General features: G+C 42.0%; 1 protein-coding gene across 1 annotated transcript; it reads left to right on the top strand.

The window, feature by feature from the left end:
- Nucleotides 1-53209: 53209 nt before the first annotated feature.
- TFEC (transcription factor EC) lies at nucleotides 53210-116153 on the top strand. The gene is made up of 8 exons (XM_073573667.1): nucleotides 53210-53242; nucleotides 54403-54645; nucleotides 61124-61219; nucleotides 73709-73829; nucleotides 101911-101967; nucleotides 102276-102351; nucleotides 111602-111749; nucleotides 115680-116153. The coding sequence occupies exons 1-8, from the start codon at nucleotides 53210-53212 to the stop codon at nucleotides 116037-116039; spliced, it is 1134 nt and encodes a 377-aa protein (XP_073429768.1). The 3' UTR covers nucleotides 116040-116153.
- Nucleotides 116154-144179: the final 28026 nt, after the last annotated feature.

Raw genomic sequence — 144179 nt, 5'->3', positions numbered from 1 at the left:
AAAGCCGCAAGCGTCGGCGCCGAGAACCGGGCGCCGACGGACGCTAATATAGGCGTGGAGCAAGTGGCGTTTAGCTTGCCACAACCCTGGAGCTGCCTATACACACTCGGTCACCACTCGTAATATCAGAGGGTAGGGGTTTCATAATGAGTCAGACACCAGTCCATGCATCCATCACCATACACACACAGAATAATATGCTACACTAGCGCATGGCCAAGCCGCCATGCGGGGCTTTTATGGCCATGCGGTTCCAGGACCTTCCAATACTTTGGGAAGGACCAATCAGATCCGACACAGGACCTGCACATGTGACCCCTGCTCTCCACTGAGAGGGCACATTGCGGGCATGCCCAGTAGCACGGCACGAGGATTTAGCCTCTGGAGCGGTTCCCTGCAAAGCAGGTTGCGCTACCATTGCTGCACCGGAGGTGGCAGCAACATCCAGGCTCACAGAATGAGTCTGGGGAGAATGCCTGGCTCGCCGTGATTGCTGAGCAGGAGTCTGAGTGGTCGGAGGAGAATGGGAGACCGCAGGATGTCTGGCTCTGGATTCCCGCTGTGCAGTGCCAGAAATCTGACGCCTAACAGTCTTATTCCTTCTTTCTCAAAATTATTTTTCTTTTGTGGACACTTTCTACCTAAAGATGCAGCGAGTAAGCATGGGAGGGAAATTCTCACTCTCCCTTGCTAACTTAGTGGTTGTGGTTTGAGAGGAAAGGTTTTTATTTTCCCAAAAAAATATTTTTTTCGAACAGGATTGAGTTTTATGATCATTACATAGACAATTTAATTATGATATGGAAAGGTTCAGATGTGGAAGTGGTACAATTTGTAAAATACATGAATGATAACGAATTTAACCTGTCTTTCAACTTTCCAATAAATTCATAAATTATTTGGATACTACTTTGACTGGTAAAATTGACTCCAAGTCGATTGTAATTTCACCATATAAAAAACCCACTGATAGCAATTCAATATTAGAGGCCGTCCCCTGTCACTTACCACATGTAATAAAAAATGTTCCCATTGGTGAGCTCATTAGAACAAAAAGAAATTCATCATCATCAGAAACATGTGAAGTGGAAGTCAATAAAATTTTGACTCAATTAAAATCAAGGGGGCATCCAGATCGCATTTTATAAAAGCATAGTCCATTGTCGAAAATATCAACAGAGGTGATTTATTATCTAGTAAAAGCAAAAATAAAAATAGAAATAAGAACACTAATCAATTTATTATGTTTTCCACCCAGCATAGCCCACAATATGCTGATATCATCAGTATTATTTGTAAATACTTACCGATCCTCAATGAGGATCCCAAACTCTCTAATGTTTTGAATAATTCTAAAATTTGTTTCATGGCAAAAAAGGCACCAACACTTGCAAACGTTTTATCTCCAAATACGTTCTCAACCACTAGTACTTTTTCTCGTCCAACTTGGCTTTCCACAAAAGGTTTTTTCAGGTGTTGACAAAGTTTGTTTTCATGCGTCAAATAATAAATGTAAATTTACTTCTAAATCGATGAAAATGGAATTTACTATTAACAGTTTTATTAACTGCAATACAACAAGGGTCATCTATGTTATCGAATGTCTCCTTTGCAATAAACAATATACTGGTTGTACTACCAGACCACTGAAAAAACAAATAAGAAGACATTTGTCATATGCGGTTAATTTAAAAAATGTTGGTGTTTCTATGGTTTTGAGACATTTTTCACAAATACATGATGGGGATATTAGTCCTTTATTTTTTATGCCATAGAAAAAGTCTTCAAGCTCAAAAGGGGGGATGATTTGAAATAAACTGCTGAACTGTGAATTGTTCTGGATTTTTAAACTTCAGCCCAGTGTGCCTAATGGCTTAAATTTGAGACAAGACCTAATATCGCAATTTGACAGTTAATCTAGTTGCCCGCATGACTTCATTTTTTGGTTGATTTAACTGCAAAAAAAATTTTTTGAATTTTTTTGTGCTCTTTATACTGCAATGTGATTCTGAATTTATTGTGGGTTAACAATTCCGCCATTTTCTTTTTTGATGTAGTTGTATGTACACTCACTGGCCACTTTATTAGGTACACCATGCTAGTAACGGGTTGGACCCCCTTTTGCCTTCAGAACTGCCTCAATTCTTCGTGGCAGAGATTCAACAAGGTGCTGGAAGCATTCCTCAGAGATTTTGGACCATATTGACATGATGGCATCACACAGTTGGCGCAGATTTGTCGGCTGCACATCCCTGATGCGAATCTCCCGTTCCACCACATCCCAAAGATGCTCTATTGGATTGAGATCTGGTGACTGAGGAGGCCATTTGAGTACAGTGAACTCATTGTCATGTTCAAGAAACCAATCTGAGATGATTCGAGCTTTATGACATGGCGCATTATCCTGCTGAAAGTAGCCATCAGATGCCTGTTCTTAGCTGAGAGGAGTGGTACCCAGTGTGGTCTTCTGCTGCTGTAGCCCATCTGCCTCAAAGTTCGATGCACTGTGCGTTCAGAGATGCTCTTCTGCCTACCTTGGTTGTAACGGGTGGCAATTTGAGTCACTGTTGCCTTTCTATCAGCTCGAACCAGTATGCCCATTCTCCTCTGACCTCTGGCATCAACAAGGCATTTCCGGCCACAGAACTGCCGCTCACTGGATTTTTTTTCTTTTTCGGACCATTCTCTGTAAACCCTAGAGATGGTTGTGCGTGAAAATCCCAGTAGATCAGCAGTTTCTGAAATACTCAGACCAGCCCTTCTGGCACCAACAATCATGCCACGTTCAAAGGCACTCAAATCACCTTTCTTCCCCATACTGATGCTCGGTTTGAACTGCAGGATATTGTCTTGACCATGTCTACATGCCTAAATGCACTGAGTTGCCGCCATGTGATTGGCTGATTAGAAATTAAGTCTTAACACACAGTTGGACAGGTGTACCTAATAAAGTGGCCAGTGAGTGTATATATACTGTATACTGCTTTTGTCTTTTATGCGCTCTATAGTTATATATCTTATTCATTCACATGTCTTTTCATTTTCTATTTTTTAAGTTATTTATATTTATTTGTGTCCATTTATTCTTTTGTTTCCATTGGGATTTTTAGGGATTCAGACGCTTTGCACTCTGAAGAGTTAATTCTCTAAGGCTTTAATTGCCGATTTTCTTCATATGTGCTCACTCTTCATAAAAACCCCAACCTTTGCCACCTATGCATACCGTGATTAAGGCAATTTGCTGAAACGCGTCGGTTTGCCCATCCAGGTGTCGGGGATGACCGATTTTTAGATCCTTGTATGGTTCCAATAAAGTTTTTTCATTTTTATATCGGCTTCACTGGTTTCATCGCTGGAGGACCCCCTTTCTTTTTTTTCCAACCCTAACACTAACCCCAACCCTAACTGCAAATACTGGAAAAAAATAAAAATTCTAAAATAAAAAAATTTGTATATAGCTAAAGGGGCAGCAAAGGGGGATTTGATTTAATATTTTTTATTTTGATCACTGTGATAGGGTCTATCACAGTGACCAAAAGGAATTAATAAGGAAAATTTCCTATTGTTGCCAGGTACTGGCCAGCAGATCTCTCAAATTTTTTCCAGGAAGATAATGCATAGGGCTGGGGGATGGAGCAGGAGGGCCCAGGGTTGGCAGACGTATCGGGGGGTTCATGGAACCCCATTTCATTCTTCTCTGATATGTTAGATCATATCAGAGGAGAGAGAAATTAATTTTAAATCAGACTTTTTTATGATTGTCGTTGTTCAACGAATAACGGCGATCAAGTGACAGGTGACCATAAATAACGGCCCTGATCCTGTTCTCCAGGGTCTCAGAAATCCCTGGTAGCTGAGACCAAGATGATTTTCCAACACTGGGGGGTGTTTACCCTCATCTCTCAGCATGGTTAAAAGTGGTGCTGAGGAATAAGTACCCTTAACTGCCGCCTTTAAAAAGTGTATCAGCGGTTGTTAAGGGCTTAAACATTAGGGATCAATCACATGAGCACAGTCCACAAAATGAAATGATAGAAAACAAGAATGAATTGGAATGAATTAGAAATCTCTTATAGCCATTCTTTATTCACAACAGAACATAGATCACATATCTGAAGTTGACATTTTTCCATTTCATTTGAAAAAAATAACTCATTTAGAAATTGAAAGTAGCAACACATCTCAAAAAAGTTGGGACAGGACCATGTCTAACATTGTGTAGCATGACCTTGTCTTTTTATAACAGTCTGTAAATGTCTAGGAAGTCAAGAGACCAATTGCTGGAGTTTTCGGAGAGGAATGTTATTCTGTTATTGTCTGACATAAGAATCTAGCTCTTCAACAGTCCTGGGTCTTCTTTGCCAGATTTTTCATTACATAACGCACCAAATATTTTCAATTGGTGAAATATCTGGACTTCAGGAGGACAGTTTATCACCCATACACATAATAAACATAAAATGTAAAAAAATAATTTTATATTCACCTCACCACTAACCTTTAATGCTTGCTGCCGGCCATCTGGTCATCAGAGCCATCACTTCTTTTTCCTGACACGCACCTCATCTCCTTACCTGTTCATTCTAGGCTGTGAGTTGACATCATGGATGTGCAATGCGCAGTGGCCTCTGAGGCCTGGTGTTAGCTGGAAGTCTTGGCTTAGACTGAATAGGCCAATGCTACAAAAGCAGAAGGAAAAGTCCCTGATGACAGGTGGAGGGCAGCAAGCAGAAATGCCTGCAGTCTAGACTTCTTCTTTCCCGTGCATCTTCTCACAACCGATTCACTCTAGGCTGGGATTTCCAGCAGCTTCTAGAACTCATAACATTGCCAGAAGTCCTGGCCTAGAATGAGCAGGCCAGGAGATGCTGTGTATTATAGGGGAAAGAAGAGGTGTCTGTGAGGACCAGAAGGAGGTCACGAGGCGAGATCTTGCATGGAGCCCCAGACCAAGGTACATTGACAGGCATCTTGTGTTCTTTCCATTTTCTACTAATTATGCCAACAGTTTTTACCTTCACATCAAGCTTCTTGCCTATTGTTTTGTAGCCCATCCATTGGGCAGGTCTACAATTTTGCCCCTGGTGTCCTTAGACAGCTCTTTAGTCTTGGCCATGGTGGAAAGGATGGAGTATGATTGATTGAGTGTGTGAACAGGTATCTTTTATACAGTAAAACAAGTGCAATTAATACAGGTAATGAGTGGTGGTAGGTGGTCTTAAAGTAAACAGGTTTGTGAGAGTCAGAATTCTTGCTGGTTGGTAGGTGAATAAATATTTATTTTATGCAATAAAATGCAATTTAATTATTTAAAAATACTACAATGTGATTTTCTGTTTTTTATTTTTAGATTCTGTCTCTCACAGTTGAAGTGTACCTATGATAAAAATTACAGGCCTCTACATTTTTTGTAGGTGGAAAAACTTGCAAAATCGGAAGTGTATCAAATACATTTTTCCTCCACTATATATGAACATTGGCTCTTGAAAGAAGGGGAGAAAAAAATTAAAAGAACAAAAGTGAAAAATCGGCAGGGCTGAAGGGTTTCGAGGAATTTTTAGAGATTAAACTTTTTAGACACAAAGTGATCTCTGCTATGAGGTTCAAGGAGGGAGAGGTTCATTGCAGGATGGTGGATGTTATAAAAGTTTTCTCCACAAGTATTACAGTGCAATTAAGGAAGTAAAAAATGTTTCTACAATGATGCTTTTTATTTGCTGTTTTCCCCTAAATTTTTTTTTACCAAAGATACAAATACAAAGAAAAGCTTTTCATACTATAACAGTGAATGAAAATGGTCCTGTAGTACTAGACAACTTGACTCTAAAACAGATCTCCTATAGCTACCTTGAATAATAAAAAAACATGGCTCTCAGATGGTTTGGATGAAATAATAACCTATAAAATCTTGCATCCTGTAGGCCAAAATAGCCATTTGTAATGAGTTAAAATTATTTCCTTCCACAAAGTGTCTTCTGTCATGTAGCATATTTAGCTGGAAAAATATTTTTCTGATTCCAGTTGAATTGCATGCCTATTACATTTACATTGGTTTCTTCTAGATATTTTAGTGTTAAAATGTTTATGATATATTTTGTGCGACATAGAACAATGAGGAATATTGTTCTGATTAGACAGCAAGGGATGTTATGTTATGGTAATGCTATTTAGCACATTTTGTGTGAAATGATCCATTATCTGTTCATTTAATACATTCCAATGTAATAAACGTGCAGTTAAACGCACATGCATACTTGAATCGTGTCCTTTGTCGCTCGACAAACAATATCCAAATGGAGGATTCTTTACTATTTCTATGCAGGCCCCATATTTCACACATTTCTCTTTACATTGGAATTCACTTGAACAATCAAGGACAAGTGTACATTATCACAGTTTTCAACTGCTGTAGACACTGTTGTCAGTAAATATTCATGTGGGTTATACTTCCTCAACTATGCAAAGTACTAAAAGAAAAGCATATCACTTATACATTATCATTTCATTTCAGCAATACCACACTTTTTGGACTATTAGGTGTATTCATATTGTGTCTTTTCCACCATTATTTACGAGGAAAATGCAATAAAAAAAGTCTGAGAAAACACTCAAATTTAATGAATATATTAATTTATATGTAAAAATGACTTTCTGTTCATTTGTTCAGAATTTTGAGCTATCTTCAAATGCTTAAGGCCACGTGTACGCGTTGTGTATTTAGTAAGTTTTTTACCTCAGTATCTGTAAGCCAAAACCAGGAGTGGGTGATAAATCCAGAAGTGGTCACGTGTTTCTATTATACTTTTCCTCTGATTGTTCCTCTCCTGGTTTTGGCTTACAAATAGAGTTGAGCGACTTTTGGTTTTTTAGTTTCGTTTCGTGAAACCAGACTTTTCCAAAAGTCGGGTCGAGCAAGATCGGCCGATTATAGGGAAATGTCGGGGTCGTCCCGAAACACGAAACCCAATGTAAGTCAATGGGGAATAAAAGTCGGCAGTGAGAGGAGGACAGGAAACACACCTACAGTGCTCATTTGAATGCCTAAAGCATCAATTCTTCTTACTTAAGCTGGTCAACCTTAATTAACTTCATAATACAAGTTATGCACTGAAAAATGGGGGTTATTTGGCTAAAGTTGTGGGGGGGTAGGGCTGGCTCCAGGTTTTCATGTGCCCTGGGCGAAAGAGCGCCCCTTTAACACATAATACCACAACTCATCATGCTCCGATACGGCAGAGAAATAGCGGTATAGTACAATGAAAAATACTTCACTTTTTACATCTCATGACGAGGCCCATCTATTTCTCCATACAGAATCATTGGTCCCATATAATGTTTGAAACAGTATATGATGAGCTCCACATAATGCTACAGTATATGTTGGTCCCCATGGATGAAGCTCCACTGTCTTATGGGCCCAAATAATGCTCCAAACATAATGGGCCCCATTTCTAATGCTCTAGTGTATAATGGGCCCTGTAAATGCTGCTCCAGTGTCTGATGTCCACCTTTGGAATTTTCCAGTGTATAGTGGGCCCCATCTATCATTCTCCAGAGTATAGTGCTCCCCAAAAATTGCTGTCCCAACATTGAAAACAATCAAATAAGTCTCCTCGCTAGGGAATCCCTGTACTAGTCTGGACTCCTCGTCATCCCCATCTTCCATCTCACTGCACAGTATTTCAACCTTGCAAGTGCTGTGATCCTGAGCAAGTAGGGGGGCCCACTCGTTGGCGACGGCACTGGCACAGGGCCCCTGATAGTACGGTGGTGTGTCTGATGGCGGGTGGGCCGAACCTGCACTTTCATCTGCAGCTTCCTCTTTGTCACCGTGTAAGATGGAACTGTATATGGGAAGGGTAACCTGAGTTTCATCAGGGTCAGATTCAGGCCGTGTAGCGTGCGAGGGGAATGTAGTGGTCTGGGTCAATGTACCAGCAGATTCATCGAGCAGTGGCTGGGCATCACTGCACTTGTGTCGCCCCCAGGAGTACGGTCGCCACAGTGGCATTACCTTCCTCCTAGTGAGTGTGATGTCATGCTTGGGAGCAACGAAGGATCTCTCTAGCAGGTTAACTGATTGGGCGGCGTTATTCCCACGAGTCATGACCCTCCAAACAGCGTTCATGAAGGCAAAGTGTTTGTTTTACGTGGGCAGTATGGTTGCAAAGCTGAACCTTAAAGGAATGTCCAGAAGGGCACCACCAGGAGTGGAGCCTACGGTTAAATTCGACTCCACCTGGGAAACCTCAACCATGCCAGCTACAGAACTGATGCACACATTGCAAGCTTAATTCCGTTAACGAACGAGACTCCGTCATGCCCCGCGGTCCGAGTCCGGCTTACTAGTGGGACACGTGAGGCTCTGGCACATAAGATTGGCCAATAACTGGTGTGTCATGCCCTTACATGTCCGTGGCTGCATGTGCGCTACACTGAAAAGGCCAGCATTTGTCGCTTACAGGTGCAGATAACCCGCTGAACAACGTTAGTGATGGGGATCACTGATTACAATTATTACCCGTGAACGATGATTTCCCAGTAAGTGCATGTCAACCGCAGTTCCGGAATTAGGCCTAATCGTCATTCCTGAAAAAATGAAAAACTTACGTGTGCAAACCACAGGTGCTGTAGCTTGCTTAACAGCTCGCCAGCCGTTCTAACGCCCAGTATGGATTAGACGTGATTGCACAAAGGTGAGAAAGGGTACCGTATCCCCGGATAACATGTATGGATAGCGTACACATTCAAAAGATATGTCTATACATCAGGAGGCAGGCTCAGACGGTGTTAGGACCAGTATGGCTTGCACGTGATTGCACAAAGGTGAGAAAGGGTATCGTATCCCAGAATAACATGTATGGATAGCGTACACATTCAAAATATATGTCTATACATCAGGAGGCAGGCTCAGACGGTGTTAGGCCCAGTATGGCTTGCACGTGATTGCACAAAGGTGAGAAAGGGTACCGTATCCCCGGATAACATGTATGGATAGCGTACACATTCAAAAGATATGTCTATACATCAGGAGGCAGGCTCAGATGGTGTTAGGACCAGTATGGCTTGCACGTGATTGCACAAAGGTGAGAAAGGGTACCGTATCCCCGGATAACATGTATGGATAGCGTCCACATTCAAAAGATATGTCTATACATCAGGATGCAGGCTCAGACGGTGTTAGGCCCAGTATGGCTTGCACGTGATTGCACAAAGGTGAGAAAGGGTACCGTATCCCAGGATAATAAGTATGGATAGCGTACACATTCAAAATATATGTCTATACATCAGGAGGCAGGCTCAGACGGTGTTAGGCCCAGTATGGCTTGCACGTGATTGCACAAAGGTGAGAAAGGGTACCGTATCCCCGGATAACATGTATGGATAGCGTACACATTCAAAAGATATGTCTATACATCAGGAGGCAGGCTCAGACGGTGTTAGGCCCAGTATGGCTTGCACGTGATTGCACAAAGGTGAGAAAGGGTACCGTATCCCAGGATAACATGTATGGATAGCGTACACATTCAAAATATATGTCTATACATCAGGAGGCAGGCTCAGACGGTGTTAGGCCCAGTATGGCTTGCACGTGATTGCACAATGGTGAGAAAGGGTACCGTATCCCCGGATAACATGTATGGATAGCGTACACATTCAAAAGATATGTCTATACATCAGGAGGCAGGCTCAGATGGTGTTAGGACCAGTATGGCTTGCACGTGATTGCACAAAGGTGAGAAAGGGTACCGTATCCCAGGATAACATGAATGGATAGCGTACACATTCAAAATATATGTCTATACATCAGGAGGCAGACTCAGACGGTGTTAGGCCCAGTATAGCTTGCACGTGATTGCACAAAGGTGAGAAAGGGTACCGTATCCCCTGATAACATGTATGGATAGCGTCCACATTCAAAAGATATGTCTATACATCAGGAGGCAGGCTCAGACGGTGTTAGGCCCAGTATGGCTTGCACGTAATTGCACAAAGGTGAGAAAGGGTACCGTATCCCAGGATAACATGTATGGATAGCGTACACATTCAAAATATATGTCTATACATCAGGAGGCAGGCTGAGACGGTGTTAGGCCCAGTATGGCTTGCACGTGATTGCACAAAAGGGAGAAAGGGTACCATATCCCCGGATAACATGTATGGATAGCGTACACATTCAAAATATATGTCTATACATCAGGAGGCAGGCTCAGACGGTGTCAGGCACAGTATGGATTTGACGGCCCAGACTACACAGCGGAGGAGCAGGGAGAGGTAAAGATTGCAAATGCTGGGGCCCTGCCCAAGCAAGGGGGGCCCACTCGTGGGCGTCGGTACTGGCACTGGGCCCCTCATAGTACGGCGGTGTGTCTGATGGCAGGTGTGCACCACCACCGTCAGAGACACTTGATTGCACTATGAGGGACCCTGTGCCAGTGCCCGCGCCCAAGAGTCAGCCTACCCACCTGTCCAGGGCAACGGCACTCGCACGGTGTCGTGCGCTATGTGGTCACCCCGGCCATGGGGGGGGGGCAGCACAGTTAGGGAGTTTTAGAAAGTGGCATATGTTGATGTTGGACATTCAGCTGATGCAAAAGGCGAAATAGGTCAAGTCCCAGGAAGAGGTGGACCAAAGCAAGCCATTTTTCTGTCACCCTATGTGTCATCAGGGGAAGGTGGGACAAAATCCTTGGAAACCCATGCATGGTTCATTTTAATGAAGGTTAGATCATCCACATTTTGGGTTGACAGACGGGTCCTTTTTTCTGTCAGGATTGATCCAGCTGCACTGAAGACTCTTTCCGATAGCACACTTGCAGCTGGGCAAGCGAGCTCCTGTAAGGCATATTGTGCCAATTCAGGCCACGTGTCCAGTTTAGCTGCCGAATAGTCAAAGGGAAATGACTTGTGTGGGAGAACATCGATATGGGAGGAAAAGTAGTTTGTAACCATAGTTGACAACTGCTGTCTCCTGTCACTTTCCATCGATGCTGTATTACCAGTTGTGTGAGCTGTACTTGAAAAATCAGTCCACAACATTGTCATGAAACCCCTGTCTCCAACGCCACTTCTGCTGTGTGCACCATGAACACCTCTGCCAAGCTTCCCCCGGCCTGTACGGCTCATGTGAGAACCATCACCGCTGCTGTGTGCTGGGAATGCCTCAAGCAACCAATTTACCAGAGTTGCTTGTTTATTAGCCAATATTAGGTCAAGGTTCTCCTGTGGCATGATGTTTTGTAATTTGCCTTTATAGCGTGGATCCAGGATGCTGGCCAACCAGTAGTCGTCATCGTTCATCATTTTGGCAATGCGGGAGTCCCTTTTTAGGATCCGCAAGGCATAATCTGACATGTGGGCCAATGTTCCCGGTGTCAATGATGCACTGCGAGTGCTGGTTGGAGGAGCACTTTCTGGCAATTCCACATCCCTCCAGTCACGCACAAACCCTGTACCAGACCTTGCCACGCCAACATTTTCACTTGCCCCACGAGATGCATCCTCCTCCCCTAAGTAATCATCCCCATCATCATCCTCCTCCTCCTCTTCTTCCTCCAACTCGTCCAGGAGAGGTCCCTGAGCAGACAATGGCTGAATGTCATCAAGGATTCCCTCCACCTCTTCCTCCTCGTCAACATTGGCTGCAGACGCCTGCTCCTTAAGGTGCGTCAAAATTTGCATGAGCAGACGCATAAGTGGGATGCTCATGCTTAGGATGGCGTCGTCTGCGCTTACCAGCCATGTGCATTCCTCAAAACACTGAAGGACTTTACAGAGGTCTTTCAGCTTCGACCACTGCACACCTGTCAACTCCATGTCTGCTCTCAAAGTGCCTGGCCGTGTATCCTCCCACAAATGCATTATGGCCTGCCTCTGCTCGCACAGCCGCTCCACCATGTGCAGGGTGGAGTTTCACCTTGTTGCAATGTCGATAATGAGGCGGTGGTTGGGAAGGTGGAGCAATCGCTGCAGCTTCTGCATGCGAACGGAGTGTACAGGCGACCGGTGGATGTGCGCGCACAGTCTTCGCACCTTCTGGAGCAGGGCTGTTAACTCCGGATAATTTTTGAGGAAGCACTGCACCACCAGGTTCAAGGTGTGAGCCAAGCAAGGTATGTGGCTGAGTTTTGAAAGGGCTATGGCTGCCACAAAATTACGGCCGTTATCAATAACTATCTTGCCTGCCTCAAGATGTACACTGCCCAGCCATGACTCAGTTTGTCGCTTCAAGTACTTGGCCAGCACCTCGGCGGTGTGTTTGTCGCCCAAACACATCATCTGCAACACAGCCTGCTGACGCTTTCCACTAGCTGCTCGATAGGGGAACACCTCGTGTGCAACAGTGGCAGCTGCAGATGGAGTGCTCGTACGACTGCGCTCTGTGGACGAGCTTTCGCTTCTGGAGGAGGAGGAGGAGGGTGGAACGCCTACAGCCAACTGTTTCCTATACCGTGGGCTAGGCAGCACTGTCCCACCACCGCTGTCCCCTGTGGACCCTGCATCCACCACATTAACCCAGTGCACAGTGATGGACACGTAACAGCCCTGGCCATGCCGACTGGACCATGCATCAGTTGTGAGGTGCAACTTTCCACTCACTGACTGCTTGAGTGCATGGACAATGCGGTCTTTCACATGATGGTGGAGGGCTGGGATGGCTTTGCGAGAGAAGAAGTGGCGACTGGGTAGGTCATAGCGTGGTACTGCATAGGCCATGAGTTCGCGGAAAGCTGCGCTTTCCACCAACCGATAGGGCATCATCTCTAACGAGATTAGTTTGGCAATGTGGGCGTTCAAACCCAGTGTACGCGGATGAGAGACTGAGTACTCTCTTGACCTACTCATAGTGTCTGGGAGGGTGAGCTGGACTTGAGAGCTGCATATGGTGGAAGTAGCGGTGGATAGGGCGGACTTAGAGAGGGTTGATGATGGTGATGGAGTTGGTGTTCTTTCTGATGGCCTAGATTCAGTATTTCGTTGATATAACAGTGGGATTCCCTGACTGCTGTGGCCTTGCAACGACACCTCAACATTTGCTGCTGTGCTAACCGGTGGGCTTACAGTGGGGGAAACAATGTAGCGTTGCTGACTACCTTCGTTGTGATCAGTTGCACATGTGGCACTTGAGGTTTGGTGTTGTGTCCACGCTTGCAAGTGCATGCTGGTTAAATGTCTAAGCATGCAACTGGTATTCAAATTTTTCAGATTTTTCCCTCGGCTAAAGGTCTTTGCGCGCTTCTTACAGATAACCTTGGCCTGATCATGAGGATTTTGTTCAAAAAAGTGCCACACTGCACTCTTCCTACTTTGGCAGACATTTTGCGGCCTAGCACGCTGTGATCTTTTGACCCTCTGGACAAGCTGTCCAGCAACTCTTTTGATTTTTGGAACCTGTCTTTGGAGTGCTCCGGGCCTGCCAGATAACAGCTGTTGCGATGTCGATGTCTACAGTGGATGCTCCTCATCTGAGCTATTGGAAGCAGCACCCTCTTCCCCCAATGGATGCCAATCTGGGTCAACAACTGGGTCATCCATCACCTCCTCTTCAATGTCATGTGCACCTTCCTCTGTGTCACCGTGTATGGTGGTATATTGTGCGGGAAGGGGCACCTGAGTCTCATCAGGGTCAGAATCTGGCTCTGTACACTGCGAGGACAATGTAGTGCTCTGAGTGAATGTACCAGCAGAATCATCTATCAGCGGCTGTGCATCAGTGCACTCCATGTCAGATTCATCTTGGCCTGGGTAATTCACCATTTCACTTGATAATCCAGGCATGGTATGTGAAAACAGCTCCATGGAGTAATCAGTAGTATGGCCTGCGTCATCCTTCAATCTTGGTTGGGGTGAAGGACACAAGGAAAGGTGTGGTTCATGAACATAAGCCTCCAATGACGACTCAGTGCTTTTACTTTTTACAACTTCAGAAGAGGAGGCGATAGAGCTGGAGGCTGAGTCAGCAATGTAAGACAAAACTTTTTGCTAATGCTCTGGCGTTAAAAGCGGTTTGCCAACTCCTAGAAAACTAAGCCTTCGAAGCCTTATGGAGCCAGACGATGACGCAGGCTCAACACCTCCTGCATTCGGTCCTATTTTGCTTTTGCCACTACCATCAGATTCACCACCAACACCATCATTACCAGCTGCCAACCCCCGCCCAATTCCACGGCCTCTTCCACCAGCCGTCCTCATTTTTGGTAGAAATGTAGACAAAATCCAACAAACTATATAGTAATGTAAAACAAGGTACAAGGTGTCTATAGGACAGGGGAGATTTAGATTTTCTGCAGACACTTGTGGACACTGGACACTTGGATTGTGTGAGGCCCACTGAATATCAGAGCGCTATGTCACAGGCTCGATGCAACAGGTGTGGAAAAAGTGACTACAGGATAAGGGAGATTTTGAATTTCTGCAGACACTTGTGGACACTGGACACTTGGATTGTGTGAGGCCCACTGAATATCAGAGCGCTATGTCACAGGCTCGATGCAACAGGTATGAAAAAAGTGACTACAGGATAAGGGAGATTTTGAATTTCTGCAGACACTTGTGGACACTGGACACTTGGATTGTGTGAGGCCCACTGAATATCAGAGCGCTTTGTCACAGGCTCGATGGCACAGGTGTGAAAAAAGTGACTACAGGATAAGGGAGATTTTGAATTTCTGCAGACACTTGTGGACACTGGACACTTGGATTGTGTGAGGCCCACTGAATATCAGAGCGCTATGTCACAGGCTCGATGCAACAGGTGTGAAAAAAGTGACTACAGGATAAGGGAGATTTTGAATTTCTGCAGACACTTGTGGACACTGGACACTTGGATTGTGTGAGGCCCACTGAATATCAGAGCGCTATGTCACAGGCTCGATGGCACAGGTGTGAAAAAAGTGACTACAGGATAAGGGAGATTTTGAATTTCTGCAGACACTTGTGGACACTGGACACTTGGATTGTGTGAGGCCCACTGAATATCAGAGCGCTATGTCACAGGCTCGATGCAGCAGGTGTGAAAAAAGTGACTACAGGATAAGGGAGATTTTGAATTTCTGCAGACACTTGTGGACACTGGACACTTGGATTGTGTGAGGCCCACTGAATATCAGAGCGCTATGTCACAGGCTCGATGCAGCAGGTGTGAAAAAAGTGACTACAGGATAAGGGAGATTTTGAATTTCTGCAGACACTTGTGGACACTGGACACTTTTGGATTGTGTGAGGCCCACTGAATATCAGAGCGCTATGTCACAGGCTCGATGGCACAGGTGTGAAAAAAGTGACTACACGATAAGGGAGATTTTGAATTTCTGCAGACACTTGTGGACACTGGACACTTTTGGATTGTGTGAGGCCCACTGAATATCAGAGCACTATGTCACAGGCTCGATGGCACAGGTGTGAAAAAAGTGACTACAGGATAAGGGAGATTTTGAATTTCTGCAGACACTTGTGGACACTGGACACTTTTGGATTGTGGGAGGCCCACTGAATATCAGAGCGCTATGTCACAGGCTCGATGGCACAGGTGTGAAAAAAGTGAATTGTAGAATTGGGCAGAATAGGAATCTCCCTAGAGTGTAGGTCTGTAAGAACGGAACAAGTCCTCCACTTATCATTCCACAGTGACACACAGATAGCTTCACTGTGGCTGTGATAACAGCCGTTACACGGTACTGTGTGAGGAGCGTACACCACTGTATGGTGTGAATAAATGCACGCTCAGTACCTCAGCAGGACAAAAAAAAAAATTGGGATTGCTTTTAAAAAAGCAGTTTGCAGAGCAGTGGGGAAAGAGCAATGCAGCTGTCAGGAAGCCTTAGAAGGCAGCCTAACAACCAACACCGCTGATCCACCACAATATAGCCTCCCCTTGCACTGCACACACAGTGACTGGTGTGTTGCACAGGCAAAATCGCTAGCAGCAGAAGCAGTTTTTTTTTCTTCTTCCCTGCCTAACGCTCTCCCTACAGAATCAGCAACCTCTCCCTATGCTAAGATCGGCAGAAGCAAGAAGGCGGTCGGCGTGCACGCCCTTTTATAACCCCTGTGACGCCCACCAAAGCAAGCCAATCACTTGCATGCCCTTCTGAAAGATGGTGGTGACCCCTGCCTATGTCATCACGTTGCCCACAGTGTCCGTGGATCCTGATTGGCTGAAAAAGAGCGCAAAACAAACTTTTGAAACGCGACTTTGGCGCGTAAGTCGCCGACCTCGTGGCTGACCTCATCCTAGGGTCGGGTTTCGTTTCATGAAACCCGACTTTGCCAAAAGTCGGCGACTTTTGAAATTTTTCGATCCGTTTCGCTCAACTCTACTTACAAATACTAATGTAAAATACTGACCAAATACTGAACATGTGCATGTGGCCTAAAGGAAAGGCTACTCTATAACAAGTAGAGAATGAGAACATATAAGGGTGTTTTTCTGCGTTTTTTTAATGTTAATTTTTGTTAATTTTCAGCTGTTTTTACAGTACTAGCAAAGCCTATGAGATTTTAGAAATTTCATGCACACACATTTTTTTTGTCTTCAGTATTCTGTGCTTTGCATTTTTTTTGGATATAGAGCATGTCACTTCTTTCAGCGTTTTCTCAGTGTTTTTCACCCATTGACTTGATTGGGTCATGAAAAAGTGCACCAAAACGCAGGTATCATGTTTTACAGCGATTTTCGTGCCAAAATCTCATTCTTTGGAATACTTGAAAACTTTTTTTCAGTTCTAAACTTTATCAGCATGCACAAGAAACAAATCTAGCATGCCAAAACCGCCGCAAAAAACGCACAAAAGTACTCATCAAAAACGCCACAAAAAATGCAAAAAAACCCTAGTTTTTTTTCTGCAACTTCTTTCCTCCTAAAAGATCAGGCTTTGCTGCATAAAAAACACTGAAAAATGCCTAGTATAAGCTTACTTTAAGACTTACTTATTAGTACGTGCCACAGTGTCATGTCTGTAACACAGACAGTATGCAATAATAAAGTGGGCAACCCCTTTAACTTGAATTGCTGGCCACTGATAAAAACCTCTTTCGATAGACAAATACTAATATTAGGTTTTATTGTAAATATATATTTTAATCATTGTAAAAAGAGGAAACATATAAACTGTAAACCCACTATAATAATAAGTTAATAAAGGAACATTTCCAATGGCTTATACTAGGCCTATGAATGAATACAAACAGTGGGTACGGAAAGTATTCCGACCCCTTTAAATTTTTCACTCTTTGTTTCATTGTAGCCATGTGGTAAATTCAAAAAAGTTATTTTTTCTCATTAATATACACTCATCACCCCATCTTGACTGAAAAAAACAGAAATGTAGACATTTTTGAAAATTTATTAAAAAAGAAAAACTGAAATATCACATGGTCATAAGTATTCAGACCCTTTGCTCAGACACTCATATTTAAGTCACATGGTGTCCGTTTCCTTGGGATCATCTTTGAAAGGATTTTACTCCTTCATTGGAGTCCAGCTGTGTTAAATTAAACTGATAGGACTTGATTTGTAAAGGCAAACACCTGTCTATATAAGACCTCACAGCTCACAGTGCATGTCAGACCAAATGAGAATCATGAGGTCAAAGGAACTGGCCAAGGAGCCCAGAGACAGAATTGGGACAAGGCACACATATTGCCAAGTTTACAGAAGAATTTCTGCAGTACTCAAGGATCCTAAGAGCACAGTGGCCTCCATAATCCTTAAATGGAAGCAGTTTGGGACCACCAGGAGTCATCCTAGACCTGGCCGTCAGCCAAACTGAGCAATCGTGGGAGAAGAGACTTGGTGAGAGAGGTAAAGAAGAACCCAAGATCACTGTGACTAAGCACCACAGATGCAGTAGGGAGATAGGAGAAAGTTCCACAAAGTAAACTATCACTGCAGCCCTCCTCCAGTCAGTCATATATGGGAGAGTGGCCCAACGAAAGCCTGTCTTCAGTGCAAGACATATGAAATCCCGCATAGAGTTTGCTAAAAACACAGGTCTCACAAGGGCTCACAGACTATGATAAATAAGATTCTCTGGTCTGATGAGACGAAGATAGAACTTTTTGGTGATAATTCTAAGCGGTATTTGTGGAAAAAATCAGGCACTGCTCATCACCTGCCCAACACAATCCCAACAGTGAAACATGGTGGTGGCAACATCATGCTATGGGGGTATTTTTCTGCTGTAGGGACAGGACAACTGGTTGCAATTGAAAGAAACATGAATGTGGCCAAGTAAAGAGATATCCTGGATAGTGATGTTTTGAGTAGCATCATTGCTCGGGTCTCCCCAAGCATGCTCAGGTGATATCCTAGTATTTTGGCATGCTTGGAGATTTAGTTTTCATTGTTTCAGCTGCATGATTTGCAGCTCCTAGACAACCTGAATACCTGTGGGAATTCCCTAACAAACAGGCATGTTATCAGCCTGTCTAGCAGTCGCAAATCATGCAGCTGAGATGATAAAATCTAAATCTACGAGCACACCAAAATACTCGGAGACCACCAAAGCATGCACAGGGAAACCCGAGCAACGAGTATACTTGCTCATCACTAATCCTGGATGAAAACCTCTTCCATAGTGATCTGGACCTCAGACTTGGCTGAAGGTTCACCTTCCAGCAAGACAATGAATCTAAGCCCACAGCTAAAATAACAAAGGAGTGGTTTCAGAACAACTCTGTGACCATTCTTGACTAGCCCAGCCAGAGCCCTGACCTAAACCCAATTGAGCATATCTGGAGAGAACTGAAAATGGCTGCCCACCAATGTTCACCATTCAACTTGATGGAACTGGAGAGGATCTGCAAGAAAGAATGGCAGAGGATCCCCAAATCCAGGTGTGAAAAAGTTGTTGCATCATTCCCAAGAAGACTCTTGGCTGTACTAACGCAAAAGGGTGCTTTTACTCAATACTGAGCAAAGGGTCTGACCATGTGATATTTCAGTTTTTTTTTTCAATAAATTTGCAAAAATTTCTACATTTCTGTTTTTTTCAGTCAAGGTGGGGAGCAGAGTGTACATTAATGAGAAAAAAATGAACTTTTTTGAATATACCAAATGGCTGCAATGAAACAAAGAGTGAAAAAGTTAAAGAGGTCTGAATACTTTTTCGAACCCACTATAGACTAAGCTGCAGGCATCATTCTGCTATAATAGTATATTGTCATTTGTGACTTTTCAGTTCCGCTCCCTGTTAATTCTGAATTAGTACTGTCAAACTCTGAACCAAAAATAGTTTCCGTTTTTTCGTTTTCATCCATGAAAAATTGAGTGTCATTATAGCATAAATCTATTGTAACATGAATCTAAAATAGCAAAGCTAATATACAGTATAAATACCAAATCCAAAAATAGGGACAAAAGCCTATAAATATATTTATACTTTATGTTTAATAATCCCCAAAAGGCATGACTGCTGCTGTAAGATTTTATGTCATACTTCATCATTTATAGCTGTCTGAGTTATTTTGGGCCATCCATTTACCAAAATAGAGGAGGCAGTGGTAAATATGGGAGATATTTAAAGCTTGTCCTTTGTTAAGACGGACCCAGTGCAGCTGCTGCTTCAGACAGTCAATTCCTGGAAGAAACTGCACTTCTTAAAAGGGTTTTCTGTTAAAAAGGATAAACCAATAGTAAACATTTGAACAGAACATGCACGCAGCTCAAAGGAAATTTATAATCAAAATGCATGTACAGGTGATTATACAACACGGAGAAACCACTCTCCGTCTAATAATGTGTGGCTACAGCTGTACTGTGCACTCATATGTGACTACGAGATGGGGACAGCCCTGAGACACTATAGATGATGCCACTATGTAGCAATTGTCCTTGTTGGCAGGCACATTAACATGATCATTTTATATTGCCTTGGGCACTGAATAGATACTCTCTCGATAACTCTGATTAGCACTGGACTATGGCTGGGATTATTTAGGGGCTTCTTTATGTCACTATATGGGGCAAGCTGGGATTGAAAATGGGGGCGTTGCTTTGTAAGATTGTGAGCATTTTTGTCTGGCACTGCTAAAGATGTATAGCACTATGGTATGAACTGCATAGGCGGACTGTAGATAGAGCTCTTTTTTATGGGTACAAAGGTACTAAATTAACTCCTTTATCTCTGAAGTTTGTTTGCATGTTAATGACCAGGCCAATTTTTACATTTTTTTGACCACTGTCATTTTATGAGGCAATATCTCTTGAACGCTTTAACAGTTTATTAACCCTTCAGGTGCTTCACATGAATTTTTGGAATGTGAAAAAAAAATTAACAAAAAATTTACTTCAGATCCAAGTTTTTTTATTTTGACAAGAGTAACAGGAAAAAATTTACCCCAAAATTTGTTGTGTAATTTCTCCTGAGCATGGTGACACCCTATATGAGGGAAGAAAACACTGTTTAGACACATGGCTGAGCTTGAAAGGGAAGAAGCGCCATTTGACTTTTTGAATACAAAATTTGCTAGAACAATTGGTGGATACCATGATGTGTTTGGAGAGCCTCTGATGTACTTAGACAGTGAAAATTCCAAACAATTGACACCATTTTGGAAACTAGACCATCAGGAATTTGATCTAGATGTGTGTTGAGCACATTAAACCCTCAGGTGTTTCACAGAAGTTTATAATGTTTCCCCACAAAAATGTTTTTAGCCCCAAATCTTCCAAATGTTGCATTTTCATAAGCGTAACAAGAGAAATTGCACCATACAATTTGTATTGCAATTTCTAATGAGTATGCCGATACTCCATATGAAGGAGAAAACTACTGTTTGGGCGCATGGCAAGGCTCGAAAAGTAAGGAGCGTCATTTGACTTTTTGCATGTAAAATTTCCTGGAATCAATAGGGGATGTCATGTCCCATTTGGAGAGCCCCTGACTTATCAATACAGAGAGACTCGGGAGGAATGGCGAGCTATTTCCTTCCTGGAGCACATATGTTCCCAGAACAGTTTGCGGACTTCGTATACTGAACCCCTAATTGCTAAAAGAGCAGAATCCACCCTTCAGAGATGATTTTGACTCCATTGGTATTTTCCAGAAGCAAGCAGCAATGAATGTTGCCGAGTGAAAATTGCAAACTGCCATTGTAGTGACCCGTACGCTGTAGTGAACAGTATATTGCAGTCACCAGTACGTAAAGCCCAGTCCATGCTTCTGGGCATGCACCTGTAAGTTAGGAGTGCTATCATCGCTTCAGAAATGCCAAATATGTGGATGCTATTTGTGGCTTAGGTACACTGTGGGGTTCAGAAGGGAAGAGGGCATTTGGATTTGGGAGAACAGAATTTGCTGAATTTCTTTTGGAGGGTGAGGAGCCATTTCGTTTTTTCCAGAGCCTTTGTACTACCAGTAGTGTGGAAGCTTCTTATATTTCCATTAACAGATGACAGACCTGGGGGGCTTTTTTGTGGCTTGAGTTGATGCTTTTATTGGGATTATTTTACATTTGGTTTCACATTTATCCGGCACTCTATGCTAAGCACTTACATCAGGGTTTCCATTTAAATCTCTGGGTGACGGGATTCAGATGAAACCCCCCCGAATAATCCATTCACTATAGTGAGGCAGCAAAGTTACTCTGGACTCCGTCTGGCCTCTGTTTAGCTGTGTCCTTCTTTTCAGAAGTGCACAAAACTGTGGCCGATGGCACTCTTAAAAAGAGGAATACCGCCAGATCACAGGTCAGATGGCATCCACAGTGCCTACATTTGCCTCATTATAGGGAATATTCCATCAGAGGTTCCATCTGAATCACAGATTTCAGAGATTTACATGGAAACACCTGTGTAAGCGCTCAACACGGAGTGCAGGATAAATGTGTGCCTAGCCTTACTGTGATCTTTAAGAAGAAGAATGAAAAAATCAACAGCAGGTGAAGAATTGATTTTATTTATTTTTTATACCTTTCCTTGTGCAGTATAAGTTATTAGGCAACTTTATTTTTTGGGTAGGTACGATTGCAGTGATACCAGATATATATCGGGATTTATGTTTGGCTGCTGTCACACACTAAAAGATGATTTTTATTGCAAAAAATAGTTTTTGCATCACCAAGTTTTGAGAGCTATAATTTTTCAAAATTTGGGCCAACAGAGTCATGTGAGGGTTTGTTTTTTCCAGGATGATTTGACTTTTTAATGGTAGCACTTTCAGACGCATTACTTTTTTTTATCGCTTTAAATTCTGATATTAGGGAGGCAGAATGAACAAAAGCCAGCAATTCAGGATTTTTTTTGTGGGGGAAGGGGTTTATGTCATTCCGCATGTGGTAAAATTGATAAAGCAGTTTTATTCTTTGGGTCAGTATGATTATAGTGATGCCAAATTTATATTGTTTTTATGTTTTGGCGCTTTTACACTATAAAAACTATTCTATAGAAAAAAAATTTTTTTTTTTACTTTTTTTTTTACTTTTTTACTTTGTCCCACAATGGGACTATCATTTTTTGTAGGCTGGTCACTTGTATAGCATGGGGATTGCAGCAGCGTCCCCATGCTATGCAAACTGTCAGCTCTGCACTGACAGAGAAAGTTGCTGATCATACACTGTGCATGATCAGGCAACTTTCCTAGCTCTGGTGTCCCGGATGTCATCATGACGATATTGGGTTATGATGGAAACAATTGGCATCACGCCACTGGGTCTCCAATCTAAGTGCAAAGGGGCGGTCACTAGAGTTGAGCGACTTTTGGTTTTTTAGGGTCGAGTTTCGTTTCGTGAAACCCGACTTTTCCAAAAGTCGGGTCGAGCAAGATCGGCCGATTATAGGGAAAAGTCGGGGTCGTCCCGAAACACGAAACCCAATGTAAGTCAATGGGGAATAAAAGTCGGCAGTGAGAGAAGGACAGGAAACACACCTACAGTGCCCATTTGAATGCCAAAAGCATCAATTCTTCTTACTTAAGCTTGTCAACCTTAATTAACTTCATAATACAAGTTACGCACTGAAAAATGGGGGTTATTTGACTAAAGTTGTGGGGGGGTAGGGCTGGCTCCAGGTTTTCATGTGCCCTGGGCAAAAGAGCGCCCCTTTAACACATACCACAACTCATCATGCTCCGATACGGCAGAGAAATAGCGGTATAGTACAATGAAAAATACTTCACTTTTTACATCTCATGACGAGGCCCATCTATTTCTCCATACAGAATCATTGGTCCCATATAATGTTTGAAACAGTATATGATGAGCTCCACATAATGCTACAGTATATGTTGGTCCCCATGGATGAAGCTCCACTGTCTTATGGGCCCAAATAATGCTCCAAACATAATGGGCCCCATTTCTAATGCTCTAGTGTATAATGGGCCCTGTAAATGCTGCTCCAGTGTCTGATGTCCACCTTTGGAATTTTCCAGTGTATGGTGGGCCCCATCTATCATTCTCCAGAGTATAGTGCTCCCCAAAAATTGCTGTCCCAACATTGAAAACAATCAAATAAGTCTCCTCGCTAGGGAATCCCTGTACTAGTCTGGACTCCTCGTCGTCCCCATCTTCCATCTCACTGCACAGTATTTCAACCTTGCAAGTGCTGTGATCCTGAGCAAACCGGGGGGGGCCCACTCGTTGGCGACGGCACTGGCACAGGGCCCCTGATAGTACGGTGGTGTGTCTGATGGCGGGTGGGCCGAACCTGCACTTTCATCTGCAGCTTCCTCTTTGTCACCGTGTAAGATGGAACTGTATATGGGAAGGGTAACCTGAGTTTCATCAGGGTCAGATTCAGGCCGTGTAGCGTGCGAGGGGAATGTAGTGGTCTGGGTCAATGTACCAGCAGATTCATCGAGCAGTGGCTGGGCATCAGTGCACTTGTGTCGCCCCCAGGAGTACGGTCGCCACAGTGGCATTACCTTCCTCCTAGGGAGTGTGATGTCATGCTTGGGAGCAACGAAGGATCTCTCTAGCAGGTTAACTGATTGGGCGGCGTTATTCCCACGAGTCATGACCCTCCAAACAGCGTTCATGAAGGCAAAGTGTTTGTTTTACGTGGGCAGTATGGTTGCAAAGCTGAACCTTAAAGGAATGTCCAGAAGGGCACCACCAGGAGTGGAGCCTACGGTTAAATTCGACTCCACCTGGGAAACCTCAACCATGCCAGCTACAGAACTGATGCACACATTGCAAGCTTAATTCCGTTAACGAACGAGACTCCGTCATGCCCCGCGGTCCGAGTCCGGCTTACTAGAGGGACACGTGAGGCTCTGGCACATGAGATTGGCCAATAACTGGTGTGTCATGCCCTTACATGTCCGTGGCTGCATGTGCGCTACACTGAAAAGGCCAGCGTTTGTCACTTACTGGTGCAGATAACCTGCTGAACAACGTTAGTGATGGGGATCACTGATTACAATTATTACCCGCGAACGATGATTTCCCAGTAAGTGCAGGTCAACCGCAGTTCCGGAATTAGGCCTAACCGTCATTCCTGAAAAAATGAAAAACTTACGTGTGCAAACCACAGGTGCTGTAGCTTGCTTAACAGCTCGCCAGCCGTTCTCACGCCCAGTATGGATTACACGTGATTGCACAAAGGTGAAAAAGGGTACCGTATCCCAGGATAACATGTATGGATAGCGTACACATTCAAAATATATGTCTATACATCAGGAGGCAGGCTCAGACGGTGTTAGGCCCAGTATGGCTTGCACGTGATTGCACAAAGGTGAGAAAGGGTACCGTATCCCAGGATAACATGCATGGATAGCGTACACATTCAAAATATATGTCTATACATCAGGAGGCAGGCTCAAACGGTGTTAGGCCCAGTATGGCTTGCACGTGATTGCACAAAGGTGAGAAAGGGTACCGTATCCCCGGATAACATGTATGGATAGCGTACACATTCAAAATATATGTCTATACATCAGGAGGCAGACTCAGACGGTGTCAGGCACAGTATGGATTTGACGGCCCAGACTACACAGCGGAGGAGCAGGGAGAGGTAAAGATTGCAAATGCTGGGGCCCTGCCCAAGCAAGGGGGGTCCACTCGTGGGCGTCGGTACTGGCACTGGGCCCCTCATAGTACGGCGGTGTGTCTGACGGCGGGTGTGCACCACCACCGTCAGAGACACTTGATTGCACTATGAGGGACCCTGTGCCAGTGCCCACGCCCAAGAGTCGGCCTACCCACCTGTCCAGGGCAACGGCACTCGCACAGTGTCATGCGCTAGGTGGTGACCCCGGCCATGCGGGGGGGGGGAGGCAGCACAGTTAGGGAGTTTTAGAAAGTGGCATATGTTGATGTTGGACATTCAGCTGATGCAAAAGGCGAAATAGGTCAAGTCCCAGGAAGAGGTGGACCAAAGCAAGCCATTTTTCTGTCACCCTATGTGTCATCAGGGGAAGGTGGAACAAAATCCTTGGAAACCCATGCATGGTTCATTTTAATGAAGGTTAGATCATCCACATTTTAGGTTGACAGACGGGTCCTTTTTTCTGTCAGGATTGATCCAGCTGCACTGAAGACTCTTTCCGATAGCACACTTGCAGCTGGGCAAGCGAGCTCCTGTAAGGCATATTGTGCCAATTCAGGCCAGGTGTCCAGTTTAGCGGCCCAATAGTCAAAGGGGAATGACCTGTGTGGGAGAACATCGATATGGGAGGAAAAGTAGTTTGTAACCATAGTTGACAACTGCTGTCTCCTGTCACTTTCCATCGATGCAGTATTACCAGTTGTGTGAGCGGTCCGTGAAAAATCAGTCCACAACATTGTCATGAAACCCCTGTCTCCAACGCCACTTCTGCTGTGTGCACCATGAACACCTCTGCCAAGCTGCCCCTGGCCCGTACGGCTCGTGTGAGAACCATCACCGCTGCTGTTTGCTGGGAATGCCTCAAGCAACCGATTTACCAGAGTTGCTTGTTTATTAGCCAATATTAGGTCAAGGTTCTCCTGTGGCATGATGTTTTGTAATTTGCCTTTATAGCGTGGATCCAGGATGCTGGCCAACCAGTAGTCGTCATCGTTCATCATTTTGGCAATGCGGGGGTCCCTTTTTAGGATCTGCAAGGCATAATCTGACATGTGGGCCAATGTTCCCGGTGTCAATGATGCACTGCGAGTGCTGGGTGGAGGAGCACTTTCTGGCAAATCCACATCCCTCCAGTCACGCACAAACCCTGTACCAGACCTTGCCACGCCAACATTTTCACTTGCCCCATGAGATGCATCCTCCTCCCCTAAGTAATCATCCCCATCATCATCCTCCTCCTCTTCTTCCTCCACCTCGTCCAGGAGAGGTCCCTGAGCAGACAATGGCTGAATGTAATCAAGGATTCCCTCCTCCTCTTCCTCCTCATCAACATTGGCTGCAGATGCCTGCTCCTTAAGGTGCGTCAAAGTTTGCATGTGCAGACTCATAAGTGGGATGCTCATGCTTAGGATGGCGTCGTCTGCGCTTACCAGCCGTGTGCATTCCTCAAAACACTGAAGGACTTTACAGAGGTCTTTCAGCTTCGACCACTGCACACCTGTCAACTCCATGTCTGCACTCAAAGTGCCTGGCTGTGTATCCTCCCACAAATGCATTATGGCCTGCCTCTGCTCGCACAGCCGCTCCACCATGTGCAGGGTGGAGTTCCACCTTGTTGCAATGTCGATAATGAGGCGGTGGTTGGGAAGGTGGAGCAATCGCTGCAGCTTCTGCATACGAACGGAGTGTACAGGCGACCGGTGCACCTTCGCACCTTCTGGAGCAGGGCTGTTAACTCCGGATAATTTTTGAGGAAGCACTGCACCACCAGGTTCAAGGTGTGAGCCAAGCAAGGTATGTGGCTGAGTTTTGAAAGGGCTATGGCTGCCACAAAATTACGGCCGTTATCACTAACTACCTTGCCTGCCTCAAGATGTACACTGCCCAGCCATGACTCAGTTTGTCGCTTCAAGTACTCGGCCAGCACCTCGGCTGTGTGTCTGTCGCCCAAACACATCATCTGCAACACAGCCTGCTGACGCTTTCCAGTAGCTGCTCGATAGGGGGACACCTCGTGTGCAACAGTGGCAGCTGCAGATGGAGTGCTCGTACGACTGCGCTCTGTGGATGAGCTTTCGCTTCTGGAGGAGGAGGAGGAGGGTCGAACGCCTACAGCCAACTGTTTCCTATACCGTGGGCTAGGCAGCACTGTCCCACCACCGCTGTCCCCTGTGGACCCTGCATCCACCACATTAACCCATTGCGCAGTGATGGACACGTAACGGCCCTGGCCATGCCGACTGGACCATGCATCAGTTGTGAGGTGCACCTTTCCACTCACTGACTGCTTGAGTGCATGGTCAATGCGGTCTTTTACATGATGGTGGAGGGCTGGGATGGCTTTGCGAGAGAAGAAGTGGCGACTGGGTAGGTCATAGCGTGGTACTGCATAGGCCATGAGTTCGCGGAAAGCTGCGCTTTCCACCAACCGATAGGGCATCATCTCAAACGAGATTAGTTTGGCAATGTGGGCGTTCAAACCCAGTGTACGCAGATGAGAGACTGAGTACTTTCTTGACCTACTCATAGTGTCTGGGAGGGTGAGCTGGACTTGAGAGCTGCATATGGTGGAAGTAGCGGTGGACAGGGCGGACTGAGAGAGGGTTGATGATGGTGATGGAGTTGGTGTTCTTTCTGATGGCCTAGATTCAGTATTTCGTTGATATAACAGTGGGATTCCCTGACTGCTGTGGCCTTGCAACGACACCTCAACATTTGCTGCTGTGCTAACCGGTGGGCTTACAGTGGGGGAAACAATGTAGCGTTGTTGACTACCTTCTTTGTGATCAGTTGCACGTGTGGCACTTGAGGTTTGGTGTTGTGTCCACGCTTGCAAGTGCATGCTGGTTAAATGTCTAAGCATGGAACTGGTATTCAAATTTTTCAGATTTTTCCCTCGGCTAAAGGTCTTTGCGCACTTCTTACAGATAACCTTGGCCTGATCATGAGGATTTTGTTCAAAAAAGTGCCACACTGCACTCTTCCTACTTTGGCAGACATTTTGCGGCCTAGCACGCTGTGATCTTTTGACCGTCTGGACAAGCTGTCCAGCAACTCTTTTGATTTTTGGAACCTGTCTTTGGAGTGCTCCGGGCCTGCCAGATAACAGCTGTTGTGATGTCGATGTCTGCTGTGGATGCTCCTCCTCATCTGAGCTATTGGAAGCAGCACCCTCTTCCCCCAATGGATGCCAATCTGGGTCATCCATCACCTCCTCTTCAATGTCATGTGCACCTTCCTCTGTGTCACCGTGTATGGTGGTATAGTGAGCGGGAAGGGGCACCTGAGTCTCATCAGGGTCAGAATCTGGCTCTGTACACTGCGAGGACAATGTAGTGCTCTGAGTGAATGTACCAGCAGAATCATCTATCAGCGGCTGTGCATCAGTGCAGTCCATGTCAGATTCATCTTGGCCTGGTAATTCACCATTTCACTTGATAATCCAGGCATGGTATGTGAAAACAGCTCCATGGAGTAATCAGTAGTATGGCCTGCGTCATCCTTCAATCTTGGTTGGAGTGAAGGACACAAGGAAAGGTGTGGTTCATGAACATGAGCCTCCAATGACGACTCAGTGCTTTTATTTTTTACAACTTCAGAAGAGGAGGCGATAGAGCTGGAGGCTGAGTCAGCAATGTAAGACAAAACTTTTTCCTGAAGTTCTGGCTTTAAAAGCGGTTTGCCAACTCCTAGAAAACTAAGCCTTCGAGGCCTTGTGGAGCCAGACGATGACGCAGGCTCAACACCTCCTGCATTCGGTCCTATTTTGCTTTTGCCACTACCATCAGATCCACCACCAACACCATCATTACCAGCTGCCAACCCCCGCCCAATTCCATGGCCTCTTCCACCAGCCTTCCTCATTTTTGGTAGAAATGTAGACAAAATCCAACAAACTATATAGTAATGTAAAACAAGGTACAAGGTGTCTATAGGACAGGGTAGATTTTGAATTTCTGCAGACACTTGTGGACACTGGACACTTTTGGATTGTGTGAGGCCCACTGAATATCAGAGCGCTATGTCACAGGCTCGATGGCACCGGTGTGAAAAAAGTGACTACAGGATAAGGGAGATTTTGAATTTCTGCAGACACTAGTGGACACTGGACACTTTTGGATTGTGTGAGGCTCACTGACGCTGTATGGTGTGAAAAAATGCACGCTCAGTACCTCAGCAGGACAAAAAAAAAATTGGGATTGCTTTTAAAAAAGCAGTTTGCAAAGCAGTGGGTAAACAGCAATGCAGCTGTCAGGAAACCTTAGAAGGCAGCCTAACAACCAACACCGCTGATCCACCACAATATAGCCTCCCCTTGCACTGCACACACAGTGACTGGTGTGTTGTACAGGCAAAATCGCTAGCAGCAGAAGCAGTTTTTTTTCTTCTTCCCTGCCTAACGCTCTCCCTACAGAATCAGCAACCTCTCTCTATGCTAAGATCGGCAGAAGTAAGATGGCGGTCGGCGTGCACGCCCTTTTATAACCCCTGTGACGCCCACCAAAGCAAGCCAATCACTTGCATGCCCTTCTGAAAGATGGTGGTGACCCCTGTCTATGTCATCACGTTGCCCACAGTGTCCGTGGATCCTGATTGGCTGAAAAAGAGCGCAAAACAAACTTTTGAAACGCGACTTTGGCGCGTAAGTCGCCGACCTTGTGGCCTACCTCATCCTAGGGTCGGGTTTCGTTTCATGAAACCCGACTTTGCCAAAAGTCGGCGACTTTTGAAATTTTTCGACCCGTTTCGCTCAACTCTAGCGGTCACCCCTCTGCCGACTCCCGGAATGCTGCAATAGAGTTCTATTGCAGCATTTAAGGAGTTAAAGTGTCTGGAGAGGCGCGGGACCACTCCTGGCACTTAGTGCTGAGTGTCAACTGTCAGATAAAATATATTGTAAAGTTTCTTATTCTCATTTACACTATTAAATTGTGAAATAAAAACACAAGTGATGGCTATTCTTTAATAGTTGAGCTTAGGCATATTGCACATGGAGGCACTGTTGCCATACGATTTCTATATGCTCACTGAAGTAAAACCCTAGAAAAAGAACATATGTGCATTGGTACAAACTAGATTTTGCTTAATGGATTCTGTCTTAAATTTGGAAAAAAGCCATGTATGTATTTTTTTTTAAAAAAAGCATTTTAACATCAGCAAAACCTACAGAAGCCTAATAGTTCCATATGGAAGATCTGCACAACAGCATACTTTTATTAGACTTTGCAGTAAGGAAAAGTCAGATGCAAAAGTCTTTTTGGGATTAAATTAATTTGATGAAGCTATGAAAACCTCAAGATAAAAACAAATGAAAAAAACACAACCGTATTTTTTGGAATAAAAGACGCACTATTTTTCCCCGGAGCAGGGTCCCAGGGTTGCTGCAGGCCGCAGGCTGGGATAGAGAAGTGTTCGGATGTATGGCACGTCCCTCCGGGTGATCTGGCCTTTCGCAAAATGTCAACAGAGCCCTGGCAGCATGGAACACCGTTAGCACCGTGCTGCACATCCGAACACCCCTTCATCCCAGCCTGCAGCATCACCCCACTCCTGCCTCCTCCAGCAGTGACCCTGGGACCCCACTTCACCCCCCGGAAAGCAATAAGATGCATGGATTATAAGAAGCACCACCATTTTATTAAAAAAAGTTTTTTCCTAATTTTCTCCTCAAAATATGGGATACGTCTTATAATCCGGAGTGTCTTATAATCCGCAAAAAACGGTAATTATTTCCCACTCTCGCTCTAAGGAAGTGATAAAATTGACAGCTCTGCCATTTAGTGAAATGCTCAATCTTGAGCTTGTCATTTGTCACAGTTTTTGCTGATATAATGGACTATCTGTGGCTGTAAATAGGACATCAGGTAAATAACTGAGTTTATATAATTCATTATTATTATTTATATAGCGCCATTAATTCCATAGTGCTGTACATGAGAAGGGGGGTTACATACAAAGTTATAGATAATGTTAACAGTAAACAAATTTACAATGACAGACTGGTACAGAGGGGAGAGGATCCTGTCCTTGCAGACTTACCTTCAACGGGATAGTGGGGAAGGGACAGAAGGTCAGGGGTGCAGCAGCTCAGGTGGTGGTGAGGCGCAGAATGGTTATTACAGACTGTAAGCTTTCCTAAAAAGATGGGTTTTTAGGATCCGTTTGAAGGATCCGAGGGTGGTGGATAAATAATCGGACGTGTTGAGGCATGGAATTCCAGAGGATAGGGGATATTTGGGAGAAATCTTGGAGGCGGTTGTGTGAGGAACGAATAAGGGTGGAGGAGAGTAGGCGGTCTTGGGAGGATCGAAGATTACGTGAGGGAAGATATTGGGAGATAAATTCAGAGATATAGGGAGGGGAAAGGTTGTGGATGGCTTTGTAGGTCAGTGTTAGTAGTTTGAACTGGATTCGTTAGGGAATTGGGAGCCAATGGAGGGATTTACAGAGGAGAGAGAAAGGGGAGTAGCGAGGAGAGAGGTGGATTAGTCAGGCAGCAGAATTGAGGACAGACTGGAGTGGTGCAAGAGAGTTAGCAGGGAGGCCACAGCGGAGAGTGTTGCAGTAGTCAAGGCGGGAGATGATGAGGGCATGTACAAGAAATTTAGTAGATTGAGGGCTGATATAATATACATAAGGCTCATGTAAATTGGTCTGATCACAAACCGCTAATGCATGGATTGGCCGCAGCTCTCCCGACTTGAACGTCACAGCTTCACATATTTCTATAATGCTGTTACGCTTGGGACCGGACAGCAGCAACCAACCAGTGCGTTGCGGACCGATTTGCACAGATGCCTGTCTGAGCCCAAATTCAGACCCAAACCACACAAACAAGGTCCTTACTGGATTAAGGTAATATTAGATTCCAGTGTTGTACCATACTTTTGATAATGTGATGATGCAGTATATACAAAGAGTAAAGAATGTGTAAAACGTGCATCAGAGCGCGAGTATTTGGAGACTGATTTGGGTAACTTAATTTGCGTTAATGGCTGCATAATATGATATGATGTTGACCTGAAACATCTATGTGATATGTTATGGACTACTGTGACGTTTTTCGAAAACGGACGTCCGAGAGTGGACCCTCTGGGTCGCGGATCTAGAGCCCCGGGGGTCGAGCGCTCCAGGTGAAGACCGACCCCTATACAGGGATCGTTTGGGGCAAGACCACCGAGGACAGAACCGCGACAGCCGGTACCAGGAGGGGCGGCTCAAGGACAAGAGGCGCCCGTAGGCAGGAGTACTGACTGAGAGGTACAGGACTACAGGATGGGTAGACAGACAGGGAGCAGGTACTAGAGGGGAGAGGACCAGGAGGAAGCACACAAGGAGGTACCAGGAGGGAGAACAGGGCGATCATGCAGGGTGAGAGAACACCGGGAACAAGGAAGCAGAGCCAGGGGCTGGTAGCCACGGGGAAGACAGACAGGACACAGGCGGCACTATAGGAACCGGAAAGGGGCCAAAGCGCAGCGTGGCGAGCACACAGCAACTCTCAGGCGTCCTCTCAATAGAGAGCGCGCCAGAAATACCCTAGGGTCCGGAAGCGGGCGGTACGTGCCGCCCCCGGCGCCACCCCCCGTAGGCAGAAGAGGGGACGCTGGTGCGCGCGCGCGCCCTAAGGAAGGAGTGCGGTGCCGTCACAGGAGGGGAGGCAGAGCGTGGGAGCGCGCCGCGGCGAGGACGCCGGTAGGAGGAGGTGGCGACGGTTGCCGCTGGAGGAGGGGCGGGAGCGGGTGCAGCCGTGACCGCCGACATGACAACTACATTTCTATATCTTAGTGTGTGCTATTTAGCAAAGAAAAAAATTGGTATATTTAAGTACTTGCATCTTTATGTATATGAATCTATGAATTTTTATTTATACATATTCTTCTAATCTGTGCATAGTTATTTTTTAATCATTTATATAATTCATCATTTATTTATACCTATTTTTGTATTTATTCATTTGTACATAGTGGCCATTAACATCTGAGTAATTCTATTATTATTGTGTGCCCATCCCCCAACCCACTTCTTTGTGCTGACTGATACCTTGGAATTTTTTCATTTATATTTAAAAATAACATGTATTTATTAAACTGTTCAAAAATGTATTTTAATTATTTTCTTGTAGGTTTATTTTGCTTTGTGCAGGTAGAATATTTTTGTACTATTTTTTTCGGCAAATACATGACTTTTATAATTGAGGTATAATTAGAGTTGCTAACAATTTAGTGCCCAACATTAAAGAATCGTCTTTTATTTTCTTTTAAATTCTCCACATAAATATTCCTTAACATGAAGTCAACGGACAGAGTTATTTTAAAACTTGCACCTAGAAGCACTTTCTGCAAACTATGTAAAGATAAGAATGAAAATCAGCTTAAAATCATTTTCTAGTTAGGACACTGTGTCAACATCTGATCTACCTGGTAGATAAAAGACATTCTTTTAGATGTGAAATGCCAGTGAGACGGATTTAAATGCTATGGCTTGACCGAACAGCCTAAGACAATTAATTTGTTGCCTAACCTAAAACAAAAGAATCACAAAAATGTAAATTCCGACATATTTTCACAAGCCCTGTTTCTCCCTTTACGAGTTTGGCGTACAGGTTATCGTCTTGGCTAGCCTAAAGTCCAGTGTTTTTTTAAATAAGACAGATTAGAAAGGTATCAGAGGTGGCAACGTTTTTCAACCAATATTGATGCCATTATTTCAATGACCCTGAGGATCTCTACTTTTCTACTCTAATACTGCAATGGATTTATTAGGTAGGTCTTTCATTCATAATTTAAAAACGATCTAAATGTCTCGATTCTCTCGAACTAATGCAACTTATTAAAATAAAGTTTATAAATGCTCTGTTTTACATTGAATTTACTGTCAGTAGCAGAACAGATGTCTAGAAACTCACACACTGACATCCGAGTAAGATTATGTGGACCTAATCTGAGCTGTCAGCAGTCCGTATTGCAGAGTCCTGAGAACCTGACTAAGCAAGACAGGTCTCATTATATTTATCACACCATTGTCTTGCAGAGTCAGCTTTCTCTGTACCTCTATGGATAAAACTAGTTGTCCTAAGTCTGTAACTACACTTTCAGTAGACATGACAGTAAAAATATTCATAAAAACTAATGGATATAATAGAATATTATACAAAGTAGTAATATTATTATAATATTTTTGCAAGTATAATAAAATAGTACTTGCATGTTTTCTATATAAATTGCTGAAATAATGGAAGAGACTTTGACAATGTTTTGTAATATTACTCTAATTCATATATCTTTCAACTTTGGTTATGAAGTTATTTTGTAATCTTATAAAATAGAGTGTTAGCATAGTTAACATTAGTGCTAGCCATGCCAAGTAGAGATGAGTGAATCGAATTGCAGAAGATTGAGTCCATTTTCTTGAAATTTAAGGTTTCTCCCGAATTCAAACATTTTGAGATTTGATTCGCTGTTTGCAAAAAAAACCTTGCTAGGCATCATTTCCCACAGTGCTGAAGCATCAGAGATCAGGCAAGCATTATTTTGTGTTGCCGCTATGCCCTCCTCATAATGCCCTGCAGCTATGACATCTTAACGATTACATTGGTATACAGTAATTTTTGGTGCCAACATTGTCTAAACGGTTTTGTATTCAGTTTCTGGTGCTGATTAAGAATATGACTTCAGTTTTACCAGATTGGCTCTAGTTTCTAAGATATAATAGTTAATTAATTACAGTAGAATTCTTGCTTCAAATAGTCTCTTTTATAGCATTTTAAGCCTACAAATTGAAATACAACATAAATATAGGGAATATTTCAGTACATAAGACACTGCTAAAGAGTAAAAAAACAGACCAAAAGAAGGAAAGCTATTGCACTTATCACACACAAGTCGCATTGGGGAAATGAATTTTTTTTATGGATGAATTATCTCAAGAGAGTATAAGCTCTTATGGTCAGTGGAGTCCCCTGTGAAAATCTAAGATTGTGGTTTGCAATAATCACCTAGGCAAGTTAATGATGTAACTATTTTTTATTCCTTGCGAACATGGTCTTACAACAATTACGGGTAGATGGCCAAAATACATTGCCCTCAGTCCACAAGATCCCAATCCAGGGCAGGTAGTTCCACTGCCACCATACCAGGTGGTACCCACTGTCTCCCAACTTTTTGATTTGCCACAGCTTTTATATCTCCGGTCAGTGTAGTCTGCAGTTAAGGTCCACACTCCTCAAAATGACAGATACCACAACCATAGCACATGCATCTAGCTAAAGCGAGCAGCAACAGTCCTTAGGATAGTTCCTAAAATCCAGACGACAGATAACATGCCCATAGCACATACATCCAGCTCCAGATCTCTAATCTACATAGGCCTTCCATACATGGGCAGCAGGACCTCAGCAACATATCCTCACCCCTCGATATCACCCCAACAACTTACTCACTGAACTTGTGACTTATTGCTCTCCCTCTCCTGGCATCAGACCCTTCCATGGGTATTTGTCCACACCCTTAAACATTTGCTGAAGAATGTTCCAAAAGCCCAGTCTCTAGTCTGTCTTCAGTTTGGTGTATTAGGGATGCCTCCTACAGAGTGGAACAAAGACACATATGCCCCCACTAGATGCAGGACAGAAATGCTAATGTAGGCCTTATGCATATATGAGATCCAGCCTGCCCATCTTCCTCTGCATACTGTTAAGGGCCCGTTACACATAGTGATATCGCTAGCAATATCGCTGTAACGTCACTGGTTTTGTGACGTAGCAGCGATATTGCTAGCGATATCGCTACATGTGATACTTATCTCCGACAGACTCCCCCGCTGTCTGTCTCTGATCGCGCGAGAACGTCCTGGACCGTTTCTCGTCGGGCGCTTCCTGCTGGGCTTCCTGTGGCGCCGACGAGCGACGCATGGACGTGGGTGAAGTACGTCAGGATCGCCATGTCTGACAGGTAAGTAGCGATCCCTGACCGCTGCTATGTCGCTGGTGAGATCTGCCTGTGTGGCAGCTCACTAGCGACCACTTAGCGATGCACCAGCGATCCATATCGTTGTCGGGATCGCTGGTGCATCGCTTAGTGTAACGGTACCCTTACTGAATGGAAACAATGAGTTGTGAGGCTGAACACTTTCCAGGAGAGATCTGTGCACCTTAAACTGACATGCAAGCAAATCTCTCAAAGATAGAGGTGAGCGAACCTTTTAAGGTTTGGTTTGTCTGGGATCGGCAAACTTCCATATGTTTTCTGAGCAGTTCACTGAACTAATCTGAATGCCATTGAATTCAATGGGAGGCAAAACAAAACACATAGACAACACCTTAGATTGTAAGCTTGCGAGCAGGGCCCTCATTCCTCTTGGTATCTGTTTTGATCTATGTGTTTATAGTTATGCTGTAATGTCTATTGCGTGTACAAGTCCCCTCTAAAATGTAAAGTGCTGCGGAATTTGTTGGCGCTATAAAAATAAAATTATTATTAACACCTTCAGGCGAGCCCAAAAGCTGCCAAAACAGCTTAAATTAGGGGAAGAATCCAGGTAAAGTGGCATAAATTGTCCCATAGAACAAATAGTATAATTGCACAGCATGGATGCTTGGGACAGGGACTGGTGCACGGCTTAGACCAGCATTTCTTGCTTAAACATTGATCAGTAGCAGGTGGGTGAGTGACAGGTGAAGGCTTGGTGCTTTGAGAGCCTTGTCAAACTCAGGCAACACACATGAAGGAGACCCAACTAGGAGTCCAAACATTTCCAAAAATTAGGGTCAGACATCAGCAAAAGAGGCATCAATTGACCCACAGTAGAAATTTTATAATGGCGTTGCAGTTAGGCACGAGTCATGTATGAGACAGGTTCTGAGCCAGCATTTACAGCTTTGAAATTAAGAGGTTGCATGAAGGACCAGTGTAGGCCTGCTGTGCTGGGAGCCCTGACACCTTGTGCAACAGCTCAAACTGCTTTTATGCTCAGCCACACTCAGGTGGCACAAATATCAGCTTCTAAGACTACTATTATTAGCAGTCAGGCATGGGCCATGCATGAGAACGGATCTTGCCCAGCATTTACAGCTTAGAAATTAAGTTGAAAATAAGGGTTGGGTGAGGGACTGGTGTAGGTCTGCTGTGCTGGGAGCCCTGCCAAATTCAGGCAACACCCATGATGGAGACCCAATTTGGAATCCAAACATTTCCAAAGATTAGGGGTAGACACCAGGAAAAGTGTCATCAATTGACCCACAGTAGAAATCTTAAAATGGCACATAAGTCAGTCATGGGCCATTTATGAGACAAGGCCTGGTCCAGCATTTACAGCTTTGAAATTAAGTTGAAATTAAGATGTGGGTGAGGGAGCAGTGAAGGCCTGCTGTGCTGGGAGCCCTGTCAAATTCAGACAAAACACATGAAGTAGACTCAACTTGGAGTCAAAACATTTCTAAAAATTAGGGGCAGACACCAGGAAGAGTGGCATCAATTAACCAACATTAGAAATGTTATAATGGTGGAGCATGGATGGATGGGACAGGGCCTGGCCCAGCATTTCTAGCTTATAAATTGATCAGTAAGAGGTGGACAAGTGCCAGGTGTAGGCCTGGTGGTCTGAGACCCCTTCCACTACAGGCAGCCCACCAGATGGAGTCCAACTTGGAGTCTCTACATTTCAAAAAATTGTTGACATACACCACTAAAATGGCATCAAATTCCCCAGTGTAGAAATAGTATAATGAAGCTTGGACACCCTTTCCACTACAAACAACTGACCAGATGGAGACCCAACTTGGAGTCTCCACATTTCAAAAAATTATTGGCACACACCACTAAAGTGGCATCAATTTCCCCAGAGTAGAAATAGTATAATAGTGCTCTGATACCCCTTCCACTACAGGCAACCCACCAGAAGGAGACCCAACTTGGAGTCTCCATTTTTCAAAAAAAAAATTGGTACACATCTCTAAAGTGGCATCAATTTCACCAGAGTAGAAAAAATATAATGTTACTCAGAGAATCCTTCTACTACAGGAAACCCACCATATGGAGACCTAACTTGGAGTCTCCACATTTCAAAAACTTATGTACAAGGCGTACCACTGTGTGGATGCTAAAGAAAGGGCGTCGAGTAGCCCATCTAGTAGCAGAAGTTGTCAGTTGTCTTTGGATGGTACACGTACACCTCGAACGCCACTCCTATTCTCCCTTCCACCACATCCTTGCTTTTTCCCACTCATGTTGAATGCACCCTTCCCATCTTTCAACCAGCTGTTTTACAACCCTAGACCTAGACCTGTCAGTCAATTGTCAGTCACCTGTCACTGAATTAACAATCAATATTTATTTGCTAACATAGTGTGACTGGACCACAGAATTAGCGCAAAAGATTTATATGCTGAAATGTGGTCTGGTGACTGGACCACACAATTAACACAAATAATTTAGATGCTGAAATGTGGACTTGTGGCTGGACCACAGAATTAGCATAAGGATTTGCAGTATATCCTGAAAATATGGACTAGTGGCTAGACCACACAATTAGCAGAATGGATTTATATGCTGAAGTGGTGACTGGTCGCTGTACCACAGAATCAGCAGCACAATGGATTTACTGTATATGCTGAAGTGGTGACTGGTCACTGTACCATAGAATCAGCAGCACAATGGATTTATATGCTGAAGTGGTGACTGGTCGCTGTACCACAGAATCAGCAGCACTATGGATTTATATGATGAAGTGGTGACTGGTCTCTGTACCACAGAATCAGCAGCACTATGGATTTATATGCTGAAGTGGTGACTGGTCACTGTACCACAGAATCAGCAGCACTATGGATTTATATGCTGAAGTGGTGACTGGTCGCTGTACCACAGAATCAGCAGCACAATGGATTTATATGATGAAGTGGTGACTGGTCGCTGTACCACAGAATCAGCAGCACAATGGATTTATATGCTGAAGTGGTGACTGGTCGCTGTACCACAGAATCAGCAGCACTATGGATTTATATGATGAAGTGGTGACTGGTCACTGTACCACAGAATCAGCAGCACTATGGATTTATATGCTGAAGTGGTGACTGGTCGCTGTACCACAGAATCAGCAGCACTATGGATTTATATGCTGAAGTGGTGACTGGTCGCTGTACCACAGAATCAGCAGCACTATGGATTTATATGCTGAAGTGGTGACTGGTCACTGTACCACAGAATCAGCAGCACTATGGATTTATATGCTGAAGTGGTGACTGGTCGCTGTACCACAGAATCAGCAGCACTATGGATTTATATGCTGAAGTGGTGACTGGTCGCTGTCCCACAGAATCAGCAGCACTATGGATTTATATGCTGAAGTGGTGACTGGTCACAGTACCACAGACTCAGCAGCACTATGGATTTATATGCTGAAGTGGTGACTGGTCGCTGTACCACAGAATCAGCAGCACTATGGATTTATATGATGAAGTGGTGACTGGTCACTGTACCACAGAATCAGCAGCACTATGGATTTATATGCTGAAGTGGTGACTGGTCGCTGTCCCACAGAATCAGCAGCACTATGGATTTATATGCTGAAGTGGTGACTAGTGTTGAGCATTCCGATACCGCAAGTATCGGGTATCGGCCGATACTTGCTGTATCGGAATTCCGATACCGACTTCCGATATTTTTTCAATATCGGAATTCGGCATCGGAATCGGAAGTTCAGTTGATTGACGGCCTGACTTCATCATGATGCGCGGTGTGTGCGCATCATGATGCGCCGTCATTTCGGGCCTTCCGGGGGTCTCTGCCGGCCTGCCGGGGGGCTGTGCCGGCCTGCCGGGGGGCTGTGTGGACTGCCCGGGGTCTGTACCGGCCTGCCGGGGGGCTTTGCCGGCCTGCCGGTGGTCTGTGCACCCTGTGGGGGTCTGTACCGGCCTGCCGGGGGGCTGTGCCGGCCTGCCGGGGGGCTGTGCTGATGTCCGGGGGTCTGTGCAAGCATCGTCCGATGGGACTACAAGTCCCATCGGGCGATGCCTGCTACCATGACAGTGATTGACACATTAGCCAATGATGGGACAGTAGTAGTCCCATCATCCGGCTAATGTGTTAAATGTTAAAAAAAAAAAAAAAAAAAAAAAAAATACTACATACATACTACATGCATGCTACATACATACTACATGCTACATACATACTACATATATACTACATACATACTACATACATGCTACATACATACTACATGCATGCTACATACATACTACATATATACTACATACATACTACATACATACTGCATGCTACATACATACTACATACATACTACATATATACTACATGCATGCTACATACATACTACATGCTACATACATACCACATACATACTACATATATACTACATGCATGCTACATACATACTACATGCTACATACATACCACATATATACTACATACATACTACATATATACTGCATGCTACATACATACTACATATATACTACATGCATGCTACATACATACTACATGCTACATACATACCACATACATACTACATGCTACATACATACTACATATATACTACATGCATGCTACATACATACTACATGCTACATACATACCACATATATACTACATACATACTACATATATACTGCATGCTACATACATACTACATATATACTACATGCATGCTACATACATACTACATGCTACATACATACTACATGCTACATACATACCACATACATACTACATGCTACATACATACTACATATATACTACATGCATGCTACATACATACTACATGCTACATACATACCACATATATACTACATACATACTACATATATACTGCATGCTACATACATACTACATATATACTACATGCATGCTACATACATACTACATGCTACATGCATGTTACATACATACTACATACATACTACATGCTACATACATACCACATATATACTACATACATACAATACATTCATACAATACATACATAGACATACAGTACATATAACATAGAGTAACATACTTACCAATACTTGTCACATTGTTCCCCGAAGCCATTGTCGTCTACGGAATAAATATTAACATAACAAACCACAAAAATACTCACCCACGATCCGAAGCAGTCCACGAGTGTGTCCCACGACGATCTTGGGTAGAGAACTGCAGCATCAGATGATGCTGCCGTTCTCTACGGGCTGCAGGAATCCAATGACGGAAGGTAGGTATCCTTCCGCACTGTATTCCTCCGCCACTTAAAAAAAAAAAGTCCCTAGTCTCACTTTATGCCATTGCTGTGTGGGAACTCTAGTGGTGACTGGTCACAGTACCACAGACTCAGCAGCACTATGGATTTATATGCTGATGTGGTGACTTGTGGCTTCACCACAGAATTAGCACTGCAGATTCATATGGTGGAAGGTCGATTTGCCAAAGGATCCTATCTATCTGAATTAGCTGATAATAAGCCTCCTAGGTAACTATCTGTCTACTTGCAACAGCAGCCTCACTATGTTGTTACACTCACCAAATGTCATCAAAGTCACATGTACTCTTTTTATATGAAGAGGGACATGTGACTTCGGCAGTCAATGACACAAGCCCTTGAGTCTGGACATTGCGGATGTTTTCTGCGCCCTGATTTGCTGCCAGAGTCTCCACACATAAAGTTAATAAAAAAAGAATAACAGTCCGCCACTCCTCTGAACTCTCCGGACCATCTCACCTCATCACCTCATCAAACATGTACTCCCCACTCATCATACAGCACCACTATCCTAGCCAAAGTCCTAACAAAATCATTAGTGGAAACTCGATCTTTTACTGAACTTCGGCCAAATTTTGCCGATTTGAAGCAAAATGCACAAGGTTTGTCTGAGTTTGAGATTGCTGAACATTTGCCGAACAATTTCACTCATCTCTACAAATAAATGCAACAATAAGATTGACTTCAATTTGCTCCGTGCTGGAAAAGTCGTTGGGCAGCATCTCACAACCCCTCTTTCTCTTTCCTGTAGCGAGTAAGCTCTAATAGCAAAGTTCTCTCTCAACTCTCCCTCATGTGTATTTTATCAGCAATTACACACTTTCTGATATTGACATTTGTGCAAATTTATTCACTATGAATAATTTTTTTTTAAAAATTCAGTAACGTTTGCAAATGAAAAATTCAAAAGATCCGATCATCTCTAACGCCAACTTATCTATGTTTAAGAAATGCTTTCCTAAAGCTTGGAAGTAATAATTAATTGTACAAAACATAACTGCACATTCTAATTTGACAAAAAATAAAGCTAAGACAGATTTTTTAAATAAGTGTTAGCACAGCAGTGATGGCGTACAGCCAACCAGACACTTTCCTTCCAGCAATTGCTTTAAGGCCCCGTCACACTAAGCGATATCGCTAGCAACATCGCTATAACGTCACTGGTTTTGAGACGCAGAATCGCTATGTGTGATACTTACCTCCGACCGGCTCCCCCGCTGATTATCGCTGATCGCGCGAGAACATCCTGGGCCGTTTCTCGTCATCAGCTTCCTGCTGGGCTTCCTGCTGTGGCGACAAGCAACGCATGGACGCAGGCGGGAGGGCGTCTTCATCGCCTCGTCTGACAGGTAAGTAGCGACCCCCGACCCCTGCTATGTCGCTGGTGAGATCTGCCTGTGTGGCAGCTCACTAGCGACCACTTAGCGATGCACCAGCGATCCTGACCGCGTCATATCGTTGTCGGGATTGCTGGTGCATCGCTAAGTGTGATGGGGCCATTACAAGGATTGTCATCCAACTAATACAAGGACAGAGTGACTCCACCAAAATGGAAGTTTCTCCCATAATGAGCTCCTCTGTTCTGAAGTATTCAGTGTCCAGAATGTGGATATCTGTAGCAAGGGTTGTCTTATCAAGACAACTCATTCAAAGTAATATAGGTGGAAGAACAAGTTATCCTGATAAGGTAAGTCACTATTGAAAAATAACCCCTTCCTCATTGTGTAACTTAATAGAAGAATGTAGCTCAAAAGAATATTAATCCATATGAACTTATAGTGAATTAACACCTTCTGTACCCACAAAGCACATGCTATTGACCAATATTCATTGCAATAATTTAATAGGTTTCTGAAAGGTCTTTTGAGGTTTACTGTCATTTTTGCTTAGAATAAATGAAAAACCAGGAACATTGAAATAACTGCTGCTGCTCATTCTATAAAAGCACTTACTCAATCTTTCTATTTCAGCAGTATTCAAAAATTGATGTTCTTTGGAGCATCAGTCTGTTGGTAACATATCAATAAAAAATATAGAGAGTATTGACTGCATTTTGTAATGTTTCTGTAAAAATAAAAAAATAAAATGCATTTCAAAATGCTGACACCAGAGCATGTAGTGAGGTCATTTATTTATATATTATTTAAAGTATTCATACCACACGTTACACCCACAAACTTAAATGTATTTTATTGAGATTTTATGTTATATACCAACACAAAGTAGCAAGTATTAGTAAAGTGTAAAGGAAATAATACATGGTTTTCTAAATATTTTAAAAATATAAATATGAAAATTATTATAACGTGCATTTTTGTTCAGCCCCTCTGAGTCAAAACTGTGTAGGACCACCTTTTGCTGCAATTACTGCTGTAAGTCTTTTGGGGTATGTCTCTACCAGATTTGCACATCTGGAGGCTGAAATTGTTGCCCCTTTTTCTTTGCAAACTAGCTTGAGCTCAGAGAGATTAGATGGAGAGCGTCTCTGAAAATCAACTTTCAAGCCTTACCATAAATTCTCAATGGGATTTAGGTCTGGACTTTGTGTTGGTAAATCACATAAAACCCCAATAAAATACATTTACGTTTGTGGGAGTAATGTGAAAAAATGTGTCAAAGTTCACAGGGCAGGAATACTTTTCAAGGCACTGCACATAGAGTATATACAGTATGTATATATAACATATAATATACTTTATCATTAAAATCTAATGTATACATTAAGGGGATTGTCCCATTCAATAAAATGATGGCATTGGTACAGTTGATTTTTACACTTGAGAAAGATGATAGTCCTGAATGGAGATGCGTTGTGGAATAATGCATTTATACATTGGATCAAGGATCATTATTTTGGTTTCCACAGCCTAAAACTGTGACTTGTCTTATCCTTCACTCATCCTGGTGGTTTTCATTCAGCAGTGACGAGGCAGCAGCAACCATTCTTAACCTTTCACAGGAGTTGTGCCTGCACAACTTGCTCAGGTGAGCACATTACCTGGTTTTAATATATCTTTTTATAAAGGTATCACCCTATGGTCTGGTATGCGCTGTTCCTTACAACGTTTATATATAAGTGTCTTATATCTGCTGGAGACCCTACAGGGATCTGCATCAACATATTTATTATCCACATTTGCCTTATGATCTAAACTATTAAATTATCTCTCATGGTTAGCAAGATTTGAAAATCATGATAGATTCCTACTGTTTGGTCTACATGCCACAAAAAAATAAGTATAAAACGTGAGCCCGAAGCTACAGTATAAGTAAACGCCAAAATGTTCACATTGTTTTATTTTAGAAAAGTAAAACATAAAGGGACTATGTAAAATGTGATATCATGATAAATTGCAAAAAATAGCAAAATGCAAAAAAAAATATAAATAATTATCTAAATTTATCTAGTATACTTTCCCCAGCAATAAAACAGGCACCATAAATGGGTACATTATTCCTTCCTTCTGTTACAGATGGATGCAGCGGCCTAGCATGGATTGCCAGGGGAAGGCAATCATTTTTCCCCCCTAATCCATAAAACCATTAGCACTCTCTGAGTCTATTCCATCAGACCAGCATTGAAGCGATTGTTCCCCAAGCACATGTATTGCAATTTGAGAAAAATACATATGTAAGTTTACTTTGCACTAATTCCAAACCTTCATCCTCTGACATCTTGGTTGCTGCCTAAGTGTTTGTCATAGGCTGCCGACCATTCTCTGCATACTCAGTGAAAGAGATGACAAAGGTTACTTCATTATATTGAGCTTTGTCATCTCGAACACAACCTATGCAGAGTGCTGCAACCAATTACAAACTCATCTTGACTGCTGCTACTCACTAGCAAGTGCAAGTCATTTGGCAGTAGGGGCGGTGTGGGGGGGGTAAAATTTTGTTACATGCAACTTGGACAACTTGGGAAACTACTCATGTGCTACCTTACATGCTATGTCACTGTATGCATGTGAGATAGAGATGATGACCCAGCAGTTTGTGGATCTGCAGTTAGTCTAATGTGAAGTTGAAGAGTGTACTTGCAATCGGTGCTAAATCTGGTTGTTGCATTGCGTTCTTGTGTGAGTAATTGGAATGGTCTTATAAGATTTTTCTGCACCTGTCAAAATTACCTGTTATATTTTGCCCTGATCTAGAGAATTGGATTTCTCACCTATCCTTCCAGCTTTATCTTTTTTCATGTTTTTGTAGTTTCTGATTAGTTTGCAAATTATATATTACTTCATAGCACCTTGTATAGTATCATGTAAACCACATTGAAGGACATACATGAGAAAGTGTAAGTGATTTTAAAGTCCTTTTTAGAGTTGAGCGAAACAGGTCGGCCAGATTCATAAGTCGCCGACTTATGGCAAAGTCGGGTTTCGCCGACCGAAACCCGACCACAGCGTGAAGTCGGCCATGCGGTCAGCAAAACGAGCGCCAAAGTCGGATTTCCCAGAATGCTTGCACGTGACTTTGTTCAGCCACTGAGCAAGGACGTACACTGTGGGCAATGAGATGACATGTGGAGAGATAGAGAGATATTTTGCTCACTTTAAAAAAGCGGTTTGGCATGTAGGTGTGTTTACTGTCCTCCACTCCCTGCCGACTTTGCTTCCCCATTGACTTGCATTGGGTTTCGTGTTCCAGTCGGACCTTCGACTTTTCCCGATAGTCGGCCGATTTCATTCGACTCGACTTTTGAGAAAGTCGGGTTTCATGAAACCTGACTCGACCATAAAAAAGGCAAAGTCGCTCATCTCTAGTCCTTTTGTGTGTTCCATATATGGTAAGATGCAGATATGGACCTGCTGTTCTCATGAGGAGATGAATATGTCATCTGATGGATTGTTTAAATCAGGTTTATATGTTAAATGCATTTTTCTTATGTTTTTATTTTTTATCAATTTTACATACTGATATCTATCTGAAAATAAGTTCAGAAATCTTTATAGTTTCACAGAAGACATTGGGCCTAATACTAGACTCCATCTTCCTGTTATTTGCTGAATACTTTTCAGCAGTTTAATTATCATTACATACAGGACTACCCTCCCTCCTTTTACTATGACTATTGCCCAAATCAGTCTCTGCCTAGAGAATCTTCTATTCAACTCAGTTGCTCATTCCATTGTTGCTTACATTGATGTGGCTGCTGAAAACAAATGACATATGAATGAGTAAAATATTAGAAGTGGCAACCAGTGTGAAAATTGCAAGTCTTATAAAAGCATTTAATGGCAAATTGATCTACCTGGACTTCTATAGCTACCTACGTGTGACATCACGCAATAGCACTATCTTTGATACTTGTTGACTTCATAGAGCTGGTAGGAGTCAGAGCACTCTACATTGGATCCACACCAAGATTAGAATATGAGCTTGTCCAGAAAAGCAAACCCAGCACACTACTGTAAAAGTTGAACCAACTGGCTAATGCAGCAATTATTTATGCTTTAAGTCGTTATTCAGATATCCAAATCTATTCTGTCTGTTTTATTACAGATAAAATATGTGACCACAATAGTCTATGGGGCTTTTCACATGTCCAGGTTTCTTCACGGGCCATGCGTGTTAGGGTTGACGGATTACACTAAATAAAAATAAAAAATAAAGTGCAATTTCAACCCGGGGTACACCGTGCAGAGATGTATAACTGCTGCTAGTGTGAACAATGGCGAAACAAAGCAGCGAGTGTTCACCTTAATCAGACTGTGTTAATTCCACACTGTATTTCCCTTCACCATTGAGGTCTGATGAACTCCCTCCTCTGGTGAAGGAAGGTAGTGAGGCTGATTACCAAACACATGGGCAGCTAGATGATGACTGGGTGGCTGGAATTGAGGACTGGATATAAGGCTGCCGACGCCCTTCTTCCTGGCTGGTGATTTTCCTGCTGGATTCTTTGAGACCAGTCTGATTCCTGCATCTCAAAGCTAAGTTTTTCTGCTCTGCTTTGTACTCTTCAGTTTTGTTTTTGTTTTGCCTTGTTTTTTGGGAGTTCTGCCATCCCCGGTCGGGGGTGAGCTGAATTCCAATTTTGTCTCTGATCTGTTGATCTTTTGCTCTGTCTTCAGAATATACCTGAGTGCTGACATAGTCTTTTGAAGCCTAGCGACTTCAGGGCCTGTTTTTCCTATCAGTCGGTTGGCTCATTTTGATAGGGTTTTTGCGGATGGCAGACAGCAGCTTTCCTATCCTGTCCTATGTAGTTAGCTTGGGCCCCATCATTTGCTCAACCTATCTTTCTATCTGTGTTAGTGTTTTCATCTTGCTTCACCGTCATTATATGTTGGGGGCTGCCTATTGCTTTGGGGTCTGCTCTGGGGCAGTTTAGTTTTCCCCTTTCTGTCTTTAGGCTATGTAGTTCTCTGGCTGTGATCGAGGGGTCTAGGGCACCGTAGGAACCCCCCACGGCTACTGCTAGTTGTTGTGGATAGGTTCAGGGGTCTGCAATCCGATAGCTGCCAACCTCTCTGGTTTTTCTGGACTTAGCTGGTATTTTGTTTTTTCCTCCTTCGGTGACTCATCATAACAATGAACAGAACGCAGAACACCCAGCTCTGTTAACTTCACAGAGAGGTAGTGCAAAAGGGTTGAACTTGCTCTGTAACTGAACTGTGCTAATGGCGCACAAGAACGAAACAGATGCTAAGTCAAGAGAAATAACTCAAATGACGCTAGGTACAAAAACCTCTGTTTACTTCACAGAAGTTCAGCACAAAGGTTGGACTTGCTCTGTAACTGAACTGTGCTAACTGCACACATGAACGAGACAGATGCTAAGCCAAGCGGAATAAACCTTAAGAAGCGCCGACACAGAAGGTAAACAAATACAAACACATGCAGACAGAGCTATAGAGTAACCACTCCCACCCACTGAACCTAAATGATAATAGCACACCCGTGTGCACCGCTGAGAGCCTTTTTAACCCAAAACTCCACCATAAAAACACTCACGCCCTGCCGGCCGTGACATCGCCCGCGGACCACCAATAAGACGACGCCACCTAATGGACACGCTCAGTAAGGTCATCTCTGGACTTTGACTCAAGAGCACAAGGCTGCACCTGTATAACACTGGTTACCATAGACTTGGCTGGAGAGCTTGCAGTAACCATATGTATATCATGAGCCTGAGCAAGATGCTGGGACCAACGCCTGTTGTGAGTTCATTCTCTGGTTCACCAGTTGTGAGTTCCCCTTCCAGACTCCCTCTTGTAGTAACAGGAGGTAGAGAGGCTGATTTGATCGGTGGAGATCTGCCACCTGAGAATGAGGATGACGATTGGATCTCAGGAGTCTCAGATTGGATTTAAAACCGCCTACACCCTATTCAGTTGCTGGTGATTCCTTCTGGCTTGTCAGCTCTTGGTTTTCAGCTCTGTTCCAGTCATCTAAAGCTAAGTTTTTCTGCTAATGTTCACACTTGATTTTGTCGGTCTATTCAGTTTTTTGGTGTGGGCAGCCAGCCCCTGCTGGGGGCTGTGCTGAATTTCCACTCTTATTTATCAGTATTTTGCCAATTGGCTTTTTGTCCCTTACTAGTTCAGTCTCTTTTTGCTCTGTCTCAGAATATTTCAGAGTGCTGATATAGTGGGAGAATTCTAGTGATTTCAGGGTTAATTTTGCTATCAGAAGTGTTGGACATGATTTTTGTAGGGTTTTTTTGCAGGTTGCAGGCAGTGTCTTTCCTTTCCTGTCTAGTTAGTTTGGGCCCCATCATTTGCTCATCCTATTTTCCTGCCTGTGTTTGTGCCTTCATCTTGTTTCACCGTCAATACATGTGTGGGGGCTATCTATTCCTTTGGGGTCTGCTCTGGGGCAGTTAGTTTTCCCTTTTCTTTCTTTAGGCTTATTTAGTCCTCCGGCCATGACGAGGCATCTAGGAACATCGTAGGCACGCTCCACGGCTACTGCTAGTTGTGTGGTAAGATCAGGGATCTGCAATCTGCATAGTTACCAACCTCTCTGGTTTTCTGTGACTTAGCTTGTCTTGCTTTTTTTTCTCCTCGGTGACCCATTCATAACAAACGCCTGTGCTGAGCAGCAATCTCAGCGGCTGAACCAGACAGTGCTTGGGATCTATCCGAGCAGTCGTTGGAAAAGTTATTTTTTTAATTTGGTATCTTGGTTGAAAGGTGACATTACAAGTCTATGGGTCCATGAAAGACAAGTCAGCTCACAGATGACATCCATGTGCCATCCGCATTCTGTCCATATTTAACATTCAAAGAATAGGAGAAGCTTTGTCATTTATTTATTTAACTATTCATTCAAGAAAATTACTGATGACACACTGAGCAAACACTGATGGCACACGGATCTAAAACACTAATGACACTGGAACCACTTTTTGTGTATGTGAAAATTATTGCTATGTGAATAATGCCTTATCAGAATAGTATAGCATAGCGGTTACCTATTGATATGCTCATTAGCACTCCATATCTTGACTATTTATGCACAGTTTTCATTTGCATAGCGAGGCAGGGTTATTAGCCAATATTATATTATGGCTGTCTTTTTTTGTGTTTTAGACATTAGTGAAGAAGGTATTTGTTGTATACCATACTTCAAAATTGTGTGGCTTTACGCTGTACACAATATCAAGCTATTTTTATATAGTTTTTACTGTTAATAAAATGATGTTTCTTGATGATGCAGGTAACCCTGAGCATTTAAAATCTGTCAAAAGGAAATTTAATATATCAGATATTCAAATTCCACTTAGATAGGAATGGATTTTGCAAATAATTGCTGATTAAGAACAACAATTTTCACACTAACACTGACCTGCCATTATGATTCTCCAGGTCATTACAAGTTCATACACATCAACCATGTCTAGGTTCTTTTTTATCTAAGTGCTGAAAAAAATGGCAATATTTGTTTAAAAAAATTGCCCCATTTTCTGATAACAATAGTGTCTCCATTTTTCAGGATCATGGGTTGGGTGAGAGCTTTTTTTTTAGTTTAGCGATCGGGTTAATATTTTTTATGTTGATAGATCGAGCGATTCTGAATGCGGCGATACCAAATATGTGTATATTTGATATTTTTATTGTTTTATTTTAAATGGGATGAATAGGGGGTGATTTGAACTTTTATTTTTTTTTATTTTATATTTTTAAAAACTTTTTTTAGTTTTGGCATGCTTCAATAGTCTCCATAGGAGACTAGAAGCTGCAATAATCTGATTGACTCTGCTACATACAGGCAATGATTAGATTGCCTGTATGTAGCAGAATTGCTCACTTGCTATGAGCGCCAACCACTGAGCGGCGCTCATAGCAATCTGGCAGTGACAATCATAGCCATCTGCTGGAGACCTCTGGTTCTCGTTCCAACTCATCGGTGACCCGAGATCACATGATGGGGTCACCAATGGGAAGGATTTCTGGCACGCTTGCCGGAAACGCGAGTTAAATGCCGGAGTCAGAGATTGACAGCAGGATTTAACAGGTTAACAGACACGGGTGGATCGCAATTCCACCCGCGGCTGTTAGAGGCACATGTCAGCTGTTCAAAATAACTGACATGTTCTGGAAAAGATGTGGGAGCCCACATCAAAGGGAGGGAGTCTGAAATCGGTGTCCTATTATGCCCGATGTCGGAAAGGGGTTAAATAAGTAGGCCAACCTTTTACTAAACCTGCAACAATAAAAGAGGAGAGGAAGATACTAAACTTGTTAATTATGGCATCACTTGGCAGGAAAGTTTTATATATTTTGTAGATCTTTTCTTTTCAGTAGATTATGCCAATATTGTCAGAGTGCACCTAGTGGAATCTAATTTTAAACTGCAACTTTAACCTGGGCTAACATGGCCATATTGGATTGAAAAGGAAAAAGTTTATGGATTAAACGTGCGCTGCTTGACAGATCACTCCTTCCAGATTATGTTAATTATACTTTTATAAATAAAAGTAAATGGCTCCTGCATCCTTCTACTAGGTGAATGGCTCCTGCATCCTTCCACTAGGTGAATGGCCCCTTCATCCTTCCACCAGGTGAATGGCCCCTGCATCCTTCCACTAGGTGAATGGCCCCTGCATCCTTCCACTAGGTGAATGGCCCCTGCATCCTTCCACTAGGTGAATGGCCCCTGCATCCTTCCACTAGGTGAATGACTCCTGCATCCTTCCAATAGATGAATGGCTCCTGCATCCTTCCACTAGGTGAATGGCTCCTGCATCCTTCCACTAGGTGAATGACTCCTGCATCATTCCAATAGATGAATGGCTCCTGCATCCTTCTACTAGGTGAATGGCTCCTGCATCCTTCCACTAGGTGAATGGCCCCTTCATCCTTCCACCAGGTGAATGGCTCCTGCATCATTCCACTAGATGAATGGCCCCTGCATCCTTCCACTAGGTGAGTGACTCCTGCATCCTTCCAATAGATGAATGGCTCCTGCATCCTTCCACTAGGTGAATGGCTCCTGAATCCTTCCACTAGGTGAATGACTACTGCATCCTTCCAATAGATGAATGGCTCCTGCATCCTTCCACTAGGTGAATGGCTCCTGCATCCTTCCAGTAGGTGAATGGCCCCTGCATCCTTCCACTAGGTGAATGGCCCCTGCATCCTTCCACTAGGTGAATGGCCCCTGCATCCTTCCACTAGGTGAATGGCCCCTGCATCCTTCCACTAGATGAATGGCTCCTGCATCCTTCCACTAGGTGAATGGCTCATGCATCCTTCCACTAGATGAATGGCTTCTGCATCCTTCCACTAGGTAAATGGCTCCTGCATCCTTCCACTAGATAATGGCTCCTGCATCCTTCCACTAGATAATGGCTCCTGCATCCTTCCACTAGATGAATGGCTCCTGAATCATCCTTCCACTAGGTGAATGGCTCCTGAATCATCCTTCCGCTAGGTGAATGGCTCCTGCATCTACCCGCTAGCATGCAAAACTATACATGGAGTCCATCAGAGCCACAATCTCCGGAAGTGCTTGCTTTCTGATATTGCTGTGATAACCTGACCTTATATAATAACTTCCTTTAGAAATATTGTATCTCTGTGGCCATCTACACTATCATCAAATTAGTCATGATTTGTTAGGTGTTTTGTTTTTTACAAAAAAAAATTAAAAAGTACAATAAGTTTGGAATTTTTGCATAAAAACCTTTTATGTAACATACCATAAATAGATATATTGTATAAAAAGGCAAACAAAAAATAACACAACATATTTAATTTATCAGATTTTAACATTCTTGTGTGTTTTAATTAAGTTGTTATATTAAGAAAAGTTTTCCTTAAATTACAAAACATTTTTTACTGTACATGTTTGAATGTTGAATAATGATACCATTACACATGCATTGCATTTCTATTAGGAGAGAGCAGCCTTCATATATTTGTTCATATTTTTCTTCATTTTATAGGGATAATTAAGTAATAGTAAAAATGTCAGCTAACTAAGATGTAAAAGGCCAAATAACTAGCGCAAAGTGATGACAAAATATGCTTAATTTATATGCAAATACTTCATGTGGATTACTGCTGCATGTTAATGTATGTTAGGGGAATTCTAAATGGATTGTATAATTAGAGCACAGCAGAGAGATAAATATGTGTTGTAAATCAAGCATTACTACTGATGATAATTAAGAGCATATTAAAAATACTCACACATGGGGCACTTGAGAGGAATTTATTACTACAAGTTTGTAATTAACCACTGAGAAAGCCCCACTGGACTAAAGATGCAAGACTCAATTGACAATACAGTTTATGCTGTATCTGGTATTCCTGTCGTGGTTAAATTAAAGGAATGTGACATCTACAAGAAGCAGAGCTATTTGAAGTAACTGTCAATCTTTGCAATCAAAGGATGGCTTCCTCATAGCCAATTAGATCCTTTATCATGCTCAGTAAGATTATAAAGTCCTACTGAGTTCAAACATTGTCCCTATTGATCTGCAACCTCCAGAGGACTGTGTGGTCGCGAACACTGAAAATGCCTCATTTAGCTGACTGTTCATACTATGAGGTAAGGAGTAGAGATTACAGATGTTGCACTTTCTAAGACATTTTAACTTGGAGTTTACATTTTAACATTTTGATTAAGAAATACATGATGAGAAAATGGAATTAATATTATTAATGAGATCTTGCTTGAAATCTGTTCACATTTCTTCAGCTATTTTATTTAACAGTCCAAACGCTGTTTTTTTAAATTGATATTACAGAAATAATAACTATAATATTATTAATAATAATCATCATATTTTGGGGTCTCATGCAATTTTATTGTCTGATGTGCATTTCTATACAAGCCACAATATTTGTATATGGTATTGTATTAAAATAATGATTGATATTTTAAGCTTTACTATATATATATATATATATATATATATATATATATATAATGCTTTACTATATATATATATATATATGTTTATATATATATATATATATATTACTCTGAAAATCTTATCAAATGAGTTTAAACGAGATTTACCAGTAATCCCCTGGGATGCAGAAAACATGCCACGAAATGCAGCAAACTTATCAGAACGACGTATAACTCATAACATATGACGATTGTAGATTGTAAGCTCTTACGAGCAGGGTTGTCGTTATTTTACTTTAATTATTTTATTATCTTTAACTTTGCTACTTATGACTGTTGTGTATGAGCTGTTGATTTGTAAGACGCTGCAGAATATGATGGTGCTATATAAAGATTATTATTATTATTATCATTATATGTTTACCTTATTTAGAAAGTTATACACCTACCTGGCATACATGGTCATCAAAACTTTGCAACAAAAAATAGTGTCCCGCATCTCTTTATTAAATTTGATACCTTTCACAATGCGTCTCAACCTTGCCTCTTTCTCCAGATATTTTTTACTTTTGAGGTGGACGTGATGTGTGTTATGCTAACCAAAACATAGAATAACTTCACAGCGAGCCATATGTGCAAATTTTTAAGACATTTTATATTAAAGTTCTATTGCATTCAGCTTCACAAACTCCCCTAGTGAGCATTTTTTGTCAATAAAGTAAAAAGTCTACATGCAGCGTCTCTCATCTAAATATTTAACATGCGTACGCACTAGAGCTGTTATTATATCACATAACTTTTATATACTTTTATCCTAGCTGATATTAAAGATACATTATTATTTTGTATTTTAGGTTCAAACACACCTGGACAACTCAACAAAGTATCACTTGCAACAATCACAACGACAGCAAGTAAAACAATATTTAACAATTGGAACTAAATTTTCATCACAGGCTCTTACCTATTCACATGCCCAACCTGCAGGAATAACTCCACCACTACGGAATGGACATATGTCTCCTGTGGCCGAAAGCTGTACCCCAAATGGCACTGTGACTAAAATACTAACCTTGGGGAACAACCATGAAAATGAGGTAACAAGGATATACTCTCAATACCCTGATTAGTACATTTTGCTCATTTTGTTTACAATACTTAAGATAATTTTTGGACTTGGTATAATTTTTTTTAAATTTAGAAAAAAGTAAAATGGATTTACAGCTTCATTGAGTCAAAATGGATAGAAAGTCTATTATTTAATGCTTAAATGCTGTATCGCAGTTCACACATTGTTTTTTTACACTTACTTGGCAAAGCTATGGTTTTAATAAGATTCACCAGCGCATATCATTGAACTTTTGTGACAGGGCGATTGGAACCATCCTATAGCATTATGTAGACATTTATAAATAATTTGTCTAGTCCTCATCAGATTGATAGATGTAAAACGTTTGGTCCATCACCAACCAAAACATTTACATTGTTCTTTTCATTAAGTGATTCTCCAGTAACTGCTGAGTAATAGTTGGAAAGTTCTTCCATTTACATATTTATTTTGTACTACTTTAGCTATTATTGATGGTAGATACAATTTGCTGAGCTGATGATTTGCAAACAGTATTTTGAAGTTCCCCTTTTTCCTAATTGTGAATAAAGTCTTATTAATTATTAATATATCATAGTGGAAAAAGATAGCAGGATGGCACTCACCATTCACTTGAAATGATTCACTTTATTTCATATTGACAAAGCATAGGCATCGGTACAGGAGAGATGTAAAAAGACGGACGACAGCCGTTTCGTGCACAATGCACTTCAACAGGTCCTATGCTCAGGCTCAAGGAAACACTAATTTATACCTCATGTGTGAACAAAAAAACTCCACCCTTTACCTGAACGTGTCTTAAAAAACCCCTAAAATAAAAAATAAAATTAAAAACAAGCATAATTTACATACACCATATGCAATAAAACTAGCAATCATAACCACTTCAGAGAAATACGGACATATCTACTTTTTCATTTTGACCCAAAGGACCTGTGGCTTTTGTACAGAGGATCCATTTGGCCTCTATTTGTAAAAGATGTTTTTTATGACTCCCTCCATGCTGCGGTGCAGACACTCTTTCAAAGCCAGTAAACCGTAATGCTTCCGCATTCCCTCCATGTACTTTCCTCATGTGTTCTATTAGTCTAGGGACACCCTTTCCTGTGCTGATAGAATTGAAATGTTCCCTGAATCTTACGCAGAGTGGCCGAATCGTTTTCTCAATGTAGAAAAAACCACATGGGCAAAACAATGCATATACTAGAAAGGTGGTCTTACAAGTAATGAATTCCGTGACTTCATGAAATATAGGTCCCATCTTTACAGTTTTACCACTTAATTTGAAAGGACACCAAGAACAGTTTTTACATATGTAATTTCCCTTTGGGGCACTGGATTCCAACCAATTATTTTGTTTATTTTGAAATCTGTTCTTGACAAATAAATCCCGAAGGTTAGTACTTCTTTTACTCGCAAATAGGGGACCCCTACTGACCACATCTATAAGGTCTCTGTCACTTTCCAGCAGATGCCAATTCTGTCTAATGACTGTTCTAATGTGTCTATCCATAGGATTATATGTAAAACTAAAAACAAACGGTTTCTCTTTTCCTTTTTTTGGTCTGCCCGGTAATAACTGGTTCACTATTAACTCTCTGTAAGGCGGAATCTAGAACAGAGTCAGGATACCCTCTTTTTTTAAATCTGTTATGCAATTCATCCGCTTGTCTCTGAAAACCTTCATTATGACTATTAAATTTCTTTATTCTCAAAAATTGACCATAAGGCAAAGAATTCTTTACATAATGGGAGTGTGCACTATTGTAATGTAAGAGGGAATTTGTGGATGAAGATTTGCGAAAAATTTCTGTATATAAAACTCCATTAGCTAACTTTAATTTGACATCCAAAAAATCTATTTCCAAACATCCAAATTGCGAAGTAAACTTCATATTCATATTATTATGTGAATTAAGAAACTCCACAAATAAATTGAAATCCTCTTTTGACCCATCCCATACAATGAAAATATCGTCCACATAGCGAATGAATAATTTTATATGTTTCAAAAAGGGATTGGTGACCGCATAAACTACCTTCTCCTCCAAAACTGCCAAAAACAGGTTAGCGAGGGTACATGCGACGGGAGTACCCATCGCTGTACCCTCTGTTTGCCTATACCAGACATTATCAAATTGGAACGCGTTATGCGTAAGAATGAAATCAAGACCATCTGTGATGAAATTAATAGTTCCCAGATCTCTATCAGAACTCAACAGCACTTGTCTGATTGTGTCTACTCCACCCTTATGTGGAATTCTGGTGTATAAATTTTCCACATCCATGGATGCCATCCAGAAATTATCTTGCCAATCTATTTCTTTTAGAACTGTCATAAAATCTTTTGACTCTCTTATGTACAAAGGAATCTCCTTGAGGAGAGGATGCAGAAGCCAGTCTATGTACTGGGATAGGGGCTCCATGAGAGACCCTATCCCAGACACTATAAGGCGGCCTGGAGGATTATTAATGGACCTGTGTATTTTGGGTATATGATACCAATGAGGCTTTCTCGGAAATTCTGGAAACAATTTCTCAGCTTTACTCTTTGAAAGTACATTATTCTCGACCTGTTGCCTTAAAAGAGACCGCAATTCTTCTTTATATTTATTAGTGGGATCACTTTTTAAGACACAGTAAGTTGAAGAGACGGATAACTGCCTATTCGCCTCAGCAACATAACTGTCCTTATTTAGTAGAACTACGTTACCTCCTTTGTCCACTGAACACAGGATTACATCTGACCAACCCTGAATTTCTTTAATGGCCTGTCTTTCTTCCAAAGTTAAATTTGCGGTCTGTTTTGAATATATTAATGCCTCTAAATCCTTCACTACTTTTGTTCCAAACACATCTATCACATTTCCAGGGGAAATGGGAGGCATGTATGAGGAACTACAACCTCCCAAGAAAGGAACGTAACTATGAGTAGTGGTTACACTGGACTGAGTTACAGGATCGATATCCATCAAAATTAATGCGTCATCTCTAATATCCGCTAGCGATCCATGTCCAGCCATAAACTCCAGAGGGCCAATGGTGCATGGAATCTCTCCAGGATAACTACTGATTTCAGAGGGGGCATTATATGATGCAAAAGATTTATGCAAATGGATTTTTCTCAGTGCTTTTCAAAGGTGAGGATACTGTACAGTACAGACCAAAAGTTTGGACACACCTTCTCATTCAAAGAGTTTTCTTTATTTTCATGACTATGAAAATTGTAGATTCACTCTGAAGACATCAAAACTAGGAATTAACACATGTGGAATTATATAATTAACAAAAAAGTGTGAAACAACTGAAAATATATCTTATATTCTAGGTTCTTCAAAGTAGCCACCTTTTGCTTTGATTACTGCTTTGCACACTCTTGGTATTCTCTTGATGAGCTTCAAGAGGTAGTCACTGGAAATGGTCTTCCAACAGTCTTGAAGGAGTTCCCAGTGATGCTCGGCACTTGTTGGCCCTTTTGCCTTCACTCTGTGGTCCAGCTTACCCCAAACCATCTCGATTGGGTTCAGGTCTGGTGACTATGGAGGCCATGTCATCTGGCGTAGCACCCCATCACTCTCCTTCTTGGTCAAATAGCCCTTACACAGCCGGGAGGTGTGTTTGGGGTCATTGTCCTGTTGAAAAATAAATGATGGTCTAACTGAACGCAAACCGGATGGAATAGCATGCCGCTGCAAGATGCTGTGGCAGCCATGTTGGTTCAGTATGCTTTCAGTTTTGAATAAATCCCCAACAGTGTCACCAGCAAAGCACCCCCACACCATCACACCACCTCTATGCTTCACGGTGAGAACCAGGCATGTAGAGTCCATCCGTTCACCTTTTCTGTGTCGCACAAATACATGGTGGTTGAAATGAAAGATCTCAAACTCATCAGACCAAAGCACAAATTTCCACCTGTCTAATGTCCATTCCTTGTTTTCTTTAGCCCAAACAAGTCTCTTCTGCTTGTTTCCTGTCGTTAGCAGTGGTTTCCTAGCAGCTATTTTACCATGAAGGCCTGCCGCACAAAGTCTCCTCTTAACAGTTGTTGTAGAGATGTGTCTGCTGCTACAACTCTGTGTGGCATTGACCTGGTCTCTAATCTGAGCTGCTGTTAACCTGCGATTTCTGAGCCTGGTGACTCGGATGAACTTATCCTCCGCAGCAGAGGTGACTCTTGGTCTTCCTTTCCTGGAGCGGTCCTCATGTGAACCAGTTTCTTTGTAGCGCTTGATGGTTTTTGCCACTGCACTTGGGGACACTTTCAAAGTTATCCCAATTTTTCAGACTGACTGACCTTCATTTCTTAAAGTAATGATGGCCATTCATTTTTCTTTACTTAGCTGCTTTTTTCTTGCCATAATGCAAATTCTAACAGTCTATTCAGTAGGACTATCAGCTGTGTATCCACCAGACTTCTGCACAACATAACTGATGGTCCCAACCCAATTTATCAGGCAAGAAATCCCACTTATTAAACCTGACAGGGCACACCTGTGAAGTGAAAACCATTTCCAGTGACTACCTCTTGAAGCTCATCAAGAGAATGCCAAGAGTGTGCAAAGCAGTAATCAAAGCAAAAGGTGGCTACTTTGAAGAACCTAGAATATAAGATATATTTTCAGTTGTCTCACACTTTTTTGTTAGTTATATAATTCTACATGTGTTAATTCATAGTTTTGATGTCTTCAGAGTGAATCTACAATTTTCATAGTCATGAAAATAAAGAAAACTCTTTGAATGAGAAGGTGTATCCAAACTTTTGGTCTGTACTGTACATCCACTTACTAATACTCTTGCAAATACACATCACAATAAACTTCACTTCACAGTACTCATATGTCAGGGGAGATGTGGAGACATGCGAGACCATCACCACTGTGGATGTGCTGTGTAATGGATGATTGCTTTCCACAGATGAAGACACGGCTATGCTATTTCCAATACTGGAGTGATGACAAAAATCAGCACATTGGCAGTTTACTGGCAGCCAATGAGTGTGCAGAGGGTGGTGCTGTACATTGAGACTGGGTGGGTTAGATTGAGGTGAGATATTAAAGCACAGGAAGCAGTCAGGGTACAGGGAATGAAACGAAATTCAGTAGGAATGAATGACAGAAAAAAACAAAAAACTAAATTTACAGAGGCATTGTATATTACAATACAGGACAGATTAGCTTTAAAAAAATTCTGTATTTCATGGTCAGACAACCCTTTTAATGGTAGTGATTACAGGAGTTGGCCACTACTTATTTTTCTTCATGATTGTACGGGTGCAAGACTCCGCACGTCTATCGATCAGCTGATACTGGTGCCAGCAGCTACCGGACGTTCTTGAATGCTGCAAGTGTTAATCTGCAGTACCTGGCTATGGCCAATATAGAAATGTATTCCAGCAGCATCCAAGAACCACTATTGGCATTGGTATCAGTTGATCGGTGGGGATTCCGGGTATTGCACTCCCATCAATGAAATATTGATGTCGTACACTAATGATAGCATTGAAGAACTTGGCCCTTTCAGAAAATTGCAAATTATTCTGTTTTATTTACATGTGCAATCTATAGTTTACTGCATAAAGTTTCAGTCAAGTCCCTTACCTTCATCATATACATGGATTGCTTTTAGACATAGATGAAGAAATTACAACACAAAAATTTGCAACTTTCCATGAGTACCAAGTTCTTCAATGCTATTGTATGGAATGGGACCGTACTTGAGCAACATCCATTAATAGGAGTGCCATGTTTCTGTTATACAACACTAAGGATAGGCCATCAATAAAAATATTGTTGTCAACCATTTATATAAATGAGCTAGTTGTGTTGCCTATTTGCAATTTAGGCATTGTCAACAAGAAATGGAGATATAAAACAATCATGTTGGGGTACTGTGCAGTCCTTAAGGCTCTAGAGTACAGATCTGTATGCACTCTTATGTGACAAAGTGAAATGCCCCGTACATAATTGATTTATGTTTATAGGGTAGACTATCTCTCAAATAAAAAACTAAAAAAAGGCACATTTTAGTGAGTAGATTTACAAAAAACTTGGAGGCTGTGAGCTTGTATACATGAGATCTAAGATGGCAACATAGTAACTGCTGTAATGGATACAGACTTGTATTATTCTACTTGACGTTTACGGGAGCAGTCAAAATTATCACAAAAAAACCTTTATTCTCAAAGAGCATCTATAAACAGTTGAAAAAGTATGCCAATAATGATGACTTTAAGCAAAGTCTAGCATTCTTGCTATTTATTATAGTCTAAGACTATTTCTAGAAAATGTATAAATTGATTCTTTCTAGGATTGGTGTCCTCTGAGGCCTACAGTATTCTTTAGTATTCTTTAAAATCCTTTATCTTTAGTCATGACTGACTGATTATGAAGTAGGTTTATTGATCATGTCAGATATGTGAAGAAATACATATCCTTTAAGTCACAGAATATTTTTTTTTTTAACAGATGGATGACGTTATTGATGACATAATAAGTCTGGAATCAAGTTTCAATGATGATGGCTTAAGCTGCACAGAACCTACATTGCTAATGTCAAATAATGTAAGAGTTATACTCATTACCAAGATATGTGGTAAAATGAAAAGTCTTGTCTTATTTTGCTAGAATAACTAGAGATGAGCAAATATATTTGTGTGGAAATGCAGAATTTTTGTAATTCGCTTTTGTAATTTTTTAAATTCGCTTTTGGATTTTTTTTTAATTTGCTTTCGAATGTGGATTAAGCAACATATCAGCCACTAAGTGCAATTTTTCTGTACTGTAATGGCTGTTAAAATAAAATCAGATTCATCTTACCAATCACTTCTCTGGCCTGTTTGGTCCTCGTCACATCTACAGATCGCAAGTGCTGAAATCTGTGTAGGTGCACTCAAGGTCACGGTGTGTAAGGTCACAGCACACGTTCTGACATCATGACCTTGTGAGAGGCCTGGAGATTTCAGCACTTGCAACCATGAAATGAAGATGCGCGAGGACCGAACATGTGTTGGTGAGAAGCAGAGGGGCCATAAAAGGGAGCCTTAAGATGAGCATGAGGATATTTTTTTCTTTTTTACATCTTGTGTTTATTCTGCTCTTGAGTCAATGACGACTACAGAGCATAATATGGGACAGTCAATTCATGGAGAATAATTCTCTACAAAAGGAATTTCCTGGAAAAATCTGATTTGCTCAGCTCTAATAATAACTCACCCATTTAAATAATGACGCATTTTTTAGATAAAAAATGTCAACGTTTTCTCTCTAAAAAAAAACAAACAAAAAAGACCAAGTTCTTGAAGGACTAAGTTGCCTTCGTATTCTGTTCCTCTTGGTAGTAATGGTAGTACATGTTACAACATGTCATTCATGTTAGAACAGAACAAAATGTTGTGTATTTACCTTCTCTAATTGTGGATCCATAGCTGGTAATTCTTGTGGTCTGCACTGGGGCAGTAAGAGATGACATAGAACATGTTTTGTTACAGACAGAAGAGGGCCCCTATGCAAGAATAATTTAGTATATGGGCCTTTTGCAGTCCAATAGTTCATCATAAAGACCACCTTTATGTTTCAGTAACAGAAGCTGCTTTGGAGGTGAGAGTTGGCCTCCTTACTTCTTGGGCCTCTGTGAAGCTGCACATGTTGCACTAATGGTATGTCCACTTCTGCTTTGCTCACTTCACCTGTAATTGACTATAGTGTTTAAAAAACTGAAAAGGGACGTAATTTGAAGGAATATGTGGTTGAATCATGTTGTAGTCACCTGACCACTGCAGCCAATGATAAATCTTTACAGTCAGAATTAAGGCTCCTCAGATCAAGCCCTTATTAACAGAGTTGCTTGTAGTAATGATACACCCTTGGTTTTCTCTTTCTGGTCTTATATATTGCATTTAAAAAGTTATTTAAATTAGTGCAAGGACTAAATTAACAGGTCATCAAAGACAGAGTTGCCTTCAGCTATGCTGAGAAGTTGTATTAGTCTCCATGAGAATATGGTATATACCAGCTTATAATATTCTAGGCCTCATCTGCTACTTTTACTTTTTCAAAGTAAATTCTGCTAAAAAAAAGGTAATGCCAAATACCAGTGCACTCAAGTGTATAGAGACATTTTCACACTAGAAAAAAAGATATTATATACTTTTTGTCTACAGTGGCATTTCATTTTAATATATATTGTCAAAGCTAATCATATAAATTTGGAAAAGTCTTTAAGTCTTAATGCCACTAGAAAACTTCAAACTTAATACAATTTCTACATGAATAATCTAAACTTTAGAGAACAAATGACTTTACAGAAGTAAAACTAGAAATCATTGTATACCGGGCTTTGTTTCTTTCCTAGTCAATGATAAAGGGTTAAAAAGAGAGGATCCTCCACATAACACTTTATATCAAGAAAATTAACATAGTCCTCTACCTACACTGTTTATCTAATAGTTAATAGTTTAGTTTTCTGGACACTAATAAATTTCATCAACTGAAATAAGCATTGTAAATGCCAATACTTCTATTTGTAAGTCTGTTTTTTTTGCCCAGTTTTGTCCAAAAAACTGAATGGTTTCCAAATGTCAGCAAAAGTAAATGAGAATCATGGTGTCATGCACATGTTGCTTATTTTTTACTTGCAGATTTGGAGCAGATTTAATTCCGCAGCATGTCAATTCTTTCAGAGTTATTCCTGCAGATTTCGCTTATGCTAATGAGTGGGCAAAAATCTGCAGCAAAAGCGCTAGTAAAAAATGTGTCAAAAATACAATAAAAATGTAGCAAAAAGGTGCGTATGTTAGGCTGCATTTTTCCTGCCAAGAGATGCAGAAATGGTGCAGAAGGTTCTGCACCGAATTCTTTACGTATGCACATACCCTAATATATGTAAAGCAGTCATTTGTATTAGCCTATTCTCCAACACTTAAAGGGGTCTCAAAATCGGAAGGATGAATGGGCCGAACAAGAAAAATAGTTAAGTTTACAGGCCACACTCCTTGTGGTACGAGATGACGACACCATTTTTTTTCCAAATGACGTTTTCATCACTTTTTGTTCCATTTTTTGTGTCAGTATAATGAAAAATCTACATTTTTTCGTGCTTTGTATTTTTTTAAGCTCTTCATCGTATGAGTGATATTTCACAGTGTGATATTTGCTTTTCTGTTACATGACAAATTTTAAGTGTCAAAATATTTTTTACTGCTATTTTTTCATAATTTATTTTTAAAATAATTAAAATTTTAGCAATTTTTTTCCTTTGTCCCATTATGGGACTTTTATTTGCTTCCTTGCCGATCTAATATCCCGCAATACTTCTGCACTGCAAGTATTAGATCTATCAGTTTTAGACTGACACTTTGCCTGTTGAACCCTGCTGATTGCATGGTCTTACAGGCTAAGGCCTTTTTTACACTTCCGTTTTTTACAATCAGTCAAAATCCGCCAGGTTTTGAAAAAAACGGATCCGCAATTTTTTTTGCGGATCCGTTTTTTTCCCCATTGACTTTCAGTACTGGCGGATCTTGACGGATTGCCGTCCGTTGCATCCATTTTTGTGAGGATCCGCCATAATGTTGCTGTCCGTCACCATCCTCAATGATTTCCAAATGGAGCTTGCAACGTTTTTTTGGCCGGCGGATCCTCCAGACACTAATTTAACCCGAAATTCCGTCTGGGTGCTGGACAAAAAAAAAATTCTCTCTCTCTCTCTCTCTCCTCTTCCCGGCCAGCGGTTCCTTTAAATTTCCACATTTTGCGGATCCGTCAAAAAACGGATCCTGTGGCATTCGTTCACATCAGTTAAGGACGGATCCGCTTGTCCGCCTTTTTGGCGGATTTTAACTGACACAAAAAACTGAAGTGTGAAAGAGGCCTAACATAAAAGCCATTAATTTGCCTCAAGTTGCCATGGCAATTACTGCGGAGTGACAATAGGCTTATTGAGGGAGCCTATCCTTCAAATCACCATCTAACTGCTACTGGCACTATTGACAGCAGCAGCCAAGGGGCTAAATGGCCATGATCAGTGCTAATATCAATCAGTGTTGTTGCAGCAGGGTGTGAGCCATGATATACAGGAGACACCCACTAATTATGGTGCTGGCTCTGCTTGTGTGCAATGTGTACCTGTACTTCGGTTTCCGGGATGTTACCTCCTACTGCACCTTACATACATGTCGGTAAGAGGTTAAAAAGTCCTTTCCATATTCACTTACCAACAGCAATCCCCCAGCGCGAATGGGAAAGAGATGCTTCTGCTCTGATAAACTGCACTCTGACACCCTGCCCCAGTGTGATGCAGTTATGGGACACTGGACTGGCATGCACCATCTTGTACCTGGTCGCTGCTGTATTGAGCATGGCCTGTAGGCAACCGCAAACAGCCTCAGGGGCTGCATACGACCCTCCAGCCATGTGTTTGACACTCCTGACTTATAAGAATTCCAAACAGGGAAGAGGCAAGTCTTTTGTTCAGGCTGTCAATCACTGACTATGCCTCCCAAACCATTGCTTTGGTATAATTGACTAGATGAACATTGAAAAAGGAGGAGTGGATGTCAGGAATGTAAGACACTCTGATGACACTTAATTGGTGCACTGTTAATGGGAAGCACTTTACTTACTTTAATAGGTAGGCACTTTAATGACTTATTATGTGGGTTTGAACAGTATTTGTGGATAAGATTTATGAAAGCAAAATGAGTTTTTCACTTTTTGAAAAATATTATAAAAGCTAACAGACAGGCCGTAATACAGTTCCTGAAGGCATAAATCAGATCTTGGTAAATTTATTTAGTTTACTCACTTATATACAAGTTTTGGTGTTATCATTCATATTCTCTGAAAAGAGACCAAGAAATCAAAAATTCTGCCATGGTATGTAAACTTTTGAGCACAACTTTAGCTCCATTAATTCCACAGTGCCTTATTGGCACTGCTCTCATTGGGGCTCATAATCTAGTTTCCCTATCAGTATGGTTTAGGAGTGTGGGAGGAAACTGGAGAACATACAAACTCCTTACAGCTGTTGACCTTGGTGATATTTGAACCCAAGACCCCACATCTGCAAAGCAACAGTGCTAACCACTTAGCCACCAGGCTGCCCACTGTGAATTTTGGTAAATGAACCATATTGTTTACTTCCATTCTACTTGTGTGTGATTGGGAAATACATGCCTAGATTTTGAGACATGCATACAGTTGTGGCCAAAAGTATTGACACCCCTGCAATTCTGTCAGATAATACTCAGTTTCTTCCTGAAAATGACTGCAAACACAAATTCTTTGTTATTATTATCTTCATTTAATTTGTCTTAAATGAAAAAAAACACAAAAAGAATTGTCCTAAAGCCAAATTGGATATAATTCCGCACCAAACATAAAAAAGAGGGTGGACAAAAGTATTGGCACTGTTCAAAAAATCATGTGATGCTTCTCTAATTTGTGTAATTAACAGCACCTGTAACTTACCTGTGGCACCTAACAGGTGTTGGCAATAACTAAATCACACTTGCAGCCAGTTGACATGGATTAAAGTTGACTCAACCTCTGTCCTGTGTCCTTGTGTGTACCACATTGAGCATGGAGAAAAGAAAGAAGACCAAAGAACTGTCTGAGGACTTGAGAAACCAAATTGTGAGGAAGCATGAGCAATCTCAAGGCTACAAGTCCATCTCCAAAGACCTGAATGTTCCTGTGTCTACCGTGCACAGTGTCATCAAGAAGTTTAAAGCCCATGGCACTGTGGCTAACCTCCCTAGATGTGGACGGAAAAGAAAAATTGACAAGAGATTTCAACGCAAGATTGTGCGGATGTTGGATAAAGAACCTCGACTTACATCCAAACAAGTTCAAGCTGCCCTGCAGTCCGAGGGTACAACAGTGTCAACCCGTACTATCTGTCGGCGTCTGAATGAAAAGGGACTGTATGGTAGGAGACCCAGGAAGACCCCACTTCTTACCCCGAGACATAAAAAAGCCAGGCTGGAGTTTGCCAAATTTACCTGAAAAAGCCTGAAATGTTTTGGAAGAATGTTCTCTGGTCAGATGAGACAAAAGTAGAGCTTTTTGGGCAAAGGCATCAACATAGAGTTTACAGGAGAAAAAAGAGGCATTCAAAGAAAAAAAACATGGTCCCTACAGTCAAACATGGTGGAGGTTCCCTGATGTTTTGGGGTTGCTTTGCTGCCTCTGGCACTGGACTGCTTGACCGCGTGCTTGGCATTATGAAGTCTGAAGACTACCAACAAATTTTGCAGCATAATGTAGGGCCCAGTGTGAGAAAGCTGGGTCTCCCTCAGAGGTCATGGGTCTTCCAGCAGGACAAGGACCCAAAACACACTTCAAAAAGCACTAGAAAATGGTTTGAGAGAAAGCACTGGAGACTTCTAAGGTGGCCAGCAATGAGTCCAGACCTGAATCCCATAGAACACCTGTGGAGAGATCTAAAAATGGCAGTTTGGAGAAGGCACCCTTTTAATATCAGGGACCTGGAGCAGTTTGCCGAAGAAGAATGGTCTAAAATTCCAGCAGAGCATCGTAAGAAACTCATTGATGGTTACCGGAAGCGGTTGGTCGCAGTTATTTTGGCTAAAGGTTGTGCAACCAGGTATTAGGCTGAGGGTGCCAATGCTTTTTTCTGGCCCATTTTTGGAGTTTTGTGTGAAATGATCAATGTTTTGCTTTTTGCTTCATTCTCTTTTGTGTTTTTTCATTTAAGACAAATTAAATGAAGATAATAATACCAAAGAATTTGTGTTTGCAATCATTTTCAGGAAGAAACTGAGTATTATCTGACAAAATTGCAGGGGTGTCAATACTTTTGGCCACAACTGTAGCTGTTCTATTAAATGGAACCTGTCACCAGGTCAAAAGTGACCAGTTTTTGCTCTTATTAAATTCCTGCTGCTCCCCTCCCAATTCTGTTTTTTTTCTTTAAATGCACCACAGATACGGACCTTTTTATTAAGTGCTAAATTTTATGGTTTTTGCCAAAGGGGCATTCTTCATAGATTAGTTATCAAGAGCTGCACTCACAGAGAATCCTGTCAGCCATGAGCCCTTGGTGCAGATTCTGCTCCTAAAAATTAGCACTATATACAAAGACCTATATCTGTAAACCTGTAATGCATATTTAAAAAAATCAACAGGGGAGCAGAGAGAATGAAATAAGAGCAAAATAACTGGTCATTTGGATCTTATGACAAGTCACCGTTAATATACTTGATTAATAGCTATTAATTATTATGTTGATTAATAGGCATCTGAAAGTGGATCTCCTAGTTTTTAATGTTAGCCATGAAATATATTTGTCTTGGTGTCCCATAGTTTGAGTCCCTGGACATTGTAACGTCAATCCCTAAAATGATAGCTGTAAATTATTAAGTCAGTGTGCTAGGGGATGAGAAACTGCAGTCGGAGGTTTTGAATATTTCTTAGGAAGTTGTACATTAACCATTGTAGTAATTGAGATTACTTTTACCTGCAAACATTACATTCAACAATGGACACATATCAGATTTCTACTTTACAGCGTTGCCAAACACAACATGATTGACTGCTTTAATTTAGTGTACTTTTAGCACTTAGATGCCAGTGAGTTGTTGCAGGTCATTGGGAAACTTTGAAAGTTAAAAATTATTATGCTCCTGCTTTCTGCTGCCCCCTACTGGTTCTAATGCAGTCCAGGCTATCATCATTTTACTATCTAAAACACAAATATAACCTATATGTGAAAACAATATTAAAAACCTGATAAAAGACATAATGTTACTTTAAGTGTGCTCAGCAAATAAATAGGATCAGCATTACAGAATGCACACAGTTCCTACAAGGACAACTGCACACTCAACTGGACAAACATTAACACCACAATTTGCCTAGCAAAGTGAAAAAAGAAGACTAGATAGGAAAGCAGAGGTACAAAAGAAAGCAAAGTTCACTTTGCTGCACAGCTCAAATTCATTCTAGCATCATTTCTCAGCTGTAAGATTCAAGATACACCAAAGAGCTGCCCAGAAGGAGAAGGTAAGAACAGATTTTCACAATATCCCGGCATGATTCTTTTTATAAGCAATTTATATACAGAAAATATCAGAGCATACTATAGATGTAGCTATTGATAATTAACCTGGCAAGCCAAGAAAAGTATGTCTGATATATGAAAAGAGGTTAAATATAAACACGCAGAGTAATTGGCAGTTATGTATCCAAAAGAACTATCAAGCCTATATCAAGCCTCTCATCTAGCCAAATCAGATCTCATACTTTGCACTGACGAGAGCCAATAGCTCGAAACACCGTGTCTGCAAATTGAGATTCTGATTTGGCTTTTATCCTAAGTCGTATTACAAGACTCGTTAAAGGGTTGATTGTGACTTGTAGGATCGCTACTACCAATAGGTGGCACTGTAGAGTAAAAGTCCTCTTTCTTTCTGAAGAGGCAATTTGCATATTATCAAGCCTATACATATGATACACAACTACTCCGAATACCAAAAATTACTTTCATGTATTTAATCAAACAAACAGTGATAAAAAGTTTCAAAAAGTTTAAGGGAAAAGGAAAATAGCTTCACAAGAAAAAATGCACATGTCATGGGAGTACTTGAAGCAGTGTACAAACTAAATAAGACATTAAATTTATCATGGAGATATGACTGTATAGGAATAACAAGTGTTTTGTGCTGTAATACATTAATGAATATATAGATAAAAATGTTTAGCTATAAATATAATCATAAAGCCGCACTCACATATATATAGTAGTTATGAAAATTTCATCAACAATAGTTATATACAGTATATATATAGTATACAGGGTGGGCTATTTATATGGATACACCTAAATAAAATGGGAATGGTTGGTGATACCAACTTCCTGTTTGTGGCACATTAGTATATGGGAGGGGGGAACTTTTCAAGATGGGTGGAGACCATGGCGGCCAGTTTGAAGTCGGCCATTTTGGATGCAACTTTATTTCTTCAATGGGAAGAAGGTCATGTGACACATCAAACTTATTGAGAATTTCACAAGAAAAACAATGGTGTGCTTGGTTTTAATGTAACTTTACTCTTTCATGACTTATTTACAAGTTTATGACCACTTATAAAATATGTTCAAAGTGCTGCCCATTGTGTTGGATTGTCAATGCAACCCTCTTCTCCCACTCTTGACACACTGATAGCAACACCGCAGATGAAATGTTAGCACAGGCTTCCATTATCCGTTGTTTTAGATGCTGCACATCTCGTATCTTCACAGCATAGTCAATTGCCTTCAGATGACTCCAAAGATAAAAGTCTAAGGGGTCAGATCGGGGACCTTAGTGGCCATTCAACTGGTCCAAGATGACCAATCCACTTTCCAGGAAACTGTTCATGTAGGAATGCTCGGACCTGACACCCATAATTGATGGTATGGTGTGGAATATGGGGTACAAAGATAGTGGGGCCATTCTTCATCAATGGACACTTCAATGCCACTGGATATCTGAAATTGCTACATGATGATGTGGTGCCCTCTTTATGCACTGAATATGGCACGTTCCCTGAGTTTTTCCAGCAAGATGGTGCACCACCACATTATAGGTGTCAGGTTCAAGCATTCCTACAAGGAATCTGACCCTCTTAGACTAGCATTTCTTCTGTGGTGTTGCTCTCAGTGTGTTAAGAGTGGGAGAAGAGGGTTGCATTGACAATCCAACACAATCGGCAGCACTTTGAACAAAATTTATAAATGGTCATAAACTTGTAAATAAGTCATGAAAGAGTAAAGTTACAATAAAACCAAGCACACCATTGATTTTCTTGTGAAATTCTCAATAAGTTTGATGTGTCACATGACCATCTTCGCTTGGGAAAAATAAAGTTGGATCCAAAATGGCCACCATGGTCACCATCCATCTTGAAAAGTTTCCCCCCTCCCATATACTAATGTGCCACAAACAGGAAGTTGATATCACCAACCATTCACATTTTATTTAGGTGTATCCATAAATAGCCCACCCTGTATATATATATATATATGCTTGTGCTACAGAGATAACTAAAAATAGTGTGCTACAGAGAAAACAAAAAATAGTCATATAATAGTCAAAGCATTACAATACGTTGGATAGATAAATAGAATAAATACAGTACGGGCAAAAGGAGCTATATCCACAGATTAATAAAGCATTGTCATGATCAGTAAAGCATGTCAGTACCAATCCCAACACATGTACATTGTGCCCAATGGATATTTTGTCTTACAGTTTTAATGAGGTAACAAGGAAAAAATGAAATGTGAGGATATTTAAACTATGAAAAGTTAATCACGTACAGTTTTGAATTAAATTGAGATTTTTCCATCTGGTATATACAGGTGCTTCTCACAAAACTGGAATACCATCAAAAAGTTAATTTATTTAAGTTCTTCAATACAAAAAGTGAAACTCATATTATATAGAGTCATTACAAACAGAGTGATCTATTTCACATTTTTATTTCTCTTAAAGTTGATGATTATGGCTTACAGGCAGCCAATGAAAACCCAAAAGTCATTATCTCAGTAAATTAGAATACTTTATAACACCAGCTAGAAAAATTATTTTAAAATCCGAAATGTTGGTCTACTGAAATGTATATTCAGTAAATGGACTCAATACTTGATTGGGGCTCCTTGGGCATCAGTTACTGCATCAATGCGGCATGGCATGGAGACGATCAGCCTGTGGCACTGCTGAGGTGCTATGGAAGCCCAGGTTGCTGTGATAGCAGCCTTCAGCTTGTCTGCATTGTGGGGTCTGGTGTCTCTCATCCTCCTCTTTACTGTAAAATACCCCGGAGATTCTCTATGGGATTAAGGTTAGGTGAGTTTGCTGGCCAATCAAGCACAGTGATATTGTTGTTTTTAAACCAGGAATTGGTACTTTTGGCAGTGTGTACAGGTGCCAAGTCCTGCTAGAGAATTAAATGTCCATCTCCAAAAAGCTTGTCGGCAGAGGGAAGCATGAAATGCTCTAAAATTTCCTGGTAGATAGCTGTGCGGACTTTGGTCTTGATAAAACACAGTCTACCTGCTGGCCAGAACAAAAGTGGTGGGGAGAAAAGAGGGGGGAGGGAATAAGAATGAAAGTGTGAAATTCATAATACATAGGTGTAAAGTTGCGATTGTGTATAGTGAAAATGAAAATATAAAAATATATGTATATCCATTGTATTCACTGCTATCTGCAGATACAGACAGTGGTGATATTGGGACATGGACGGGTGGTGTGCGAGGGCATGGTGCAACCTTTGGGCCACTACTTTCAGCCCTTCAGCTGTTTCAGTCCGCGGGCAGGGCAGGAATAGTCAGAGGGTCGGATGTGGCTTGCATGTCGCTATTTGCCCAGTTCTAATACAGTGCATTTAAAAAGTATTTGTGGGATGGATTCTACAAAATTTGGAAGGTTTTCTGGGGCTTTGTTTTCCTGTTAACTTTATTAGCTACTGGCTAACGCTGGGAGAGTAGGACTAATATCATTCTAAACTTACATAATTTTTGCCATATTTTACTATTTTCACAAAATGAACTTTTTTTTGCCAAAAATATTGCTTTGTGTCTCAATATTCTCAGACCCATAACTCTTTTTCTATAATGAAGTTGTGAAGGTTTTTTATTTATTTTTTTCGCAAGATGAGATGTAGCTTTTATTAGTACAATTTTGGATTACATGCAATTTTTTTTCATTATGTTTTATTAATTCTTTTTTTTGGGATGCAATAATAATATTTGGTATGATGGTAGATCTGGGGTTCCTTATTAGACACCTGGATGCCATGATAAACCTTGGTCATTCTGCAATTGCATTGAAGAGTGGGGTGATGGTATAAAAGAAATGGCTGTGCTAGAAGAGCCAGGCTGTTTATTACAACAGCCAAATGCTGCATATGGCACAAGCTCAGCACCTTAGCAAGTCCATATGCTTTCTGGCATCTTCTAACATACACCATGAATGACATCAAGGAGTTAGGGTTAAATAACATATAATTTATAGTAAATGCAGAAGTAAATGCCTAAAATTAATTGGCCATGGCACAGGGATGAGCGAGTATACTCATTAGGATTCGGTACTCGGTGAGTAATGCGATACTCGCGGTACTCAAATCCTAGCGAGTAAATTTCACTACTCGCCTCACAATATTCAGATCTCCCGCCCGGCATGTGTTAGCCAATCACAGTAAAGCCACCGCCTTCTTTGTTGAGACATTACTGTGATTGGCTGGCCAAGCAGTGTCATAATCATAGCCTATGAGTCATAGGCTATTAGGCTCAGTCATAGACTATTAGGCTATGACTATGTATGTGCAGAGAATGTGTGCGAGGGTCTGTGAGGCTGTGTGTGTGTGTGCGGAGAATGTGTGTCTGTCTATGGGGTTGTGTGTGTGAGCCGTGTCTTTGCGGGGCTGTACTGGCTTGTGCCAGGCTCTGTGGGGTTTTGTGGGCTGTGCCAGGCTCTGCGAGCTGTGCCGGCCTCTGACGGACCAGTGCGGGGCTGTGCAGGTCTGTGTTGGGCTCTATAGGCTGTGCTGGCCTCTGCAGGCTGTGCCGGCAAACATTCTCCACGCACACATAGTCTTCACCCACACACATTCTCCGCCAACACACATTCTCAGCCCATTACTCGCATTTCCCATAGACATACATTGGACTCGCTACTTGTTACGAATACCTGAGTATTAGGAGCTACTCTAACGAATACAGCGAGTCAGAGTATTTCACTACTCACTCATCCCCAGTGACAAGCGCTGCAAAAATGTTGAAAGAATTGACATGCTGCAGATTTGAAACAGCTTCAAACCTGTCAGAAAATATAAGGAACGTGTGCCTGAGATTTCAGGAATCTCATTCTCTTTGCTGGTACTAGGAAATGTTTCATTGTTTGTTACAAATCTGCAAGGATAGAACTAGTAAATGGGTTAGCATTAATATAAGATCTTTATTCTGCTGAAAATATACATTTTATGTTCCAATATTATAAAAATTGTTTTATCACAGTGTTTAAGAGTTAGGATCTTTCTCTTTTTCAGCTTCCATTATCCAGTGGTAATTTTGATGTTTATGACACTGACCAAAACATTTGCACTTCTACCATGGGACTGTCCAACACATCTTGTACAGCGAGTAATGGTGTAAAGAGTGAAGTTACAGGTAAATAAGTGAGTTAATAAAAAAAGACAAAATAAATATCAAAGCAATTTCCTTTTATGATTGTTATATTACAGTACTGATTATTATCATATTATTTTCAGAATAATTAATCAAAAATATTAGAAAACAAATATATTTATATATGGCAATTCACTTATTTTTGCTTTCTGTTGTGAGACAATTGTAAGGAATATGTATAGTATAAAATAAACTTTAATTAAAACTCATTACAAGTCTGTACGGCATTACATGGAGATCCTAGGGCCTCGATTACAAATCTGCTTGGTAATCTTTGTGCTGCTACATGGTGCCTCCAGAAGGCACTATATTTTACTATTGTATAAATGTTTCTAGGGTAGATCATTTTTATAAATTGGCATGCCATGATACATGTCACAATTTTATTTTTATTATAGTTCAATAATATGGTCATGTGACTCATGTACTCGTATTTTATACATAGAGAAACATATGCTAATGGAAAAATAGCTTTTCATGGGACTTATTTTACATACAGTAATAAAATTACTGAAAATGGAATTTATCACTACTGAATGATGTCATGGGATCCCAAGCAAATGGAGGTGGTTTGATATGGTTATTGGCATCAGCTTTAAAGTATCTGTAGCAGTGTGGGCATTTAGACCTTGGTTCCTCAAAATCAGCAATTTTCACTGTCATGAAGAAGTCAGATGCTCCAGATTCATTAAGAGGTGTCCTCACCAGTGACTGGAGTACAATTTCTGGGATAAAGAATGCCACAGCTTGCCATGCCCTGTCCTGCTAAAGCTCTGTCCACTTTGGTGAAGCTGGGAGAAACTAGTGTGAAGAATCTAAGTTTCGCAAAAAATATCAAAGCATTTCAAGACAGAATTTGTGCAAAATTGCTTTGATGAACCAGGGCCTTAGGGTCTCATACACATAGCGACGCTCCAGCGATCCCGACAATGATACGGCCTGGTAAGGATCGCTGGTACGTCGCTTCATGGTCGCTAGTAAGCTATCAAATAGGCAGATCTACTCAACGACGCAGCAATGATACGGCGATCAGTATAACGATCTCGGCGGTCATTGGGACCTTGTCACACAGCAGCTATTCTGACAACTCAGACCTCGATAGACGTGCTTCAACGAGGTCGTTCATCATTGTTATGGTGTCAAACACAGCGATGCATGCTGGCCAGCGGGACACCAACGATCAAAAAATGGCCTAGGACATTTGAGCATGATCAGCGATATCGCAGTGGGGGGCCAGTCGCCGCTTTGTGTCACACGTAGTGAGATCACTGGCGAGGTCACTGTTGCATCACAAAACCTGTGACGTTTCAGTGGTCTCGCTAACGATCTCACTATGTGTGAAATACCCTTTAGTTTGGTCAACACTAGTGATGAGCGATCGCCAAACAAATTCGGCATGAATATGGCACATTCGGATTCGTTAGCTAGGTGGTTTTATATCAGTCAGATAGTGTAGCTAGCTAGTGTCCAGTGTGGCTGTTAAATTTACCTTCCAGCATTTTTTTGGTCATTACTGAGGTCCACAGATAAAGCCAGCCGGGCACATGTCCTACAAGTGCACTGCTTCTATTGTGCTCCATGCACGAGTATAGCATTCTAGATAATATTTTTCACTAGGTAAATGTGAAACAGCCTGCTGTATTCCACCTTGTCATTTAGTGCTGTCGTGATATAAAACTGTCTGCAGATTTAAGGCATAATAAAAAAAAAGTTATATTTTTTTCTGTTGCTAAATGTGAAACAGTCTACTGTATCTCATGTTGTAATTTTGTGGTGGTGATAGGAACCTGTCTGTAAACATAAGGTACATAAAATAATTATAATTTTTCAGTTGCAAAAAGTTAGACAACCTGCCGTATCACACTTTGTCATTTGGTTGGGTTGAAATTAATCTACAGAGGCCTGATCCAGAGGCCACAAAAAATCTTCTGTTCCTAGTGTCATACAGTAGGGGACCTGACTTTAACCCCTTTACCCCCAAGGGTGGTTTGCATGTTAATGACCGGGCCAATTCTTACAATTCTAACCACTGTCCATTAATGAGGTAATAACTCTGGAACACTTTCATAGATCCCGGTGTTTCTGACAGTGTTTTCTCCTGACATATTTTACTTCACGTTAATGGTAAAATTTCTTTGATATGACTTGCATTTACTTGTGAAAAAAACATAAATCTGTCAAAAATGTTGAAAATTTTGCAACTTTGAATTTTCATGCCCTTAATCACAGAGACATGTCACACAAAATACTAAATAAATAACATTTCCCACATGTTTACTTTACATCAGCACAATTTTGGAACCAAAAATCTTTTTTGTTAGAACAGGGATGGGGAACCTTTTTTCTGCCGAGGGCCATTTGGAATTTTATAATAGCGTTCGGGGGCCGCATAAAATTATTAATAATGATGAGCGAGTATACTCGTTGCTCGGGTTTTTCCGAGCATGCTTGGGTGTCCTCTGAGTATTTTGGCGTGCTCGGATATTTAGTTTCTGTCGACGCAGTTGCATGATTTGCGGCTGCTGGTCAGCTTGAAAACGTGGGGATTCCTTAACAAACAGGCATTCCTCACATGTATTCAGGCTGTCCAGCAGCCATAAATCATTCAGCTGAGGCGAGGAAAACTAAATCTCTAAGGTCCCCAATAGGCAGGTAAATGTTCCCAATAGGCAGGCAAATGTCACTATTAGGCAGCACAGGTCCCCAATAGGCAGCATAGGTCCTCAATCGGCAGCACAGGTGCCCCAATAGGCATGTAACTGTCCCCAATAGGCAGGAAAATGTCCCCAATAGGCAGCACAGGTCCCCAATAGGCAGGAAAATGTCCCCAATAGGCAGCACAGGTCCCCATTAGGCAGCATAGGTCCCCAATAGGCAGGCAAATGTCACCATTAGGCAGCACAGTTCCCCATTAGACAGCACAGGTGCCCAATAGGCAGTATAGGTCCCCAATAGGCAGCACAGGTCCACAGGTCCCCAATAGGCAGGTAACTGTCCCCAATAGGCAGGAAAATGTCCCCAATAGGCAGCACAGGTCCCCATTAGGCAGCATAGGTCCCCAATAGGCTGACAAATGTCACCATTAGGCAGCACAGGTCCCCATTAGACAGCACAGGTCCCCAATAGGCAGTATAGGTCACCAATAGGCAGCACAGGTCCCAATAGGCAGGTAACTGTCCCCAATAGGCAGGAAAATGTCCCCATTAGGCAGCACAGGTCCCCATTAGGCAGCACAGGCCCCCAATAGGCAGGAAAATGTCCCCAATAGGCAGGTAAACGTCCCCATTAGGCAGCACAGGTCCCCATTAGGCAGCACAGGTCCCCAATAGGCAGGCAAATGTCCCCATTAGGCAGCACAGGTCCCCATTAGACAGCACAGGTCCCCATTAGGCAGGTAACTGTCCCCAATAGGCAGCACAGATACCCATTAGGCAGCACAGGTCCCCAATAGGCAGCAAATGTCCCCATTAGGCAGCACATGTCCCCATTAGGCAGGCAAATGTCCCCATTAGGCAGCACAGGTCCCCATTAGACAGCACAGGTCCCCATTAGGCAGCATAGGTATCCAATAGGCAGGCAAATGTCCCCATTAGGCAGCACATGTGCCCATTAGGCAGCATAGGTCCCTATTAGGCAGCAAAGGTCCCCATTAGGCAGCATAGGTCCCCAATAGGCAGGCAAATGTCCCCATTAGGCAGCACAGGTCCCCATTAGACAGCACAGGTCACCAATAGGCAGCACAGGTCCCCAATAGGCAGGACAATGTCCCCATTAGGCAGCACAGGTCTCCAATAGGCAGGTAAATGTCCCCATTAGGCAGCACAGATACCCATTAGGCAGCACAGGTCCCCAATAGGCAGGCAAATGTCCACATTAGGCAGCACAGGTCCCCAATAGGCAGCAAATGTCCCCATTAGGCAGCACATGTCCCCATTAGGCAGCATAGGCCCCAATAGGCAGGCAAATGTCCCCATTAGGCAGCACAGGTACCCATTAGACAGCATAGGTCCCCATTAGGCAGCACAGGTCCCCAATAGGCAGGCAAATGTCCCCATTAGGCAGCACAGGTCCCCATTAGACAGCACAGGTCCCCATTAGGCAGCAGAGGTCCCCATTAGGCAGCAAATGTCCCCATTAGGCAGCACATGTCCCCAATAGGCAGCACATGTCCCCAATAGGCAGGCAAATGTCCCCAATAGGCAGGCAAATGTCCCCATTAGGCAGCACAGGTCCCCATTAGGCAGCACAGGCATCCAATAGGCAGGCAAATGTCCCCATAAGGCAGGACAGGTCCCCATTAGGCAGCACATGTCCCCATTAGGCAGCACATGTCCCCATTAGGCAGCACATGTCCCCATTAGGCAGCACAGGTCCCCATTAGGCAGCACAGGTCCCCATTAGACAGCACATCTCCCCAATAGGCAGCACGTGTCCCCATTAGGCATCACATACTGACCTGGTGTTGAACATAGTGACTCCTGGATGGCCCCCAGGCCCCGCACCGCACACACAGCAGCACATGGTAACCACCGCACCGGTGACCGGGGTGATGAAGATGGCAGGCTGCGGTGATGAAGATGGCAGGCCGGGGAGGCAGGCCGCAGACCAGTCCAGCGCAGCTCACACTCTGGCGCGCGGTTACTCGTCCTCTTCATTAGTATCAGTGCGTGGGGGCTGCTGGGGTCCAGCGGGGTGTGCTCAGTCCCCGTCAGTGCGTGCACGTATCAGTGCGCGGTATCCAGCGGGCGGGGCAAAGAAGCAGAGCAAGAGTGCTCCTCTGCTCCTCTGGCTCCTGCAACAAGGTACCCGATCGCGGCTCTGGAGCGGCTGCGGGCCTGACCAAATGATATGGCGGACCGTATACGGCCCGTGGGACGGACGCTCCCCACCCCTGTGTTAGAAGTTTGTAAGAGTTAAAAGTTGACCAGCGATGTCTCATTTTTACAACACCATTTTTTTAGGGACCGCATCACATTTGAAGTCACTTTGATGGGTCTATATGATAGAAAATATCCAAAAGTGACACCATTCTAAAAACTGCACCCCATCTAGTGTGTTAAATTATTCTGTTCCTAGTGTCATACAGTAGGGGACCTGATTTTAAAAGAGTTTGTAGCATCTAGTGTGTTATAGAGGCCTGATCCATAGGCCACAAAAAAATTCTTCTGTTATTAACGTCATACAGTAAGGGACCTGACTTTAAAATAGTTTGTAGCATCTAATGTGTTATAGAGGCCTGATTCAGAGGCAACAAAAAGTTCTTTTGTTCCTAGTGTAATACAGCAGGGGACCTGACTTTCAAATTGTTTGTAGCATAAATTCGTTATCATACAGGTCTCATCCACACTCAAACAATTCTTTTTTTCTGTGACTAACACGATACGGCATGACATTTTTCAACTTGGAATTTACTGTAGCTGAAATTCAGCTGTTTGCAGAGGTGGTGCAGAGTTTAAAATCTAATTTTTGTTTATAATACTGTGCTCCTACCACAGTATCTGAGCAACATGACTGGGAAAAAGCAAGGCAGCGGTGGAAGGGTTAGGCTTGGTGTTTAAGGTGTTCGTGGGTTATGTGATAATGTTTGTGAAAGCACTAGTGAAGCAATGTCAACTCATATCGGTCCCTATTATTCTATTTCTACAGTGGTGAAATTGATGCCACTTTGGTGGTGTCTGCCAGTAATTTTTGGAAATGTGAACACTCCTGGTTGGGTGTCCATCTGCTGGATTGGGTGTAGTGAATGACCTATCAGTCCCTATTATACTATTTCTGTTGTGGTAAAATTGATGCCACTTTAGTGATGTCTGCCAATAATTTTTGGAAATGTGAACACTCCTGGTTGGGTAGATATCTGAGATCTCAGAGAACGAGCACATCACAAGTTTCTCAATCCACCGTAACATCTCCGCCTGCAACTCTCTCACTGTCCAGCAGTTTGTCCAGTTCACTGTACTCTGCCCTCTCAGCACTGCAGCCAGCCCATGGTTCTGCAGTTGTGGTCACATAAAAGATTGTTTCCTCCTATGCATGACAAAGCAAAGAGGTTGAACTTCACCATCTCCAATCTGTTGGTCACGGAAATGCTGCCTTTCCGCCTGGTAGATACAGACGATTTCTAAAAGCTGATGGCTGTAGCAGTCCCCCAGTACCAATTACCCAGACACCATTACTTTTCTAAGATAGTTATGTCTGCGCTACACTAACATGTCACAAACAACATCACCCTTTCCTTGAAAAAATCTCAGTCTGCCAAGGTGCATTTCACCACAGACACTTGGACAAGTAAGCATGACCATGGGGGCTACATCTCGTTGACTGGGCACTGGGTGACTCTGGTGGGGGTGGGGACAGACGCTGCTCCACAAGTCTTGGAATCCACAAAGCTTACAGGAGAAACCTCTACATTTAACACTTCCTCCATCTGCGCCCTCAACCTCTCCCTTAACAAGACACACATTCCAACAGTGCAGAGTGAATCCCCACCACTGAGCAGCCAGGGCTCACAGCAGTCAGGAATGTATTAAAATTGATATGCCTTGGAGATCGCAGTCATATAGTTGAAGAGTTGTGGACAGCTCTCCAGGCTGGGTTTGATCATTGGTTTTGTCTGCTGAACCTGCATCCAGGGAAGGCGGTGTCCGATAACAGTGTGAACCTGGTGGTGGCCCTATTGTGAGGCAAGCTCGCACATGTGCCTTGCATGGTTCACGTCCTCAACCTGGTGGTACAGCATTTTCTCCACCACTATCCTGGCCAGGGTGAGTTGCTCAGAAAGCATGTAAGCTGTGTGCTCATTTCCGCCATTCACACTCCTCTGCTCCTTGACTTGCATTGATACAGAGGTCTTTGTCCATGCCAGTTAACAGGTTGATATGCGTGGAATTCCACTCTGCACATGTTGCATGACTGTGGCAGCAGCAATGAACCTTGATGCAGTATGTCATGTCGTATAGCCTGGGTTAATGCAGTATGGATGTGGCGCATATCATATTTACAGAGTGGGAACTGATTAAGGACCTCTGCACCCTTCTGCACAGTTTCAAAATGGCTACTAAGATGGTTAGCGCTGACAATGCCGTCATCAGCATCACTATTCCATCATCAAAATGCTGGAGTAGACTTTGAATAGCCTGCCAGAGGAGATGGTGGTCCCAGAAGAAGATGAGGAAGCAGAGGAGGATGCAGCAGAGATAACAATGTCTTTAAGTTCAAGACTGTCATAAAACAGGTGGGTGACAAGGGAGGGTGAATTACTGTGATCGAGCGGGGCTGGTGATAACAGACAAACTATTTTAGATGGTGCAAGATCCGAGGAACAAATGGAGGAAGAAGTGGTGATGGGTAAGCAGCTGTCAGATGAAGAAGAAAATCTTCCCCTCTGTTGTTCACAGTTAGCGGGAGGGGATGGAGGAAATGAGCCTCATTAAAACACAGCATGGGCTTGGACCTTATGGTAGAGCCCGACATATAAGTGCCTTCTTGCTGCAACATGATTCCCGTATAGTTATGATTAGGATTAATGACTACTAGGTTGCCACTCTGTTAGATCCATGTTATTATTATTAAACCAAATTTTGCCAGATGATTTCCACCCTAGAAAGGAACCCACAAATGCTGGAGTATCGAAATACACTTTTACAGAACTGTAAGAGAGCTTTTCCCCAAGACAGCAGTGAAGCACACAGTTTGCATAACAGCTTGTTAGCACCACTTCGGGTTCCCAGCATGACAGTTCACTCACCTGCGCTGCAGTTGGTTCCTCTTTACCTCATGCTCCCAGCAGCATTTCCAGCTGGGTCTTTGGCCATGTTATAAGGTCATGCGCGCAAGCTCCAGCCCTCTTAAAGGGCCGCCACGTGCACTTGCTATTTCCTCCCAAGCCAATGATTTTGAGGCATTATGTGTATATTGCTTCCTCTCCATTGGGGAGATGCCTGAGCAACCTTCCTGTTTCAGTCTATGTTGTGTAAGGTCACATACAAGTGTAAGTCCTGCCTGTAGTATACTAAGTACAAATCCTGCCTGTAGTACTCCAAGTACAAATTATGCATGTTGTACTCCAAGTACAAATCATGCCTGCTGTACTTCAAGTGCAAATCCTCCTTGCTGCACTCTGAAACAAATCCTGCCTGCTGTACTCTAAGTGCAAATCCTGCTTGCTGCACTCTGAAGCAGATCCTACCTGCTGCAATCTGAAGCAAATCCTGCCTGCCACACTCTGAGGCTAATCCCACTTGTTGCACTCAGAAGCAAATCCTGCTTGCTGCAGTCAGAAGCAAATCCTGCTTGCTGCAGTCAGAAGCAAATCCTGCTTGCTGCAGTCAGAAGCAAATCCTGCTTGCTGCACTCTGACACAAACTCTGTCTCTGACACGAACTCTGTCTGCTGCAATCTGTTACAAACTTTGTCTGTTGCTCCATCCAGTCTGTCCTTTGGGTCCAGCTCTAGAGGCTCTAGTGAATAGTCAGGTGATCGCTTAGTCATGCCCCTCCAGGCTCTCCGTGGTCCATGGCACAGTGGTTCCACAAACCACGACTGTGACTTTTTGCTCTGGCCATGCATCTCACTGGATCCTGGACCCTGCTTGTATGGACCATATACCAGGAGCTTTGTTGATAGAAGAACGCATAGGAAGAGCTGTCCACACAGTTGCAGTCTTTAACCACTAAGTTTGAGGCTTTAAACATGCCTCCAGAGTTCCAGCATGTTGAAATAGTCACGTCTCCTCCAGAGACTTCCTAGACAATTTGCTTAGTTCAAGATCCTGTTCTCCGACTCACAGCCCCACCACATTTGACGGCAATCCGCATCTCTACCACAGGTTTATCAACCAGTGCCAGCTACATTTTGAACTTCTTCTGCGCCACTTACCACTGCACCAAGCAAAGGTGGTGCTTCTATTGTCAAACCTTGGAGGCGAGGCTCTGGCGTGGTTGAATCTTTTGTGGGATAGAGAGGATCTGGTCATCTGTGATTTGCCTGCATTCCTGGAAGTTTTTCGCAAAGTGTTTGAAGAACCCAGGCAAACCACCTCTGCAGCTTCCGCTTTGCTCCATTTACGTCAGACCAATTCTTCTGTGGAGCTATATGCGTTGCGCTTTCACACTCTGGCATCCAAACTCGGATGGAACAATGAACCTTTGCTGGCGACATTCTGTGAGGGGCTTTCTGGAGATATTTAGGATGAGCTAGCTGGTCGAGACCTATCAACTACCCTCGACAACTTGATCTCTCTCCCCATCCATATAGACCTCTGCTTCCATGAGCGTGCTAGTGAGGTGGCACGTGAAAGAAAACCGCAGTGTCTTTCTGCATTTTTCAAGCACTGGAGAAGCTCCGGCATCTGGGGGCAGTAGGAGAGGTCTCTTTAAATGAAAAGAACGTTTCTCAACCCCTGATTCTTACTGTGGCCATGACAACTGGTGAATCCCAGTTTGTTGAGTCAACATATTTGGATTCTGGGGCAGCTGTAAATTTCATCCTTCAGGCTGTAGTGGATCGGTTCCAAATCCCAGTTCACCCACTTCAGAACCCCCTGGCAATAATATCTGTCGATGGGCGAACACTTCGGGAGACGGTTTGTTTGGCTGCAGAGCCACTTGAGGTCCATTTTGGGACACTCCATACAGAGAAAATGGTCTTGTATGTCCTCTCCAACATGTCTCATGCCTTCCACTTGGGCCTACCATGGCTGTGTCAGTATGAACCTGTGTTGGACTGGAGAACTGGAAAGGTGCTCTGCTTGGGACATTTCTGTCATGGGAGGTATCTGGCTCCCGTATGCCTGGCTGAGGACCTGTCTAATCTGGCATCACTGCCGATTTGCTGTCTACCTATTGGTCCTTCACTGATGTATTTGACAAGAAGGAGGTAGAGACTTTGCCACCCCACAGGCGGTATGACTGCCCTATCAACTTGATAACCTGGGTCTACACCCCCTAGAGGCTGATGTTACCCTCTGTCCCCAGCTGAGACTAAAGTTATGTCGGACTACATTCAGGAGAATTTGGACCGGGGGTTCATTCAGAAATCCTCCTCACCTGCTGGGGTCAGGTTTTTCTTTGTCAAGAAGAAGAACGGATCTCTACAACCCTGTATAGACTATCAAGGTCTCAACGAGATCATGGTGAAAAATAAATATCCTATCCCACTGAGTCCTGAGTTGATTGACTGATTAAGAGGTGCCAGGATCTTCACCAAATCAGACTTAAGAGGCGTCTACAATCTAATCTGCATTCACCGGGGAAATCAATGGAAGAAAGCTTTTAACACCAGGGACGGACATTATGGCTACAGAGAGATGCCCTTCGGTCTCAGTAATACACCGTCCGTTTTCCAAGAGTTTGTCAACGATATCTTCCGGGACCTGCTTTATACCTGGTTGTGGTGTACCTGGACGATATTCTGATATTCTCCCCGGATCTGGCCTCCTACAGATGGGCAATTCGGCAAATTCTTCAGCATCTTAAGGAGAATGGACTCTACACCAAGTGTGAGAAGTGCGTTTTCGAACAGCCCTTCTTTCTTTCTTGGGATACATTATCTCAGATACGAAACTCAAGATGGATCCTGAGAAGGTCTCTTCCATCCTTAAATGGCCACTGCCCTTGGGAGTCAAAGCAATCCAAAGATTCCTTGGCTTTGCTAATTATTATCGGCAATTTTTTCCGCACTTCTGCACTTTGACTGCTCCCATCTCTGCCATGATCCGAAAGGGAGCCGATCCAAAGAACGGGTCCCTGAGGCTGAAGAGGCCTTCCACTCTCTCAAATGGATCTTCACCACCGCACACATTCTGCATTGTCCGGATCTGAATAAACAGTTTCTCCTTGAGGTGGATGAATTCTCATTAGGGGCCGGAGCTGTGTTTACTCAGAAGCGTAACTACTAGTGTTGAGCATTCCGATACTGCAAATATCGGGTATCGGCCGATATTCGCTGTATCGGAGTTCCGATACCGAGTACCGATATTTTTACAATATCAAATACCGGAATCGGAAGTTCCCATAATGCAATGAGCCAGTTGTGTTAGCCATGTTAACTAATGGGATGGCTGTGATTGGCTGCTGAAATGATGTCATCATGATGCGCGGTCTGTGCGGGCCAGCCGGGGGTCTGTGTGGGCCTGCCAGGGGTCTGTACGGGCCTGCAGGGGGTCTGTGTGGGCTGCCGAGGGTCTGTGTGGGCCTGCCGGGGGTCTGTGCGAGCTGCCGGGGGTCTGTGCGGGCTGCCGGGGGTCTGTGCGGGCCTGCCGGGGGTCTGTGCGGGCCTGCCGGGGGTCTGTGCAGGCCTGCTGGGGGTCTGTGCAGGCTTCCGGGGGTCTGTGCGGGCCTGCCGGGTATCTGTGCGGGCTGCCGGGGGTCTGTGCAGGCCTGCCAGGGGTCTGTGCAGGCCTGCCGGGGGTCTGTACGGGCTGCCGGGGTCTGTGCGGGCCTGCCGGGGGTTGTGTGTGTGTGCAGGCATCGTCCGATGGGACTACAAGTCCCATCGGGCTATGCCTGCTACAATGACAGTGATTGACACATTAGCCAATGATGGGACAGTAGTAGTCCCATCAACCGGCTAATGTGTTGAATGTAAAAAAAAAACAAAAAACCCATACATACTACATACATACTACATACATACTACACATATACAACATTCATACAACATACGTACATACTACATACATACTTCATATATACTACATTCATACAACATACATACATGCTACATACATACTACATTCATACAGAATACATACATACTACATATATACTACATTCATAGAACATACATACATACTACATACATACTACATATATACTACATTCATACAACATACATACTACATACTACATACATACTACATATATACTATGTCACATGTGTTTTTAATCCATATATACTACATTCATACAACATACTACATACATACTACATATTACATACATACTACATATATACTACATTCATACAACATACACAGATACTACATACTTACTACATACATACAACATACATACTACATACATACTGCATACAATACATTCATACATTCACACAATACATACATATAGACATACAGTACATATAACATAGAGTACATACTCACCATCACTTGTCACTTTGATCCCCGAAGCCAGTGTCATTCTCACTGTAAAAAATATTAAAATAACAAATAACCAATATACTCCCTGATCCACAGAAATCCACGAGTGTCCCACGACGATCTCCTGCAGTGCATCACTGAGAGTTTACTATAGTTCACTGGTCTCACTTTATGGCAAAAGCTGCTTGGGAACTTTCTCACACAGCAATGCCAAAAGTGAGACTAGGGACTATTTTTTTACAGTGGCGGAGGAATACAGTGTGGAAGGATACCTACATCCCGTCATTGTATTCCTGGGGCCCCTAGAGAGCAGTCGCATCAGGTGATGCTGCTGTTCTCCACGGGAGATCGTCGTGGGACACTCGTGGATTTCTGCAGATCAGGAAGTATATTGGTTGTTTGTTATTTTAATATTTTTTACAGATGACACTGGCTTCGGGGATCAAAGTGACAAGTGATGGTGAGTATGTACTCTGTTATATGTACTGTATGTCTATATGTATGTATTGTATGAATGTATGAATGTATTGTATGTAGTATATATGCAGTATGTATGCTGTATGTCTGTAGCATGTTTTATGTATGTTGTATGTATGTAGTATGTACTATGTATGTATGTTGTATGAATGTAGTATGTATGTAGTATGTATGTATGTTGTATGAATGTTGTATATATGTACAGTATGTTGTATGAATGTTGTATATATGTAGTATGTATGTATTTGTAGTATGTATGTATGTTGTAAGAATGTAGTATATACACTCACTGGCCACTTTATTAGGTACACCATGCTAGTAACGGGTTGGACCCCCTTTTGCCTTCAGAACTGCCTCAATTCTTCGTGGCAGAGATTCAACAAGGTGCTGGAAGCATTCCTCAGAGATTTTGGACCATATTGACATGATGGCATCACACAGTTGGCGCAGATTTGTCGGCTGCACATCCCTGATGCGAATCTCCCGTTCCACCACATCCCAAAGATGCTCTATTGGATTGAGATCTGGTGACTGAGGAGGCCATTTGAGTACAGTGAACTCATTGTCATGTTCAAGAAACCAATCTGAGATGAATCGAGCTTTATGACATGGCGCATTATCCTGCTGAAAGTAGCCATCAGATGCCTGTTCTTAGCTGAGAGGAGTGGTACCCAGTGTGGTCTTCTGCTGCTGTAGCCCATCTGCCTCAAAGTTCGACGCACTGTGCGTTCAGAGATGCTCTTCTGCCTACCTTGGTTGTAACGGGTGGCAATTTGAGTCACTGTTGCCTTTCTATCAGCTCGAACCAGTATGCCCATTCTCCTCTGACCTCTGGCATCAACAAGGCATTTCCGGCCACAGAACTGCCACTCACTGGATTTTTTTTCTTTTTCGGACCATTCTCTGTAAACCCTAGAGATGGTTGTGCGTGAAAATCCCAGTAGATCAGCAGTTTCTGAAATACTCAGACCAGCCCTTCTGGCACCAACAATCATGCCACGTTCAAAGGCACTCAAATCACCTTTCTTCCCCATACTGATGCTCGGTTTGAACTGCAGGAGATTGTCTTGACCATGTCTACATGCCTAAATGCACTGAGTTGCCGCCATGTGATTGGCTGATTAGAAATTAAGTCTTAACACACAGTTGGACAGGTGTACCTAATAAAGTGGCCAGTGAGTGTATGTAGTATGCATGTATGTATGTTGTATGAATGTAGTATATATGTAATATGTATGTATGTATGTTGTATGAATGTAGTATATATGTAGTATTTATGTAGTATGTATGTATGTTGTATGAATGTAGTATATATGAAGTATGTATGTAGTATGTATGTATGTTGTATGAATGTTGTATATATGTAGTATGTATGTAGTATGCATGTATGTTGTATGAATGTAGTATATATATAGTATGTATGTATGTTGTATGAATGTAGTATGTATGTAGTATGTAGTATGTATGTTGTATGAATGTAGTATATATGAAGTATGTATGTAGTATGTATGCATGTTGTATATACGTAGTATGTATGTATGTTGTATGAATGTAGTATATATGAAGTATGTATGTAGTATGTATGTATGTATGTTGTATGAATGTAGTATATACACTCACTGGCCACTTTATTAGGTACACCTGTCCAACTGTGTGTTAAGACTTAATTTCTAATCAGCCAATCACATGGCGGCAACTCAGTGCATTTAGGCATGTAGACATGGTCAAGACAATCTCCTGCAGTTCAAACCGAGCATCAGTATGGGGAAGAAAGGTGATTTGAGTGCCTTTGAACGTGGCAAGATTGTTGGTGCCAGAAGGGCTGGTCTGAGTATTTCAGAAACTGCTGATCTACTGGGATTTTCACGCACAACCATCTCTAGGGTTTACAGAGAATGGTCCGAAAAAGAAAAAAAATCCAGTGAGTGGCAGTTCTGTGGCCGGAAATGCCTTGTTGATGCCAGAGGTCAGAGGAGAATGGGCATACTGGTTCGAGCTGATAGAAAGGCAACAGTGACTCAAATTGCCACCCGTTACAACCAAGGTAGGCAGAAGAGCATCTCTGAACGCACAGTGCGTCGAACTTTGAGGCAGATGGGCTACAGCAGCAGAAGACCACACTGGGTACCACTCCTCTCAGCTAAGAACAGGCATCTGATGGCTACTTTCAGCAGGATAATGCGCCATGTCATAAAGCTCGAATCATCTCAGATTGGTTTCTTGAACATGACAATGAGTTCACTGTACTCAAATGGCCTCCTCAGTCACCAGATCTCAATCCAATAGAGCATCTTTGGGATGTGGTGGAACGGGAGATTCGCATCAGGGATGTGCAGCCGACAAATCTGCGCCAACTGTGTGATGCCATCATGTCAATATGGTCCAAAATCTCTGAGGAATGCTTCCAGCACCTTGTTGAATCTCTGCCACGAAGAATTGAGGCAGTTCTGAAGGCAAAAGGGGGTCCAACCCGTTACTAGCATGGTGTACCTAATAAAGTGGCCAGTGAGTGTATGTAGTATGTATGTAGTATGTATGTATGTATGTTGTATGAATGTAGTATGTATGTTGTATGAATGTAGTATATATGTAGCATGTATGTAGTATGTATGTATGTTGTATGAATGTAGTATATATGTAGTATGTATATAGTATGTATGTATGCTGTATGAATGTAGTATATATGTAGTATGTATGTAGTATGTATGTTGTAGGAATGTAGTATATATGAAGTATATATGTAGTATGTAGTATGTAGGTATGTTGTATGAATGTTGTATATATGTAGTATGTATGTAGTATGTATATGGTTTTTTTACATTCAACACATTAGCCGGATGATGGGACTACTACTGTCCCATCATTTGCTAATGTGTCAATCACTGTCATTGTAGCAGGCATAGACCGATGGGACTTGTAATCCCATCGGACGATGCCTGCACACACACACAACCCCTGGCAGGCCCGCACAGACCCCCGGCAGCCCGCACAGACCCCCGGCAGGCCCGCACAGACCTCCGGCAGCCCGCACAGACCCATGGCAGGCCCGCACAGACCCCCGGCAGCCCGCACAGACCTCTGGCAGGCCCGTACAGACCCCCGGCTGGCCCGCACAGACCCCCAGCTGGCCCCCACAGACCCCCGAGAGGCCCGTACAGACCCTGCCCGCACACACAGACACGCACAGTCTCTGCCCACGCACCGCCCACACTTTTCTCCATCAGGAGCCGGGAATTGATTGCCGTTAAGATGGCTTTGGAAGATTGGCTATACCTGCTGGAGGGCGCAGTTTATCCTGTAGTGATCTACATGGACCATAAGAACTTGGCATATCTCCAGTCTGCTCTGAGACTTAATCCTCGCCAAGCCAGGTGATATTTGTTTTTTGCCCTCTTTAACTTTCTTTTGCATTTCAGATCCAGTGACAAGAATGTCAGAGCTAATGCCCTCTCTCGCTAATTTCTGTCTGGGGATGAAGAGGATGATCCTCAATTTATCATTGAACTCTCAAAGATGGTTACGGTCGCACCTGTCTGCCTGTTGCAAATTCCTCCAGCAAAGACCCTTTGGGTGAATCTGATAAGGAGCGGGTTTTGTCTTGGGGTCACTCATCCAAGGTGGCTGGTCACGCGAGACAAAGGAAGACATTACAATTGATTTCTTGTCATTACTGGTGGCCATCTATGAGGAGGGAGATCTATTCTTATGTGGCTGCCTGTCTGACTTGTGCCCTCAATTAAGTTCCTAGATGACTTCCTACCAGTTCTCTCTTGCCATTGCCCTTATCATACGTTCCTTGGCAGCACATAGCAATGGACTTCATTACTGATTTGCCAGTTTCTGAGGGTTGCACTGTCATCTGGGTTGTTGTAGATCGCATCTCTAAAATGGCTTATTTTACCCCGTTGTCTGCTCTCCCATCTGCTCCTGAATTGGCTGACAGCTTCATCAAGCATATATTCCATCTAAATGGATTTCCTCACCACATCGTATCCGATGATCGAGGTTCACAGTTTACATCCAGATTCTGGCAAGCGCTCTGCAAACATATGGATATCTCCTTGGATTTCTCCTCTGCCTATCACCCTCAGTCCAATGGACAAGTGGAGCGTGTCATCCAGGTCCTGTGCAACTACCTGCGACACTTCGTCAATGCCCACCATAATGATTGGGTGAAATTACTTCCCTGGGCTTAGTTCTTGAACAACAATCACGTTGGTGAAGCCTCATAGGAGTCGCCATTCTACATGGTGTTTAGTCGGCAACATGCTGTTCCCTTTCCAGTGACGGTTCCTTCTGATGTCCCTGCAGCAGATGTCCTTTCCAAGGATTTTGTGAAGTTGTGGGAGGACACCAGAGTCACGTTAGAAGCATCCTTGGTTCATATGAAGAGACATGCATACAAGAGGTGCTTGGATCCTCCATGCTTCCATCCTAGAGATAAGGTATGGCTTTCATCCAGGTACGTCCGGCTGAAGATCCCCTCTTAAAAGTTGGGTCCTTGTTTTATCGGGCCTTTTGTGGTGTTGAAGTGAATCAATAAGGTCTCCTATAAATTAAGGCTGCCTGCTTGTCTGCAAATTCCAAATTTCTTTCATGTATCCCTACTGAAGCCAGTCTTCCTGAGTCCCTTCTTCAAGGATCCCAGTACCACGCCCATACCAACAGCCTCGGATGATATTTTTGAAGTGGAGAACATCTTGGCCATGAAGAGGGCAAGACCTTCTTCCTCATTGACTGGAAGGGATTTGGTCCTGAAGAGAAGTCCTGGGAGCCCAAGGAGAATATTCACACTCTGATTCTTCTCTGGAACTTCCTCAATGACCTGAAGTGGAGGGGGCATAAAGGGGGGTACTGTTAGCAGGGTGACAGTTCACTCACCTGCGCTGCTGTTAGTTCCTCTCTTCCTCATGCTCCGCATGCTCCCAGCAGCACTTCCAGCTGGGTCTCTGGCCATGTTCTAAGGGCATGTGTGTGCGCTCCCGCCCTCTTAAAGGGCCAGCGCATGCACTTGCGATTTCCTACCCAGCCAATGGTTTTGAGGCATTATATATATATTGCTTCCTCTCCATTGGGGAGGTGCTTGAGCAACCTTCCTGTTTCAGTCTATGCTGTGTAAGGTCACATACCAGTGTAAGTCCTGCCTGAATTATACTAAGTACAAATCCAGCCTGTTGTACTCCAAGTACAAATCCTGCCTGTTGTACTCAAAGAATAAATCCTGCCTGCTGTACTCTAAATACAAATCCTGCTTTCAGCACTCTGAAGCGAATCCTGCCTGCTGCACTCTGAAGCAGATCCTACCTGCTGCACTCTGAAGAAAATCCTGCCTGCTGCACTATCAAGCTTATCCCGCTTCCTGCATTCGGAAGCAAAACCTGCTTGCTGCACTCTGCAGACACAAACTCTGTCTCTGACACAAACTGTCTGCTGCACTCTGATACAAACTTGGCCAGCTGCACTCTGTTTATAAGCTTTGCCTGTTGCTCCATCCAGTCTGTCCTTCAGGTCCAGCTGCTGCGCGACTGTTGGTCTGCCATGGAGTGGCACCTGGCGTTCATCGGGAGCCAAGTCTAACCTCACCATCAGAGACTCTAGTGAATAGTCAGGTGATCACTTAGTCACACCCCTCCAGGCTCTCCGTGGTCCATGGCACATTGGTTCCACAAACCACGACAGTGACACAGTTCTACACTTCCAACCTCTCGCATGTCAATTCGTCAATGCCAAAACATTAGCAGCAGCTAACGAGTTAGACCAACTCATGCATCAGCACATCAGAGTCCAAGTCTTACACGTGGTGAACGAATGGAGAGGATGGTGCAGGAGTATCTAGAACTGACTACAAATACCATCAGGGAGGATTTGGACCTTTCACATTTTGGCCTTCCAGTAATTTTTGGAAATGTGAACACTCCTGGTTGGGAGTCCATCTGTTGGATTGGGTATAGTGGAATACCTGTCAGTTTTTCTCATTAATATACACTCTTCACCCTATCTTGATTGAAAAAAGCCAGAAATGTAGAAATTTTTGCAAATTTATTAAAAAATAAAAACTGAAAACAAGTTCATAATAATTTAGAGCCAACAATACTAATGTTTTAACTCAGGAAGAGTTCAGAAATCAATATTTTGTGTAATAACCATGATTTTTAATCACAGCTTTCATGTGTCTTGGCATGCTTTTCACCATTCTTTCACACTGCTTTTGGGTGACCTTATGCCACTTCTGGTACAAAAATATAAGCACTTTGTTTGATGGCTTGTGACTATCCATCTTCCTCTTCATTACATTCCAGAGGTTTTCAATGGGGTTCAGGTCTGGAGATTGGGCTGGCCATGACAGGGCTTTGATGTGGTGGTCCTTCATCCACACATTGATTGACCTAGCTGTGTGCGTGGCTTTAAATGACTTGAGCCCTGCCTCTAGGAGCCTGTTAAGAACTCTTCTTGCCAATCACTTCACCCCAGCTGCATTTGCCATTTCTTTTGTAGGTCACTTGATGTCATCCTGCGGTTGCTGAGTGACATTCAAATAAGATGACGGTCATCCTGGTCAGTGGAGAGTCTTTTTCACCCTCTGCCGGTCTGTAGCTTTGTTGTCCCCAATGTCTACTGCTTGACCTTATTGTAATGGACTGCCGTCATAGAAATTTTAAGGATGGAAGCAACATGACCGCTCACTTATCCATCTGCTAGTAAAGCCAGAATTGAGCCCTTCTTTTCCTCATTCAACACTTTTCTTTTCAACTCCTTTGGCATGGTTAAACATTATTTTTTCATTTCTATTTCTTTTGGGATATTTCTAGTACTTGTTTTGCCATCCAGCTTGTCCTATTGCAAGAGGATTGTGAACACCACAGTAGGGTTTTATATACGTTCCTTCATTAAATAAGATTTGGTTCAGGTGATCACCTAATCAGAAGCACATTAAGTAGAATGAGGTGTACTCTGGTTGGAATTCAACTAACACTGGAATGGAATGGCTGTCAGACATGTAGAGAAGCTGACTTTTATAAAACTGTGTAGTGGTCTCTTAATTTTTGCCAGAGCTGCATATATATATATATATATATATATATATATATATATATATATATATATGCACAGGGCCGTATTTAGAATTTGTGCTGCCCTGGGAACTTTTTGTGCTGCCTCCCCCCATTGGTGAGTATGACTAATGCAAACACTGTCGGCAGTGACTTAGGCTACTTTCACATCAGCGATTTTCGCCATTCACGGCAGATCCAGCAATTTTTCTGCATCTGTCACGTAACGGATCACTTATGGCAACACTGCATTCGGCCTCATTCATTCCCTATGGGACTTGCGAACATGTGGGGAACTTGCAGTTTTGCCGCGATCCCGCAAATGCGGTGCTTGCTTGCAGCAACGGAAAAAAACGGTGCTAGCTGTGTTTTTTTGTCTCACCGCAAGTGCAAAACCGCAAGTGCCGAATATGTTCGCAAGTCCCATAGGGAATGAGTAAGCGGTCCGAATCTATGGGTATGCCCATGTAGCTCTTTCAAAGACAATTCCAGCAATGTTTTTACATGTTCAGTCTATTCATCTGAAATCAGTTTGCATACATATGCAAATGAGGGAGTAGATCTGTTACTCCAGCTCTATATCCGCTCAGTGCCACCTCTTCCTGATCGACTTACAGCTCTTTTTTCCAGACGGAAACACATCATAGACGCTGTCAGTGAAGCAAAAGGAGGTAGCACTCTGTGGGAAATAGAGCTGGTGTCAGAGAGGGTTACGATCCTCCATAGTCGTTAGGCATTATTTATATATCAATTGAAATGATGATTTCTCAGTACAGCAAAACGGATCTGTTTCACAGATCTGTTTTTTTCATGGATCTGTACAGATCCGTCTCCATAGACATCCATGTTATTTGACTCAGAAAGCTACAGATCCACGTCTGTCCGTTTGTGTCGGCGTTTTTCAAGGCAGCCCAAAACCAGAGCAGTCTCCGATTCTGGGTGCATGAAAAAAACTCACACAAATGGATCAGAGACAAAACGAATAGAAAAAAATGAATAACAAAGAATAGACACGGATCAGAAATTTAGCTGTGTTAAAGCACCCTAAGATGTTTTTGATTGAAAAAGCATTTTAATTCAGTAAATGTGGCCTCTTAGGCTGGAGACACAAGGTGTGAGATACATGCGAGATACTTGTATGAGTCTTACATGACTCACCTGGGATGGTTGCAGGAGGGAGCATGTCAGCTGTATGTGTTTCTATGCAGCTGATGCACTCACGTCCAGAGAGCCTGCCGCTGCCCCGGGTGAGTCATGCGAGACTCATGCGAGTGTCTCGTATGCATCTCGGTCCGTGTTTCCAGCCTTAATGACAAACAAATGACCATTGGAACATAATGTATAAGTATGGTAAAATAGCAGACATTATTCCATGAAGCGCTACAACTACTTCAGTCAACTGATAAGTGCTGGTGTCAATATTGATGGCCAATTATAAGGATAGGATATCAATATTACATCCTCAAATAAATCAATAAAAACAGATGTTTAGTGCATATGATGAGCATAGAAGGAGCTAATACACAATGCTGCCAGCAAAAATATTCTTGCATAGCTATTATGGCAGCACGATGGCTCAGTGGTTAGCACTGTACACGGTGGCTCTGTGGGTAGCACTGTATATGGTGGCTTAATGCTTAGCACTGTATATAGTGGCTCAGTAGTCAGCGCAACAGCTTTGTAGCACTGGGGTCTGGGGTTCAAATCCCACAGAGGATGACATCTGCAAAGAGTTTATATGTTCTCCCCGTGTTTGTGTGGGTTTCCTACCACACTCAAAAGACCTACTAATAAGATGTTTAGATTGTAAGCCCCAATGGGGACAGAGTTGATGATGTATGTAAAGCGCTGTGGATTTAATAGCACAATATCAATGAATAAATATTATTCTTAATATTATGTCACAATACCAGGATCTGAGGATGTTCCGTTTCTAGGTCACAAGCTCTCTGATGCGATGTTGCTGCCTGTCTTGCTGTCTTCCTCTTTTGACACTGCAGTGTGGTGGGCAAGAAAACATTAACTGGTTATCAGCAAGAAGTATGGTGTCTGTACTAACTGAACCATAAACTATCCCCATACCATGTCCAACAGACATTGGAGGATTACAGTATATACTCGCATATAAGCCGACCTGTGTATAAGCCGACCCCCTTAATTTTGCCACAAAAAACTGGGAAAACTTATTGACTCGCATATAAGCCTAGGATGGAAAATGCAGCAGCTACTGGTAAATTTCAAAAATAAAAATAGATACCAATAAAAATATTAATTGAGACATCAGTTGGATAAATGTTTTTGAATAGCCATATTGAATCAGGAGCCCCATATAATGCTCCAAACAGTTCATGATGGGCCACATAAGATGCTTCATACAAAATATGCCCCATATAATGCTGCACAAAGGTTCATAATGGCCCCATAAGATGCTCCATAGAATAATATGCCCCATATGTGGCTCCGTAAAGGTTATGGCCCCATAAGACGTTCCATAGATTATGCCCCATATGCTGCCCCATAAAATGTTCCATAGAATAGGCCCCATAAGATGCTCCATAGATTATGCTCCATAAGATGCTCAATTGAATATACCCCATATGCTGCCCCCATAAGATGCTCCATTGAATATGCTTCCATATGCTGCCCCTATAAGATGCTCCATTGAATATGCCCCATATGCTGCCCCCATAAGATGCTCCATTGAATATGCCCCCATATGCTGCCCCCATAAGATACTCCACTGAATATGCCCCCATAAGATGCTCCACTGAATATTCCCCCATAAGATGCTCCATAGAATATGCCCCCATAAGATGCTCCATAGATTATGCCCCCATATGCTGCCTACATAAGATGCCCCATAGATTATGCCCCATATGCTGCCAACATAAGATGACCCATAGATTATGCCCCCATATGCTGCCCACATAAGATGCCCCATAGATTATGCCCCCATATATTGCTGCTGCCGCTACTGCAGGTATTAAAAAAAAACAAAAACTGCTCAGTCTTCCCCCAGCCTCCATTCTCCCCCTGGCACTCATTCCCCCCTCATTCCTCTCCCTGCTGCTCAGTCTCCCCCTGGCCCCATTCTCCCCCTGGCACTCATTTCCCCCTCATTCCTCTCCCTGCTGCTCATTCTCCCCTGTTATGAGTGAGTCACCGGAGGAGGAGAAAACAAAATACAAGCTAAGTCCAGAAAACCGGAGAGGTTGGTAGCTATCGGATTGCAGACCCCTGATCCTATTCACCACAACTAACAGTAGCCGTGGGGGGTTCCTACGGTGCCCTAGACCCCTCGTCACAGCCGTAGAACTACATAAGCCTAAAGAAAGAAAGGGGAAATCTAAACTGCCCCAGAGCAGACCCCAAAGCAAAAGACAGCCCCCAACATTCATTGTCGGTGAAAAACAGATGAAAACACAAACACAGACAGAAAGACAGGCTGAGCAAACGATGGGGCCCAACTAACTAGATAGGACAGGACAGAAAAGATGCTGGCTGCAATCCGCATAAAACCCTACAAAAATGTCCTAACCGTCTGATAGGAAAAAATCACTATATCAGCACTCAGGTATATTCTGAAAACAGAGCAAAGAGATCAACTGATTAGAGACAAAAATGGAATTCAGCCAGTCCCAACCAGGACTGGCTGAATACAAACACTAAGGAAACCAGACAAAATCTCATGGAATAATAGTAGGGCAAAAACTTAGCTTTTAGTAGACAGGAACTAAAACTGGATGCCAGAGCTCAGAGCAGAAAGGATCACCAGCAAACCCTGCAGGGCGTTGGCTGCCTTATATCCACTCAGAAATTCCAGATGTCCAATCACACTCCGCCTGTTCAGATAACAGGTTCTTCCCATCCCAATCAATTTCACTACCTCTCTTCACCAGCAGAGGGAGTTCATCAGAAATCAAAGGTGAAGGGGAAAATGAACTCACAACACTCCCCCGTCCCCCATTCTCCCCCCATTCTCTCCCTGGCTCATTGCCCCACCCCGGCGCTCATTCCCCCCGTGCTCATCTCCCCCCTGCTCATTTCCCCCCCGGCCCCCATTCTCCCCCTGGCTCATGCTCCATCCAGCTTGCTGCTCATCTGAGTCATCACGCGGTCTGGTCCCTGCGCCTGCTGCATCATTACCATGTCTCTTCTTGTCTAACCATGTGCCGCCGGCACCAGTATCTTGAGTTCTTCCTGTTTGTTTGAGCATGTGGTCATGTGGTACCGCTCATTAAGATCATGAATATGGGCACCACGCCTATGAGAGTGCAGTGGCATCCATATTCATGACCTTAATGAGCGGTACCACGTGACCGCATGCTCACACAAACAGGAAGAACATATATCGGAGCTGCAGCATTCTGGAGCCTGGAGGAGGTGAGTATGATTTGGGGGGTTGGGGGGGTGAATGAGGGGAGGGCCAACCCCCGGACCAAAAAAAAAACCTTGCATTAGGTCACAGAAACTGACAGCTAAATATGGGTAAGACTTATCTTTCCTCACTAAAGCCTCTATGACTACTGTTTATATGAAAGCACTATTGATTTAATGGCTATTTAGCATTTCACTTTGAATTCCCCCATTTGCACTTTACATGCACTATGCACTTTTTGTATATCTTTTGTTATTGGGCCCTTTTCATGCAAATTTTTGGTGGGGTTTGTTTGTTTAATGCCCAGGCTGCTACATTCATGTTTTAGTGTCCTTCATTCATGAGCTATTTGAAGTATGCTTTGTTTTTCTGAGTCTGTATACTACTACATTTTGTGATTCATGTGGATTTATTTTTATTAATAAAATTCTTTTGATATTTTTATGAATCTTGGACGTATATACTCCGTTTGTTTAGTGTAACCCTTTATGGAATGCAGCATAGGTGCTGATTAAGGTGCTAGTTTTAATTCAGACATGAAAAAATTGGTCGCAGATTCCCTTTAATGACCTGGCGGATGGATCGTAGTTCTGTGAATCGCTTCTCTATCTCTAATTGGCTCCATTAATTGAATTGATGCTTAATTACTCTAATTTTGTGCTCAGCCATATGATTAAATGGTAAATAAAGAAGATGGAATTCTAGAAAAGACAATGTGTAGCTAATAATAAATCCACAAAAATGATCTGTATTGGCCAAAATATTGATTTTTACACAGCAAAAAAAACAACTAATAATCGTACAATCATAACGGCACAAGTCTTTTATAAAGCTTACTATTTTGGTAAAGACAGGGCAAAGATCAACAAGCATGTTTATTCTTTCCTCTTAAGGTACTGTCACACTTAGCGATGCACCAGCGATCCCAACCAGCGATATGACGCAGTCAGGATCGCTGGTGCATCGCTAAGTGGTTGCAAGTGAGCTGCCACACAGGCAGATCTCACCAGCGACATAGCAGCGGTCGGGGGTCGTTACTTACCTGTCAGACGAGGCGATCCTGACATCCACCCGCCCGCGTCCACGCGTTGCTTGTCGGCGCCACAGGAAGCTGATGACGAGAAACGGCCCAGGACGTTCTCGCGCGATCAGCGATAATCAGCGGGGGAGCCGGTCGTAGGTAAGTATCAGACATAAAAAAACCAGTGACGTTATAGCGATATTGCTAGCGATATCGCTTAGTGTGACAGGCCCTTTAGTTTAGAAGCTCAAAAACAATGACGACCTTGTGATCAATATGAACATCATGCATTTCCATAATCAAATTATTTTGGGAAACACAAGATCCTTTCAAATGTTGGCTGCTGATCAACTGCATAAATTAATTATCTCCTATTAAATGTGTTTCATGACAGAACAATTGGCTTTTCAGAGCTTACAGACAATCCATTCAATAAGTATCTATATTAACAGATTAACAGCTTGAAAAGTTACATTCAATTAGTACTCAACATTATAAACCTTTTACTGTTTATTAATGTCATGAAAAGGAAACACAGGATTCTTTCAGTGGAAATATTCAGGAAATCTGATTAGAACTGAACTTGGGAATGCAGAAAACCCTCGCTACTGGATGATGGCTAAATACACTTTTTGTATAGGAAAGTACTACAAATCTTGACATGATGATTAGCTCCCAGGAAAAATAATAATATTCTTTTTCATGTACAATTATTTTCACAGTTTGCAGGGAAATGTTTTCCTTTGTAGGCGGGTGTACATAAATTTGGTGGGTCCAAGGAATAAAGCAGAATGCTATTGTTTTACTGTGTAGCGTTTTGGTCTTATCTGTAACTATAGAAATTGTTTTTCTCTTTTGCATTGACCTGTCAGTATATCATTTTCAATAGTAATGGCATAGTGAGATTCCATAACTATTGGAAAAAATATTAATTTTATATAGCAAAGTTATGTAAAATAAATAAAGCTAGCTGCAATATAAAGGGAATATGGCAGTGGGTTTTTGCTATGTAATTTGAAGACAACATAAGGTAGGGATTAAAATACAGAACTTAATAATGTGTCGCTTATCAATCTGTGTGCTGTTTTTCCTTACAATGAAGGTTTTATCACCATGACTAGCTGGTCCCATGCCTCTTGTTCTGACTCCGCCCCTCCAGTGATAAGCAGCTCAGTCTCTATAGACTATGTTCATACAGAGCATGGTGTGGGTGTGGTCAGTTTTATGAGCTCTGCTTCATGATACATCTAAGAACTCTGATTGTGTCATAACCGCTGCACCCAAAAACTAAGTGATATATAATTGAAATCAGGGTCTCTTTGCCTTTGTCCTCATGCTGCTATGACATGAGGTAGCAAAAATCTGCTGACAGATTCCCTTTAAATAGAATGTATTACTTTTTTATATTTTTTTTGTAGCTCACTGTCCTAATTCACTATATTAGTGCCATCAGTAGGTTAAGTGAATAAATCATATTTCATAATATATAAAGTATATACATGTTTGTTGTATAAATATATTGCATTTTTTTTCAATTTTATGTATGCAAACTATTTTATATCCCAAAAGGGGTATATTGACATCATAGGCGGTATCTTCACTTAGCAACTTCCTGTTTTCTAACGTTTGAAAACAAATACAAAAACGACTCCTGCTTTGAAGAAGTCATTGTCACCATGTCTTATTATAAAAACTGTTTTCTGATACCTAAAACTGTATGTCTACCTCTTAAAACAAAGAATATTTTTAATTTACACCTATTTCTAATTCCCTAATGTTCACTTTTAACTTACCATGATGTTCCATTTGGAACCTGAGCATGCATAGAGGAGTCTCATTTGAAATGTTATCAATGACATCCACCCTAAAGCCCCCGTCACACACAGCGATCTCGCTAGTGAGATCGCTGCTGAGTCACAAGTTTTGTGATGCAACAGCGATCTCACCAGCGAGATCGCTGTGTGTGACAGCTATCGGCGACCGGCCCCCCCTGCTCACCAGCGATCATGTAGTGACACACCAGCGATCCTGACAAGGTGATATTGTTGTCAGGATTGCTGGTGCGTCGCTATGTGTGACGGGGCCCCTAAGGGCCGTTGTCTCTGGTAATGAGCATTCATGGGTTGTCTATTCCACCATTTGATCATTGTTCATTCCTTCCTGCTCATTCACCCACTATACCCTCCTTACTACAATACTAGCACGCAATACCTTGCCAAGCTCAGTGTGCTCCCACTGCCATACCATCCTTTTGTTTACTGAGCATTTAATTTGCATGCCCAGTCCAAGAAGAAAGCTGACTATCAGCTACTTTCTTGGATCATGCTCTCATCTCCATTGTCTAGCCAACAGAATTATGAGAAAGTAATTTTGGCCACTGTATGAGCTGTCTTTGGTATATTGTATATTTGGTATGTCTTTGGTATATTGAAGCTGGGCAGAAAAGGGCTGAGCTACTGAGTGGCATGGTCAGGAGGAGCTAGCACTGCCTAGCAAGCCAATTCTTTGCACTGTTGGATTAGCAGTTTTGGATACCACAAGCTTTGGGTTGTTAATGGAATAATCCATCAAGCAATTGTTTTTGCGGTTTTATCATATCATGTGATGATGTAACTAATACAATATGCTAGTGCCAATTTGCTTCTCATGATTTCAATTATTGTGTATGTGCTTTCTCCGTACACCTCCTTTGTTTTGACGTCTCATTGTCAATGGTAACATCCATGTGCAACAATTGACCCTAGTGGGAATACATGCTCAATGAAGTTTAAACCTTGTCATTATCCCAAATACTGGAGCCTTTGCGCAAGCACCACTTTCAGAAAGGGAATTCTGGTTTGATATTATGGTCCAGATTTGAAGTACCTGACCACAGATTTGACAAAATTTGGGAGAGTGGCATTTGACACTGTGCAGCTGGTATTGGAAAAGATAAAAGTAAATTGTGTAAAATAAAATCACCATTAGGAATATTTCCAGTATAATATACTTTAAACTTAGTAGGAAAACCCCTTTAATGTGTGTGCTTTTGTTTTTTTTAGATACGGATACAAGAGCCATGGCTAAAGAGCGACAGAAGAAGGATAATCATAATCTTAGTAAGGATATATATTAATTGGATATTGTCCCTTTTAAATTGTTGAGATATCAAAGCTTATATTGTGTCAGCATGACTACTTTGTTGGAATTTATTAGTTAGATTTCCTGCAAAAACTTTAGCAGAACTTTTATGCACTATTCAGTTTGTTTAATTTCCATGTAATTTTGGCTATTAAAAACCCATAACATCTTAAAGTGTCCTATTAAATTGTTGCTTTTAATTTTTAACTGAGTTACAGATAAATATCCAGGGATCTAGAAAATCAAGGCTGAAATAAGCCTTCATGAAATATTCATTGTTTTTCAGTTGAACGGAGGAGACGTTATAATATTAACTACAGGATTAAAGAACTTGGAACACTGATCCCAAAGTCAAATGATCCGTGAGTTTACAGTAAATTCACTTACTTTATTTCTAACATTTTTAATATATACTTGACGGTTCAGTATTGGATTTATTATTACGCCAAGAGAAAAACTGTTCAATTCTGTTTATGCTAAGATGGCAGGTCATAGAAGAACCTCATCTTTCTGCACATTAAATTTAAATGGAACCTGTCACATTGTACATGCAGTCCGATCTTTGGACAGCCTGGTATAGAAAAGGAGAAGATGAGCAGAACGATATATATAGGTTTATTGGAAAATATTCAGTATAACTTGTTCTTTATTCACTGAAATCCCTGGTGTTTGTATGTATATGAGTCCAGTCTAACTAGTGATTGACAGCTATCTCTACATGAACAGTCATATAAGAAAGATTACAATCACTGAAAGCAGTGGCATGCAAAAGTATTCACCATCTTTGGTATTTTTAATGTTTTGCTACCACACGATCTGGAATGTCACTGTTTTTTGAGGGTTTGCATCAGTTCATGTGAAGAACATGCCTACAAATGTGAACATTTGGCTTTCTTTTTTGTTAAGCAAATAACAAATAGGACAAAAATAACTGAAAACTTCAGTGTGCATAACTGTGCACCCCTCTAAATTCATTACTTTGTAGAGCCTCCTTTTGCAGCAATTACAGCTGCAATTTGGTTTGGATTAGTCTCTATGAGGTTTCCACATCTTGACACTGTGATTTTTTGCCCATTCCTCAAGGTAAAACTGTTCCAGCTCCTTCAAGTTAGATGGTTTCCTCTGGTTAACTGCAATCTTCAAGTCTGGCCACAGATTCTCAATTTGATTAAGGTCTGGGCTTTGACTAGGCCACTCCAAAACATTTACACGCTCCTCCTTAAATCACTCAAGTGTTGCTTTAGGGCCCCGTCACACATAGCGATCTCGCTAGCGAGATCGCTGCTGAGTCACTAGTTTTGTGACGCAACAGCGATCTCACCAGCTGGTATCGCTGATCGTTCTTGGAAAGCCCTGGACATTTCTTTGATCGCTGGTCTCCCGCTGGCCCTCACGCATCGCTGCGTGTGACAGGCAGGAGACCAGAGTTCAGATGGTAACTAAGATAAATGCAGGGTTTCTAAGCACCGTGCGGTGCCTAGAAACCCTCTGTGTACCTTAGTTACCAGCGCGCTGATGCAGGGAGCTGGTAACTACGGTACACATCAGGTTTCTAAATGACGCACGTCCCTTTGAAACCTGATGTGTACCTTAGTTACCAGCTCCCTGCATCAGCGCGCTGGTAACTAAAGTGCACAGCAACGCCGGGCGCTCGGCGTCGCTGGTGCTGGTCACTGGTGAAGCTGTCTGTTTGACAGCTCACCAGCGATCACATAGCGACTCACCAGCGATCCTGGCACGTTGATATCATTGTCGGGATCGCTGGTGAGTCGCTATGTGTGACGGTACCCTTAGCAATATGCTTTGAGTCATTGTGTTGTTGGAAGGTGAACCTCAGTCCCAGTCTAAAGTCACTAAAGCCCCCGTTATACACTGCGATATCGCTAGCAATATCCCTGTAAAGTCACTGATTTTGTGACGTTGCAGCGATATTGCTAGCGATATCGCTGCATGTGATACTTACCTCCGACCGGCTTCCCAGCCGGGTATCGCTAATCGCGCGAGAAGCTCCTGGTCCATTCCTCGTTGGTCACTTCCTGCGGCGCTTCCTGTGGCGCCGACGAGCGACGCGTGGAGCCGGACGGGAGGACGCAGGATCGCCGCGTCTGACAGGTAAGTAGCGACCCCCGTCCCCAGCGATGTCGCTAGTGAGATCTGCCTGTGTGGCAGCTCACTAGCGACCACCTAGTGATGTACCAGCGATCCTGACCGCATCATATCGCTGGTCGGGATCGCTGGTGCATCGCTAGGTGTAACGGTACCCTAAAACTTAAACAGGGGGTGAATACTTTGCACGCCACAGTTTGACTGTACACTAGACTTATTCATAGAAACACCAGGGATTTCAATGAATAAAATGCAAGTTTTGCTGAAAATTTTCCAACAAAAAGTTTATCAATCTGATCAGCTCCTCTGCTCTATAACATCCTGCCTGCAGATCAGATACCGTTTTTCAACAAGGATAATTTCCTTTTATCAACCCATTTTTATTTTTGCAATTTTTAAAATGTAAAAAAATGAATATATATATTGCCTAAAATACAAAGGAAATGTGTCATCTTCAGCTTTAGGCCTTTGAGATCATTTCTTCTTCAACTTGCTTAACTGTTCCCAATAACAGTAATTTTGACCAGGGATGTCCACACATTCACATGCCACTGTAGCGAAGAGAAAAGAAAAGAATTTACTGAGTAGAAAGGAAAAATGAGCAAGTACTTTATAATATGATGATTGGAATATATTAAGAGGATAAAAACTTTGATGGAAGGGCTTCTTTAACAAAAAACAATGAGGCTCTAGATGTAGCTTTTTTTTATTTTGTCGCTGCAGTTTTTACAAAACTGCACCAATAACTACAACTTTCTGTGCAATATATATTCATTTTTGTTCAGTTTTTAAACCTATCTGATAGTCTTGAAAATTGCATTGTTGTGAAAGTATTTCAAATATGGCTGGTATAGTGTAATGGTTAAGTGAACAACCTATAACATGGGAGACTGGGGTGCAAATTCTGGCTCTGCTCTGTGGAAAAATAAATAAAAAATAAATTATATACCAAGGCTCCTAACACTATAATACCTATCTAAGGTGGCTGTTAAAGTGCACAACCACCAATGTGGGAGACTGGATTTCAAATCCTGGCTCTGCCCTGTTGGATACAATATACCAGTAATGGCCCTTGGGCAAGACTACTAACACTATAGTGCCTACCTCATTAAACATGAAAGTGTCACTAACAAAGAGAGTCATGCTGGCTTGGACATCGCCCGGATTAACAAGGTCCACATCAGATGTCGAAGAACCTGGACAATCTGATGATAAAAGGAAAAATCACACAACACCAGTGCAATGTGGCTGCAATATTTGAGAATGAAACACAGCAACCACTTAGAGCAAGAACCAGTCACCATTAAAGATGCAGACATCCAACAGAACATGAAGAGTTCACCTGGCTCAGACATTATCCACACCTACTGGCTATAAAAATTAACAGTGGGACATGAACGCATGGCAAAGCAGATGAACCACCCAGCTTGGTTAACATAAGGAAGAACAGTGCTGATCATGAAGGATCCTCACAAAGGATCAGTTCCATCCAACTACTGCCCAATCACCTGCCTTACAACATCATGGAAAATCCTGTCAAGCTACAGAACCATATGAACCAGTGCAAGAATCTAGCTCAGAAAGACATTTAAGGCATTGGGACTGACACAGAGGCACTAAGCACCAACTCCTAGTAGATAGAGCAGTCGCTCAAAACTCAAGATCCAGACGGACTAATCTCAACACTGCCTGGATTGACTACAAGAAAGCCTATAACTCAATGCCGCACACATGGATCTGTGAATGCTTGGCTCTCTACAATGTCAACAGGAAATTAAGAACCTTTCTCAGAAACTCAATGGGACTATGGAGAACAACATTGAAAGTAAAACTCAAGACAACTAGCACAAATGAAAATCAAATGTGGCATATACCAAAGGTGATGCACTGTCCCCATTGCTGTTCTGCGTAGGTTTGAACCCCTTCAGTCAGATAATTACAGCATCTGGCTATGGATACATGCACAAGAGCGGAAGCACCATCAAGCTGTATACGAAAAACGAACAAGACATCAATTCACTGATCCACCTGACAAAGATCTACAGTAAAGACATTGGAATGTTCTTCGGACTGGAGAAGTGTGGCCGATTGATAAAGGCAAGGTAGTCAGGACTGGTGGAGTGGAATTACCAGCAGGACACATAGCAGATGTACAGACATGCTACAAGTATCTCGGCATCTCACAGGGATACGGTAACCATGATGAGGAGGCAAGGAAAGCAGCAACATCCAAATCAAAGGGTAAGACAGGTCCTGAAGAGCCAGCTCAATGAGAAGAATAAAATCCATGCCATCAATACATATGCCCTGCCAGTTATCAGATATTCTGCTGGCATAGTGTGCTGGCCAAAAGAAGAGATGGAAGCTATGAAAGCTCTTAATAATGCATGGAGGTCTCCACTCTAAATATAACACCCAAAGATTGTATACCAACAGAAAGGAGGGTGGTCAAGGCTTGATAAGCATCCAAGCCACCATCACAGATGAAACAAGGAGTATCCAGGAATACAATAGAAAAATAGCAGCAAAAGATGAGATGCTGAGAGAAAGCCTAAGGCAGCAACAACAACAGATCTGGAAGGAAGGACAGGAACATGAAGCACCATGGCAAGACGAGCCACTGCATGGCATGTACCATCGACAGATAATGGAGGTGGCTGAAATGGAGAAATCCTACCAATGGCTGGAGAAAGCTAGACTGCGAGACAGCACAGAGGAACTAATCATAGTGGCACAAGAGCAAGTACTAAGTACCAGATCCATAGAAGCAGGAATCTACCACACAAGACAAGACCCAAGGTGCAGACTATGCAAAGAAACCTCAGAAACAATCCAACACATAGTGGCAGGATGCAAAATGGAAGCAGGAACAGCTTATACTGAATGTCACAACCAAGTAGAGGGAATTGTATACAGGAATATCTGCACAACATATGGGCTAAGTCCCCCTAAGTCCAGGTGGGAGACCCTAGAGAAAGTGGTGGAGAATGAAAGGACTAAAGTCCTGTGGGACTTCAAAAATCCAGATGGATAAGCAGGTGTTGGCTAACCAACCAGATATTGTTGTAGTAGACGAGGATCAGAAAATAGCAGTGATAATAAATGTGACAGTGCCAAGTTACAGCAACATTAGAAAGAAGGAATATGAGAAGCTGAGGAAATACCATATTTAGTCAATATTCAGTTAATATTTAGTCAACTACCAACTGTGCAAGTTCTCCCACTTAAAAAGATGAGACAGGCTTGTAATTGACATAATAGGTAGACCACAACTATGAGAGTCAAAATGAGAAAACAAATCCAGAAAATCATCTTGTCTGATTTGGCAAGATTTATTTTGGAAATTATGGTGGAAAATAAGTATTTGGTCATTAACAAAAGTTCATCTCAATATTTTGTTATATATGCTTTGTTGGCAATGACAAAGGTCAAACGTTGTCTGTAAGTCTTCACAAGGTTGGTGCACACTGTTGGTGGTATGTTGGCCCATTCCTCCATGCAGATCTCCTCTACAGCAGTGATGTTTTGGGCCTTTCGCTGGGCAACACAGACTTTCAAATCCCTCCAAAGGTTTTCTATGGGGTTGAGATCTAGAGACTTGCTAGGCCACTCAAGGACCTTCATATGCTTCTTACGAAGCCACTCCTTTATTGCCCTTGTGGTGTTCTTGGGATCATTATCATGCTGAAAGACTCATCTATGTTTCATTTTCAATGCCCTTGCTGATGGAAGGAGGTTTGCACTCAAAATATCACGATACATGGCCGCATTAATTCTTTCATGTACACGGCTGTCGTCCTGATCACTTTTCAGAGAAGCAGCCCTAAATCATGATGTTTCCACCACCATGCTTCACAGTAGATATGGTGTTCTTTGGATGCAACTCAGCATTCTGTCTCCTCCAAACATGACGAGTTTTGATACTACCAAACAGTTCTACTTTGGTTTCATCAGACCATATGACATTCTCTCAATACTCTTCTGGATAATCCCAATACTCTCTAGCAAACTTCATATTACCCCTGGCATGTACTGGCTTAAGCAGGGGGACACGTCTGGCACTGTAGGATCTGAGTCCTTCTGACACCCCCAGAAGAAGCATTGAGCGAAATGCGCGTTGGGGTCACCCATCTCCCACATCTTTTGCAGTCCTGTTTTCTTTTTCTATCAATCAATTTTTTATCCACTTGGTCTACTGAGTGCAGAGCTTATAGTTAGGACCCCCTTCTTTATGTCCATATTATTGCTTTTCACTTGACTGTGGGTATTTATACTGTCCATAAGCTATGTTACTTAGGCACTATGCACTTTATGTAAAAGTTTTTTATTTTTTAGCGCTAAGGATTTACCTTGAATCATGATCTCATTATTATATATATTTAAAGCCACCATCACTACCACTACCATTACCAGTGGCTCCATTATGCCATTATGTGTGTCACCTGACTGTGGTTATATAAGATATGTAATTGAAACACTGTACATTCTATGTAAAAATTTACTATTAATTTAACATTAAGGATTTACCTTGAATCTTGACCTTACTATTATGTACTTTTAAAGCTACTACCAAGACACCTGTTTAGACTTTTTCTAGGCATATAGACTTTTTCTTTTTTCTTTTATATAGCGCTAACATATTCCGCAGTGCTTTACAGTTTGCACACATTTTCATCACTGTCCCCGATGGGGCTCACAATCTAAATCCCCTATCAGTATGTCTTTGGAGTGTGGGAGGAAACCGGAGTGCCCGGAGGAAACCCATGCAAACACGGGGAGAACATACAAACTCCTTCCAGATGTTGTCCTTAATGGGATTCGAACCACTGAGCCACCGTGCTGCCCTAGACTTATTACTCCCCTGCTCTGATGTGGCACTTAGGTGTAACTTCCTGTTGTATTTTAACTTTGCTTTGTCTTTATTGAATCTATATTGAATTTTGTGATGTACTCTTGTAATAAAAATGATTGAGTGTTTTACATAGCTCGGGTGTTCATTCTTTTTTAGTGTACATAAATCTTCCTGTAATATTAAATTGTCTTCTTCTGTATCGATTACCCTGCAGAGTTTAGTGTAATCTGCAAATATTGAAATTTTACTCTGTATGCCCCCTACAAGGTCATTAATAAATATGCTGAAAAGTATGTCTTCCATTTTCTTATTGCTTCCACAGTTGATTTCATCACACCAAGCTGCTTGCCTAGTGCAGATTCAGTCTTCCCAGCTTTGTGCAGGGCAACAACTTTGTTTCCGGTGTCCTTCAACAGCTCTCTGGTCTTCACCATAGTGGAGTTTGACTGTATGAGGTTGAGATGTCTTTTATACTGATAACTAGGAATGGGCGAACTCGAACTGTAAAGTTCTGGACCCGTCACAAGGTCCCAAACACGGGTTTCCATGGGAAACCCTTGTTACGGTTCGGGTAGAGTTCGGGTCCAGGGCCTGTAAAAGCATAAAATTAATAATAAACATTATAATAGTACTTACCTGTCCAGCGACACATCCTCCCATCCCGCTGTCTCCCGGCCGCATCTGCTTCGGGGCCGCTCACTAACATCAGGCGGTATTCACTGCACTCGGCAATCTACGGCTTTTTCCAGCAGTGTTCGTGCAGATGTCAGCGTTCACCCGTGTTCATGGCCCGAGCCATAAACTTGGGTGAGCTCTGACTGTCACTGTCAGTATCAGCCTGCTTCTCGCTCTGCATAGATGCTTGTCTATATGCTGCGTTAACACTACCATAGAGTTAGGGCCTTTTCACATCACGTTTGTGCTGTGTTTGCATGCAATGCGTTTTTCAGGTGCAGTAATGCATGCGTTATTGCATTCATAGACTTGTATGAACACGCAATGCAAAATGCGGTTGCGTTTGAATGCAGCAGATAAAAAAAGAGCACAAAAGAAAAATTTTAGTAGAAATAAAACAAAAAAACATTTAGAGACTCCATCTTTATTATAAAAAAATCCTCCGTTGTAGTGCACATGGATAGCAATGTCAGCTCTTCTATGAACTGGGGTGAACCCTTCCGTCACTGCACGAACACTGCGAATGCCAGCCGAAAATTGCCGAGCAGTGGAGTGAATAACACGGAAGTTAATGAGCGGCCCCCGAAGTAGTTGTGCCCGGGAGACAGCGAGACTTGATAAATATAATTATAATGTTTATTATTTTATGCTTTGTTTTACAGCCCCCCGCCTCATCCCATATTTGTAAAGTCCAAGCTCGGGGTTCAGACGCAAGTGCACATCATCTCCAGCTGCGAGCTCGAACTTTACAAAAAAACTTGGGCGAACCCGCTAATCCCGATCATTGGGGGTTCACCTATCACTACTGATAACAAGTTCAAGCAAGTGCCATTACTACAGGTAATGAGTGGAAGACAGAGGAGCCTCTTAAAGAAGAAGTTACAGGTCTGTGAGAGCCAGTAATCTTGCATGTTTTTAGATGACCAAATACTTATTTTCCATCATAATTTGCAAAATAAATATTGCCAAATCAGACAAGGTGATTTTCTGGATTTGTTTTCTCATTTTGACTCTCATAGTTTTGGTCAACCTATGATGTCAAGTACAGACCTCTCTCATCTTTTTAAGTAGGAGAACTTGCACAATTGGTGGCTGACTAAATACTCTTTTTTACACTGTGTATATATACACACACACATTCTATAATTGTATATATGATATTTTATATACATATTACATATATGTATATTTATTTTTCCATTTTATTTTTTGTCTTCTACATAGTCCTGCCTGCCTTTGTACACCAGAAGCATTCTCTTTGCTCCAGTTCTGGTGATACTACAATACACTTTTAGTACCAATGCACCTTTATCAATAAAGGTTCCCCATTGCATCCTGTCATTTACTTCATTGTACAGAAAATTAAGTTTATATAAGATTAGATTCAAGCTGGTAGATTTGATGGTCTTAATACATAGCTAAAATAAATAGCAGAATAGAAGTTTCCTTTGATGTTGTACTTTGATATTATGTACACTTTTAAATAAGAATCACCGCTGAGAATACAGTTTTTTACTTTAACAATGAAACACTCTCCCTTTCCTGTAAAGAGTCAAATGTAAAGAATATTATACTAAAAATGATCTTTTAAAATGTAATCTGAAGTCCTTGGCAATGTACATTTTCTTCTCCATTAATGTATAAGTACTGCACATAGATTTTAATCTCAAAGTTAATAATAAAAGCAATTTTCACTTAAAATATAAAAACTGTAATGGTAGAATCATAATACATTTAGCTCTCTCACAAAAAGTCTCTCTATTAGTTTCTTTTGACACATATTTTCATTCCAGGATCAATTTTACTATATAAGGAGTTCTTAACTATTCTATTAAAATTTCCATTCAGAAGCAATAATATCTAACAGTGAATAATAGTCATGTAAATCATTATTTCAGGTTAATGTAAAAGATTTTGTAAGTTCTTATGAATTCTGCTGATGTGCACAATTGTGAAAAGGTTATTTCGCCATTTTGCAGTGATATGCGCTGGAACAAAGGAACTATTTTAAAAGCTTCAGTTGAATACATCAAATGGCTACAAAAAGAACAACAAAGGGGCAGAGAATTAGAACATAGACAGAAAAAATTAGAACAAGCCAACAGAAGATTGCTGCTGCGTATTCAGGTTGGTTAAGTACGAGAAAGTTCTAAAGTTCTTAAAATTATCCCCATCTATTCGGCTTTTAGATATTTATTTATTAGAACAATTACCGGCTGAATCCATTTATCGTGGTAGAATGTGTTTAACCTTTTACACAGATTGCTTAAATGACTGTATTGTATTCTGACATTGCTGAATGAGCAGATGTGTGATTTGAATTCGGTTAGGTGCTAAAAATCAAGGACATCAATTTATGTCTGTTCACAGTATAAAACAAGAAACAGAAAAAATGTTTTTCATTGGAGAGAAATATCAGAAGTTCCGTATAGAGTGTCTTTTAACTGAACATCCAGTTTGTAATTTATATTTTTCTAGAATGTGAAAGTTTATACATCTAATGATGAGTTATCTAAGCTCCATTTATATACCGTAAGTATACTAAAAATATAAAGAACAAAGAATCTGATTTATTAAGGTATCCATGCAAGACTACTAGTATAAAACACCTTAATAAGCTGCAATATTTTTGCTCAACTCAAAAAATGCCACTATGGGCAAAGCATAGCTTTCGGAAAAGTGTACTTGAGAAATGTACTCCAGGAAGCCCTGCTATGTGTAGAACAAGAGATCAGATAATAGCAGCTTCAAGTCTCCTAAAAGTAAAAAGTTAAAAAAAAGGATAAAAAATATTGAAAAAAAACATAAAAGTTCAAATCACCCTCCCTTTTGCCCCATTCAAAATAAAGAGATAACAAATATACACATTTGGTATTGCTGAGTTCAGAAATGTCTGATCTATCAAAATATAAAGTAAATTAATCTTATTGGTAAAAAAAAGTAATTAGAAACAAAAATGAAATGCTAGAATTATGGTTTTTTGGTTTGAACATTGCAACAAAATCCAATAACAGAAGGAAAAGACAAGAAGTGTGTAAGCATAGGCAAGGATCACCATTTATTAGGAAATGACTTAGTTTTATTGAAATACAAAAATACAAGCAAAACAAAACACACATTTAACCTATTAATGACAGAGCCAATTTGGTACTTAATACAAGCCAATCTTTACAATTCTGACCACTGTCATTGGAACGCTTCAATGTATCCCACTCATTCTGAGACTGTTTTTTCATGACATACTGTAATTCATGTTAGTGGTAAGATTTATTTGATATAACTTGTGTTTACATATGAAAAAAATGAAAATTTGGCAAAAACTTTGAAAATTTAGCATTTTTTTAATTTAATTTTTGTGCCCTTAAATCAGAGAGGAATGTCGCACAAGATAGTTAATTAATAACATTTCCCACATGTCAACTTTTCATCAGCACAATTTTGGAAACATAATATTTTAGTTAGGACGTTATAAGGGTTAAAAGTTGACCAGCGAGTTCTCATTTTTCCAACAAAATTTTAAAAAACATTTTTTTCAGGGACCACCTCACATTTGAAGTGAGTTTGGGAGGGCAATATAACAGAAAATACCCAAAAGTGACACCACTCTAAAAACCTCACCCCTCAAGGTGCGCAAAACCACATTCAAAAAGTTTATTAACCCTTCAGGTGCTTCACGAGAACTAAAGCAATGTGGAAAGAAAAAATGAGCATTTTACTTTTTTCACAAAAAGTTTACTTTGGAACCAAGTTTTTTATTTTGTAAAGGGTATCAGGAGAAAATGAACCACAAAATTTGTTGTGCAATTTCTCCTGAGTATGTCAATACCCTCTTTATGGAGGAAAGCCACTGTTTTTGGCGCATGGCAGAGCTGAGAAAGGAGCACCGTTTGACTTTTGGAATGCAAAATTGGCTGGACTCAATGGTGGTGCCATGTTGCATTTGGAGACCCCCTGATGTACCTAAACAGTGGAACCCCCCAGTTCTAACCCCAACCCTAACCCCAACACACCTCTAACCCTAATCCCAACCCTAACCATAACCTTAACCACAAACCTAACACTAACACACCCTTAACCCTAATCCAAACCCTAACAGTAATCATAACCATAACCATAACCCTAACCCTAGCCCTACCCTAACTTTAGCCCAACCCTAACCCTAGTGCAACCCTAACCCTAATTTTAGCCCAACCCTAACTGTAGCCCAACCTTAAATTTAGCCCAACCCTAACCCTAATATAAAAATGGAAATAAATACTTTTTTATTTTATTATTTTTATCTAACTAAGGGGGTGATAAATGGGGGTTTGATTTACTATTTTCTTTCATTTTGATCACTGTGATAGGGTCTATCACAGTGCTCAAAATGAACCAATAGGAAAAATTATCTATTGTTGCCGGGTGCCGGCAGGCAGATCTCGGCGGGCGCACTGCGCATACACCCATCATTTTCTCCTGGAAGAAGACACTGGCGGCCAGGGAATGTGACTGGGAGATGCAGGAGGGTCCAGGGACACCGTAGATACCAGGGGGGAATCAGGGGACCCCATTTCTCTCTTCTCTGATGTCCAATCATATCGGAGGAGAGAGAAGTTAAATGGGAAAATCGGACTTTTTTTTGCAGTCGCCGTTATTCTGTTAATAACAGCCATCGCAACACTGGGGTCGATAAACGAACCCAAATCATGTTCTCTGGGGTCTCCGTTACACCCTGTAGCCAAGACTCCAGAGAAATTCCAACTCTGGGGGGGCTATACACTTATTTCTCAGAGCTGAGGCATAAGTACCCTTAACTGCCGCCGTTAGAAGGCGTATCGGTGGTCACTAAGGGGTTAAAAACAATTAAAAAGCCAAGCAGGCTATAGCCTGTTTGGCTTTTTTATTGGCCCTTTTAATTGCTATTAAATGTGTGTGTTTTGCTTTGCTTGTACTTTTGTATTTCAATACATCTAATGTAAGTGATTTCCTTATAAATGGTGATCCTTGCATATGCTTACACACTTCTTGTCTGTCCCTTCTATTGTGCCTTTTTCAAGTGTGTGTCTAGTGTTCCCATATACATATACTTAAATATATTTGTAGTGCCCTCAGTTTGTTTGAAAATGCAATAACAGGCGATCAAAGCATTGTATGTAGGTCAAAATGGTATCAATAAAATATTAATTTATCTTTAGCAGTATAATGATTACCACTATATAGAATAAAGCAGGGGAAATTTTGAAATATCTATGCTGATTTCTGAGCTTGGATAAGAGATTGCATCCCATTTTTTTGTTAGGTGCTGGGGGTCTCAGGACCAAGATCGCTATAGATTAAAACCTATATCTCGTCATAGTTACTGAATACTTGCATTTCTGGTAAAATAATACATATTATGAAGCATATCTTTTTAGCATTTCTTTCTAGCATTTTGTTATTACAGTATTATGCCTCCTGGAAATCTATGAACAAATTGTTAACCAAGCGTTAGGGCAGGTGTAGACAGCCATAGATTCTTTCATCCGAGAGAATTGGTCTGATTATGCTAATCACATCATGATCAAACTCTGATCAGAGGAGTTTGAGGAGAAAATGGAAATCGGAGTGCAATATCTCATCAAATATTAGGTTGAGGCAATTTATTCCTCCGACAGACATTGCATAACATTAATTCAGTTGTGATCCTATGTTTTGTTGGATCCCTCTTGGACCAAAAAGATGCTTGTCTGAACCTGCCCTTAGTATTCCTATTGTCACTATGGACAGCCTTAGTTATAGATAAACATCTGGTACAACATACTCCCAGTCTGATACTGTCACCACTAATTTGACAATATAACACCCATTTGTCAATTCATTTATACATCTCCAGGAGGACAACAGTGGAAAGGCACTATGAAAATATTCTCCAGCATTGTCATTTTAGCAGCAGTATAAATATCTAACAGACATGACAGGAAGGGTGATAAACTTTGATGTACTACCCTTGTAAAAAAATGTAGTTTATTTCTTGTACCTCTTATTTTTTTTGTTATAAGGAAAACAAAAAAACTCCATACAATAATGTTTTCATTGTAGGAACTTGAAATTCAAGCCCGAGCTCATGGTTTGCCAATGCCGGCAATGTCTACTGTAGAATTAGCTTCACAAGTCATCAAACAGCAAACATATGGAGAAAATATGACAGAAGATTATGCTCATCAACTCCCAATGCCTATTGGACAAGCAACTGATTTATGTGATGGATCAACAGGATTTTCTGATCCTCTCTCGCACTTTACAGACCTATCCTTTAGTGCTGCTTTAAAGGAGCAGATGTTAGAAGAGATGTCTCCGTATGGCACAGACCCCTTCCTTTCTGCTACGTCACCTGACCTTTCCAAAGGAAGCAGCAGAAGGAGCAGTTTCAGCTCAGATGATGGTGATGATGAACTATAAGCTCAATGTACGGACCCTAAAGACAGTAGCACGTAACCAGCAATCCACTATCAGGATTTACGTTTTATACCTTTACAAAGAGACTAAAAGGAAATGCAATTTTCAGGGCAGGGAATAAATGCAGAATGAACAGCTCCATTCTCGAAAATTGAAATGTCAAAGTGACATGTTTGTATATTATATTTTACACCTGTTAAATTATATGGGCCTAAGTGATTTTCCACTATTACAGCTCCAATTAGTAAATACTGCTCATCATGTTGTTTACCTTGGGGCTAAAATCACCTGGTGATGGGATGACAAAGCCTTAATGATTTTGTTCATATAAAGTATAATATAACATTTCCCCCTCATAATTAAGTTGCCATTTTGCTACTTTAGTAAATGGATCATCCTGTTAGCAAATTTAATTAAGGGTCTTTGAAGGACCATCGCAACAGATATTTACTGTAAAAAGTATCAATTCTTACACTCCAGTATAATGAAAATGTTGTGGCCTTTCAAATGTGAAGAACTTATTTCCATTTTTCTAATTTCATAGTTGACTCGGATTTTAACCAAGAAATTGCTATTTTATATTTCTGCTTCACTGTTCTATAACATAATTTTACCAGTTTTGAACAATCACGTTTGATCAACTCATTAGAGCATTAACATTTTAGTTTATACTCCACGCACATTGTCATTTGGGGACCATTGTTGTTGCTGTCCCCAATATTGCTATACTGGATAATAAGCAATGAGGCAAATGTATGAAAATGACTGCATCCAATTGATACAATTGGCACTTCTTTAGCACAGATGAGAGCATTAAATCAGCACTCCAACATTTTTTCTTAAATAGTGCAGCATAGACTATTATTACTGGATAATGTAGAGCCTGTGGTTTCTTATCTCTTGTGTATACCAGTTTTAGTTAATGTGCCATATCTGGGTTGTCTGCAGTCTTGATTCCCTCTTCCCCTCTTGGTCACCGGAATGCAGACTACATATATTGTGATGCCAGAGCCTTATCATATTGTACTTTCTTCTATATAATGGAATTCAGTGATAGATCAGTGAGAGAAAACTTCAGGTCCCTGATGCCATGAGTGAGCCCTGCACAGATATGCTAGTTTGAAATGCGTTGACCATTGTTACATTTTTCCAGGATGTTCTGTTTTGAAGAGTTAACATTTTTTAATATCTGGATGTTTCAATAAATATTAATGCTTTTATTTAATTTTGGAAATTAAGTGAGGGATTCTGTTAGTGTTTTTTTCCAAGTATGTTATTCCCTCTCCAACAGGGATTTTTCATCTGAGCACTTTCCATTGATACACAATTTATCTGAGAGGTAAATATATACCATACTTATATTTTTTCTATTGTCCCTGATATACAGTTTAGTCTCTGTGCCCTATGTACTGAATACTGCAGAATCTCAGCGTGACAGATGTTATGTATACAGCAGTTTTAGTGTACCCTATGTAATAAATACGGCAGTCTCAGTGTATCCTATGTGATGCATATACCAGTAGAATCTCTGTATATAATATGTGATAAATATACAACAGTCTTAATGTATCCTATGTGATGTATGCAGTAAAACCAAGAACATATCTGCACCCATATTTTTCCTCCTTCCTCCTGAACTGTATCCTATGTGACAACAGTGCCTCAGTATATTCTATGTGATGTATACAGCTGTCTCAGTATAGCCTATGGGATGTAAGCAGTATATCCTATGTAATGAATATAATAGAGTCTCAGTGTATCCTATATAATATATACAGCAGTCTCAGTGTATCCTATATAATATATACAGCAGTCTCAGTGTATCCTATATAATATATACAGCAGTCTCAGTGTATCCTATATGATGTATACAGCAGTCTCAGTGTATATACAGCAGTTTCAGTGTATCCTATATGATGTATATAGCAGTCTCAGTGTATCCTATGTGATGTATACAGCATAGTCTTAGTGTAGCCTATGTGATGTACAGCAGAACCTTTCTGTATTCTGTGTGATTTATATACAGCACTCTTAAGGTATCATATGTGATTATACAGAACAGTCCAAGGTTACTTAAAGGGAACCTGTCAACAAGATTGTACTCAATCACCTACAGTGTCAAGTTGGTGCTGTTATACTGATTAAAATGATATCTTAGTTAATTAAATCTGTCTTGTGGTTGTTGTCTAATCTTTATTTGTAGTATTTTTACTTAATGAGATTCTTGTGCTTCAGGCCTGTGGGGGGTCTTTATGTGGTGCTCTGCTTGCATATGCATCTGTATGGCTTATGGCAGGTCACTGCGGGATCACTGACCTGTCCCCTATTTTATATACTGAATATATGTATTGAAGAAAGAAAAAATAACATTCAGCAAGCAGGTGCCGGGGCAGGGCCTATGCTGCAGCATGATTGCATCTATAATAAGATGGCCCCAATTTGCTAGAGGAAAAAAATTGTCTCCACCAAGATGGCACTGGCGGCACCTGCGCAGGAGTATCCGCTGCTGGCACCATCTTGGTGGAAACAAATTTTTTTTTTCCTCTAGTAAAATAGACAGATGCTACTGCACAGGCACTGCTGGCACCATTTTTGTGAAGACAGCATTTTTTTTCCTCTAGCAAAACAGTGCTGATGGCGCCTGCGCAGTAACATCTATTGGATTGCAGATAGATGCTACTGTGCAGGCATGGCCGATGCTATTTGGAGCCAAAATTTTATTTTATTTTTCAGATTAAATGTATATCACAAAATAAAATAATTTAATGCATATTATAGATGCGATCATGCTGCAGTGCTGGTGCCGCCGCCAGTGCATGCCTGATGAATGTGATTTTTTTTCAATACATATTATATTCAGTATATAAAATAGAGGGCAGGTCACTTAGTGACCAATCATAAGCCATACAGATGAATATGCAAGCAGAGCACCACATAAAGACCCCCATAGGCAACCCCGAAACAAGAAAATCTGATTAACTCAAAACTGCAAATAAAGATTAAACAACAACCACAAGACGGATTTCATCAACCCAGGTATTGCTTTAATCACTATAACAGTGCCAACCTGACACTGGCTGTAGGTTCCTTTAAGTGATGCAAGTAGTTGTGCCTCAGTGCATCCAATGTGATGTATATAGCAGAGTCGCAGTGCATTCTGTGTAATTAGCACAACAGGCTTTAAATATAATATGTGTGACATTTTAAGCACAGTGTAGCCTATATAGAAATCTCAGTGTATTGTGTGATTTATATGTAGCAGTCTCTGTGTATCCTAAGGGATGTATATAGAAGAGTCTCAGTGTATCCTAAGTGACGTATACAACATAGCCTCTATGTTTTCTATGTGATATATATACACAGAAGAGCCTTAGTGTTTTCTGTATATCTTATTTGATGTACAAAGGACAGTCTCTGTGTGTTCCATGTGACGTACATGTGTGATGTGTTTACGGCTGTCTCAGTGTATCTTATGTGATGTATACAGCAAAGTCTCAGTGTTACTTATGTGATGTAAAGAGCAGTCAATCAGTGCAACCAATGTGATGTACAGTTGTGCTAAAAAGTTTGCATACCCCGGCAGAATTTGCTTTCTTGGCCTGTTTTTAGAAAATATGAATGACAACTACAAAACTTTTTCTCCATGATGCCATTTATTGTCAAACTACTGTGTTTTCTCTTCTTAAATCATAATGACAACCCAAAACGCCCAAATGACCCTGATCAAAAGTTCACATACCCCATTTTTTAATACTGTATATTGCCCCCTGTTAGGGCTGGCGGAACGCACTAAATAATAGAGATGGTAATAAGGTGCGTTTGCAGTCCGGGGTCCACCGTGCAGGGGTGGTAACCTGCTGCTCAGAAATGGTGGATGCTATATGGCAGTATACTATAAGAACACACGCGGGTTATCGCCACCGGGAGTGTACTGGGGCGGACTCTGTTGCTTCACAGAGCCGCACTACCGCTGAAAATAAACGCCAGAGCCTGTTTGTGCTCACAGAGCTCGGCTAAAAGAGCGCACAGTGTACGGCCACAGAACTCTACCCCAAGGACACGGGGTTAAAGTCCTTCTAGGCCCACTGAACACGCGGCGTCGCTGCCTTGGACGCCGCTATAGACACTGGCTATGGAGCACGTGCACAGAGGCATGCCAAGTCCCTGGTGAGGACTGATGCCTGACTCAACCTCTGTCCTACCTATGCCTAAGTCTGGGCGCTAGCAGGCTAGGCTGCACAACACATGCGTACCAAGGGTAGGGGTTTCATAATGAGTCATTCACCAGAGACATTCATGCATGCATACATCACTCACTCCACATAGTCTGTAAATACAGTCTATCCTAGCGCATGGGCGAGCGGCCATGCAAACCTTTTATAGCCACGGGCGTCCAGAACCTTCCTGGCTTCTCGGATGGGCCAATCCAAACCCGAGCAGGACCTAAGCACGTGACTCTCAATCTCCAATGGGAGATCACTCCATGGGCATGCTCAGTGGCCCGACATGAGGACTTAGTCCCTGGTGAATCTCGCTGCTGAGCAGCATGCATTGTCATAGCTGTGCCAGAGGTGGCAGCAGCAAGCAAACCCACAGAGTTGGCCTGGACAGAGCGCTGGGACCGACGAATCTGCTGAGCAGGCTCCACTACGGCTGAAGAAGAATGGGAGACCGCTGGGTGCAAGGCTCTGGATTCCTGCTGTGCAGTGGCAGGAACCCGACGCCTAACACCCCCTCTAACATCAATAACAGCTTGAAGTATTTTGTCATAGTTGTGGATGAGGTTCTTTATTTTTTCAGATGGTTAAGCTGCCCATTCTTCTTGGCAAAAAGCCTCCAGTTCCTGTAAATTCCTGGGCTGTCTAGCTTGAATTGCACACTTGAGTTCTCCCCAAAATGGCTCAATGATATTGAGGTCAGGAGACTGAGATGGCCACTCCAGAACCTTCATTTTGTTGTGCTGCAGCCAATGGCAGATCAACTTTGCCTTGTGTTTTGGATCATTGTCATGTTGGAACATTCAAGTACGTTCCATGCGCAGCTTCCAGTCAGATGAGTGCAAATTTGCCTCCAGTATTTGCTGATAACGTGCTGCATTCATCTTTCCTTCAACTTTGACCAAGTTTCCTGTGCCTTTGTAGCTCTCACATCTCCAAAACATCAGCGATCCACCTCCATGTTTTACAGTAGGAATGGTGTTCCCATCATCATAGGCCTTGTTGACCTCTCTCTAAATGTAACGTTTATGGTTGTGGCCAAAAAGTTCAATTTTGGTCTCATCTCTCCAAATTACCTTGTTCCACAAATTTTGAGGCTTGTCTCTGTGCTGTCTTATGTATTGTAGGTGAGATACTTTGTGACATTTGCACAGTAACGGATTTCTTCTGACAACTTGACCATGCAGCCCATTTTTCTTCAAGTGCCTCCTTATTCTGCATCTGGAAACAGCCACACTGCTAGTTTTCAGTCCTGTATTTCAGCTGATGTTATTTGTGGGTTTTTCTTTTCATCCCGAACAATTTTCCTGGCTGTTTCGGATGACATTTTTGTTCATCTACCTGACTGTGGTTTTGTTTTTACAGAGCCCCTGATTGTCCATTTGTTAATCACAGTTTGAACACTGCTGACTGGCATTATCAATTCCTTGGATATCTGTCATGAATACAGTAGACTTTCAATGTATTCTCTGCAATATTTTCAGCAGTCTCAATGTATCCTGTGTGATGTAAACAGAAGTCTCATTTTATTGTCTGTGATTAAGATGTAACAGTTTCAGTGTATCCCGAGTGATGTATAGATCAGTGATTTAGTGAATCTTATGTGACATATACAGAAAGGTGTCTGTGTATCATATGTGGTTTACATACAGCAGAGTATTAGTGTATCCTGTGTGATTTATATACAGCAGTCTCAGTGCATCCTATGGGATGCATACAGCACAGTCTCAGTTTATCCTATGAGATGTATATATAGCACTTTGTGTATACCATGTGATGTATGCAGCACAGTCTAAGTGTATGTTCAGATCACATTCCGGCCTGCATATCGCGTGGCCACAGATCCCGCCCCGCAGTCGCTTATGATTTATTCACACTGCTGGGCATCTTGGGCATGAGAGCCGCAGACAACTACTGCACATGCCCGAGATTCCCAGCCAAGCAGTGAGAATAAATCATAAGCGACTGAGGGGCGGGATCTGTGGCTGCGCAATATGAAGGTCGGGATGTGATCTGAGAGCCCGGGCAGCACTGACTACGCATGCCCAAGAAGATATAGCACTGCGCAGGCACCGCATTTCAAAAGAAAACTGAGGAGGCGGCACCAAATACGAAATGAGTGATGGATGTGAGGCGTCTGTCAGAGGGGGAATGATCTGCCCCCCTGTCAAATTTCAGGTATTTTTGAACAATTTTATAAAAGATTACTTCTGCGGTGGAACAGAAGCTAAGTAACAGAGCCATCTTAACAGAATGCAGCATTAGTGCTGCACAAGGTGGCTCTTTTACAAAACACCTGGGGGGTGACAGGTTCCCTTTAAATGAAAGCAGCTCTATGATTGGTTGCTATTGACAGCAAAGATAGTTTTTCTTTCAGACAGTTTCATAAGTTTTTACCCATATCTTTAGTTTTATTAGAGGGAAGGAGAGCACAGCTTGGAGGAGGTGAGTCTGAGAACTGCCAGTGAGATTTAATAGGTAAGGAAATGCACAGAAAGTCAGAACTTGACTTCCTGTCTACACATTAACTCATGCACTGGACTGGTTATCAGACCGGAAATCACATGACCCGACTTCCTATAATGGAAGATGTATAACTGTAAATGAATTGTGATTAAATACATTAAACATTGAATTCACTGATGGTAAGCATTATATGTGCAAAAACAAAAAAAATGCTGGAGTGCTTCTTTAAACATATTTTGGCTGCAATACTTTGAATTCATTTGTGCTAGTAGGGCATGTTTACCAACACTAAACCAATACCACCAATAAGCTATAAGTTTATATGCTATAGAACTGTTTTAATTGCACTGATGAGTGAGAATAATTGATTTTTGGATGAAGATGCCTATTGCTTTATTCCGATGCAAAAAGACTTGGCAGTCGTATTTTGTCTGGAGTTTTCTACAATAAAATAATACTATTTTTATTGATTACGTCAATACAAGTGCTAAGACTTCTTGCATCGTAGCTGATGGGTTTGGATCTTACTTTGGTGCCATTTTCTCCAGAAGTGCCATGTTTATTATCACATGTTGCTTTATTCCAAAAGTTGGCTCTCCTGTACTACCCCATGTAAGCAGTAAGTAATATATGTATTAGTAGATATTCCATTACATTAATGCTGTCAGACAAAATTTTTCCCAATATTTGGTTAAATGGAGTCTGTCAGCACAAAACGACTGCTACAACCAAGCACAGGTGTCCGGTGAACTCTTGGTGTGGCCAAACAGTTCAGAGCACTTTCCCACCTACATACTTTGCATCTTTCTCCACAATGACAACTCTGGCTTTACAGAAGTCAGGAAAGGGAAGAGATAGATGAAAGGAAATAGGTGAGAAGGTAAACTGAACTGACTGACTGACCCTAACTATCCCTGTGTGGCACAGTCAAAAGTTTTACCATAACCAGGTTCCCGCATCATCTTCCCACATGCTTTATGCATCTATCAGCCCTCTGTGTCTGTACTGTTACACACTTAACATTATGACTGGTCCATACAATCAGGGCAATTGTTACCATCCACCTTTGGTGTCTACCTTTTTTCCTCATAGATTGTAAGCTTGCGAGCAGGGCCCTCATTCCTCTTGGTATCTGTTATGATCTATGTGACAATTGTTATGCTGTAATGTCTATTGTCTGTACAAGTCCCATCTGAAATGTAAAGTGCTGCGGCATATGTCAGTGCTACAGAAATAAAATTTATTACCATAATATTATTACTGCCCACACCAGGTGTGCACGAGCAACTTTGCTTGGTCTGAACAGTCATTTTGTACTGAAACATTCCCTTTAAATAACTATATTCTAAGTCGATATATTCTATGTAGACCATATTCAAACAAGAGATGCTTTAGTAATGCTAACTACATATTTTTAGGATGTTATAATGCAACTAAGTGCTGATCAGTGCCTTTATGAAATACGCATTGGATGGACAACTTTTTGTCACTGTCTACAAAGTTGTTTTATTATCACAAACTTCCATTAGTCACGATTCATAAAATAAGAGCAATAATAAAAAAAAGTATTTTAAAAGTTAAGCAAATTATTAGATTTATTTAATAAAGAATCAGACCTTAGTTACCGTAATATGTAATGCACAAAAAAAATGTAATTTACTGAATGTAAGTATGAGAAATATAACATGCAGTGTATTAATATAAACTTTGCTTTAATTCTCACGCACACAATCATATGATCTTGAAAACCTCGGTCATGTATTTTAGTTGGACAATGCAAATCGCTATATGTTTCCAAAGATTTTTTTTTACTAGTGTGTGCATAAACAAAACGTCATATGCGTATTTAGGTATTATATACAGTGCGGGAAAAAAGTATTTAGTCAGTCAGCAATAGTGCAAGTTCCACCACTTAAAAAGATGAGAGGCGTCTGTAATTTACATCATAGGTAGACCTCAACTATGGGAGACAAACTGAGAAAAAAAAAAATCCAGAAAATCACATTGTCTGGTATTTTTTCATTTTATTTGCATATTATGGTGGAAAATAAGTATTTGGTCAGAAACAAAATTTCATCTCAATACTTTGTGATATATCCTTTGTTGGCAATGACAGAGGTCAAACGTTTTCTGTAAGTCTTCACAAGGTTGCCACACACTGTTGTTGGTATGTTGGCCCATTCCTCCATGCAGATCTCCTCTAGAGCAGTGATGTTTTTGGCTTTTCGCTTGGCAACACGGACTTTCAACTCCCTCCAAAGGTTTTCTATAGGGTTGAGACCTGGAGACTGGCTAGGCCTCTCCAGGACCTTGAAATGCTTCTTATGAAGCCACTCCTTCGTTGCCCTGGCGGTGTGCTTTGGATCATTGTCATGTTGAAAGACCCAGCCACGTTTCATCTTCAATGCCCTTGCTGATGGAAGGAGGTTTGCACTCAAAATCTCACGATACATGGCCCCATTCATTCTTTCATGTACCTGGATCAGTCGTCCTGGCCCCTTTGCAGAGAAACAGCCCCAAAGCATGATGTTTCCACCACCATGCTTTACAGTAGGTATGGTGTTTGATGGATGCAACTCAGTATTCTTTTTCCTCCAAACACGACAAGTTGTGTTTCTACCAAACAGTTCCAGTTTGGTTTCATCAGACCATAGGACATTCTCCCAAAACTCCTCTGGATCATCCAAATGCTCTCTAGCAAACTTCAGATGGGCCCGGACATGTACAGGCTTAAGCAGTGGGACACGTCTGGCACTGCAGGATCTGAGTCCATGGTGGCGTAGTGTGTTACTTATGGTAGGCCTTGTTACATTGGTCCCAGCTCTCTGCAGTTCATTCACTAGGTCCCCCCGCGTGGTTCTGGGATTTTTGCTCACCGTTCTTGTGATCATTCTGACCCCACGGGGTGGGATTTTGCGTGGAGCACCAGATCGAGGGAGATTATCAGTGGTCTTGTATGTCTTCCATTTTCTAATTATTGATCCCACAGTTGATTTCTTCACTCCAAGCTGGTTGGCTATTGCAGATTCAGTCTTCCCAGCCTGGTGCAGGGCTACAATTTTGTTTCTGGTGTCCTTTGACAGCTCTTTGGTCTTCACCATAGTGGAGTTTGGAGTCAGACTGTTTGAGGGTGTGCACAGGTGTCTTTTTATACTGATAACAAGTTTAAACAGGTGCCATTACTACAGGTAATGAGTGGAGGAAAGAGGAGACTCTTAAAGAAGAAGTTACAGGTCTGTGAGAGCCAGAAATCTTGATTGCTTGTTTCTGACCAAATACTTATTTTCCACCATAATATGCAAATAAAATGAAAAAAAAAACAGACAATGTGATTTTCTGGATTTTTTTTTCTCAGTTTGTCTCCCATAGTTGAGGTCTACCTATGATGTAAATTACAGATGCCTCTCATCTTTTTAAGTGGTGGAACTTGCACTATTGCTGACTGACTAAATACTTTTTTGCCCCACTGTATCAAAGCACTTTTTCCCTAAGAAGCTTTATTTTTAAAGCTTCCAGGGAAAAACTAATCAGAGCTATAAAACCTCACATGGAAATATACATTAGGTCACTTATTAGTACAGTTGTGTACATGAGACACAAGGCTAAGTTAGCATACATTATGTGTTCTGCTGTAACTATTCCCTTACCAAGCAAAAATCTTAACGAAAGCTGTTATTTTGTATATGCAAATTTGGATAATGTAGAGAAATATGAAGATATAATGATTGCATATGTTATTCAGAAAAAACTGCTCGAGGTGCTCTTTTTTGTCATTTTAAGCATGAAATGGGTTTTGAGCAAATGGTAGGTATAATTTTATAATCATGAGTTTTTAATTATGATATTATCCCGGAATGAGCAATTACCATTTTTTTCTTACAAATTGTCATGTTAGTTAGCCATTGTTTCATTATTCCATATCATAACTTTCATTTTCATGCCAACGCTACAAAGGAAGCAGACATAATGGATCCATGAATAGGAGATTCTAAATAAATACAAATCTATCTATAAGAATAAATCTGTTCCTTGATATCATAAACTATGTAGAGCTTCTCTGCGATTTACCGAAGCACTTAAACACTTCAGCATCCCGAAACCCCAGTAAAACAATAGAAATAACTGAATAAATTGACTCAAACAGATTGTGATACATTTTCCTGCGAAAATCTTTATATACCAGAGGCTATATTTAAGCAAACGTGTCTTAAACATTTATTTTCCAAATTTAATTTATGGCATGGTCCATATTTATTATGCAGTTTAAAGCCATAGAGATCTTTCCAAAAGCAAAAAGGCCTCCAGCCTATTCACTTCACATGCCCTTAGGAGTGTGCCAGGGCTTCTAGGTACCTTATGGCAGGAACAGTTTAGCAGCTAAAATTCTCTCTCTAACTTTATGTATTTAAGCAATAATTATTCCGTAAGGACTTTTAGCTCCTCATAGTTTTGTAATTGTTTTAGGAATATTTCAAGCGTTTTCAGAATTTGTTTATAATGTCCAAAACTAATTTTATTAAATGTCATTGCCGACAAGAAAATCTACCTTTATGCTGTGTATTTTAATAACATATTCTTTGGATTTTTCATACTTATAAGTAAAAAAAAAATCAATTTGTGTGTGAATGCACTGGTGCATAATGTCATATTTATCAACATCATGTAATTTTAAAATACAGTAAGTATTTTTTGTGAAAGGTTTTTTTTTTCGTTTAGAACCACTTTCTCCAAAACATATAATTATCATTTTACAAGAATAAAGCAAACCTCATATAAAGGCATTAAACATGGAAATATGTTTTCCTAATGTTCATTTTGAGCAACTGGAATTTTTTTGTAGACTTATTATAAGGGGTTGTAATATAATTTTAATTACAATTTCAGACAATTCTTAATCTTATTTTTGAGGAAGAAATCATAAATGAAAATATTAAAGAAAAGTGGCAAATGTATGTTTTCTTTAAGCTGTGTTTTGATCTCAATGTCATGGAATCATTCCAATTACCACCCAATAATGTGTAGACCTTCTAGAATTAAATGTGTGTAGACCTTCTAGAATTAAATAGGAGCAAAGTGGAAATAGATGAATGGAGATAGCAATCGGTGTTTACCTCCTTATTGGATATTGGAAAAAAAAAGTCAGATTGAAAGAAACAGGGGCTTAAATATGTTAACAGATAATGGCAAGAATAGAAGCTGGTATCAGCTAAGAGTATCTCATTTTTTAATCAGTTTATAAAATATTTATATTTAAGCAATATTAGCATTTCTGTCCTAAATGCTATTTTAAATGCTAATGTACATTTGACTTTATTATTTGGTTCTTTATATTATTTTGCGCAAGTGGCATTATGGTTTGGTTTTTATTATATAATATGTGTAAAACACAATGTAAATGTCATGAAACAAGTATTACAAACAGCAGAACAGGCGGAGATATTCGGCGAAAGTCTCTGGGACAATTTCTAAATTTTTTTTAGGTGATTTCTGATATCTTTAGAGTATTATTATGCTTACATTTTCTACTGACTTTAAAGATATTTCATTTTATAAATCTAGGACAATTTTATACTACATGTGTTTGTAAACAGATGAACATATATTCATCAATACTGGTATTAAAAGACTTTTTAAATAAAAGTTTATTCTTAAGTTAATGATTTAATAATGACAATTGGAGGTTGTGTTTCTCTGTTTTTATGTCTAATTATCTCACGCAATTACCAGCAGTAAAGGATAATTAAACTGGAAAATGCTTGGCAAGAAGTTGGATATACAAGTACAATCTCAACCACAAAAAAATCTATGAAGTTTTCAACACAAGTTAAACAGTTTGATTTTATGTTAACTGGGAAATTTGCCTAAAATACAGAATAAAAAATCAACTCACTATTAAAGTCTCCAGATGTGCAAATGATAAATCCATAATAAATGCTTAAAAGCCCAGTAGATAAAGAACAATGATCAGTATTTCTCACCATTTCTAAAATCAGTCTACCTGAAAGAAAGACATTTTAAACATCACCACTCTAGAACCATAATTATGAATGAATCACCAGAAGGGATATTGTGCTATATTGTAACTGTTAATTTTCATATTCGTTCTGTCCTGCTTCTGATGTCCTAAGGATGTCAATCTGAGACATGTTTTATGTCTGCAGTGGTAGATTTGGGTGCCTTCAAATCATGAAGAATTTTAGAGTATTTGGGCTAATCACTCTTTAAATGGGAGGTTTTAGGAAAATGATTTTACTGAACTGAATGCCAGCAAAGAGTAATCAGCACAAGAAATATAGGACATATAGCTTAGGTATACAGCAGTTTTCAAAGGTTGCAATGAGGCCCAATTTCTCCTTAGATAGTTATACAGCAGGGGTGGGCAATTAATTTATAGGGGCCACATGAGAGACCGTGACTATTGTGTAGGGCCGAACCAATAGGTTGAAATTAATTCTACGCAATAATATTAACTTATTTATATTAATATTAATTGTGTCACTTAATAATGAGCAGAACACACAACCCCTATATACTGTCTGAGCCCACACACAAGCCATTATGTGCCGTGAGAGCCCACAAACAGCTCCCTATATACAGTATGAGTCACAATATGCTCGCCTATATTTAGTACTTGCTGAAGAGCCCGGCGTTGCCTCGGCATAGTAACTATCTACGGCTAGTTACAACAAATTATAATGATTATATCTATATATATATATAAAGCTGAGTGTAGAGCCCTGCCTACTCCACATAGCCACATTCACTATAATATCCCACATCGTCCCATAAGCCAGAGCCACCGGACTACTACCCCTTATATCCCACATCATCCTGTCAGAGCCACCAGACTACTACCCCTAATATCCCACATCATCATGTCAGCCAGAGCAACCGGACAGCTACCACTAATATGCCACATCATCCCGTCACAGCCACCGGACTACTATCCCTAATATCTCACATCATTCCATCAGAGCCACTGGACTACTACCCCTAATATTCCACATCATCCAGGCAGCCAGAGCCACAGGACTACTACACCTAATATCCCACATCATCCCGTCAGCCTGGGGTAAGAACCAGAGCGCTGAGTGGAACAGTCCTAACTTCCTTACCGGGATCCCTTTAAGAGAGACCTGGCATCAGAACGAGAGCGCTGAGTGGATTTTCCCTGACTTCCATACCAATGATCCCTTTAAGAGAGGTCTGGGGTCAGTACCAAATCACAGAGTGGATTTGCCCTCACTTCCATACTGGGGATCACTTTAAGAGGGGCCTGGGGTCAGAACCACAGAGCTGAGTGGAACGGTCCTAACTTCCAAATCGGGGATCCCTTTAAGAGAAGATTGGGGTCAGAACCAGAGTGCTTAGTGGAATTACCTAACTTCCATACCAATGATTCCTTTAAGAGACCCTGGGGTCAGAACCACAGCGCTGAGTGGAACAGTCCTAACTTCAATACCGGGGATCCCTTTAAGAGAGGCCTGGGGTCAAAACCAAAGTGCTGGATGGATTTGCCCTGACTTCCATACCAATGATCCCTATAATGGAAGCCTTTGGTCAGAATCAGAGTGCTGAGGGATTTGCCCTAACTTCCATACCAGAGATCCCTTTAAGAGGGAAGATGTGCCTATGGGATGGAGGATGTGTGATGGGTATATGGGCATGGGAGGGGTTGATTCATTTCTGTCATGCGCGCTCTGCTCCTTTCTGGGGGGCAGACAATGGCTGGGAGATTATGTTCCAGGGGATGCTAGATTTCTCCCACCCTGTCAGTGTCTGCTGAGGTGTTGTTGTGGAGTGGGAAAAGTGTTGCTCATAGCAATCAATCACAGTTCAGCTTCTTTTAAACAGCTCTGGTGAAATGAAAGATGCTTTGTGATTGGTTGCAAGGAAAACTGTTGCTCTTAGCAACCAATCACAGCTCAGCTTCTTTTAAACAGCTCTGGTGAAATGAAAGATGCTTCGTGATTTGTTGGTGATGCACACATACATTTAAATATATATATATATATATATATATGCCTTTCTATATACAATATGAACCCTCTCATAGCCTCCCATGTACAGCATGAAGCCTCATATAAACAGTATGAGCCCCACATAGTCTCATATAAACACTATGAGCTCCATATAGCCTCCTACATTCAGTATTAGCCCCCACATAGCCTCCAACAGACAGTATGAGCCCCCACATAGCCTCTAATACACATACCCTTTAGAGCCTCCATATATACAGGGTCAGCCCCCACAAAGCCTTCATATATATATATATATATATATATATACAGTATATATATATATATATATATATATATATATATATATATAGAGAGAGAGAGTGTGCCCCACATAGCCTTCATATATACAGTGTGAGCCCCACATACCCTCCAAACATACAGTATAAAGCCCATATAGCCTCTGTATATACAGTGTGAGACCCCCATATCCTCAATATATACAGTTTTAGCCCCACATGGCTTCCATATATACAGCTGTGAGCCCCTATATAGCCTCCCATATACATACAAATATCCCCTACACATGAAAAAAACAGCACATGCTCAGCTCACTCCCATTCTCTCTGCTCCTGTCTTCTGTACACTGAGTCTCAGCAGTAGCGCGATGAAGTGACATCATCACGTCTGCTGTCACACATGCTGATTGGTGAAATATGTAGCCCTCCTCCATTAATGTATTCACCGCTCCTTGCATCCTGAGGATGCCGATAGTGGTGACATAGGGTAGTGGCTGTGGATGATCGGTGGGTGGGGGAGGGCATGATGCGGCCCATGGGCCACTGTTTCAGCCCTTCGTCTGTCTTGGACCACGGGATGGACCGCAACTGCCAGCGGGCTGGATGCGGACTGCGGAAAACAGTTTGCCCATGTCTGCTACACAGTATAAATGTATTAGCTGTAGTACAAATAAAATTGTTTTGTGGCACATGCATGTTTTCACTGTGTTCATCATATTTTTTATCATACTTCGCGAACATTATTTTTTCTATTTTTCTATGTCTGTACTTATTAGGCTGTTTTTTATGGTGTGAACCTGGAGAGCTGTGTTTTGTACTCTAGCAAATGAGTTTCTTTTAACCTGCTGCTCTTTCATCCCTCTCACAGCAAGAATTTTACATGCAGAGACACTCTGGGACTAAAATTCAGCCCTGGCTTTTAAAAGCACAAAGGCCGATGCCAGTTTCATCCCCTTCCCCAGATTGCATTCAATATGAAAGGGATTGGAAATCCAGCAAGTCATGTGTGGTAAAATTATTCAGAAAAAACATAGGTGGAATCACCAGCGGCACACTGACGAACGCATTTCGGCAAAGGAGCCTTATTCATGGTAGTGCATAATAAGCAAGGCAGAACATATATATACAGCTCTGGCAAAAATTAAGAGACAACTGCAAAATTTTCAGTTTGTCTGATTTTTCTCTTTATAGGTATATTTTTGAGTAAAATGTAAATTGCTCTTTTATTCTATAAACTGCTGACAACATGTCTCCGAATTTCCAAGCACTAAATTTTGTATTTATTTTCAGAAAATGAGAAATGGTCAAAATAACAAAAAAATGCAGTGCTTGCAGACCTCAAATAATGCTAAGAAAACAAGTTCATATTCATTTAGAAACAATAATACTAATGTTTTAACTCAAGAAGAGTTCAGAAATCAATATTTTGTGGAATAACCATGATCTTTAATCACAGCTTTCATGCGTCTTGGCATGCTTTCCACCAGTCTTTCACACTGCTTTTGAGTGACCTTATGCCACTCCTGGTACAAAAATTTAAGCAGTTCTTTGTTTGATAACTTGTGACTATCCATCTTTTTCTAGATTACATTACAGAGGTTTTCAATGGGGTTCAGGTCTGGAGATTGGGCTGGCCATGACAGGGATTTAGTGTGGTGGTCCTTCCTCCACACATCGATTGACCTAGCTGTGTGGCATGGCGCATTGTCCTGCTGGAAAAACTAGTCTTCAGAGTTGGGGAACATTGCCTGAGCAGAAGGAATCAACTGCTTTTCCAGGATAACCTTGTATGCGGCTTGACTCATACGTCCTTCACAAAGATTAACCTGCCCAATTCCAGCCTTGCTGAAGCATCCCCAGATCATCACTGATCTTCCACCAAATTTCACAGTGGGTGCAAGACAGTGTGGCTTGTACACCTCTCCAGGTCTCCGTCTGCCCATTAGATCAGTGGTTTTCAACCAGTGTTCCGCGGCACACTAGTGTGCCGCGACACATGGTCGGGTGCGCCGCGTGTCCGCATGGCTAATTTACATGCGATGCAAATTAGCCATGTGGAGGCAAGCAGGGCGGCGGGTCGGAGAGGCAGCAGTCCCGTGTTCCTGTGTCGCTTCCTCCCTGACACAGCAGTCAGCGGCGCGGCTGGATGACATCATCATTCAGCCCCGCGGCTGCTGTGCCAGTGAGAGGAAGCTGCCGGTGAGGAGAGGTGAGGGGTGTGTGTGTGTGTGTCTAGGTGAGAGGTGTGTGTTTGTGTGCGTGTGTAGGTGAGTTGATGGATGTGATGAGAAGCAATGATGGGAGTCATGGAGAAGGCGGTGATGGGGAGAGGGCAATGGAGAAGGCGGTGATGGGGGTGATAAGAAGGCGGTGGTGGGGAGAGGGCAATGATGGGGTTGTCGAAAGGGCAATAATGGGGTGGTGGGGAGAAGGAAATGATGGAGGTAGTGGAATGGGCAATTTCTACATGAAGGGGATTATGATGGGGCATATTACTACAAGAAGGTGATAATGATGGGGCATATTACTAAAAGAAGGGGATAATTATGTGGCTCATATACTGCAATATAAAGGGGTACAATGAGAAATACTATGGCCATGAGGCTGGAGTACAAGCGCCAGCTCATATACTATATATATATATATTATATATATAGTATATGCTGATAATTATGTGGCTCATATACGTGGTGTGCCCCGGGATTTTTTACGTATAAAAAGTGTGCCGCGGCTCAAAAAAGGTTGAAAATCACTGCATTAGATGACCAGGTGTTGGGCAAAGCTGAAAATTAGACTCATCAGAGAAGATTACCTTACTCCAGTCCTCTATGGTCCAATCCCTATGGTCTTTGGCAAACATCAGCCTGGCTCTCCTTTGCTTCTCATTGATGAAAGGCTTTTTCTACCTTTACATGAATTAAGCTCTGCCTCTAGGAGCCTTTTCCAAGCTGTTCTTGCCGTGCATTTCAACCCAGCTGCCATTTCCCATTCCTTTTGTAGGACACTTTATGTCATCCTGCGGTTGCTGAGTGACATTCGATTAAGCTGACGGTCATCCCGGTCAGTGGAGAGTCGTTTTTGCCCTCTGCCGGTCTGTAGCTTTGTTGTCCCCAATGTCTGCTGCTTGATCTTGTTGTAATGGACTGCTGTCTTAGAAATTTTAGAGATGGAGGCAACATGATGCTCACTGTATCCCTCTGCTCGTAGAGCCAGAATTGAGCCCTTCTTTTCCTCACTTAAAACTTTTGTTTTCAACTCCTTTGGTATGGTTAAAAGTTATTTTTTCATTCCCATTACTTTTGGGATATTACTAGCACTTTTTTGCCATCCAGCTTGTCCTATTGCAAGAAGATTGTGAACACCACAGCAGGGCTTTTTATACTTTCCTTCATTAAATAAGATTTGGTTCAGGTGATCACCTAATCAGAAGCACATTAATAATAATAATAATAATAATAATAATAATCTTTATTTATATAGCGCCAACATATTCCGCAGCGCTTTACAGTTTAACAGTTTCAAAACACAAGTCATAAGTAACAACGCTAACAATACAATAATTAAAGCAAAATAAGACGAAATAAGACAACCCTGCTCGTGAGAGCGTACAATCTACAATGAGGTGAGGGAGATACAGAGTACAGGTGTGTATTTACAATGGTGTATTTACAATGAAGGTCCAGCCATCTTGCAGGAGTGAAGGATGGATGGAGATAGTGAATGGGCTACGCACGCACACTTACACAGAGAATGACTTTGATTAGTGAATGTGATAGGCCGCTCTGAACAGGTGTGTTTTGAGGGAGCGCCTAAAACTATGCAAATTGTGGATAGTCCTGATTTCTTGGGGTAGAGCATTCCAGAGGATAGGAGCAGCACGGGAGAAGTCTTGGAGTCGGGAGTGGGAGGTACGGATTAGTGCAGAGGTTAGTCGAAAGTCGTTTGCAGAGCGCAGCGATCGGCTAGGCCGATAGACAGAAATGAGAGAAGAGATGTAAGGGGGTGCCGCACTGTGGAGAGCTTTGTGGGTGAGAACAAGTACTTTGAATTGGATCCTATAATGAATGGGCAGCCAATGTAAGGACTGGCGAAGAGCGGACGCGTCCGAGTACCGATTACCCAGATGGACGATCCTGGCTGCTGCATTGAGTATGGACTGGAGAGGGGATAGTCGAGTGACGGGGAGGCCAATTAATAGAGCGTTGCAGTAATCCAGGCGAGAGTGGATCAATGCAACAGTGAGGGTTTTTGTTGTTTCCATAGTGAGAAAAGGGCGGATTCTAGAGATGTTCTTTAGGTGTAAGCGGCAAGAGCGGGCAAGGGATTGTATATGGGATGTAAAGGAGAGATTGGTGTCAAACATAACACCCAGACAGTGCACCTGCTGCCGGGGCGTTATTGTGGTACCACCCACGGAGAAGGAAATGTCAGATTTAGGGAGGTTAGTAGACGGCGGGAGCAGAAGAAGTTCAGTTTTGGAGAGGTTGAGTTTCAGATAGAGAGCGGACATGATATTGGAGACTGCGGACAGACAGTCACTGGCGTTCTGTAGTACAGCGGGGGTAAGGTCAGGGGAAGACGTGTATAGTTGTGTGTCATCAGCATAAAGATGGTACTGAAAGCCAAATCTGCTGATGGTCTGTCCAATTGGGGCCGTGTAGAGAGAGAAAAGAAGGGGGCCAAGGACTGAGCCCTGAGGTACCCAGACAGCAAGAGGAAGAGGAGATGACGCGGAGCCAGAGAACAAAACACTGAAGGAGCGCTCAGAGAGATAGGAAGAGAACCAGGAGAGTGCAGTGTCCTTAATGCCTAGTGACTGGAGCCTAGAGAGTAGGAGATGGTGGTCAACAGTATCGAAAGCTGCAGATAGGTCAAGAAGAATGAGCAGAGAGTGGTCACCGTTACGTTTTGCTGTCAGAAGGTCATTGGTCACTTTGATGAGTGCAGTTTCAGTCGAATGTAGGGGGCGGAAGCCGGACTGTGAAGGGTCTAGAAGGGAGTGAACGGGTAAGGCGGGAGTAAACTAGGCGTTCCAAAAGTTTAGAGATGAAGGGGAGATTGGAGACTGGTCTGTAGTTGTTTGTGCAGGATGGGTCGAGAGCAGGTTTCTTTAGTAGTGGAGTAACGATGGCGTGTTTGAAGGAGGATGGGAAAATGCCCGAGGAGAGGGAGAGATTAAAGATTGTAGTTAGGTGGGTTGTGACGACTGGAGAGAGAGACTGGAGGAGATGTGAGGGAATGGGGTCGGTAGTGCATGTAGTCGGACGAGAAGAAGAGAGGAGTCTGGAGACTTCTTCTTCTGTTATGGGATCAAATGTGGAGAGTGAGCCAGGGGAGATGTAGGAAGGGATGGGAGTCACAGCACTTGGTGGTTGGGAGCAGATTTCTTGACGGATATTATCTATTTTTTCTGTAAAGTGGGAGGCCAGGTCATCAGCACAAATGTCTGTGATAGGGGCTTGTGCTTTTGGCCTGAGGAGGGAGTGAAAAGTGTCAAAAAGTTTCTTGGGGTTGTTGGCTAGTGAGGAGATCAGGGTGGTGAAGTAGGTCTGTTTGGCATGGTGAAGGGCAGCGTTATAGGTTCTTAACATAAATTTGAAGTGGATGAAGTCTTCTGGTGTGCGGGTTTTTCTCCATAGGCGTTCAGCACTCCTGGAGCATCGCTGGAGAAGTTGAGTTTGCGATGTGAGCCAGGGCTCTTTTACTCTGTGTTTGGAGGTTCTGAGGGTGAGGGGAGCTACTTGGTCAAGGGTGCTTCTAAGAGTGTCATTGTAGTGATGAACAGCCAGATTAGGACAGGAAAGAGAGGAGATTGGGGACAGAGATGAGTGTAGGGAATCTGAAAGTGTCTGAGGGTTAATAGCTTGTAGATTTCTGACTGTGTGGTAGGTAGGAATGAGCTGGGGTGGACGAGGATTTGTGAGCGTGAAGGAGAGAATGTTGTGGTCAGAGAGTGGAAGCGGTGAGTTGTTTAGGTGGGAGATTGAACAGAGCCGGCAGAAGACCAGATCAAGGGTGTTACCGTCCTTATGTGTCTCAGAGGTTGAAAGCTGTGAGAGGCCTAGAGAGGTGGTTAGTGATAGAAGCTGGGATGCAGATGTGGAATTAGGGCTGTTAATGGGGATGTTGAAGTCTCCCAGGATGAGGGTTGGTAGTTCTGAGGACATGAAGTGTGGCAGCCAGGCTGAAAAGTGGTCAAGGAAGAGGGTGGGTGAGCCTGGGGGCTGGTATATGACCGCTACCCTGAGGGAGAGGGGACGGAAGAGCCTGATGGTGTGGACCTCAAAAGAAGGGAATAAGAGTGATGGGACTGGGGGGATGACCTGGAAAGTGCATTGTGGGGACAGGAGTATGCCAACTCCACCACCAGGTCTGTTTGTGGGTCTTGGGGAGTGAGAGAATTGTAAGCCACCGTAGGAAATGGCAGCAGGAGAGACAGTGTCAGAATCCTGAATCCAGGTTTCAGTGAGGGCCAACAGATTAAGAGAGTTGTTCAGGAAGTAGTTGTGTAGGAAAGGAAGCTTGTTACAAGCAGACTGTGGATTCCAGAGGGCACAATTAAAAGATTGAGATGAGGGAGTGCAAGTAATGTTAATCAGATTATTGTGGTTTCGATATGAGGTAGGGTAGGGGTCGAGGTTGGGGGATGGTGGACCAGGGTTGGGGGAGATGTCCCCTGAAATCAGTAGGAGAAGGAAGATAAAGAGCCAATAGTTGTTGGAATTGTAAGTAGTTTTTTTCTGCGATGTGTTTGGGCAAGATGGGCTGAGGTTTCTCAGGAAGGTGAGGAGTGTGTGGGAGCTGTACATGGGAGAGGGAAGTATAGAGGGGCTGATGTAGTAGGGGCTGATGTACTTAATCTACTGATTAAGTAGAATGAGGTGTACTCTGGTTGGAATTCAACTGACACTGGAATGGAACGTCTGTCAGACATGTAGAGAAGCTGATTTTTATAAAACTGTGCAGCGGTCTCTTAATTTTTGCCAGAGCTGTATATATACACAAACAGAATCATGATCACATGGTAAAGGTCGACCAATGCATATGGTCATAGTAAAATGGCACTCCTGAAACAGATTGCCCAACTATCAGTGAACATGTTAAGTAAATGCATTAACAAAGCCATGTGTGTGACAAAATTGCAGACATTTATATAAAATATATAACTCAATTTTGTCTGCACATTCATGTCATCCTGGACATATCATCAGTAATATCCCTAAAGGCCAGCTTATACGCACTTAAAGAAATTGCCCCATAACTTCAGACTTTTTAAATGAGTCTCAAGTAGTCATACACAGACTGCAAAACCGTGGTTGCAAAGACAGTACACTGCAACCAGCCTTAAAGCATGGCTCTCATATACACGGATTGAATTTATCGGACCTTGTTCACACTACAGCAGAACCTGTTGCAAAAACAGTCTTCAAACCTACAAAAATACACTTTTCTTATAATAAACCTTCTACACATCATTCAAACAAATTACTATTTCTACAGAATATAATTCACAATTCAATGATGTAGTGGGCATTATCAAAAATTATTTACCCATATTACATTAGGACACCCAGCTTTCTAACATTATTTCTAATTCTAATGTCAGACATGTTGCTAAAAGAGCTCCTTTCAAATGCGGCAGTCATAAATGTCTTTCTTGCGAACATGTCAACAAAACTAAAAAGTTTAATGTCTTTTTCTGCAAATAAAAGTTACAATATTCATAGCCTTATCATTTGCAACACCAAGAGATTGCACATCCTACCGAGTACAATATGTGGGATGCGCGATCGGCATGCTGAAAAAACACATCAGACGCCACATGTCTGATGCGTCTAGTGCAACAGAAGTGAATATGTCAGCTGCCTCCCAGCATTTGTCACAAAAACTTGGGGGAGATTTGTCAACTTTTGTGTTTAGAGGCACAAAAAAGTACAATAGAAAAAATTGGAGTCTGGCTCAACAGGATTGGATTTTTCTTTTCTTTTTATTTTTCAAAAGAAAATATAGTGCATACAAAAGAAAATTTTCATGGTCGACATGACCCAGTCGATGCGTTTCGACTGCACTAAGCAGGCTTACTATATTTTCTTTTGAAAAATAAAAAGAAAAGAAAAATCCAGTCCTGTTGAGCCAGACTCCAATTTTTTCTATTATACTTTATTGTGAGGCCAGGGTCAGGCCGGCATCTGAGCCCCAGGTGGATGAGCATAGAGCAACTGGGTGAGCTGGAATTAAGTTTTTGTTATAAAAAAAAGTACACAAACCTTAGAGGGAAGGAAATTTCAGAAGGAAGGTTCTTAACAGAGAATCCTTCCGGATTTTTATCCTCGATGCCAGACCTTATTTTACAGTACAATTAAAAGAGAGGAAGAATTAAGAGGAAGGGAAGAAATGGGAGAAAGTAAGGGAAAAGAGGAAAGAGGGTGCTCCTTAGCCGAAACGCATTGGTCAGTGTGCCGCTGGTGATTCCACCTCTGGTTTTGAATTTTATTCATTTTTGATAATAAAGATTTTTCTGAATTTTACCACATATACCTCACTGGATTTCCAATCCCTTTCATATTGAATGCTGAAGATTTTGCCTTGTTCCAGGCCATCCGTGCGGGACTTCTCATCTGTATTCCTACAAAGTGGTGAGCTGACTTTTCTTCCTTATTTTTCACTTCCCCAGATTGTGGTCTGTATAAGAGATGAGTGAAACTTTCAATGTTTGGATCGGTCTAGCTCGGCGAGCATCCCGATGTTGTACCTGAACCCCATTGAATTCAATGGGAGGCAAAAACAAACATATACACAACACCTTAATTGGGGACAAAAAGCTTCCCACACAGCTTAAGCTAGGGGCAGATACCAGGAAACGTGGCATCAATTGACCCAGAGTACAAATAGTATAATTGTGCAGCATGGATGAATTCGACAGGGCTTGGACCATTTCTAGCTTAAACATTGATCAGTAACAGGTTGAGGAGTAACTGGTCTATGCCTGGTGCTCTGAGAGGTCTGCAAAATTCAGGCAGCACACATAAAGCAGAGCCAATTTAGAGTTTAAACATTTAAAAAAATTAGGGGCAGACTCCATAAAAAGTGGCATTAATTGACCCACTGTAGAAATTTGACAATGACAACAGCATTCAGCCATGGGCTATGCATGAGGTATTAGGGTCTGGGCAAGCATTTAAAGCTTTGAATTGAAGTTTTAATTAAGACCATGTGGGTGAGGGACCGGTGTAAGCCTGTTTTGCTGGGTAACCTGATACTGTATGCTACACATCAAACTCCTTTTTTTTGCTCAGCCACACTCAGATGGCCCAAATATCAGCTTGGTGGAGCTCTAATGTTAGAAAAATGTAAGGATAGTGACACAGGTAGTTGAATGATCAATTGACCCACAGTAAGACATTTTATAATGGCACAGAAGCAGTCAGCCATGGGACATGCATGAGGTATCAGGGTCTGGCACAGTAATTACAGTTTTGAATTGATGTTTCAATTAGGACAAGTTGTGTAAGGGAGCGGTGTAAGTCTCGTTTGCTGGGAGCCCTGAACCCCATGCAACAGCTCAATATTTTTTTCCCAACCACACTCAGGTGGCACAAATAGCATGGTAGAATACTAATGCTAGAAAAATGTAAGGATATTAACACAGGAAATTGACTGAAAGTGAGCGCAGGCCTGCCGGTTTGGGAACCTTAGTGCTGAAGGAGACCCAACATGAATTCTCCACATTTCAAAAAAAAATTGTCACACACCACTAAAGTGACATCAACTTCCACAGAGTAGAAACAGTATAAGGGTATGTGCACATGATCAGTAAACACTGTGGGTTTGATGCTGCGTACTTGTGCAGAGTCCAAAACGTAGTGGCCAGATGTTACAGTGTAGTGGATGTGATTTCAAGAAATCCCATGCTCACTATGCATCCACAGATGCCCGTGGCTAACCCATGGATACAGACTTGCGGCGCATCTCTCCAGACCGCAGCATGCCAATTTCACCAGTAGAATGTATTGTACGAGGTGAATCTACAGGGTTCAGTGAACACATGCAGTCACCTGCATTCAATAGAGGGCAGCATTTTGGACACAGCGAACATGAGCTGTGTCCAAAGTGCTGACACTTTTGGATTGTCTGAACATACCCTAATGGGACTCTCACACACCTTCCAGAACAGGTAACCCACCAGATGGAAACCCAACTTGGAATCTCCAGTTGGAGTCTCCAACACAACTTGGAGTTGAATAGCTTGTCCAGTAACAGATGTTGTCAGTTGTCTTTGGATAGGATGAGAAGGTGTTTGTTCAGTTGAGCTTTCATTAACATTAACACCTAACCCATGTACACATCGAACACCAAGCCAATTCCCCTTTCCACCATGACCGCGCTTTTCCCCACTCATGTTGTAAGCACCCGTCCCCTCTTTTAACCAGTTGTTTCACAACCTTAGGCCCAGACCTGTCAGTTACCTGTTACTAAATGAAAAATCAGTATTTATTTTCTTAGATAGTGTGCCTGAGCAGCACTGTTAGCCCTAATGATTTTGATTAGCAAATTGGGTCATCTGACTGAACCCCAATCTTAGGTCTAATGATTTTGATTAGCACTTAGGCCTCCTGATTCATGACTGCAACACAGTTTAAGCCCAAAAGATTTCGATTATTAAAAGGGGCCTCCTGGCTGAATCCCAATATTAGGCCTAGCAATTTTGATTAGCAAATGGTGCTTCCTAATTACTGCTTGCAACACAGTTTTAGCCCAAATGATATGCATTAACAAATGGGGCCTCCTGAATGCAACAGTTTTATTCCAAAAGAATTGGATTAGCAAATTGGGCCTCCTGGCTGAACCCAAATATTAGGCCTAATGGTTTTTGATTAGCAAATGGGGCCTCTTGATTTCTGACTACAACACAGTTTTAGCCTAAATGAGTAAGAAATGTGGACTCCTGCCTGCATAACACTATTACCACAAACTTAGTTAGATGTTGGAAAATCGATTTCACACAGGACAGGATCCTATCTAGCTAAATAATAAGTTCCTTGCAGTGGCAGGCACAGCCTCTCTGTGCTGCTGCACTGAGAAAATGGCGCCAGCAAAGCAAGATTTCCACTTTTTATATGGAGATGGACATTTGACTTCGGCAGCCAATCACAAAAGCCATTGTGGATGGTTTCTGTGCCCTGATTGGCTGCTGAAATGTACACACTAAGTTATTTGAAAAAAAAAATTACACTCTGCCACTCCTCTGACCTAGACACGCACCTTCCCCTCATAAAACACGTCCCCCTAGCTCATTGTACAGTACCACTATTCTAGAGAACATCAAAATGAAAGCATTAGTGGAAACAAGATCATTTACAGATCTTTGACCAAATTTTGCCGACTTTGAAGAAAAATACTCAGGAAACCGAGCACGAATCCGAAAGTACTATATTCGTGCTGAATTTGAGATTGATGAACATTATACTAACAAGTTTGCTCATCTCTAGTCTCTATTACTTAAATTACCCTGCCTATAGGAAATCAAGATTTAGTACTGCCTATATTTCCAATAATACCTCTGTATAAGATTTAATAAAAATAATATTGCTGTATGGCAAATAAATAACAAATGCCTGCAGTGTAGTGTAAGTGTATTTATATATTCGCCAACCACTGTCTCTATGGGATCCAGAGTCATTCTAATTTCCTTCTCAGTGACGTTACTGCAATTCCGATTAGTCGGCTAACTCTATGCATGACCCGGAGGTGGCTTTTACAATGTAATTTTAAGGAGCCGCAGAACGAGGTTCCATTGGCTTACATTGTAAAAGCCACTTCCAGAGACCTAGCTAGTCGGAATTATGGTAATGTCACTGAGAAACAGAGCAATATGGTGCTGGATCCCAGAGAAAGTGGCCATACATGAGCATATTAATACACTCACATTTGGCAACATATACATAATTATTTTAAAAAAATAGGGAGTGTTTCTGGAACTAAAAGCTCCTGTAATAGGACTGGTATTAATACCATATGTGACCTTAGTTATGATGGTAATATCAGTCTTAAACCAGTGCTCTGCAGACCATATTCCGTATGTGTAGTTATAAAGGGATGGTTGGTGGATCCACTGTGCCGTGGCTCTGACAAAGCCTGAATGGCTAACTAGGTGCCTCACCAAGTCCGACCTCAGATACATGGCGGCTAACAATACCGTGATCCGAGAAGAGACAAAGATACATCAGGACTAATCTCAGGTGGGTGGGAGCAGACGCCCAAGGGACTGGAGGCAGGGATTGTGGACTAGGTAAGTATTGACTGGCATGGCTGGAACAGTGGCTGGCACAACAGACACACAGGCAGGTACTGTAGGACACAATGTATATCCTGGTAGGCAAGTGCAGGTGGGCACGGCTGATGGACAGGCAGGCAGGCATACACTGCTAAGACAGGCAATCAGGCACAGCTGATAGACAGGCAGGCTGGTATGACTGTAGCACAGGTCTGTTATACTGGATACGAGTGTCATGGTCCTGTTAGGGTCGGCGTGCAGTCACCACTGAGCAAGGACTCACCCACACTGCAGAGGGGTCAGACACGGCCGGATAACTCAGGCAAACAGGACCTGGAGAAGCTGAAGTCAGTGAGCACTTAAGGACCTACGGTCATGTGACTGCAAGGGGGTGGGGATTAGCATCCTGCTGCCAGAGATAGGCAAAATACTATACAGGAATACTCAAAGTCAGACAAACCGGGTCATACACAGAGATAACAGTAAAGTACCAGGGATGAGACAGAGCGGATAGTCGGGGACAGGCAGTGGTCAAAGCCAAACAGACATAGAAGGTACCAAGCAGAATCCAACAAGCAGTATCCAGAGAACAGGCCGAGTCGTACACCAAGTTATCAGGCAAACAAGAACACAGCACACGCACACTCAGGGGTCAACACACTCTGCCAAGGGAAAAAGTATAACTGACGGGGATAGGAGCTTCCTGAGGCCATAAGAAGCCTTCCCAGAACCAGGGAGAGGCCACAATAATGAGCCCCAGGTGTGCAGGTAAGCCTGCACTGGGATCATAACCTTTAACCCCAGAAGTGCCAGTCATCAGCACTGGTTCCAGACATTAACCCCACATGTGCGAGTCAAACCCGCACTGAGATCATGACAACGAGTACTGGTACCTAAGAACTAGCAAGCGTGTTAGAACGTACAAAAAC

The sequence above is a fragment of the Dendrobates tinctorius genome, unplaced genomic scaffold (genome assembly GCF_039654945.1).
Source record: "Dendrobates tinctorius isolate UK_male_01 unplaced genomic scaffold, ASM3965494v1 ptg000035l, whole genome shotgun sequence".
Taxonomy (NCBI): Eukaryota; Metazoa; Chordata; class Amphibia; order Anura; family Dendrobatidae; genus Dendrobates; species Dendrobates tinctorius.
The sequence above is the reverse complement of the archived record's forward strand: the minus strand, read 5'-3'. Positions and strand labels throughout refer to the sequence as shown.

Coding starts and splice junctions, on each gene's coding strand:
- TFEC (XM_073573667.1), top strand. CDS start 53,210: ATGCCTCATTTAGCTGACTGTTCATACTATGAG. Junction 53,243..54,402: donor CTGACTGTTCATACTATGAG/GTAAGGAGTAGA, acceptor TTTGTATTTTAG/GTTCAAACACACCTGGACAA. Junction 102,352..111,601: donor ATCCCAAAGTCAAATGATCC/GTGAGTTTACAG, acceptor GCCATTTTGCAG/TGATATGCGCTGGAACAAAG.